Genomic DNA, 135,790 nt, shown 5'->3' with positions numbered 1-135,790 from the left:
TAAAATAAATAAATAAAAAGCTTTAAAAAGGCACTCTCTGAACAAATTTCCGGTCAAAATATCTCTTTAATCTTGCCATGTTTCTTTTTAAAAAATAATTGAAACAACAAAAGGAAGAAACACGACTTTGGGTTAATTATTATTAATTTTAGAACATAAATGATCATATGCATGCAATAGAATAATATGTCTCTCAATTTCGAGAGAACTAGACGGATGTGGTGTCTATTAATCCAAACACACTTTAAATGGAGTTCATTGTTTAGCCCACGGTCAAATTTATATTCCCTTCCGGAAGTTATATATGCAGAAAAAAATGAATTTACATTTGTTTTCGTTGTTCATTTGCGAGGATCGCGTGGGCGACCGCTATTTTGCAAACCGTTACCGGAAGTACTTCTCTTCTTCGCTCTAGCTTGACTCAGCTGCTGTCAACATTTGTTGCGGTGAAACCTCCGAGCTGTCACAGCAAGCGTCGGTTGATCCCACAGTCATGCCATCTAGGTTTAGACTTTACTTGTGGAATTCCTCATGAACCAGGCTGCTATTTTGGGATTAACTGAACAGAGTTGAACAAAACGGGCATGTTTGTTTAAGTCCAGTCTCCGTGCGGATTAATATTTCTGGTTAACCGTCTTTGCTGTTCGTTGGCGTGTTTTTTTTATATTATTATTTATCTGCGACGGACTTCACAGTTTAACGAGGTAAGTTAAGGGCACGGGGTTAAGAAGTCCAAGTGGTGATTAATTCGTGTTTGTTCGGTTTCTTAAGGTTCAATTTTGGACTTTTCGTGTCTCCCTGCATCTCAGCTGCGCTTCAGGATGCTTTTGTCCGTTGGCTGCACGTTGAGTTTAGCGACTACAGTTTATTGTCAACATTAGCTGCCTGCAGATCCTGCTCACTCTGAAAGCATGTGGGGTTAGCTGTCTGCTGGAAATGTGTGTTAATTTAGCGATGAATGTAGTTAAACAGCGAAGTTAAATGTCAGCGTGTTATATGTAAGCGGAACTGGTTTGTTGTAAAGGGTGGAGTAGCTGAATTAACGGTTTCTTTAAACTAGGTTATTAGCGCATGTTGATTAACTAACCTGCCATAATTTTCCGCATAGGCTGCGCTGCTAGTCACCATAACACCACCAGTTAACAAGTTTATGAGGGAGTGTTTATGTCTTATTACCATTTTGTAATAATAATAATAATAATAATAATAATAATAATTAATGTTATTATCATTATTATTATTATTATTGTTATTATTATTATTATTAGTTGCCATATATTACTTAAGTAGCATTTAGTCTTATTTGTCCACAGCAATACATGACATGAGCCATATTGAGCTTGGTGCAGGTGCACAAAAGGGTAAACTGCACAAAAAGCAATTCTTTTTTTGTTTAACAAAGGGCATGCTGCGACCACCGGGGAATATTTAAGGCCCTCAGAGGCTGGGTCAAAGAAAGGGAAGTGCAACTTCGCCAAACTGGCGATTCTGTTTTGTTGTAAATAACATGTTTTAACCTTATTGCCACATCAAGTGTATTGTGTAGGGGAGCATTGTTACATGTACTGGCTAAACAGGTGCCTGCACGTATTTGGACTAGCAGACTGTAGTTAGACTATGAGCAAATAAGCAGTGAATTGAAGGCTGACATTTACCAGTGGGGGTGGCTGATGTTTATCTTTTGTCTCACATCAACCACATCACAACACCAGAAAGAAAAAAACTACTGGGATTGTCTGTCGTTATGGTGTCATACTATTTTCTCTCAATATGTAACCACATTTTATTTATTTATTTATTTATTGTAAAGGTTTACTTTTAGGTATTGCAAAACCTAATGTGGTGCATAAATCATCCCTGTGGGATTTTCTTTTTGTTTTTGTTTATTTCATGTAAGGATCATAGACTGTATGTAAAAGGTAGATGTAAACTCTATTTAGACTAAGTTAGACGGGACTAGTGAGGGCTTGATCCGACAGAGCAATCAAGGGACCATTCACTCTACTAGGGTAGCAACCCCTCAATCTTTGAAGCACACCCTGCTTCATCATCCTCTGACTTTTAACTAGAGTGTAGTTTACAAAATGAATATCGTGTTGTATTCAAAAAGTCCCCAAACTGCAGATTGAGATCATAAATATATGCGTGTAGTGTTTACTGAGGTCGCATCTTTGAGATATGGTTACCATAGACTTTCCCACAGTCTTATTTCTTTTTTACTGTCAGAGCTGTTGTCCCCTGCTGGAGTTTAAGAAGAGTGCTTCAAAATGAGTTAGCATTTTCTACTTCTGGTTTCCTTAGCCTGAAGTTAACATTTTAAAAAAAAATTTAGATGCTTTAATATGTTGATCTATAGGATGTATTTCAATAAATACACAATCATGAATGTTGAAGCCTTAAGTGTTCCTGTAAAGGCAACTAACAAAGGACCATGGAGACATTGAGCACAGGGTCGCAGTGAAGTCATACAACTGTCATGTAGTAATTTTCTAACCTAACATTGGTCTTTTACTTTGGGGATTGCAATTATGTGTTAAAAATCAGAGTAGGCTAGAAAAACACATCATTGCTGTAGCGGTCTATATTACGGATAAATGCTACTATTAAATGGGGGGAGATTTTGGCAACATTGTATCAATAATCAATACAGGGACACCAAATATTAATATTTTATTAAATAAATATAAATACTCTGGGAATACTATGAACAACAGGGGCCATCTAACCATCCTGAGATAACAATAATTCGGCTTAACCAAAATAGTCATCCAGCACTGGACACAAGTAAAAACAGAGCAACAGGAAAATTCTGTAAACAGTTGCAGCCTGATTTGGACGAATTTGGATCAGAGCAGTTCATGTAATCCAGCTGTTGTTCAGTGTAAGGGAAGTCAGCCTTTTTTAACAATTAAAATTGTGATTTTTTTTATGCAATAAAGGGCTTGATTTGGAAATATTAGTATGGAAATGGAAGGAGATTAATTCAGAAAATCTTTAAAATAAAGATTGTTTCAACACACTATTTGAAATAAATGAGTTTTCTGTGAGGCTGGAGGAAAGCAGATGGGCCTACCTGAGAGTCTCGGGCAGGGATGGTAAAACAGCTTCGCAGCCCTGACAACAAAGTTTCTTTCATGCAGCAGACTATTCAGAGAGACACTGAAAGAATGAACATTAATCATCTGGGTCACATTGTTGTAAACAGACCTGGTTAGGTAGCAACTTAGCTAAAAAACTGTGCTTAATTATTTTCTCCCCTTAAACTTTACAAAGAGATTGCGGTCCTTTTGTTAGAAGGCAGTGCACACTGATGACTCATCCACTCTCTGTGAGTGAGTCATATTTCACTGGCACGGTACTAATGTTAGCCACAAACCATGTGCCAGGCCGGTTTGGTTTGATGAAAACTAATTCTCGGCATTCCTTTCTTCCCCCACTCCTTCTTACCGTACCATTTTCCCTTCATTTCTACACTTTTTTCTTCTTCTTCTTCTTTTTTCTGAATTGTTTCAGTCATTCATAAAAGTATGAAATCATAAAAGTGATTTCACACCTTCTCCACCACCAGCCAAGCTTTCATCTTTGTTGGTCTGCACGCTCTGTCTCTTCTTTTCTCTCCAGTGTCTCAGTGTCTTTGTCTGTCTGCATCGGCTCTTACTCTTCCTTTCACTCTCTACATCTCTGTTGTTACAGGCCGTGTCAGCTTTCCTTCTTTGTCGGTGTCCTGGCAGTGAAACAGTGCCCCTCTTTGCCCAGCCCTGAGCAAACAATGCTACTACATCTCAATCTCCGCTCTTTGATTTTATCCAATAGAGATTCCTGCCATCAGCTTTAAGGGCTCACATGTGTTTTTACATGTGCTTGTGCTTGGGCTGTAATGGTCCTGAACCATTTGGCTTGCACAGTTCAGTTTGGTATGAAGTTTCCTCCCTTTTATACAGCCTGTGAGTCATACTGTTACCGAAATATAGAAGTCTATTTTTGCTGGCATACTTGGGTTTCTGGAACTGACATTTGAGGCTTTATCTGTAATCATCTGTTATCAGCTGCTGATAGACAGCCTTAGCATGCTAACAGGGGTGGTTGTGAAAGCTGGACAGTACTTCCACTTTTACTAAACATTTATGCCTTCATTTACACACAAACAAGTTTGGTGTGTGTGTTTGGACCTGTCCCACTTCAGAAGCTGAAAAAGTTCATGCAACACACTGATTATTGATTATGAACAACAAAAAAATACACTTTACTTAAATAAAGGTGCATCTCACCAGTGCAGCAGCATCAGGAAACTCTTGGTTAAAAACTAATTTTAGCTGCTTCTTTATTCACCAGAGGTCTCCACAAAAAGTAGTTCAGCATGTTTAATTTTGACACCAAATGCCCTTCCTGACGCAATCGCAGAGTGATTTGAGTCTCCTCATACTGGATTTTATACTTGTTAGATTTGTAAACCGCTTCACCATGGACCCATCAGCAAACCTGTGATTCATTTCCCTCAAAAACATTAATTTACCTTAGTTTCACTCATATTTTTCACCTGGCTGTCCTTACCGGACCTATGGTGGCTCCATGCTACACCATGTTTGCCTGTGCCACAGTTTGAGAACCACTGACTAGCTTAGAGTCCTTTCTTATAAACAGTAGGCTTGTTATGATAAACTAAATACCGGCACCCAAGACAATACTTGATATTTAAAAAAAGGGTCATTAGTGTCTCCATAGTGTAGTGGTTAAAACATTGGCTTAGTGAAGTGAAAGGTTAGTGATATTTTATAAATGAGTAATTATTTCTCCTAGGTCGTGCCAAAAACAGCAACAATATTTGAGGTTGTCTGAGGTCATGCAGTGCCTCCGATGACTTGGAACCATTGCAGATTAAATAGTGATGGGAAGGTAGACATGGCACTGGCTGTGTTAACATTTACAATAACTGTTTAATACTTCTGTGCTGATGTAACAGGAGATTTACTGGCCTCTTCAAATTCCTCTTTAAGAGTTGTTCAGTGTTGTGAACGTCAGCTGGTTCAACTGTTAGCGAGGGAGGGGCTGTGTGTCTGCAGCAGTACCGTGTCAAGTCTGCTGCTATCAGTGATGTCGCAAATGGGTGTCTAACCTGATAATAATTCTTAGTATTGATTAGTATCGGAGCCTGTTTTAATAGAAAGTAGCAGCTTTTTTTGGCCTTAGCGTTACAGGAAGAACTGCAGTAGCCAACTGTGGTGAAAACGTGATCCCAAAACTGAAGCACATACCAAAAGGGTTTTTTGTTGTTGTTGTTCTTTTTTTTTTTTGCTTGTGTGATTATTACAGCTTAATCAATATACTGGCCTATTACAGATGTAATAGGCCAGTATATTGTAATAGGCCAGTATATTTCCCGTATCCAGGAAACCACATTTTCATCTATTGAACCAGATGTTTGCTGACCCTGGTATATTTTTACAGCCCAGATCTTAATTGTATTTACTGCTCAGATGTCTCTTTTAGTTAAAACTGTGAAAGCGAAAATGCTCATATTGTTGAGCCCTGCTTACTATCATCAAATCCTGTGTTATGTTTTCCACAACACTGTTGCCCTGAGGAACACTATAAAGATATAATTAATTCATTATCAAACCCTTTATCAGTCCGCATGACACTGTCTCCGCTACATGTAGCACAGCAGGCATCATAGCCGAGCAGGGCGATGTTGTGGCGAGGCGACGTGAGACCTTTGTTCCAGTAAATTTTCTTCTTCTTCTGCTTCTTTTGGCTGCTTACTAGTTTGTTTTACACTATAAGAGACTACACTAATTACTAATTACTCTGACATTCTGACATTTTTGAATTATTTTTGTTGGCGTTGAATCTAAAACATCTAAAACAAATTCTTGTTATAGTTGTTTATAAATGATTCCAGTACAGTAAATCATGTGATGGGATGTGGATCCAAATGGATAACTGGTGGATTTCCACACTGTTCAGGAGACTCTCTCATTTCACTTTTTCATCTTTCATTTTGACTAAATGGCTGAATGTGATGCACTTGTCACTGTTGTCCTTCTTCATGATTGAGACAGATTTATTTCTGTGGGAGCTGTGCAGTTTTTGCTGCCTATTCTTGATGAAAAGCAGCTTTTGTGTCTTTCTGCACATGATTCCCACAGGACCTGAATCAGGCTTCTCTGTCTCTGATGGGGGGGATGTTCTCATCCTCACATTTGCACATTATTGGATTCCATACTGCACATTCTCGTGGAGGAATCATACCTCAATGACACATCCTGTGTGCAGTGCAAGGGTGACCAAGGCAGAACATGTTTTCTCAGCAGTTCTATAGAAGAGAGATGCTTAGAAATTAAATGAAAGGCCTCAAATCAGTCACGCGGGCATTCCAGGACAAAAACAGCTCTTTCAGTTTACAGCATGAACAGACTATTGTAAGATGTAATTTGGTTTAGATCAAGCGGATTGGACGACAAGCCCCGAATAAGGAAAGTAAACCTACACAAGAATGTGGGACGCAGTCAAACACAGTGGAATTCAGTGGAATGAGCAAAAGAGGAGGGACACCTTGGTGCAGCAGTGTCCTCTGTGTGGGGTGGGGGTCGGTGATGTTCAGGAGGAGAAATGTGCTGAGCTTGGCTCCACTGAGATGCCACTTAAAGTGTAAGGGAGGCTTTGAGGGAATTAAGTCCAAAATGCTCCCCCTCTCTCTACGCTCTTAGCTTAAGCCTCTTGACGTATTAGGAAGAAAGAAATACTAAATGTGTGTTTCCTCAGAGGCAGGTCCAGGCTGCTTGCACTGTGTAGTCTAAATAAATGTGACCCTTGTTTGTCTGCTTTGTTCTAATGATGGGATCTGCAGATTAGATTGTTAGACATGATGGGATTAAAAAAAAAGCTCTTGCCTGCCACATGCTACAAGAGCCCCTCCATCTAATTTAAATTTAAACAACCTGGTTGTTTGATAGAGAGAAGAAGGTGCAAGTTACAAAAAAATAAAGAGATTTAATATGCATCTTCATAGTAAAGATGTATTGGAAACGTAGCTGTCTCTGCAACAGAGCAGTTTCAGTATGATGGTGTGTTTTCCTTATTCACAGTAAACAGAACAGGCTGTCGGTAGCAACCACTGCAGGGGCTGCAGGGCGTCGTCAAGTACAGTGTTGCTGTTATTAGCTGTTTACATCAAAACGGTGCGGCTGCTGATATTTACTCTTTTCTCTCTTTCAGTCTTTCACCCCCTCGAGTCTTGAATCAACAGACAAGCAGAGGGTGACAAAACTAGAGGAAAAGTATGTAAAGAGTTTGTGTGGTGTTGTTGAGCATGTTTGCAAGTTTGTTTGTAAAGCATGGTCATGATCTATAAGTAATTATATTAAATATCTAACAAGACAATCGCCCATTTTTTTAAAGTGAGGGTTTCGGCGCGCATGTGTCCTCGTGCATCAGCTTCCTGTCTGTTAGATGCACAGACGCAGCTTCCCTTTTTGTCATCTTCTGCCGCTCATTTCAGTTGCACAAGTCTGTGGTGATCGCATCCCCGGCTAATGACATCAAGGCTTTTATTGGATGTCAGCTCTGATTGCGTTAAAACTTCAGAGACAGGAAGGCTGCTTTCATGAGAACAGTCAGAAGCTAAAAGAAAGGATCGCAGAGAGAATCTAAAGGCTGGTAGATTTCCTGGGGGCCTCTACTTGTCACCGAGCTGAGAAACGCCCCGTGCAGCTAGCATTTCTAACTTTCAGCGTCCTGTTACTGTCGAATGCCTGACTTTTTTCAAGGCATTGTCTGGCACTGTAGCTGCAGGTATGTACTCGAGCTCTTCATTTGGTCTTATCAGTGATGTGCAGCAGGAAAGAGGGTTAATGTGGAGTTGAATGTTTTGGCCCCATCGTCAGAGCACTGCTTGTGTTTTGTGTTTCTGTAATGAATTAAATGTGTACCAATAAACTTGCTGCAGGAGCTGACAGGCAGTAAAGCTGCTGCTAATTATCCACACTGTAAGAGCACATCTTGGACCAATGGGATCATTTAGCTTAAGATGCTTGTTACATAATCTTTGCGATGGCTGCAGTGCTGAAAGTTAACCTCGTAGATGTTTTGCAACAACGTAGAGCTGTTCAGACCCGATCCTTCTTGCTACCTGTGATAGTCTCTGAAGATTTTCTGAACTTTAAGTATGGGGGGTCTGTTAAGGTATGCAGAATGTGCATGTGTGTCTGCATGTGTGTGTGTGTATCATGTATTCTATACTGTAAATGTGTCTGCATTGTAGCGCAATGAAAGTGTATGTCCTTGTCTTTTAAGCTTTGCATGTACAAATGCATTCATGGCGTTTTGGGGGTTTATATTTACTCTGTAAATCTTGGTGTTGTCGAGTGTTTGTGCAGCAGGACTGATTAGCTGGATTACAGGCAACCAAGATTAACCAAAAGAGCATCTGTCAGTGACATACTACTAATATTACTTCTACCACACCTACCGCATCCCTATTACTGCTACTGTGTGTTTCACTGTGCTGCTGCTTTACTGTTTTATTGTAATAATGACTGCACATTCTTAAAGGTGAACATATCGTCTTATTTATTTAATGTGATTACAGGAAATATCATTACTAAAACATGCAAGCCCTAAAAGATGCATTGAGCTGCCAGTTTGACTTCCTGGGGTCACCAGTTCTTGACTCCCCGTAGAAATATTTATGAAATGAACAAGAGAAAAGTTGATGTGAAAATGAAAAAATGTGACAGAGGCAACAAAATAAAAAAAAGAAAACACATTGCTCAGACATAGCAGATGGAAATAGCCACTGCAGTCATTCACTGGTTGTGAAGTCCCATTTTGAATTTGAATTGGCATTATAGTAGTCACTCTCTGTGTGTTCTGCAGCTAGAATTGAGTGTATTTGAATAAGAGGGTGAGTTTATCAGCAAGCTTCATTAGTAAGCTGTGCCCAGAGCCTTATTGGAGTAAAGATTATTTGATGGTTACCACGCAGCAAGTTGTTTGTCAGAAAGTTGAATTAAAAATGCTCCAAAGGGCAACACCACCACAGACTTCTGTGGGAGGTCCAATTCAGTGGCTCAGAATTGGACCTCCCACCTCAGGGTCACAGTCACCGGAGGTGGGAGGTGACTCCTAGCAGAAAGCTACTAGCCCTCTACTACATCACTGTTTTATATGTCTGTCATATTTGAAACTGTCTTTAATTCTTGAAACGGTTTGATTGTGCTTCACTCTACACCTTCACATATGACACTGAAGTCTTGTTCCACAGTATCTGTACATTGACAGTAACAGTTTATCTTATCTCATCTTTTTCTTGCAGATGATTTCTCATTTTTAATCCAAGCATATTAAGTTGTATAGAAAAGGCACAATTACTAATTCTATTATGGGCAGTTTCTTTGTTGGCAATGGTGTATTCACTCTATCTAAATTAAGCTGGCACATGAGGTTACTGTAGCTGAAAACTGCAGTTTTATGTAGGCCTAAGGATTATGTATTAAGAGTAGCTGAAAACAGTCTAAACACAGTGCAGCAGTGTTTGCTGTGTTTGTCACAAATCACCACACTGAAATCCTATTCCACTGCTCTGACTAGGTCCTGCTGATTACAGGGATTATCCAATTTCAGTAACTCTGTTATGTATATAAATTGAGACTTACTATTTTTCCCTGTCTGTGTGTTTCAGTCATGTCTCGCAGAAGTTCTCGCCTGGTTTCTGGTGGCTACTATAACTCAGATGAAGAATCTGACTCAAGCAGCGTGACCAATATATCTATATCGTACCGTGAAAACCCTGTTAAGTAAGTTACTGGTTTCTGTGCCGGTGCGCCCTTGTGCTTAAATTTTTTTTCTACATTCTGATGGTCAGTCTGTAATGTAACACCTTTCTCTCTTACCAACTTTTTCTTCTTCAGGGTTTTCAAGAAGAAGGCCGGGACCCGCAAGCCCACCTCCCGTACCTCCAGCAGAGCCAACAGCAATGCTAGCTCTGCTGCCCCTGACACACCTGTCACTCCAGGTCAGTATGCTGTGACGGTGCATGAGTGGTAATGACATAATATCACAATCTGAAAGTTTTCAGAGTAGGTTAAAGAGAAGGGTTCCAAACTGTTGCATATAACAAAGCTCTGGCTTACTTCTAACCCCTCATAGGTATTTTACTGACTGTGAATTATTTAGTTACTCTTTGTAATAATGGACACAGATGGACTAAATACCACTTAATAATGCCACATGCATAAGTATGCCACCAAGTATTGGTGTAAGGAACCTAATTTATTTATCTCATTTTCTGCTTCTTTCTCTCATCTGGCTCTTAGTCCCATCTCCATTAAGCATTGAGAGCCAACCTACCATGAGGACCGTACCTTTCACCCCATCTACAGCCACCCCGCGGCCTGCCCTGACCCCATCATCATCATCAACCCCGAGGCAGACACCCCCTCGTTGCCACTTAGCATCTCCAGGAAACAGCTCTCCTGCAGGGCACTGCAGCTCTAGCACGCCAGGATTACACTTTAGACCCAGCCATAAGGAGCTGAGTCAGAGTGGCGTGGACAGCTCAGGGTACTCGTCCTCTGAGGGTACTTACAGGAAGCCCATGGCCGCCCCCTGCAGCACTGGTAGAGTCAGCAGTAACACTGGGGATCCCAATACTGGATACAGAAGCAGAATCAAAAGTGCCTTCAACAGCCTGAGCGGTGAGTGCTGAAGTTTGCTTGTGTTTGCGTGTCTTTGTGCTGCCATGCAATAATCTCTTTGTTCCTGTTTGTTCTTTTGGCAGACTCAGCCCTGATGCTCGGTGCGACAGTATGTGCAAAAACCCATGATGTGGCAGTGTTAGGTATGGTGTTTGTATTTGATCATTCTTCCTGCTTGTAGCTGAAGCTCAGTATGCATCTACGTGTGCCCGTGCATTATATACAGATCCCACATACTTGAGTTTTTTCTCAGTTGCTGCATGTGATTTGGCTCTAGCTTATCAAAATCCCTGCAAATCAACTTTCCTTCTCTTCCCCGCAGCTAATTCTCTAATCAGCAGTCGCATGAAGAAGGCTTGTGGTTTGGCTCTCCTGCTACTCCTCATCTTACTTTTATGTAAGTAACATAAACATAATTGAATATATTCTGTGTTTTCAGAAAGCCGCTGTATTTTCTGGTTGATCTACTTTCCTGAAGACAGTACAGTAATTTTCTATGAGCTCGGGGTTTCCCCTCAAAAGTAGAAGGTGTGGTAGGTTCTGCCACAGAGGGTTCTTAGACTTGCAAAGCAGCACTGCTTAGTCTGCTCCCTGCTCATGTGGTGGGGTTTTACTCCCTTCTCCACCTTGTTGTGACTGTATGAGTCACTGTAAATGTCAGTCACTACGACAGGCTTTCATTGTTGAGTATTAGAGTTGGGTGATCTTTTTTTTTTTTTTTGCTTTGCGTGCTTCTGAGTGCTGTTGTTCAGGAACTATCCCTTCTGTTTTCTCCAGGTCTTTGGTTGTTCCTTCCCTTGCTCACCTCTTTCATCTCCCGCATGAATGTCACAAAGAGCCCATCGCAGACACAGCCTGTTGTCCCTGCTACTCCTCCTCCTCAACCCAACAACATCTATTCCAAACCTGTGGTGGTAGGTCTCTGCAACTGACTGTTTTTCTTGCTGGTTAGATTGATGAGTGCTGGATCAAGCTAACTGTCTCAGTGACTAAGTAGATTGATTAATTACAAATGACAAGCTTTTATAATAGTGCTCAAGCTCAAATCTTCAAGGCCTGTACTAGGGGTTATTTAACAATGCCAAACCACAGCAACAGTCATCTCAAGGTGTAAAGTACAGATCCTACAATAATACAGAGAGAACTCCAACGATCAGACGACCCCCTATGAGCAAGTATTTGGCGATAGGGGGAAAGAAAAACTGCCTTTTAACAGGAAGAAAGCTCCAACAGAGGCAGAGGTAGCCATTTGCTCCTAATACAATAAATATATTTTTAAAATTAAATCTTGATATTGTTTACATAATGGTAATAATGATATAAATAATTGTGTTGTTGTTTGTTTATATGCAATTGACAGTCCTGTCTCACTACATCCGTGCACTTGTATTTTGAATTTTATTCATTTATCCAAAAAAAAGCAGACAGTGAGTTGAAGATGAATTTGACTGTTAGCAGTCATGGTTGTTTTCTTCAGTGTAATCTGGTATTATGGCGGCCCAAGCTTGAGATTTGTTAGTGTAGTATTTTCCCAGCACACATTTGTGGATTTTTAAAGGTTCACAGAGTCTGTTTTCTTCATAATGCTCCACTGTGGGTGGTTTACAAATTGAAAGTGAAAGATCAGCAGTTTGATCCTGAGAGGGGACACAAATCCCTTGGGGGATGTTTTAGAACGGCGTAAAAATCAGCCAGCAAAGCTACCTGCTGTGGTGGCGATGCCTTTGTAATAAGGGAGCTGCTGAAAGGCGCTTTTTACTATATTTTCTTTATTTATTCTCAGTTAAAAGAGTTACAGTTTGAGAACAGTGTCACTCTCATCAATGTCATTTCTCTCTTACCAAGCTACCTTTGGTTGTTCTCTTATTCACAAGGGGTTGCAACAGCAGGTAGTGCCACATGTTTGATTCACAGGATATTTTGCACCAGATACCCGTCCTGACACAAACCCAAATGCAACCACCTGCAAATATGTAAAGCGCTACACTTTGGAGCCCCACTGTTCACTTACCAGCTAAACAAAGTCAACACGGGATGGGATTTATGATGTTTATGATGAAAACTTTGAGACTTAGTTGTAAGTCCTTCAAGAAGTTCACCGGTTCAGGGACCTCTCAGTTAATTCTGAAGCATTTTTAAAGGTCACAAATATATTTAATGTAATAGCTGTTCTGATTAAGCTTGCTGTAATGAGGCTCTTATGATGTTCGTATGAAAATTTGGGGTTTTTTTTGTTGCAGTAATAGTTTGTTGTTTTTGTATTCTCAAACAGGATCCTACCATTGTGTCTGCTGTAGTAGATGAAAAGATGCAACGTCTTCTGGTAACAAACCATTTCCTTGCAGTCAGAAGTAAAAAATTCGGCACCCTCCCTCCACACACGCACATGCACAAACAAAAATTAAGCTGCCTAACCATATCAGAGTAAAACAAAGGAAAACTAAAATAAATGCATTGGTGTTACTCTGAGACCTTGCATGTTGATCTGTTTTGAGGTGAAAGTGACGTGTTGCATGTGTTACAGGTGGAGCTGCAGATGAAGCAGGAGCTGCTTCTCTCCCAGGTGAGAGAACCTCTTTCTGGTTAACCCTGTGGGTGGTAAAGCTTCTGCCCACAGATGTGAGAAAGCAACACAGGCTAATAGTAACAGGGTCAAAACTCAGGTATGCTAGAGTGACATCTAGTGGTTGACATCTAGAGCAAATGCAGAGGTTTGTTTACTAACCTACAAGCTCTCAGGAAGTGCAGTTGCTGAATAATTCCCCAAAGGCATAATTTCTGATTTGAAGATAATTTATTTTAAAGAAATTTTAATTTGATTTAAGGTGAAGAAACAACAAAAAGGCTTTCTGATAAACTGCTAACCATGGTTAGCTTTTAGGATGAACATATACGACTTAAAAACCTGGCTTTAAAACGTGAGATCTAAAGTGTATGAAAGAGACAGTCTGGTATCTATGAGCTCACTTCACCTATCAGCACGTCGTGTTTTTCCTTCACTCTGAATAAAAGTCCAGTCGACTTGGTTTTTCTAACAGATGAAGGAGAAACTCCAGCTAGAAATGCGCGGTATGAAGGCCAAACTTGAGGCCACAGACTCCGACGGTCAGCAGCATCTGGAGCAGGAGGTCGCAGGGTTGAGCAGGCGGATGGCAGATTATCAGTCAGACAGCAGCACTGCTGCTGCCAGCCTCAGCCTCAGAATACAAGCTTTAGAGGATCAGAATAATAAGGTAAAAGTCCTGATAGGTTCAACTTATCTATTATTAAAGCAGCCGCAGGTTAATGAATGCAGCCTGGTTTGAATGAATAGTCTTTTCTCTTGCAGCTGGCCCAGGAGTTGTCATCCATCCAGGTGATGCCTCCTCCAGCCCCCTGCCCTGATCCTACCAACACACCCATACACAATCACCTTACACCTGAGCTCCAACAGGCCATGGAGAAGTGGCTCACTGACCGCATCAAGGTAACTAGTAGTAACTGTATGTGTGTGTTGGCTTATGCTGCTAGATACGAGTTGTTACACCCATCAGTACTTAATAGTATACTCTGTGAATGTGAATAAGGAGCAGGATGCGATCAGGCTCAGCAACACTGGAAGCTGCGCAGACTGTGGACGTCCCATGGCTGATAAAGTGGCTGACTTTGCCCTGGAGACTCAAGGTCAGGAATGTTTGGATAAAGACCAAATTATTTTTGCTAAAATTCAGTGTGTGCATGTGTGTGTTCGCTGTTTTTGCACCCAAAAAACACTTTTTATCATAAATATTTAGTTATTGGTTGTTTAATTTATTTGCCTGTTCATTTGTCTTCTGTAATTAGTCATCAGCAAAGATTGTTGTCATTTAATGTTACACTCTATAACGTATAGAAGATTTAACAAACCATTTCTTAACTCTTATTGCCCTTTGTGTGTGTGTGTGTGTGTGTGTGTGTGTGTGTGTGTGTGTGTGTGTGTGTGTGTGTGTGTGTGTGTGTGTGTAGGTGCCAGTGTGATCAGTACCAGGTGCTCAGAGACGTACCGTATTCGTTCAGCATGTGTGACCCTGTTTGGTTTCCCTCTCTGGTATCCATCTGAAAGCCCACGCACTGTCATTCAGGTATAATGGTCATCAGTTTGCTTATCTGTCCCCTTATTGTCATTTTACCCTCCAGGGCTTTTCACTTTAGACTGTTAGCCTTTTCATTTTTACTAACTACATCTCCCACCGTCTTCCTCCCCAGGGTTACCCAGTGCTGCTTCCAGGGAAATGCTGGGCGTTTCATGGTGTTCAGGGGACACTTGTGATCTCTTTGTCCCACCCCATACGGATAACTCATGTGACACTGGACCACCTGCCACGCTACAACTCTCCCACTGGCCGAATTGACTCAGCTCCCAAAGACTTTGAAGTCTATGTGAGTGTTTCCAGTTTAGAAACAGTGTGGTGACCCATGACTGCCTGTGCTTGCTTTAAAAAGAAAAAAAGCTGCCTGCAAGTCAACATGAAGCAGGAAAATAACCAGTAGCTAGCAGTCAGTTCATCATTAATGAGAGTTTGTGAGATTGTGGGTCTTAATGGCTCAGATCAAACATAGATACATGGAGCAGGGAGGGTACTCGTGGTAAGGAAAGAGCGAGCCTACCAGGTCTTTGTCTTCAGCCAGAGCATCACGTACCCTTTAGGATTTACAGATGCACTAAAATATCTGTCAGACGTAAAGATGTGAAATTATACCTCAGAGGCAGCATTTGTGGTTGAGACATTTAAAGCTGCTGCTAAGTCATGCTGGTTCTCAAATACACTTCTATGCATACACAAATTAACCAAAACATCAGAATGAACTGCACACAGTACACATGTGATCACATTTCCAGCAATACTTCAAGTAACAACGCACACTCTGCATTTGTCCACAGTGACAGCACACACTGGATTTTAAAGCTTTAGCGTTTTGGCCTCTGCCATGTTGCATTATTGGTGTCAAAAAAATGTATATGGATGAAAGCTAGCAAGCATGGTTTGCAAGCTGGATCTTAACCTTGTACAGCCTGAACCATGAAATAAAAATCTTATTTATTTATTTATTTCTAAATAGATATTAAATCTTCTGAAATATTGAAACAATATTGAAATATCAGTTTGCATATACGAGTTTTCATATGTATCAGGTTTGCTTTGTCTGGTAATCTATTCAGGTGTTTGAAGACAAAAATCCCATTGATCATGTAGAGGTTAAGACTGTTAAGACTGGTTCACTCACCTTAACTGGACCACAGCTGTTTGTAAAAGTAACCGTGCAGCTCAGATAATTCCATGAAAAATCCCCCAGAAGGCACCAAAAGAGCATACCCATCTCTAAGTTTAAGCCTTTACAGTTAAAGGTTAATACACTCCATACACTTGTTGTAAAGGAGGAAAGTAGCTGCAAAACTACGTTTGTACCAGGCTGTAAACATGTTGCATTCTGCTGTAAAGTTGGGCTTTTGACCACAGGAGCCAGCTTAGAGTGGACCGTTGAGCAGCTGCAGTTTTTTACTTAATTTCTGTTTTCTGCTTGACAGACATGCATACCTGCCAACTATTACATTCATTTTCTTCCACTTCCTATTTAAACACTTTGGAGCAATATGATACCTAAAAATTGTAACTTTTCAGATATTTGTGGTTCATGAATTTGACTTGTTTCTTATTTCACTTGTCATTTTTCAAATGTGGATGATCTAAATCTGCCATTTAACAATGGTAGGACCTAATGTAGGAGTACTGTATGGAATTAAGTCTCAAAGAAAAACTTTGGGAGTGACATGAAGCCAATTTTAATTTTGAAATCTGACCCAAGTGCCATTTGTCTCTTTCCAGGGGATGGAAAACGATACAGAAGAAGGAACACTGCTGGGGACGTTCACTTACGATGAGTATGGAGAGCCAACGCAGACGTTTAAGATTCCTGTGAGTGCAAATGAACCCATCTTAATATTCACCGCTCATTATATTTACAGAGACACAGACCACGAGCCGACTACTTCTGCTTCTTTATAAAGTGTAGTAATCATAAGTGTTTGTTGCATGCTCTCCTTTACTCTCGCATTTTGTTGTTTAACTATCTTTTCTTTTCTTCTCTTCTCACACAGAATCCGAGCGACATTGTTTACAGAGTCGTGGAGCTGAGAGTTCTCAGTAACTGGGGTCACGTCGAGTATACGTGTCTTTACCGCTTCCGCGTGCACGGGAAGATCGCCACCACGTGAGGCTTGAGACTCACTCAGACTTGTTGATGCGAAGCTTTGCTGGTCTCAGGGCCAAATGCTACTGAAAAAGTGTTTTAGTGTTCACACGCACACCTCTTTGTTTCAGCTGTGTGTTTTACTGGTGTTTTTGTAACTGCTTGATATTAAAGGATAAAAACGTGTAAGATCCTTGTTGTGCAGTGCACATTCAGCTTGATAAAAGTTTCTAAAAAACAAAAGTCTACATGGAAGTTTAAGGTTCTGGCAACTTTATGCTTCAATTATATGATTGTGCCACAAGATCATTTTGAAGCTTTTCTTATTACAAACTATTATTATTAATAATCTTTTTCCTACTTTGCATGTGTACAGCACTCCATCCCACCTGGGAGCTCCCTGTTAAAATAACATCTCTTTCCGTTTTGTCGCTGGGAAGCCACAGAGGAGTTGAGTGTTAAACACCTTGCTCAGTGGCACAGTGACAAGTACTAGAAACAGTCTCTTATTTTATTTACTTGTCCTGGTTTCCATAGCTGGTTATTGGCTTTATTCATCTTTCCATCTTAGACCACAAAAGAAATGAAGTGACGTTAACGAAAGCTCATTTCTAACACGCTCTGTTCATTCATGGGAATTTAAATGAGTCTCAGTATTTTATGTTTTTACAATAAAAACACACAAAAAAATCAAGTTTGTCTAGCGCTCAGCCACATATGTTGCCTGATACCTGAACAGGTTGAAAACACTGTTTTGTTTTGTTTTGGGGGTTTTGGATTTTTTGTTTGTTTGTTTTGAGGCTGAGGTGACATCAGCAGGTGGAAAAACACAGAGGGCAGCAGTGAATGTTTTCTAATCAGCAGTGTTTGATGTTCTTAAAGGAAAATGTAATTTCATATCCCTATGAATGGTAAAATATGCAGCTTGGTAACATTTCCCTTTCAGCGAGTTTTGACACATCAGTGTGGATTTTCCTTCTGGTACTTGAATACTTGAAAAGCTGTTTTTCTAACCTCTTTGACAGACGTCGTGTTGAAGCAATGACAGCTTTGTTTTTTACTCTGTACATAATGCTTACATTTGTATGAAATGTTTAACCAGGATAGAAAAAAGTGCTATTTATTCATAAAACAGAAATTCTTTTTGCTCCGTCCATTTTGTAGGACCAGCTCGAGAATCATTTTGAATTATTGTCAATTATTATGTCAGACCTTTGGATTGTGTCATTCAAAACCCAGAAAACACAATTTCACACAATGACATTGCAGAATTTTTGTTTTTATTTGTTGTACATTTAGACAGAAGATGAGAGAAAGTATCATTTACAGAATGACGTGAAATGTTCTTCCTGATTTCAAGCAGTTCAGATTTGGATAACTTAACAAAGGATTTCAGTAGTATTATTATTATTTGTGTTTTGTCTATTTAATAGATGCTGATATGTACAAGTTGTTAAACAAAGGAGACACAGTGTCATTAACACACGTTTTCAAAAAGTAATGTTAAAATGAAATGAAGATATATTTTTGCATTGATGGCTGTTTTATAAATGATTGTTTACATTCCTAACAAGCTTAATAACCACTCTCCTGGTGTACTGCGGGCTATAGATAAACTGAACATAATTGTAGACAATACAATACGCGCAATAATACACGCTAATTCTGTTAAATGTGTTCAACATGTTCACTTACAGTTTTCACTTTAATCCTTAAATAGCTTGATTTTGCATAACTAAACATTACAACATGTCTAATAGACTCACATTTGTTTAAAAATTTAGGTATTGATGGGAGTCTAGAGCCTCAGAGTGTATCATTCCTCTTATTTGACCAGTGTTAAGGTTTAGGTGATCAATCAGGTTCATTTTCTCTTGCACAAATGTTAAATTGTGTTTTTTACGATCAAGCAAAACACCAAAAACATTTGTTTTCCATTTGGATTTTAGAAATATCGTCTCACACGGAGCCCTATAGTGTTCTGCATTTGGATATTTGTGTTCTAAAATAAAACAATACAATATGTCTTTGTTGTTGTACTTATTATACATCCTGTGAAGCTCGTCGTGGTTATTGACAAATGTACTTCCTGGTTCCTGAGTCGAAGATACGAGAGAGAAAAATGTCAGGTTTGCATACAAGCATTTAGAGGCATAAAACAGCTACCATTAGATTTTTTTTAAACTGTAGAAACTACCAACAACTTAGTATTATGGTTATAAATGAATTTCTAAATATTGCTGATCACTGTGCAGGTTGCAGCTCAGCTTTTCCCTCACGTTATCAGCTGCTCTGGACTCTTGTAGCAGTTTTAGTTTAGCTGATTTTGGGCAGCTGCTTCGTCCGGATGAGATAAGTCAGAGGCTGAACAAAGCTGCTCATGGAGAGAATCCAGTAGGCCACACAGGTGACAACTGAATATGGCTTGAAAGAAGTGGGACCAAGCTGCCTCAGCAGGTATTCTCCGATGGGGGGGAGGTAGTGGACGTTGATTATGACCAGCGCAGACAGCACTATTTTGAATGCTCGCCTTTTAACCGGGTGGACCTCTTTTTTGCTGGGCCCTGACTGGCGGAGAGACTTGAGAATCAGGGTGCTGCAGGTTGTTACGACCACAGTGGAAAAGCTTATGATTGCTAGTATCACATTCCACTTATACCCTGCAGAGACTTTGACCAGAAGGCAGCAAGCAGCAGTGATGGCACTCCCCACCAAGCACAACGACAGCCGCAGTTTGGGATCTTTGAGCCGCAGAAAGAACAGAGGATGGCAGACTGCTACGTAGCTGTCCAAACTCAAAAGGCAGAGAAAAAGCGGCCCTCCTCCCTGGTTTAAACCCCACGCCAGGAAGCTAGTGGCCTCCATTGACTGATTAAACCAAAGATCAATGTATTCGCCCACGACTGTGATACAGAACAGCATATTGATTACTGCCAGGTTCAGTGTGAAGATCTCTGAGGTAGAGCAAATACCAGGTTTGCCCAGCAGGAGGTAAATGACCCAAGCATTAGTTGGCAGTCCTAGTGGTGGCACAGTCACTACTGTGGGCAGGAAGTACCACAAAAATATTTCAGTCTCTGCCGTGGAGTTTCCCATGTGTCTGCGTTGAGATCTGTCAGAACAGAAGATATTTTACAATTTGAAATCTCAACTAAATCCTAAAAATGACTAAAACACAACACTGATACATTATTACCTTACAAAGTCTAACAACGTAAACTCCACTGGGCACTCGCTTCAATTCCAAAAAACAAATCTTTCTATTGTAGACAGATAATGACTTTGACTCGTCCAAACAAACACTTCTTTATTTTGCATGTCACATCAATCTTATGCCAGGTGCTGTTTTGCGCACTTTGTTTTGTATATAGAAATGATGCAAATTCACTCTATCTGTCACGTATTTACCAGCTCTACTGTTATCATAGTTCTGGTTTCAGCTTCTCATTTAGGTGATGCATTCTCCTGTGAGCTGAACAACAACACAGTTTGATGTAACCCACCGTTTGCTGAAATCTAATTAACATATAATCCTGATTAATTAGTAAAATCTTGACTTTTAACAGTCTTATACAGTACTGTGCAAAGTGTTGCTTATATTGTGTTATGAAAATGTGATATTGGTGCAATAATTTATAGAAATCTGTGCAAACAACTGCAACAAGCAGTATGTAAGACAAAAATAGAATTTGTACAATTTTAACAACCTTGTCAATATTTGATATGACTACTTTTATTCTTCAACACATCCTGAACTCTCATAAACTAAAACTACTAGTTCTGGACTATGTGCAAACATCCTGAAAATACCCTTTTTTGTGGCAGCCAGTGTCCAAAAAACACTTTGAAAGACCTTGAATTGGCGCTCATAGATAGATAGATAGATAGTTTCTTTCTTTATTTCAGACATATACAGAAAAAACAATATATATCTATCTAGATAGATAGATAGATAGACTGCAGGCAAATAAGCTAGCATAAATTAGATTTCTGTCAATGAAGTAACCAGAAAAGGGTTTAAACTGGAAGTTAAACCACAGCAGACGTGTATTTGAAATAAGAAGACATTTCTACAAATTGTAAAAAATCTTACATTTGCTTTTCAGAAATCCCAGGTTTTTCTCCAGAAGTCCATTAATTCAAGCTTGGATCAGTTTTATGACTAGCCACAGACAAACTCCTGACCGAAACCAAGCTCTTCATGGATATTCATTTTATTCATTTGAATATCCACAGCCAGAACTGGCAGATGGGGCATCACACAAACTTCCTTCCTTATTAATGAAAGTGAAGGGCTGTTTTAAAGTTTGTGATCTCTATGGTTCTCTATGTTTTTGCATAAAGATGTCATAAAAAATCATCATATTTTCCCAGTTTAAAAATATTACATTTCAATCAGGAATTTACAAGGTCAATTCCTGATTGACACTGGCCTCCCAGTGTTCCTGTTGGTGTGATCTCTTTTGGTCAATCAGTACTGGGAGAGGCAGCAGTGATCTTGAGTGGATTAGTACACAGACTGTCAGACTATAGATGTTGAGGGCCAGCCTCTTCAGAGATGGTTCTGTTAATCTATTTTACACTGGTGAGCATCAGTAACTGTCTTTCTGAGACTGAACATTCACTTCACTTACATTAGTGTTTCAACATAACAGTTAGATATGACGTTAGCTTCTCTGTCATTAGGAGTCAAACGATAATGTGCATAAACTGTGTCAACTGTACCGTTTGTACCAAAAAGGTTGTCTAATAATTTTATGTTGGTACTACATAAAGGTAAACGATTGGCATATATGTCATATATGTAAAACATTAACAAACATACAGGATAGTTAGTATAAATGAGTGTCTTTCATGGCTTTGCAGGCTCATATTTCCTACAGCATTACCCTTTTTAAACTTTGTACAGGCAGTTCAGTAACACCTTGCATTAGATTTCTCATTGATGCTTACCTTGCATCACCTGTTTACAGTGTACAGTTGCATCAGTGAGATGAATATTTCGCTGCAGTTTTACTGTAGGTAAATTACCCATAGGAACAGACCTTGTACACCCTATGAGTCATAAATGAAAAATATGAAAGTACAAACCTAGAGAGGCAGTTTGGTGCAACTAAAAGACCAATGTCTTTATAATAATGTAACAACAACAACACAACTTACATATGTCATGTTCACAGTACAAAATAAGGTTCAACAACTACAGACCCCTGATGGCGTCTAGCCTGTAAATCATTTATTTTTACCTCTGAAGCCCATATAAGTACTTTTTAACGGACACAATAACATTTCAATCTAGCTCAGCCAAAACAGGCTGTATGTACGCTACATATCTGAGTTATCCAATCGCTGAAGCTGTCCAATCACTGGCCAATCACAGCTTGGACAAGCCATGATTTTGAAAAGACATAGTATATGTCATCCAGATTGGCCCACATCTACTATGTGACATTAGTCCTTGTGGAGCATGTTTATAAGTGTTCTGTTGGTAATTAGGGGAACATCCTGCAGTGAGAGGCGAAGACTAGGACCACAAGACAAATCAAAGCCTTTTAAGGTAAGATATCTTTGTGTATGTTTCATTTTTAGATTTAAGCCATTTTCTGGTGCAAAAACATTTTAAAAAAGCAGATCTGTGGAATGGGCATGCCCTTCAATCTATTTTTTATTGGCTGCTTGTTTTCAGCCGAGCATCTACCTATTTTATTTAAATACTTAACACTAAAACCTAATTGGTCTTTCAGCTCCTTAGTTCTGCAATGTCCAACAACACTCTGAACACTGCCTTCAATCATTCTGCAAACTCTACCAACCCCAGTGCGGTCTACGTTCGTCCGCTATGGTACGAGTTCCCAATATGCGCCGTGGTCCCTTATGGCTACATTTTCTACTATGGAGTCAAAGTGTTCAACCTGGCAGTAGGGACTCCGTGTAACATCTTGGTCATCTGGCAGATCATTACCAAGAAAAGTGACGCTTTCACATCTGACACCTTTATCCTCAACCTGGCCATACTGGACGCCTACTTCTGCCTCATGACGCCCGTCGACCTTGTTAACAGGTTGTTGCTGAATGACAACGGCATCTGGTACTTTAAGAGATTGGCATATGGAATCAAAGACCTAGCGCCACTCTTTCTGGTGAGTTTTTCATTTGTTGCACTAGTGTATCAGATGTTTTCAGATAGTTTGATGTGCAAAGAAGTCAGACCACTCGAGTGTTCTTTGTTTTGTTGCTCTGCCATTTCAATAAAAAGCTAAATCTATAAAGTTATTATCATATTCTTCTTGTCTAACAACCCAGGTGTGCATTTGTCTGGACCGCTACATGGCTGTGGTCCACCCCGTGCTTTTCGCTGGCATCCGTAACAACAAAATCCGCATCGGGATTTCTGTGGTGGTCTGGGGCCTCATATTGGCTTACGCCCTGGTGAAGTGCATCCTGGGAGGCATGCCTGCCTCCCAGGATGCCTTCAGTGGCATCATCCTTTTTGCGTTTGCATTGATGATCTTTTGTAACATCTCCATCATCTGGGCCCTTCGACACTCTGTGACGGGAAAAGAGGTGATGCACCCGGTGAAGAAGAGGGCCTTCAAGATGGTGCTGATTAACCTGGCCATCATTGTGGTCAACTACCTGCCGCCAGTGGCGCTCATGCCCTTTGCATCATACTACATGGCTGTGGCGTTTCAATGTGAGATCCGCGTCAGTGTGTACTCCATCATGGATCTGAGCTGCAGCATTGAGCCTCTGCTCTACATCACAAAGATGGAGCGTGTGGAAGGCACATGCTGTGGAAAGAGTGTCTGTGAGAAGCCGCTTGATGTCACCACATAACTGAACCTCTAGTCATAAATCCATCACAAAAGTTTTTCAGAGAAGACCGTGCATGTACTGTCATATTTTAATTTGAAGAATTGTGTTCTGTGCTATCCGGAGAACCGGTAAGAGAACAATATCAAGCTGAGCTGGTGGATAAACCTAGCTTTATCATCACTTAGATTAGGCTTTGCCTCTAATGGAACTGATGACATTTTAGTTTTTGTAGTTAAGCTGTCTTTGTGTCAGGAATTTAAATTTTGTAAACTGTAAATTCAGACCTAAAAGTCTTTAGGTGATCCAGAATTCTGGATCAACAGGGACTAGAAGAGAGAGCATATTCCCATACTGACATGTCTTCATTGGTTGCCTGTTAAAACCAGACTTTAATTTTAAATCCTGATCTCACATACAAGGACTTGAGTCATCAGGCCTCATGTACGTCATAGTACCATATCCCCCCAATAGAGCACTTCGCTCTCAGACTTCGTTCCAAAGGTGATAGTTTTCATCTAGTAGGCATCTCTGCAGTGGAACCAACTCCTAGCCTGGATTCAGGAGACACAGCGTCTCTACATTTAAGATCAGACTTTAAAACATATAGTTAGGGCTGTCTTGTCTCCATCTGCTCTCTTCCCTTTCTTATGGCTGCCCCTCCCTGAACCTGGTTCTGCTGGAGGTGGCTTTTCTGATAAAAAGGAGTTTTTTTCTTCCTACTGTTGCCAGGTGCTTGCTCATAGGTAGTAGTCTGATTGTTGGGGTTTCCTTTCTAATACTTAAACATCGCCACATTAAAATATAAAATGACTTGAGGTGATTGTTACTGTGAACTGGCACTGTGTAAATAAAATAGAATTAAATTCATGTCTAATATTAACTTCAATGTGCATAATAAACAAACAGAGACAAAACAGTGAAATCTATGACCTTATGATCTGGAAATAGATATTTAAAAAGATTTAAAAAGTAGATTTTTTTTTTCCTTTACGTGCCCCTGCAACAAAAAACAGGCACTGAAGCAAACAGAAGCGATCATTAAAGAATTAAAAGAAGCTGTTGGCTAGTGAGCACACCAGACGAGTAAATAAATTAATTTGAACCATGGAGATTACTCCTTGAAGACTTTAGCTAGCTCTCTGCTTTTTCCCATTGCAACCAGCAGCAGAAACCCTCCTCATTAACTCATGAACATCTTTTGGACCATTATAATGACAGCCAGTGGCACTGCCTGTATTACAGAGCACCGATTAAGCACTTTATTAATTAAGTTATTAATTAAGTCTTACAACAGAATCACACAGAGGGACCAATTAGTAGATGTGTAATGAGCGGGCACACAGATTATGCAAGCAAACGAACTAAACACATAACAATCTAATTAATACAGGAACATAAATAGCACAGTGTAATGACGCTATGACATAACTGAGCTTTTTGTTCTGTATTTCTGAGGTAAACTGTACATGTTTACGGGTTTTTGGCAGAGTACAATTGTACAAGTGTGCAACGACACTGATGTTTTAATCTTAACATTGTTGGATTTTAAACAACTTATTTAATATGTGATCATTTTTGGCTTCTAAATAAATCTATAAACAAGTAATTTAGAGTAATTTGTAAACTTTAATCAGATATTTGATGTCTGAATCAAATGTTTGTCTTGCAAAAAATGAACAGAGTCACTTAGAAGTACTTAGATAACCAGCTCGGATGTAATCGTTCAGTCATGATTGTATAAAGAGAATGGTGATTATTTGGTAAAAACAGTATCAGAGTCAGAATCAAACAGCATTACATTTGAGTGATTTTAGTGTGCATTATCTTCAGACTCTCTAAGCTGGCTTCAGGCCCATCTTCTGATGTCACATATCCCGGGTAAGTGGGGTAAAACTGGGGAGACGGTGGTTTATCTGGTTTATTTTCACCCGCTGACAATGGCGGGAGGAATAGTGGTATCAGCTTGGCGTGAGCGTAGTCGATCTCAAAACCCTCAAAAATAAGCCCCACCCCCCAAGCGCCCAACCCATCCTCCAGGAGCCGCGACACCTTCTTGGCAGCCAGCACCAGTCCCTCGTAATCTTCTTTTTCCAGTCTGAATATATCAGAGGTCAAAGGTCGGCGTGGGACTAACACAGTGAATCCAGGGGAGTTGGGGAATGGAGTGAGAAAAGCCACATGACCTTTGTCCTCCCACACGCGCCACTGCTGCTCCTCACCACGAACAATACGTGAGAACAGGGAAGGGTGAGCCGGATCGTCCCCGAGGAAGGTCAGATCAGGGGGGGCATCAGGCAGCGGCAGTTTGGCTCGAATCCTGGTCTGGATTTCAGTCAGACTGGAGTCACTCCATCGTGGGGCAGTCCTGGAAGTGCAGTATCCCGGGTCATGGGCGTTGTGCTCTTCTTCCCCAGCCAGATGAGGGCGCCACTCTGCATCCAGACCACACAGGGGGAGGATACGGATCTGTAGTGAAGACACGTGTTTGCTAACTGAAATTTACACAGAGGGAGCTGTCTACATGCGTTTACATATGCTGTTAAAATGCATCAGCAGCCTTTCAGATTGCCACTGGTTACATTTTACAGTAAACAGGTCCACCCAGTGTTCAGACCCTCACCTGAGCAGGTCTATCTCTGTGGGGTCTGCTGACCAGCGCACACCTCTGAACTCCCAGCCTGTCACAAAGCAGCTCTGCCACAGCTCTCGCCCCAAGCAGCCAGGACAAGTACTCTGGCTCCCCCAGGTGGAAAATGCTGCCTCCTTGGGTCCCGGGGGTGCTGCTCTCCAGGATGACAGAGCCCGGGGTCCAGGGCCAAGGGTGAAGGTAGGCTACCAGCCCATCTGACTCCCAGATGACGTGACGCCGAAGAGCGGACGACATGCTGAGGAAAGGGAAGGAGAGAAATATGAATCAGTCGTCTTTTTTACCCATAGATGCAGTTTGCATAATCATTAAATAATCTTTCACATATAAAATTTTTCCTCATCTTTCAAGCCACAAAAACACTCTTCCCAATAGTCTAAGATGAATTTACTGAAAACTGCTGTTTCTGACTACACTACACATCTGACTCAGGCGCACGTGCCGGGTATTGGAGCACGTGACGGTTGTGAAATTTAGTCACTAAATCAAAAACGCATCATTTTAGTGTAATCAGCCTTTTAATCGTTTATGTTGAACTGTGTATCAGACAGCTGCATGCCATTTATAACATAAATAAACAAACAAACAAAAACCCTGAAGTAATGTCTGTGAGGTGTAAGTAAGCGCCACGTTACGCTAAACTACTAATTACGCTCACTAAATTATTTCGTTAATGCAAATAAACGTTATGCCGATAGAAACCTTTGACTCAAACAAACACGTATGAAAGTTGTCACTTGCGCTGAGATAAAAACATGTTCCTGGAATAAAACGACAGCTTTCAGAGCAGATTGACATGAATGTTTGCGTAACTTGAATCGACATACCTTCTAATAATAAGCCTTGTGAATAAAGTTGTAGTAAAGAAGGGCATGCGGACAACACCGACCTGCCTTCTTCTTCTTCTCCTCTAAGCTGGTTGTCAAAGTTCATGTAATAAGCACAAACAGCGACGAAAGCAGTGGCAGCGGCAGCACTTAGCCACATCAGTCAGACGTGCCGACGATACGAAACTGGGACACTTGAAACCAACTTTTACACAATAAACAAAAACACAACAACTAGAACTCCTAAATTTTTCAGCTCATGCCTCATACTTCCGCTCAGTTGACAGCAGCGGCTTCTTCTTCTTCTTTCACCTCTGTTAGCAGTTTCCAACAAATCGGCACATTACCGCCACCACCTGGAGACAGTTTGCAACAGCCCGTCTATCTATGACACCTGCTTCCTGACTCTTTCTGCAGTGCAGAGAGCAGTTTTACTAACCTCATAGCCTTTCCATCCATCCATTTATTTTCTGCCGACTGTCAAACAAACGAGTATGTCTAAGATACCGAAATGTTGCTGGATTCATTCAGTCATTCATTCATTCCTTTAGCTCTTTTGTAGGATGTCATTAAGATCCACATATACATATCTATATTCATCTTTTCTTCTTTGCTTTCTTTTCAGCTCCATATTTCTAACAGCGTAAGATAATCAACTAAAAAAATAGCTAGTGAATAAAGGGGGGTTTTTTTGTTTTGTTTTTACACACACACACACACACACACACACACACACACACACACACACACACACACACACATATATATATATATATATATATATATATATACACACACACACACACACACACACACAGACAGACACTGGCACCTATACTCAATTTAGGTCCACCAGTTAACCTAAGAAGCATGACTGCAGGAGGAAGCCACACAGACAGCATGCAAACACATGTGTAAGGACCTTCTTATTATGAGGTGACATCACTAATGACCACACCACTGTGCTATCTGAGAGAAATCAGTATTTCAGTATTATCGATAATTAATATATTTATGAATAACTGAAGCGCATTTTCAGCATTTATTAAATAAAAACTTGAAAAGTAAAAATGCTCTATCTGAGTTCAGCATCAATGCTAAAAGTGTGACTGAGACAAAAATGCAGCTTTGGCGAGAATGCTGCGGATCACACTTTGGGGTTCATTTTTAGCCTACAGTCTAGCAGTTATCTCTGTCGGCCTCACAGCTTTAAAAAAAATTAGTTTAACAGCAGCACTGTGTATTTTAATCTATTTTGTTGGTCAATGATAAAAAAGCATGTATATGTTCTGTTGCATCTTGTATGTAAAAATGAACAGAAAACTCTTTGCAGTGTTCTGGAACTTGCGCACAGGACTTGTTTGAGATGATTGAAGAATTCCACAAACATAAATTATAGAAGGGAGAAAATTTATGTAAATTCATGTAAAACAAATCAACTGTACTTGAGCTGAGAACATTTGAACTGTGTGAAGACATTTTTCATGGATGAGTCTGCAGACTCATGTTGCCTTAAGTGTTTTGTGATGTTATCACAAAATGTTACCAAAAAAATAACTTCAATTTCAGATTTGTAATTAATAAATTATTTTTTCCAGGCCCTCCTTTGACTTATCCTTTTATTTTCTCCTAGGAGCTGTTTCGTCTCTGACTCAGGGTCCTGTGACCTGTGCTCGCCTGATGATTGTTGGTTTTCAACAGAGACAGCAGAGGGAGCCAATGAAGCGCAAACAAATGGGAGTGCCTGATACACAAACACCATCACACACCACAGACATTTAAACTGCTTACAAACTGCACAAACTGTCTGCTATGGAAACGCCTCTTTATCAGATCACACATCTCAAGTGTGTTGCCTTTCATTTCTGGCCAACTGCCAGCAGTGTCAACTCGCTTCCTCTTTCCGAGGAATGTCAACAGACAAAAACCCACAGAGCACTTCTCGAAATACTGTCAGATGACTCATTCCACACTTACTATACAGATACATGCTTTTACCAGCAGCGAGAGGGCGGATAGTGCTGTAGTCTCTGTGCGTGTATATATGTGTCATCGTGGTAAAATGTACTACAACTAAAACATGGCCACGTGCTTCTTTGTCTCTATGAGTGACTCCGTGGCAACAGTACAAGGCGCAGTCACCAAACTTTAGGTGTGGATTTTAGAATTAAGGTTATGATTACAAACTAATCCTAATTAAGTTCTAAATGCATGTGTTGGCGTGGCAGTTGATAGGTGTCATGAGGATCCTTATTGAGATAATGGATTCCTAATCCCTAATCCAATCCCTTTTCATATCACCTACCACCTAACCCTAATCCTTAGTCTTAGCCTAACCCCCTAATCTTAATTCTGGCTTTAACCTTTAAATCAAGTTTTAATGTTGAAAGAGTGATTTGAGGAAAGGAGGAGCAGACAAAAATATCATCACTTCCTCAAATGCCCTTTCAACCTTTAAAGGTTCCTCGCAGACATGGACAAATCAAATCACAGATTTCCGAATGTCTGCGTCTGGTAGCAAAAAGATTCCACTGAGCTTGTACACTTGAACTGCTCCACGTAAAAGTATAAAAAAGTGCACAAAAATTTTAAGGTAAAGCATGACTCTCTCATTCAATACAGTCACTGTAAAGCAGCTATGGAGTGTGGTGGTATTATATTTCAGAGGTGTGCAAAATACAGTTCCCTCTGCTCTACTTCATACGGGAAGACTTTCAGAAAGTTTGCATGTGGTTTCCTGTGATAGACAGTGAGGCACGGTGAACAAATGTGTCGTCCCATTTTATGGAAGTAAATCTGTCCTAATCTGCAGCCTGTGACCTCAGTAATGAGCTCAGCTGCTCGGGGATCCTCTGTGGGCATAGTCAGCTGAAGACCAGTACAGTGAGTCACTAAGTCAGAAGGGGCAGAATTTAAAGCCCGAGTGAAACACCGAAGTGTAGTAGGAAAACACCAAAACAGTAGAAAATACTATATATGATGCAAGTTGGTTTTAAATGAACTCAGACTAGTTTCTGGTGAATGTGTCACAGTTTCTTTTCTCGCTTCCTACAGCAAGGCAGAGGTGTCAAAAAAAAGGAAATAAGCCAACAAAAATGCACTGGGGTCAGAGGAGTGTTAAATCTTGAGGAGAAGCTGACATGAAAAAACATCCAGTATATGAAGCAAAAACAGAGTTTGTGAATATTCTAACAAGCCGGACAGTCAGTATTTAGTATGACCACCTTTATTCTTCAACACAGCCTGAGGTCTCTTAGGCAGCTTTCTTAGTTAATTAATTCTTAATTAGTCTTTTGGAATAGTTCTCCAGTCTTCTGGAAGGACATTCACAACTCTTGTTTGGATGCTGGCTGCCTTTTGTTCTGTTTTCTGTCAAGATGAAAAAGCACTGTTTCAATAGTTTTATGGTCCAGGCTCTGGCGAGGCCAATCCACGACTGATGTGTGTCCCATTCTGTGTTTCTCTGCCTAGGTATGCTTTTATTTCCTCGGCAGTGTGTTTGGGGTCATATCATCCTATATATAAAGCCATTGCCAATCAGGCCCTTTCCAGGTGGCATTATGTGGTAGATTAAAACACATCAATGGTACTTTTCTGTGTTTATAATTCCCTTGATTTTGACAAGATTCTCAAATCACTGGGGGGCTGGAGCCTATCTCAGCTGTCTTAGGGTGAGAGGCAGGGTACAACCTGGACAGGTCATCAGTCTGTCAGGGGGCTAACAGACAGAGACAGACAACCATTCACACCTATGGGAAATTTAGAGTTATCAATTAACTTAACCCACATGTCTTTGGACTGTGGGAGGAAGCCAGAGTACCTGGAGAGAACCCACAAAACACAGAGAGAACATGGAAACTCTACAAAGAAAGACCGCAGCCTGATGGTAGAATTGACCTAAGGAACTTCTTGTTGTGTGGCAACAGTGCCACCATTCCTTTGCAGATGGCCTCATACAAGGACTGGAGTGAAAAAGTGTAAAAGCAGTCAGTGGCCAACAAAAGCTTTTGAACAGGCCTCAGAAGTTCTGGAGAAGTGTTGCTTAAGACCACTTTAAATCATTACAAGAAAGTCAGGCTCCTTGGAAACTTAATATGGAGAAATGAGTGGTGGCTCAAGACTTTTGCACAGTACTGTTTTCAGTTGTAACTGCAATTTATTGACGTGTTTAATGATTTACCCACATGTGGCTTGCGTGTGTATTCAGCTGTGTTGGTCCTGCTCACAAATGGCAGGAGCTAAATCCTGAGGCTCCATCACACGCAGTGTAGCTGTCACGCTACCGACTGTTTCCCCACTCCACAGTTCACATCCCATTTTTAATTTTGATGTAAATGTAAAAAATAGTCGGCTGCACTTTGTTATCATCACGGCTTATATGGGTTGTTGGAACTTTCTACCGAACTGTCACCAACTGTGCTTGTCTTGTGAGCAAAGGAACAACTTTAATACATTTTCCTGGTATCACGAGTGGGGAAGAGCTGAACTCACTGTAGTGTGAGTCGCTTTTATGGTAAAATAAACAAGTTAAATAAAACATTTCTGCAGAGTGTAGATGAGTGAGCTTTAAGATAAGAAGATAAGATAAGTCTTTGGTGTGGGCTGTAAAATCAGACTACTTTTGAAGACTACATGTAAATGTACAATAATAAAACAATGTGGCAACATTTTGTTTTCAAGCCAAGCAATATAATGGAGAAAAACAAAACTATTTAATCTTAAGGTATACAGTTTACTTATGCTTATGTTACATGAATTTACAAAGTCCCTGGATACAGTGGCCCTGAGAGGTCAAATAGTAGAAAAACATAGCAAAAGCAGGAAAAACAGAAGTTCAATAAGAAACAACAAAAGTAGGAAAAAAGACCATAAAACACAATAAAAGTGTTTTTGGAGACACAAAATTTAACGGACCAGCTACACAGATACACAAAACATGTGGAGGACTGCACAGAGACACACTTTTTAAAAAAAAAGAGCAGAGGATTAGTCTGTCTTGTGAGAGTTTTTTTTGTTACCACTTTGGTTTATTCTGTATTTTTCTGTTTGCCAGCGTTTTCCTAGGTTGCAGTGCATTTGACCTCTTAGGATCCCCCCATACACGAAGTGCCAAAAATTGATATATTTTTTTGTTTTAACAACAACAACAATAATTTAGTATAAATTCATCTATTCTTGCTGCTCTTGCCCTTTGCCACCATCACCTGTGCATACTGAAGGACAGCATTTAAAACTGCATGATGCACAGCTGCGCAGGAAGTGCTTCTGGCTCGTGATCATCCTGTGTACACATGCAAAAACAGCAGAAACTGAAAATTAGGATGAGGCCTCTTTGTAAGTTATGTGGATCATATGTCACTGGGCATGCACCTGCGTACACATGTTAGCCTGTGTGCACAAGATAAAAAACACTGCTTCCAGGACCTCTGGTTTTCTAAGCCATCTTCTGTTTTTGATTGGTTAAACTTTTAGTCAACAGCAAAACTGTATGGATAGTGGTAAGAGGTAAGTGTCAAGTGGTTGGCCAGTTAGACTTTATATACTGTAAACTGTAATGAACTGTATCCTGAAAACAACCCTCAGGTTCGGGGGAAGATATAAAGGTGGAGTTGCCTCGCTGACACGTTCCACTGCTGTTCATTTTTCCCGTTGGCAATAAGGAAAGTGAGTCTGTCACTTATGTGTTGACTAATGGAAATGTCATCTTTTCACTCTCTATGTTTGTACACGACTTTCAGGTTAATCATTACTTAGTATTAATATCTGCTTTTTTTGTCCTGTCACCTTTGGCTGCTCCGCCCTGAGCCTGGTTCTGAGGGAGGCTTCCTCTGTCACCACGTGCTTGATCATAGTGGGGATCATCTAATTGAAGGGGGTTTCTCTGTATTATTGTAGGGTCTTTATCTTACACTATTAAGAGCTTTGAGGTGACTGTTGTGATTTGGTGCTACATAAATTAAATGAATTTTAACTGAAGTGAAGTGAAAAGAAAAGAGAAGTGGATTTCAGTTTGGTATGCTTCATTCTCATATCATCTTACAGTAACTGCTACAAAGCAGTCAACCTTCAGATTTCATTTTATTATCCAAATATCTGCAGGAGGAGTTCACAGTGGAGTAATAATCCATAAATAGGGCCGTGAACGAATGTGTCAGTTTGCTTGGCTGTCACTGACTTACAGTAGACGAACTATGAATAGCCTTAAACCCTTACTAGGTTTCATGCCCTTGGTCAGCCAGATACCATGAAGTCTTGTGATGCAATGTGAAATAGAGTTGCCTGCGCTTTAACATTCAAAGTGTTGGCTGTATAAATGTCCATGTCAGAAGTGTCTTTTTTGTGTTGTAGTTTCAGGCCTCGGGGCAAAGACGACACTGGAGGAGAGCTGCAGTGTTTGGAAACTCACCTGCCCATTTCTTGTGTACGCTTAGTCAATGTGTACTTCCTGATTTACTTTGGAGGTTCCTTATGTGGTTGTCTGTGTTTTTTGCTTTCCTCATTTCCTTTCTCCTGCCCTCATTATTGTGTAAATCAATCAGACATTACGTTACGTTTTCGTGATGGCTGTTCTTTATTCTTTCAGTTTTTCCCTCATTTTGCCTCTTTGGACTTTTACTTTTCATGTTTTGGACTGTCAAGGATTAGCTTTGTAGCTAAAGTTTTGTCTCCTCTGGTGTCTGCAGCCGTCCTTGTATGTGCACATATGTTATCAATTTGGCTCAAACTGGTAACAAAAAAGGAGAGTCCAGACATACATAATCAATTTATTTAAGTGTGTCACATCAGTTGTCACATGCAAGCGTGGATAACGAAACGTGAATGTGACAATGTTTTGTAAAAGCTTAAACTACCAAACTGAGAGTCTGGTCTAACAGAGAAAAACAAGGCCACTTTGGCGACCTGCCCAGGTTAGTAATGAAGGAAAAGCCAGGGCAGAGCAGGAAAGCTGCTCTGCCCTGGCTTTTGCAATAGAAAATAGAACATTGGAAGAGACAAAGATTTTGTGTCACAGTTTATCCGGGCTTGCAACAGTATCAAAGCTTAACACGCAAGGTCATACAGGGAGTGCAGAATTATTAGGCAAATGAGTATTTTGTCCACATCATCCTCTTCATGCATGTTGTCTTACTCCAAGCTGTATAGGCTCGAAAGCCTACTACCAATTAAGCATATTAGGTGATGTGCATCTCTGTAATGAGAAGGGGTGTGGTCTAATGACATCAACACCCTATATCAGGTGTGCATAATTATTAGGCAACTTCCTTTCCTTTGGCAAAATGGGTCAAAAGAAGGACTTGACAGGCTCAGAAAAGTCAAAAATAGTGAGATATCTTGCAGAGGGATGCAGCAGTCTTAAAATTGCAAAGCTTCTGAAGCGTGATCATCGAACAATCAAGCGTTTCATTCAAAATAGTCAACAGGGTCGCAAGAAGCGTGTGGAAAAACCAAGGCGCAAAATAACTGCCCATGAACTGAGAAAAGTCAAGCGTGCAGCTGCCAAGATGCCACTTGCCACCAGTTTGGCCATATTTCAGAGCTGCAACATCACTGGAGTGCCCAAAAGCACAAGGTGTGCAATACTCAGAGACATGGCCAAGGTAAGAAAGGCTGAAAGACGACCACCACTGAACAAGACACACAAGCTGAAACGTCAAGACTGGGCCAAGAAATATCTCAAGACTGATTTTTCTAAGGTTTCATGGACTGATGAAATGAGAGTGAGTCTTGATGGGCCAGATGGATGGGCCCGTGGCTGGATTGGTAAAGGGCAGAGAGCTCCAGTCCCACTCAGACGCCAGCAAGGTGGAGGTGGAGTACTGGTTTGGGCTGGTATCATCAAAGATGAGCTTGTGGGGCCTTTTTGGGTTGAGGATGGAGTCAAGCTCAACTCCCAGTCCTACTGCCAGTTTCTGGAAGACACCTTCTTCAAGCAGTGGTACAGGAAGAAGTCTGCATCCTTCAAGAAAAACATGATTTTCATGCAGGACAATGCTCCATCACGCGCGTCCAAGTACTCCACAGCGTGGCTGGCAAGAAAGGGTATAAAAGAAGAAAAACTAATGACATGGCCTCCTTGTTCACCTGATCTGAACCCCATTGAGAACCTGTGGTCCATCATCAAATGTGAGATCTACAAGGAGGGAAAACAGTACACCTCTCTGAACAGTGTCTGGGAGGCTGTGGTTGCTGCTGCACGCAATGTTGATGGTGAACAGATCAAAACACTGACAGAATCCATGGATGGCAGGCTTTTGAGTGTCCTTGCAAAGAAAGGTGGCTATATTGGTCGCTGATTTGTTTTTGTTTTGTTTTTGAATGTCAGAAATGTATATTTGTGAATGTGGAGATGTTATATTGGTTTCACTGGTAAAAATAAATAATTGAAATGGGTATATATTTGTTTTTTGTTAAGTTGCCTAATAATTATGCACAGTAATAGTCACCTGCACACACAGATATCCCCCTAAAATAGCTAAAACTAAAAACAAACTAAAAACTACTTCCAAAAACATTCAGCTTTGATATTAATGAGTTTTTTGGGTTCATTGAGAACATGGTTGTTGTTCAATAATAAAATTATTCCTCAAAAATACAACTTGCCTAATAATTCTGCACTCCCTGTATTTCCATTAGGCCAATTGATAACTGTGCATGAAAATATGATTGTGCAAAACAAACAAACAAACAAAAACGAGGCCCACAGTGAAAGATATCAGCATCTATTTAACTATTGTATATAAGTGCCAGGGTATGTCCTTTTCCCATCTACAACCTGTGGCATGACATATGTAAAACAAGGCCTCAGTTTAGACCAGCTCGGGCATGAAAATCTCACAAATGGAGACACAAGACTGCACAGATTCTGATCTGACTCTGTTAGTCTGGGAAACAGCAACACGATGTACAGCCACTGTTGTGGGAACAGATGAGAGCGATAAAACTGCCACTGGAACAGAGGAATATAGGCCAGTGCTCTGCTTAGAGCCAGTACAGCTATCACCTGCTTATAGAAAACAAATGTTTCTATCGTAACCTTTGTTTATCATTTCAGAAGTTCTACCTCACAGTATGACGTTGAATCAACATGTCTCTTCTTGTCTTTCCTTTCAGCTCAGCCACACTTCTTATCTGGACCACAAGCAAATATGAAGTTCACGTCTGGATTCTTAAGGTCATGTTTTGGATTGTCCAACATCAGACAAATAAGCCAATCCTGACAGCAGCAGTACCAGTGTCAGGTTAGATAACACCCAATATTCGTTCCAACCATACAATTTATGAATGCAGATGCTAAATTTGCCAGCCAAGCAGATAAATTGGCACTCCACCCTGTCGTCCAAATATGGTAACTTCTGTCTCAAGAAGACCAAGAAGGGGCTGCGCAAAGCATTGCTCCTGCTACTGCTCACAAAAAATCCCTCTTAGCTGGATCAGTGATGTCATCTTTATTTTCAGCTGTTGGTAAACAAACAGGAATAGTGGAAAATACATAATCTATATGCTGCTTTAGAACCATCATTGGTTATAAAACACTAATAAAGCGCTTATATAGAAAACAACTTCAGCACCATAATAATATGACAAAAATGTAAAGTCTGCAAAGTCTTAATAACTCTTAAACTTTCTTTATAGCATTAAAGTATTTCATTCCCTAATAGATTTTTAGCATGTTCACAGCTAACCAGTAGACCATGCTGTGCCTGGTATAGCCTTGTCATTTGCACTAACCTGATTTTGTGTGTAAATACTCACTAGATGGGTCATATTGCATACTACATCAAAGCTACTTTTCAGGATGTGCATGGTAGAAATGTGGCGATGCGTCATTCTTCAGTGAGGTGTTGCTCGGCATCGTTCCAGCCCAAAGGAGAAAAAAGTCAAATTAACCGTGGGTGTGAAGCTCCACCAGCAAGATCAGATAAATAAAATTATTAACGACTTCGCTTTACTAACAAGTCTTTCAACTCTACAAAGCATTTTTTATGTTATATTATTATTTTCATATAACTGGGTATATGTGTGTTAGCAGAGAGGTGAGGTGCATGTGACCTCCACAGTGATAAAAACAATTTGGCTGTGGATTGTGATGCTTAGAGTTGATGTCAAGTTGATTTGGTTCTAGTTTTTAATAGTTTTAAATACACTGCTTTGTTTCTGTAATAGTTAATCCACTTGCATGCAGAAGCTCTTTAACTGAAATGATATTTTAATGCTAAAATGTAATTATTGTTGTCCACCATTCATTTTGAAATTTACCATTAAGCAAAAAGGCACAAAGAACAGGGAAAACACATTATTGTTATGTTTTGATAAGTGACACTTCTTTACCAGTGCCAGTGTGTCGGCTCAAATTTGGGCATAAAAATGTGAATTCAGTTTGTTATTTGTCTCATAAATAAAAATAAAAAGGCCTAGGGGCCTGTAACTAGAAAACTATTCATACTCTGAAGGTAAAGGTTTGCCTAAGTTCATTCAATATGCAAAGGTTTCTGTAGAAAGAAAAGCAGCTGATTCTGCGCGACTCAGTGGGAAGCACTGATAGATGTTTTAAGAATGACCCTACAACAGCCTACAACAGCGACATGAAGGCCCTTTGAAAGTTTTCAAGCCTAACTGTAACAATTAAACACAACAGAGAGCATGTGGGTAATACAAATCCTGAACAAGGACTGCAGGGTCCACATCATACTAAAGCAGACCTTTTTCCTCATCTCTCGTCTTTCCTTCCAGCTTAGCCACTCTTCTTATCGGTAGCTTCGCAGGAAGGGAAAGCCTTGCTACTGAGGAATCTGTTAAGGAGAAGTGTGCATGTGTGCATCTGTGTGTGTGCGCCTGAGGGGTTTTACTGCCAAGACTAAATTTACACAGCTGGTCAACACAAGTCAGCACAGTGAGTTGGCTTTAAATCACACACACTACGAATCTTTACATCAACTTAACTGTAAAATACTAATTCATGCTTAATACACAAGGTATGATCAAATTAAAACGTTTCCAAATGTGGCCTATAACACACACACACTCTTTTGGAACAAACTGTGCAGACATCCCCCTCCCCGCGTCATATTCCCTTCCCCCGACTCTCTCTGACACCATGTGCGAGCCTAGGGAGTGTTGTCTAGTTTCACACTTACAAGGACTTTCCCATAAAACCTTGGCCCACCTGTTTCTTTCTCTGTCCTTGTCTCTCATTTCCTGACAGAAAAGCTGCTCTTGCAGCTCCAGATGGTGTGACACAAGTTTCAGTTTTTGTGATTAAACTTGTTTAGCAGCTTAAGTCAAGAGAAAGTTGCACACACACTCATTCTTTGTATACAGCAATTTTTTACTTCTGCTTAAACATGGGGTTTACGTTGAACACGATGCATCGTGCCCTTCAACTGATAGAATGTGTTACCCTCACTCTTCTTCACATATTTCTGAGTAGTAAACCAGCCAGACTTCTTTAACACACTAACATTAAGAGGACCTCTGACTAATACAGAGGATATGCAAATAGTACTATAACACAGCTCTGTGGAAAGAGATTTGTTTTCTGATTAACATTCCAAAAGCTTGAGGCATTAGCAGATCTGGTCTGTGACAAGGCAACACAAACCAGGTAAAGTACAAATGTAACAGAAAAGGAAATTTTCTGCATTTGTGCACAACTTGTCCCAATAGAAGGCACCATTTTTATTATTGACAACATTCACTTTATAATAACCTTGAGTTATAAGATGACATTCAAGTCCTAGTCTCTGGCTTAGTAATCTATCCTTACATGACTCATTGGCTTCTGCAAATGACTCCGCATTTTTATAAACATATCACAAAAGGATCTCTGTGTTAAGATTTTATTTTTGTCACTGAAAATGCATCATTTTAAAAAGCTCATTTTTATCTACCCATGTGTGTTTTACAGTTTGTCATATCAATTTTCCAGAAAAGCCTGACAGACTTAACTATCAAATGTACTCACAATAAAAAAAAGAACACAGATTATCACTGGAGTACTGATAGATATTTAATAGAAAAAAGACCAGCAAAGCATTTTTACAAGCCAAACACCAGTGCTAGCAGACAGAGCTACCAAAGACGTGATAAGATTTTATCCAGCATTAAATTAAAAAAAAAAAAAGAAAAAAAAGAGGAAAATACCCACAATCTGCAAGCAAATGAGGATAAACTATATACATAAAGGTGAGTCGAGTGTAATATCATGAATTCACAAATAGGCTGAGGCCCCTTACTGGAAGTGAAGCTGTTAAGAAGAAGGTCAAAATCAGGTTGCATGGGGTTAGAAGGTAATAGGAATGGGGGTAGAAGCGGTGTTTAATTTTACTGACAAAATGTATTCAAGCCCATTCGATGTCTGGTGATGAAGTGGTGCTGGAGCGAGGGGATCTCGGTCAATGAGTTACAGGTCTACAACAATACCAGGAGCTACGGTGACTCGTGCTTTGCATGCCTAGTCTACAAAGACAAACTTACACCCTGCTTTTGTACCAGGAGTAAGACAGGGGGACTGAGAGTCAAGCATGTTCAGATGCTTCACCTCACAAACTCCCAGCCCCCTAATCTACGCTACTAACCTCAACTTCTATACGAGTTTCACTTTTTATCCGGCTATTCATTCTATTCCACCAAGTGGCAGGTTTCACGCGCAGCTCTTTTACAGTTTTCTTCAATTACTAGTTTGGATTCCCTTTTAGCATGTGATCACTGAAGCAGGAACACCACTCTCTCACTACTTTCTGTTTAAGCCACTGAGTTGGTCTTTACACGGCGGTGCTTTCGAACCTCTTCCATCAGGTCCTTGAGGTACTGGATCTCTCGGCTGATGGACTCTGCTTTTTCCATCATCTCGTGGTTCTTCTTCTCCAGCTCTTCGCACTCTTTGTTCAGCTCCTCCTGCTCAACCCTTTTCTTCTGCCGATAACGTGTGGCTGCTGTCTTGTTCTGTTCCATTTTCTTAAGCTTCTTCTCCACCCCTCTGGGAGCACCAGATACTGATTTGACCTTGGCGGTCTTGGGAGAGGTGGAAGCTTCAGATTTGGAGTAGGGTTTGGTCCTGGAGGAAGCAGCTGCAGGGGGTGGGGTAGGAAGAGGAGAAGGAAGGCGCACGGGTGAGCCGATGACTGACTCAATGCCAGAGTCACTGTCGCATTCGCTTGGTGGAGAGGTTTTAAGAGCTTGATCGGGGAGAGATACAAGGGAGGGCTCTTCTTTGTTGGAGAGCACCACCACAAAGTGACCAGAGGTGGGGATGGAGAGCACAATGGGGGCCGACTGAACGCTTCCACTGGGGTCTGGGATGATGGTGAGGGATGTGGTTTGCTTGTCAGCATCCAGGACATCTACTTCGCTTCCCAGCTCCAATGTGTAGACTGGAGACGGGGGAGATGGAGAGGGAGGTTCAGATTTAACCTCATGAGCAGGAGCAACCTCCGTCTTCTTGACCTCAGGTGCCACAGGGAGGGAGGGCTCCAGAGGGGGACTGGGAATGTCGGGCAGAGGCAAACTCAGCTCAAGGCTGCTGTGTGGGACGGGGATGGTTGTGTTAAAGGCATCTAGATCTAAATCCATGGAGGAGTCCAGGGAAGCCAGGAGATCTTCAGGGGAGCTGGGAGACTCATCAGAGGAGCAGGATCCAATGAAAGACTCCAGGTCAAATTCACTCAGGTCGATTTTCTCTGACATCCAGTCCATGCCGGCAAAAGCATCATCTGCTGACAGATATTATTCATTAATACTCGCAATAAACATTAAGAAATTTGGATCATTATTCTTACAGTGAATCATTTCTATGCAATACTCCATACAGCTAATTATCTGTTAAATACCAGGGTTGTGAATTGTACTGCATCAATTTTTACAGCATATTTAAAAAGCCGTATGACAATATCAACACTGTGGGTTATATTCATGTTACTACATATCACAGAAAAAGCAATGCACGGATGTAAATTACTGATGTGGTTACACGGTGGAAGCTGCTATTTAAAATCTTGACCCAAGATACAATATCCAAAAATATTACGATAGCTGCTGGCTGCAAGCATCAACAAAACATCAAGTGTTTATTTTTTTTATATTGTCAGAAACATCACAAATTTCCTTGAACTATTGCGATGATGTTTTGAGACTTTATAACCCAACCCTATTCAACACATGACCTCAGGCACATATTTGATCTCTCCCTCGATTATGTGTCTGACGTTTACAAATACTCAAGTGAGACTAAATCCACAAAACAAGGAACTTCAACTGATGCCAGGAAGCACAAAGGGATAAATGTGTTATTGCACAATGACGTCTAACAAAACCAGTTTGAGCCGGTCTTTGCGGCACAACTCTGAGCCACACCCGCCACTCAAACCAATAAAAGTTTGTTGCCCTACAAACATCCAGGTTGCTCACCCACGGCGTTAACGTCAGCCCTCAGCCTGCAGGCAAACCTCAAATACTTAACTGACAGTGGGCCTCTCCTCTGAAATATTCACAGCACAACAAATGCTCCCAACTTTATAGTCTAATGAGAGCGGAAGATGTAGTTTGGTCCTAAACATACTCCAATTAGTAACCTTCCATCATTTCTTTTATTTGGTTTCTATTCAGTTCAACAACTTGTCAAATTATTTGCTTTTGAAAAATAATTGTTAAAATTTAGGACTTGCCCCCTGCTCATTAAACATGTATTTTAAGGCACTCACCTTTGCCATCATCTGCTCCAACATGGGCGTCGAGCAGGTCGCCGGCACCCAGCCAGGAGAGGGACAGCGAGTCCGCTCCGGCCTTGGTTCCCAGGAACGAGGAACAATGAGTGGGAGGAGGAGAGGGAGATGGGGAGGCCAAAGACAGCGGGGAGAAAGACATGGTCTGATAAGGGGACGAGGAGGATGGACAAGTGGACAAAGAAAGGGAGGGCGAAGCTGGCGCCTTCCCCTCTAGGGAGGAGGGAGAAAGAGCTTCTTCTTCATCTTGGTCCAGAAGGGGCCCCATGGGGTCAGCCATCAGAAAGGAGGGCCCTGAGAACAAAAGATCAGCCCGTCAACTTCTAATTTGGGGCATCCAATACATACAAATCTGTCATTCATCCAATAACTCACTAAAACATCTAACCCATCTACAGATAATGCCATGCTGACCATATGAAACTGTACTTCATTGGTTTTAGTATTGTTGGGAATGGTATTACCATTACCAAATGTTATGCAAACAAAGCGCCACATTCAGCAATGTTTGTACTAGTGCTTTGGCAATGTGTGTCATCACAACACACACCTAAGTACAGGGCCTCCACGTCCTCCAGGGCTAGCTGGGAGAGAGTCATGGCTGCTGCTGGTCAGTGGTAGCCGTGAAAAGGTGTACAAGAACAACGGTGAGTCGAGAGGTCCACGTATGCTGTCGACGGCAGCAAAGCTGAGGGTGGTTGCCGGGAGAGACCTGGTTGGAGGGAAGAAAACAGAAATCATGTTAATGAGAGAAAAATGAGGAATATAAGCAAATGTTAGTGTTGATTCATATGGAAACTAAAATGAAGTGACACATTTTATTGTCAGAAGTTGTGAAATGATATATTCAAACTTTATGAAAATCTGATGTCTGGCAGGGCCAAGTTTATTTGTAAATGCAAAGTTTCCCCAGTGCAGGTGTACTTCCTGAAACAAGCACATTTTTGACTGACAACCCTTGTGCAGACAATGTAGGCTTCTCTGGTAGTATGTACTAGGGTCATTAAAAGGAGTTGACATCCCTGTAATGGGGGAGGGGGGTGTCTAATTTTGGCTAATCCGTTCCCCTTGAGCGTCAAAGCTGTATTGATGGGAAACTCCGCCCTCCACCGGGGGGGATAACTTTGCCTAATTTGGTCATGCTTTAGCTGGTAACTCCACCCACGCCTATGAGTCATGGCGGAGATGTGGGAGGGCAAACCGCCATTTTCACAACAGAGCCATCTGCGCGAGGCGGGGAACGAGCAAAAAACCCACAGCGCGCGCCATTTTGGACGCCACGTTGCCAATGTGAAACGTATACAAAACACTAAAAATGTTTTTAGTACCACACTGACAACCGTGTCGCAGCCACTGAAAAAAATTAAAACTTAAAATGATAAGTCTAAAATGTTTTCAGTGCCCAATCGACGGCTCGTTAGCATGATTCACAACACAAAGTAAGGCGCCGGCTCGGACTACTTCAGCTGGTATACTGTAATTTGACACCCTAGCTCTAAACAAGGAACTATGACTCAAAACACACTTAGCAAGTTTTTTTTCACAAAAACAAATAGCCTTGATCAACAAGTTTAATAGCCAGTAACACATTCTAGTTGACAGGTTAGTTACTACAAGAAGTGGCTATAATTTTTTTCTCTTTAGAAGACTGCAAAAATGTCGATAAAAAATTACTTACGCCATTTTGCCAGAAAAAGCCAGTGCACGTAGCCGTTGCACTGCCGGTTTGTTGCCGCTGCAAGGTTAGCTGCCGCACGCCTCTACACTGCCATTTTGGCCCGCTACAGCTTCTACGCGTAATGTGTGTTTACTTCAGGAGCTGTACGAACGAAAAACAGGTCGAGCCGTCGCGTGGGGGTTTATATATGGCCGAAGTACTGCTGCGTATATCGCTCCGCACCCAGCGCGAGGGCGTTTGTTCACTGTGAAACCAGCAGCGCGAGTGGGAGGTCTTCACAACAGTCAACAAAAGCGTGGCCACTCGACCATGCTGGTTAACTTAAACAAACGAACATTTTTTGCGAGTGGGATCCCTCCGCCCGACTCATGTTTGTAACTGGTTGGATGAATCGCATCAAAGTAGATCCACATGGATGCTGTGACGTAAAATATAGGTCAAATCCAGAATGTAAACATTGAGACGAGGCAGTATTTTATGGGCCTGGAGCTGTTTTATTGTTTGTAACAAAACCTTTCAAATCGCATTTTTGCAATAATATTCATTGTACTGGAGCGCAGGTGTCTATTGTTTTAACAGGTCGACGGTTAATTTAGATCACAGCGTGCCCCATTTTATATTTTATTCACATACAGACGGACATGATTCACTGCTCATGTCTAACAAATGTAGGGTCACACCCTTGTCATTTTAAGCAGTCTTTCTCTGGTCGAACAAGCCTGGTGACTATTATTTGGACTGAACAAGACTGTGCAGACTACAGAGCGAGGCCCACTTCATACATTTCATCATAATTATTTTGTTTCCACCCTACATGATGGTTTAATGTGGCTGGAATAATTTTGTAAAGGGAAAATATCATTTTAGATGACTGTCAAAGTAGTCAGTGAGGTAAATAAAATGCTGATTGTAGCTCAAATGCACTGTTTCTTTTTTCAAACCAAAGATGGTGTTGAAGCCAAATATTAGAGCAGCCCCCTAAAACCCAAAATTGGTGTCTGAATAAAATCTTCAGTTTTGTTTCTAGATACACTTGTTAGAGCCAGCCATGGTGTAATAAACAAGGAATGATAATAAGGCAAACATAGATAAAACAACCTCCATCCATAGTTGAAATAGGGGTGAAAGATCCCGATATAAGCTGCAGGACAGCGGATCTGAAAGTACACCTGGGTCTGGTTTGTGGTTCTCCAAAAACAGTTTCTCTTTCCAAGTTTTTGTTGTCGTTTTTATGTCACTGAGATTTTACCCCCACGATAGGTGAAGGATGTGAGACTGGTATCAGGAAGTAAAAGAGACCATTTCTGATCATGGCTATTTTTAACTATTCATGTTATGAGGGAGCCTTAACTATGCTGTTGCAAGGGATTCAATAAGACACTATTGGTTCTGAAGGTGAAATTAATTTGGACCCAAACTCTTTTTTTTTCAAGTGACAAATTTTTCACAACTCAAAGAAAATGATAATGATAGAGTGGAAATGTAAAAAAGTTTATAGCATAACTAGGTTAATCAGTCAAAAATTGAATGATAGAATGATAGGCAGAAATATTTGATTATACACTGAGAAAGGGTTTGACTGCATTTCTGTAAATTGTCATATGGTGACACACAGTCAGGTCTGATGCCTGAGTAACTTTATGGAGAAGTAACATTTAAAATGTTTCATTTTAAGCTTCCAGTTAACAACCACTCACATTTTTGTGTAAATTGTTTTTAAATGCGACATGTATAACTATACCACATATAAAACCAAGCTAGGAATGATAAAAGTCTATGTATTTTAAAAATGTGTACTCAGCATCAGCTGAGACTTTTTAAAAGAAGGACTACACTGCCCCCTGGTGGATTTTGTCGATCTTTAATCGGTTTATTTAGTAGTCTTTTTTTTTTTTTTTTTTTAAATGTCATTCGATTGCGTTTAACCCTAGAACACTATCGCTATAAATAGTAACACAATCACTAATGCCGGGTGATTTTTACCCGATATAATATAACCAATAAAAAGTAATCAAATATATCAAAATATGACAACACATGACAAATTAGAGTGGTCTTCTGTTACTTTAAACTGTGCCATGTCTAACAAAATGAAAAAAAAAAAGCCCTCCTAAAACAAAATAATGACTCTGGAAAGCTGGTCTTTGGTCCACCCATTCCTGGGAAATTTGAGACTTCCCTGGTGAAGGCACAGGCTCCTCGACACGCAAACAGCTGCAGGAGAGAGAAATCATGTAAATGTATTTGCTCGGGTGTAAACCACCCAGCGATAGTGTTCTAGGGTTAACAATGCGTTTGCATAACACCTTATCTTAAGGTGTTAACTCATCTTAATAGGTGAAAACAGCTAAATTAAGGGAGGTTAACACAATCTCAGTTTTATACAGCATTAATAACCATAAACCATTTAAAAGAAACTGCTTGAAGTTACAATTCCTAAAGTTGCACTAAAAGTTTTGTTCTGTTTTCGAACCTGTTGCCAAAGAGGAAATATATGTCGATCAATAAACTTTAGTAAAAACTGAAAATTAACATTAAAAGACAACCCCAAAACAAAAGATATTCAGGTGGAGAAAAATACCCTCCTAACAATACTTGTCAAACAGTTCTTTCATTTCGATGAACTCATCCAGTCGTTCCTGGAGATCCACCGCCAAGGAGCGGAGTTTCTTTGCCAACTTTGACTCAAAGCCCTTCTTCACCTTGGTTCCATCTTTTCCTTTGATGAAGTACATATCCATGCCGAGGGCAAAGCCTTCTATCATCCCAGATGGCTTGGAGTTTGCCTCCAAGACCTTGGCACATGGCCCTCCTTGACCAAAGAACTCCAGCACCTTGGAGGCCCTCTCTGACTTCACCTTGGTCCTCTCAAGCATGATGACACCATACTGCCTCAGCTGCTCTATGCCCTCATGGACATAAACCAGTTTCTCCTGAATGCCCTTACTGAGTGACTCGTAGTCAGTAAAGATCTTTTCAATTTTCTTCTGGTCCTGGTTGCAGTTCACCTGGAAAAACATGCTTCACAATCAGTTTAAAAATTGTGATAACATAAAAACAGGGCTTTTGATCTCAGGAGAGTTTATACTGTAAAAGAAGACATTCAGCATTTTAGATTGAAGTCCTGGAACTCCAAATTAACAAAAGAACAAAAACAAAAGTGAACCAGAATAGATTTAAAAATGTATTTTCTCTTAAAAAGTTAGGAAAACCTATCAACCTACAAAAACCATGAACAAAGATGTTTTAAGGCGGTGCCTTAAAGACCATCAACTTATTTGCGATGGCTGCTGATGCACCAGTAACACCGCCGGCTGCAGCCACGCCGACCCCGACAGCAGTTAGTGCCAGCTGGATCTTTTTACTCACGTATTGACTTTTCGTAGGAGTTTGACAGACTCTCAGCATCCTAATTAAAGAGAAATGATTTAAAGTGTCTAAAACATGACAAAACAATCACCTAATATCAATTTAATGCTGTATTTATTTTAAGTAATTACCAGGGATTCATTTTCATCATCAAGCTGCATTTGATGGGGTTTAGGAGGCAGTGGAGGGCGTTCACCTTCATCCTTAAAACACTGATCCAGCATCTTAGAAAAAGAGAAACAATCCACGTTTGTTAGATGAACCTTAAACACGTTAATCCTGTTTGAACAGTGCACATATTTTATGTGTTATCTCACATGACAGAGAGTTTGATCAGAGACACCAATTTCAGATTCTATGAATGCACGTCTGACCTCTGTACTGCTACAATTCAACTACTTTCAGATAAACTGCATTTCTGTGACACATTAAAAGCATTCGTTGTGTGAGTAGATGCTGAAAGAAAAAAAACCACACTAGATATAGACCAGTGGTACCTTCATTTTTTCCACAAAAACTTCATTTCCTGTTGAACTCTTTCTAACAGTCCACTTCTTTGGTGGGACTGGTGGTGGACTCGAGCAGATGTCCTGAGTTTAAAATAGAAACAAACAAACAAAAAAAACAAAACAATCCACCAAATAATTAAAAGTGATTAGAATGCAACCATATATGTTTATATATAGCCACTGCTTAAATTTCTGAGAGTGTAGGCAACTTAACCCAAACCTCTACAGATTTCGTGGGAGACAGGGGAGCACATTTTCCTGGCTCATCAGTCTTAGGACTGATTGGAAGGGAAATGTGTTTTCTTGGCAGGGGAGTCGGATGTGGTAAGGGAGTCGGAACCTTTGGCTGGAGAAAAGAGGGAGTATAATTGAAGGTGGTAATTGAAGATAGTTATGTAACACAGAAGAAGTTTATCAGAGTAGAACTGTGGTCTACAATTTCAATGGCCCCCTCCCTGAACGTATACTTTTAGAGCATGAGTGCATGTTCATGATACAACATTGAGTCAAATCTAGTGATCTATATATTTTTACAATGAAATTTGCCTCAAGATTTCTAAGGAACTACAAATCTCAACACATTATATTTCAAGTCAGAGTCAGCTTGCAGAGCTGAAATTCAAGACAACCAAACTGTTAATCAACCTGGTCAGGCCCGCCAAACAAGGCTGCTTGCATCTCTGAAGCTAACATGCCCATTGTGGACTGCTTTCGTTTTTGCTTTGAGTGCAAATCTAATCTAATTCAAAATTTTTCATGATTCTGGCAACTAAACCTTTGCAGTTCTTTTGAAATATTTTGGAACAAATTCCAGATAGGTAGGATATTTTGACCAAAACAATATGCATGGCAGTTTGAGTAAAAGTTGTTGTCGTCTGAACTTAAATAAAATTCAATTTAAATTTCTTACCTGTGGCATTGTGTAACATTGCCTGCTGTCTCTGTGTCACTACAGGATGCTGCACTTTGGCTGGTTGATCCACTAAATGAATGCTCATCACACAATCCAAACAGGTTGCATGACTGTGACTGAAACGTCATGGCATGGTATCCATTCACCTTTTTTCATTCACTTCTGTTGTTGGATTGGAGAATGTTGTTTTTAGGATAACAACACCTGCCACTTGTCACAAGAAATATTAAAGGAAATAATTTAAAGGAACACTTTAGGAATACTGTGATGAATAAATAACAATTTTCTTTCACCACCTTTTTAAGACTTAGATATCAAATTGTTTTTTACTTTTATCAAAACCTTACTCACTTTGTAAAGGTTTCTGCAAAAAAATGTAGGGATAATGCAGAGTAAAAAGGATCCAAACAGAAAAAATTTAATGTGACGGATTTATGTGAAAAATTGCTGAAATGGAGAAAAGCAAAATAATACTCGTGAAAACATACAGATCAGAAAACAGACAAAGAAAATATATACAGCCTGAGAACATAGCACCAACTACTGTAAGTCACACATTCAGCAGCCACTTTATTAGGTAGACCTGTTCAACTGCTCAACAATGCAAATACCAAATTAACAAATCGTGAGTCAGCAATTCAAAGCATTTAGGCATGTAGACATGTTCGAGACAGCCTCATGAAGTTCAAACAGAGCATCAAGAAGTAAGGTATGATAGGCATGGTTTTTGGTCTGTGTGTCAAAAACTACTGGTCTACCTTCTCACACAGACATGTCAAGGGTTTACACAGAAAAGTCCAAAAAAAGAGAAATATCCAGAGAGCAGTAGTTCTCAGGGTGAAAATAACTTGTTGATGTCAGAGACCAGAGAAGAATCACCAGAGCTGATAGGAAAACAAGCAATCACAGCATTGTAAGATGGTGATAGATGTACCCTTAGGCTCCCTCTTTAATTCAGAGATGGTCTTTCCCTTATCACGTAAATGGCCTCGTTGACTCCCCACTCAAACCAGAGTTCCTACATATCCAGCATGTGTTCATCATGCCTGTAGGCATAAATAGACTGCAGAGTCCTGGCCTAATAAATTAGGTCTTCTGTGTTGTCCTATCTGCTTAGCCAGATAGCATAAGGGTACATCTTTTTCCATCTTACAATGCTGTGATTGCAGCCATTCCCCAACTCCCCAACCCCATTGTTAGTGTCAGTCATTATTGTTCGTGTGGGTGTCAGTCATTATGCAAATTTGCTGTTTATAAGGTTGGGGAAACCTGCAGTCAGCTAAGACCGAAGAAGTTACTGAGTGATGATGTCATGGACCCGGCTCTGGAGGACTCGGGGGTCCGTGAGCAGGATGGACCGTTATTATCTTTATTATTATTATTAGTAGTAGTATTGTGGTTGTTGTTATTTGGGGATGTGTGTCTTTCTGCGCTATGCTGTGTTGTTCTGTGTTCCACTTATTATATGTATAGGCAGGGTGTGTACATGTGTGTCTGCGGGTGTGGCTGGAGGATGGAGAACAGCCACATGCAGGCCTGATGGGTGTGGCCCTGCAGGAGGACTGGCCACACCTGAAGTTCCTGCCACACACCTGTTGGTGATCAGGGCTCGTCAGGGGAGCTACTTAGGAGAGTGCTGGAGCTCCCACCGGCGCGGGATCATCGCGTTGTCATCCCAAGTTAGTGTGTGTGAGTGTAAGTCAGTTCGAGTATGCCGCGGGGGTCAGTGTTGACGGCTGTTTCTGTGGTTTTCCTGCAGGAGGAGAAGTGGACCAGAAAGGCAGCACGCATGGGGTGTGAGGAAACATGACAGCGGGGAGCACGAGCACAGACGTCGGAGGGGAGCACACACACGGGAGTCAAGGGAGCGACGGGGAGTTATTGTGTTTACAGCCTTCATTGTAAATAAAGTGCACTGTTTGCATCGCAGAACCACGCGTTTTGGGTCCTCATTCCCCCATATCCCCACGGTCTGGCAGGCAGACCGTGACAGATGAAATGTTTCTCTCACTGAAAATGTTATGTCCAAATGAACAGAATCAACTTTTTGGAATTTCTCCCACAGCCACCTCCTCCAGCTTGGCCGGGGGAAAAACGAACACGTTCCCAGCCTGGCCGAGAGATATAATCTCTCCAGCGGGTCCAGGGTCTGCCCCAGGGCCTCCTCTCGGTGGCACATAGCCAGAACACCAAGGGCAGCCCTGGCGGAGTCCATCACCCATCAGCTATGCGGGCCAAGCTCTTGCAATGGTTATATGTAGATTGAAACACCAGTAGCACTGGGCCAGACACCCCATACTCCTGAAGCACCTTCCACAGGACACCCCAAAGAACATGGTCGAATGCCTTCTCCAAAGTCCACAAAACACATGTGGACTGGTTTGGCAAACCCTCAAGTATCCTTGAGAGGATAAAGAGCTGGTCCAGTGATCCATGACCAGGACAAAAACCCACAGTGTTTCTCCTTTATCCGAGGTTCGACTAATGGACAGGCTTTCCTTTCCAGCAACCTGGCATAGACTTTCCCAAGGAGGCTGAGGAGTGTGGTTCCCCTTTACAGTGGCTTGCAAAAGTATTTGGCCCCCTTGAACTTTTCCACATTTTGTCACATTACAGCCACAAACATGAATCAATTTTATTGGAATTCCACATGAAAGACCAATACAAAGTGGTGTACACGTGAGAAGTGGAACAAAAATCATACATGATTCCAAACATTTTTTACAAATAAATAACTGCAAAGTGGGGTGTGCGTAATTATTCAGCCCCCTGACTCAATACTTTGTAGAACCACCTTTTGCTGCAATTACAGCTGCCAGTCTTTTAGGGTACGTCTCTACCAGCTTTCGCACATCTAGAGACTGAAATCCTTGCCCATTCTTCTTTGCAAAACAGCTCCAGCTCAGTCAGATTAGATGGACAGCGTTTGTGAACAGCAGTTTTCAGATCTTGCCACAGATTCTCGATTGGATTTAGATCTGGACTTTGACTAAGCCATTCTAACACATGGATATGTTTTGTTTTAAACCATTGCATTGTTGCCCTGGCTTTATGTTTAGGGTCGTTGTCCTGCTGGAAGGTGAACCTCCGCCCCAGTCTCAAGTCTTTTGCAGACTCCAAGAGGTTTTCTTCCAAGATGGCCCTGTATTTGGCTCCATCCGTCTTCCCATCAACTCTGACCAGCTTCCCTGTCCCTGCTGAAGAGAAGCACCCCCAGAGCATGATGCTGCCACCACCATATTTGACAGTGGGGATGGTGTGTTCAGAGTGATGTGCAGTGTTAGTTTTCCGCCACACATAGCGTTTTGCATTTTGGCCAAAAAGTTCCATTTTGGTCTCATCTGACCAGAGCACCTTCTTCCACATGTTTGCTGTGTCCCCCACATGGCTTGTGGCAAACTGCAAACGGGACTTCTTATGGTTTTCTGTTAACAACGGCTTTCTTCGTGCCACTCTTCCATAAAGGCCAACTTTGTGCAGTGCACGACTAATAGTTGTCCTATGGACAGATTCCCCCACCTGAGCTGTAGATCTCTGCAGCTCGTCCAGAGTCACCATAGGCCTCTTGGCTGCATTTCTGATCAGCGCTCTCCTTGTTCGCCCTGTGAGTTTAGGTGGACGGCCTTGTCTTGGTAGGTTTACAGTTGTGCCATACTCCTTCCATTTCTGAATGATGGCTTGAACAGTACTCCGTGGGATGTTCAAGGCTTGGGAAATCTTTTTGTAGCCTAAGCCTACTTTAAATTTCTCAATAACTTTATCCCTGACCTGTCTGGTGTGTTCTTTGGACTTCATGGTGGTGTTGCTCCCAATATTCTCTTAGACAACCTCTGAGGCCGTCACAGAGCAGCTGTATTTGTACTGACATTAGATTATACACAGGTGCACTCTATTTAGTCATTAGCACTCATCAGGCAAAGTCTATGGGCAACTGACTGCACTCAGACCAAAGGGGGCTGAATAATTACGCACACCCCACTTTGCAGTTTGTAAAAAATGTTTGGAATCATGTGTGATTTTCGTTCCACTTCTCACGTGTACACCACTTTGTATTGGTCTTTCACTTGGAATTCCAATAAAATTGATTCATGTTTATGGCTGTAATGTGACAGAATGTGGAAAAGTTCAAGGGGGCCAAATACTTTTGGAAGCCACTGTAGTTGGAAAACACCTTCCAGTCCCCGTTCTTATAGATGGGAACCACCACCCCAGTCTGAAAAATCGAGAGGTACTGCCGCTGATCTCCACGTATAATTGCAGAGGCGTGTCAACCAAGACAGCCCTACAACATCCAGAGCCTTCAGGAACTCTGGATGGATCTCATCCATCCCGTTGGCTATGTTACCAAGGAGCTGTTTTACTGCCTCAGTGACCTCAGCGCCTGAAAAAGATGAGCTGTCTCCCTCGTCCCCAGATTCTGCTTCCTCCAAGGAAAATGTGCCAGTGGGATTAAGGAGGTCCTCGAAGTATTCCTTCCACCACCTGACAATGTTCTCAGTTGAAGTCAGCAGCGCTCCACTCACACTAAACACAGTGCAGGTAGAACACTGCTTTCCCCTGCTGAGTTGCCTGATGGTTTGCCAGAATCTCTTCGAGGCAGTCCAAAAGTCTTTTTCCATAGCCTCTCTGAACTCCTCCGACACCCAAGTTCACCCGAGATCATTGACCTGCAGCCTATGGCGTCCTGGTTCCACGTGCACTTATGGACACTTATGTTGGTGTACGTTATGGATAAACTGTAGTTTCCAACAACAAAACATCACTCAGGTTCAGATCAGGGAGGCCGTTCCTGCCAACTTTTCAGTTTTCGGACTATTTGACTGTTCATTCTGGGGCTGTCTTCTGTGCGGCAGATGATTATGAGAACAGCTCATCGCCTGCTCTCAGCTCAGTTTTCTGGTGTCACTCCACCGCTGCTTTCAGAAGTCAGGCCCTGCAGGAGGAGCAAGCAGCGGCGAAAGAAGGATTATGTGGTGGAAGACACTGGGCTTACTCCGCTGCAATCCTTTGCTTTGTTCTTGGGACTTCCACGTTCAGAGCTACACAAACTCCCCACCTCCTCGTCCCAGCCTCGCTCCGCCACTCCTGCCCAGCCTCCAGTAGCTCAGTTAGCTGCCCCGCAGCAGTCTCCAGTGCTCCCCGCTTCACCCTCAGTGCAGTCTCCAGTGCTCCCCGCTTCACCCTCAGTGCAGTCTCCAGTGCTCCCCGCTTCACCCTCAGTGCAGTCTCCAGTGCTCCCCGCTTCACCCTCAGTGCAGTCTCCAGTGCTCCCCGCTTCACCCTCAGTGCAGTCTCCAGTGCTCCCCGCGTCACCCTCAGTGCAGTCTCCAGTGCTCCCAGCGCTCCCAGGTTCACCCGCAGCTCAGGCCCCAGTGCTCCCAGGTTCACCCGCAGTTCAGGCTCCAGTGCCTCTTTCAGTTCAGGCTCCAGTGTCCCCCGTAGCTCCAGTCTCACACACTCGCTTTATGCAGAAAGTCTAAGTTCCACCCAGGGAGATTCTTGCGCTTTGGCTGCTTCAGGCGAAGTAATGCACTCCAGGGCCTCCCCAGAAGCTAGGTTTCACCCCCCAGCTATTACTGGACCCCTGAAGAGTAAGCAGCCCTCAGAGAACTCCTCCGTGTTAGCGTTGCCTGGGCAAAGCCAGTGCTCAGTGCATTGCCAGCTGCCTTTATGTCGGCTAGTGGACTCTTTGCTTCGTGTCTCCGCTGGAGGGTCCGAAGGACCGCTCCGGCCTTTGCTTCCTGTCGTCGCTGGAGGATCCAAGAGATCCGTCCAGCCTGCAGCGCCTCCGTCTCCGGCTTCCACGCCGCCGCCAGCTGCAGCGCCTCCGTCTCCGGCTTCCACGCCGCCGCCAGCTGCAGCGCCTCCGTCTCCGGCTTCCACGCCGCCGCCAGCTGCAGCGCCCCCGTTTCCGGCTTCCATGCCGCCGCCAGCTGCAGCCTCACCATCCACGCCGCCGCCTGCAGCGCCTCCGTCTCCGGCTTCCACGCCGCCGCCAGCTGCAGCGCCCCCGTTTCCGGCTTCCACGCCGCCGCCAGCTGCAGCCTCACCATCCACGCCGCCGCCTGCAGCGCCTCCGTCTCCGGCTTCCACGCCGCCGCCGCCTGCAGCGCCTCCGTCTCCGGCTTCCACGCCGCCGCCAGCTGCAGCCTCACCATCCACGCCGCCGCCAGCTGCAGCCTCACCATCCACGCCACCGCCAGCTGCAGCCTCACCATCCACGCCGCCGCCTGCAGCGCCTCTGTCTCCGGCTTCCACGCCGCCGCCGCCTGCAGCGCCTCCGTCTCCGGCTTCCACGCCGCCACCGCCTGCAGCGCCTCCGTCTCCGGCTTCCACGCCGCCGCCAGCTGCAGCCTCACCGTCCTCGTCGTCGCCTGCAGCGCTTCCGTCTCCGGCTTCCACGCCGTCGCCTGCAGCCGCATCATCCATGCCAGCTGCAGCCGCATCATCCATGCCAGCTGCAGCCGCATCATCCACGCCAGCTGCGGCTTCTGCTTCTGCGCCTTCAGCCTCGTCTGCCCAGCCTCCGTGTTTTCAGCGTCGCCTGGCCCAGCCTCCGTGTTTTCAGCGTCGCCTGGCCCAGCCTCCGTGTTTTCAGCGTCGCCTGGTCCTGCCCCGTCTGGGTCTGCAGCTAACTGGCCACTTTCCAGGCCACGGGCCAGGCGACATCGCCGTCGTGGGCGGCCCCCGGACCGCCTTCGCCTGAGTCGCCGCCGTTGCCTTCCGCACGGCCGGCCCCCTGAACTGGGTCCACATCGCCGCCGCTGCCGTCCTCACGGCCGGCCCCCTGAACTGGGTCCACATCTCCGCCGCTGCCGTCCTCACGGCCGGCCCCCTGAACTGTCCGGGCTCCTGTGTTGTCGGCTCCCGGGCCGGCCCCCTGAACTGTGCCCACGTCGGCGCCGCTGCCGTCCTCACGGCCGACCCCCTGAACTGTGCCCACGTCGGTGCCGCTGCCGTCCGCACGGCCGGCCCCCTGAACTGTTTGGGCTCCGGTGCTGTCGGCCCCCTGGCCGTCCCCCTGAACTGTGTCCACGTCGCCATCCTCACGGCCGGCCCCCTGTGGTGTTCTGTTTTGGCCTGTTTTCCTGTGCTCTGGTGTGTTTCCTTTTTGTCTTCTTTTGGTTTTGGGCTCGTGTTGTGTTTTCTGGTGCTCCTGTTTTGTTTTGGCTTGAGCCCTCCTTCCTGGACCCCACCGCCCGCCCTGGTCGGGTTGTTTTCTGTTTTAGGCGTTTCTTGGTTTTCTTGTTTTGGGCTGTCTGGGGCCAGCCCTTGAGGGGGTACTGTCATGATCCTGGGTCCTTTTGACCCAGCGTTTTGTGTTTTCTATTATTGTAATTTTGGTTTTGTTCTTCCTCGGTTAGTGTTCATTCTTTTCTACCAGTGTATCCCTGTGTTTAGTCTGCGTTTTGAGTCTGTCATTACGTGCATGTGTTTCCTGTTTTACTTTAAAAGTCTCTGTCTTATCTCAGTTTACTTTTCCCCTGTCTCGTCAGGTCTGATTACTCCCAGCTGTGCCCTCCTTTTGTGTCTCATTCCCTCGTTATCCTTCTGTGTATTTAAACCTCGTGTCTGCCTCTGTTAGTTGCTGGTTCGTCTGTGTTGCTCCCCTCCGTGTCCTCGTGTTTTCTCCCTGCATCTCCGTTTCTCGACCCAAGGTTTCAGGTTTGTTTGTTAGCTCTTCCCAGTTTAGGTTTTTCAGTTCTTGTTCACCTGCCTTTGTTGTTTGTACCCACGCGTGTAAATAAAGACTCACCTGCACCAGAACTGCCGCCTTTTGGGTCCTCTCTATAATCTCCACACGCCTGCCACACCGGGCGTGACAGGATGCTGTTATTGAATGAAAATTCCTAAGATTGCAGGTCTGGATTAAGCCCCAGCGTTTCAAGATCCTATTAACACTCCTGTTTATGTATCTTAAAAGATACAAGGTTTTTTGGGGCTGACTCAGCTTGACCATTTTAGTTCATCAAAACTTTAATGTGATTTTAGTTTAAGACATTAAAGTGGCCACATTTTGATAAAAATTTATAATAAAAGAGTGACGCTGGACATAAGCAGCTGGGTTAATATGACACCCTGCATATTTTAGGCATCAAGATAAACTTCAGATTCCACTGAATTTGTGTTAACATTGCCTTGATCTTTTGTTTGACACCAGTGATGATGATGGTAATGATGAAGCTCTATTTGTCACTTGCAGTTGCCTGCAGCGAAATTGGACCTTTTCCGACCATACATACATTACATAAACATCACATCGGGGAGGCAGGTCAGAACAGGTAGCGTAAAGAAAAACAATGTTAAACTCCAGCCGTGCACCTTCTTTTCACATTGATTCACCCCCACTGAGCAGAACTACGAATTCGGGGATAGGGAGCTCCGGGCAATCAAGTTAGCCCTGGAAGAATGGCATCCTGGCTGGAGGGAATGGAACAACCATTTCTCATATGTACAGACCAAAAAAATCTAATTTATCAATGATCAGCTAAAAGGCTTAACTCTTTGCAAGCCTGCTGGTCACTGTTCTCTGCTCTAACTTCTGTCTCTCCTATCTCCCAGGCTCTCAGAATATCAAGCCAGATGTGCTCCCCTGCGAGTATTCTCCAGACACCGAACCATCTAAACCGGCTCCCGTAGGATGAGAGCACACACCTGGTGTATAGAAGAGGTCATCCGCCAAGCATTCCTGGGGGACCCCGATCATGGTACCATGATCCGCTGCTTAGCACCCCAAAATCCCACCACTTGGGCCACATAATTACCTTGGATGGAATATGCACATACCTCACTTATATCTTCTACTAGAGCAGTGGTTCCCAAACTTTTTTTGCTAGACCCCCCTTTGTTTTACAAGAAAAATGTTCGCGCCCCCCCACCACCTAAACACCCCCGCCCCCCTGCACAAACACATCCTCCAACCACACACGCACATATTTTGTTTTCAAACTCCATTGCGGTTTTCAAACATTTACTAAACAATTAAGCAAATACAAGTAAACTGCAATAAATTACAGGTAGTAATAAAATACACTACTAACTCTTTTACGCTACGTCCGCACCTACACGGGTATTTTTGAAAACAGCTTTTTCTATGCGTTTGGGCTTTTCGTCAACACGTAAACGGCGTTTCGAATCACCAGAAACTGAGATTTTTTAAAACACCTGTCAGGTTGGAGATTTTCAAAAACTCAGTTTTTGCGTTTACGTGTGGACGAGGATTACAGAGTTCGTCACGCAACGTCAAAGGTATGTGCCTTTTTTCTCGTCACGCTGTGCGCCACGTTATTGTTTACATGAGATAAATTGCAGAATGGCAGATAGAGACAAAATACTGTTAAGCTTACTATCTTCATGTTTTATATACACACGCAGTTACTGTCCCTCCGTTTAGAAAGGCAGAGGTGTCACGGTGTAATTATTTTACGTGTAGTTTTTTTCCCTGTGTAATAATATTCAACATTGCTGTCAATACATTTTTCAAAAAAATGCCTCTGCGCAAAATGGGTTAAGAAACATAAACAACTGTGGGATACTGTTTGTCCGTGATTTAAACCGGGGGAACAAATTGTGGCAGGATCAGCCTGATATTATTTGTATCCCACTGTAACTTTACTGTATAAAGAGCTAACATGTCCAAAATGTCAGGAGTAGTTAGTTATTACAAGAAGTGTTTGTGAACTAAAAATCAAGAATGTGGGATACTGTTTGTCCGTGATTTGGAGAGCCCAGCGTGTGCTCCCAACGCAGGGAAAACCAATTCTGCAGGGGAGACCTGCCTCGGCACTTGTGCAGATGAAGCCAAAGGGAAGATATGCTTCACCATATTTTCTAGACTTTGGCTTGAAAACATATTTGGCGATGCTTCATCGCCTGCTTTGCGTTTGTGTGGGAGCCCCATCAAAAACCTGTCCATTATGCTAGCAGTGTCCAAGCATTCTTTTGTTTTTTCTTTTCATACCGCGCCCCCCCTGCAATGACTCTTGGGGGCGGGCCCCACACTTTGGGAACCTCTGTACTAGAGGATTATCGCCATTTGAAGGTTCTCTCAGCTGAAGGTATGGCTAGCTGCCAAAGACATCCCTTTGTGGGTGCCTTCTCATAAGTTGGAACCCAACATCATTGGCCCGTATGAGATTGACACTGCAATCAGTGTCGGTGGTTTGTCTCAAGCTCCCTGCACCCTGGCAGATACATCCAACGTTCCACGTTTCTCAAATTAAGACAGTCCTTTGCAGTCCACTGTGCAGAGCCAGTTTCTCTTTCTAATTTTTTTTTTTTGTTGTTTTAAGCTTACTGAGATTTTTTCCCCCGATAGGTGACTGAAGGATTTGAGACTGGCACCATTTCTGATCATGGCTATTTTTAACTATTCATCTTATGAGGGAGCCTTAACTATGCTGTTGCATTTAAAATGTTTCATTTTAAGCTTCTAGTTAACAACCACTCATGACATATAAAGTCAAGCTAGGAATGACAAAAGTCTATGTATTTTAAAACTGTACTCAGCATCAGATGAAATAAAAAACAGAAAAAAGAATTACACTCCCCCCTGGTGGATGGTATCGGTCTTTAAGTAGTTTATTTAGAAGTCATTTTTTAAAATGTCATGGCATTTTGTTTCACACCTAGGTTAAGGTGTGAAACAAAATCTGATTAGATTAGTTTAAGAAATCATCTTAACAGGAAAAATCGGCTAAATTAAGGGAGGTTAACACAATCTCAGTTTTATACAGCATTAATAACCATAAACCATTTAAAAGAAACTGCTTGAAGTTACAATTCCTAAAGTTGCACTAAAAGTTTTGTTCTGTTTTCGAACCTGTTGCCAAAGAGGAAATATATGTCGATCAATAAACTTTCATAAAAGCTGAAGATTAACATTAAAAGACAACCCCAAAACAAAAGATATTCAGGTGGAGAAAAATACCCTCCTAACAATACTTGTCAAACAGTTCTTTCATTTCGATGAACTCATCCAGTCGTTCCTGGAGATCCACCGCCAAGGAGCGGAGTTTCTTTGCCAACTTTGACTCAAAGCCCTTCTTCACCTTGGTTCCATCTTTTCCTTTGATGAAGTACATATCCATGCCGAGGGCAAAGCCTTCTATCATCCCAGATGGCTTGGAGTTTGCCTCCAAGACCTTGGCACATGGCCCTCCTTGACCAAAGAACTCCAGCACCTTGGAGGCCCTCTCTGACTTCACCTTGGTCCTCTCAAGCATGATGACACCATACTGCCTCAGCTGCTCTATGCCCTCATGGACATAAACCAGTTTCTCCTGAATGCCCTTACTGAGTGACTCGTAGTCAGTAAAGAGCTTTTCAATTTTCTTCTGGTCCTGGTTGCAGTTCACCTGGAAAAACATGCTTCACAATCAGTTCAATACTAGAAATTCAGAGTGGGTAGTTTCCAGTTAGTACCCTTTTTAAAAACTGTGATAACATAAAAACAGGGCTTTTGATCTCAGGAGAGTTTATACTGTAAAAGAAGACATTCAGCATTTTAGATTGAAGTCCTGGAACTCCAAATTAACAAAAGAACAAAAACAAAAGTGAACCAGAATAGATTTAAAAATGTATTTTCTCTTAAAAAGTTAGGAAAACCTATCAACCTACAAAAACCATGAACAAAGATGTTTTAAGGCGGTGCCTTAAAGACCATCACCTTATTTGCAATGGCTGCTGATGCACCAGTAACACCGCCGGCTGCAGCCACGCCGACCCCGACAGCAGTTAGTGCCAGCGAGGCTCCCAACGTGAAAGGGGACAGGATCACCCCAGCGGCTGCTGCCACACCTCCTGCTACAGTTGTAGCACCTCCTGTGATACCAGCGATTTTTGTCCCCTTTGAAACCTGAAAAAGAAAATGATTAAAAAGGGAACCCATGGACACAGATATACATATATCCATACATAGATCCACACCTTCTTACCTTATCTAAGTTGTCAGCGATGCAGCCAAGCTCGTCAATTTTTTCTTGTAGCTCGCCTTGACACCCAGATGTCGTCGAGATGTAAGAACTGAATGCTTTACACAGATGTTCGGCTTTAACTTCTATGACCCTAGAATGTGTTATAAAAACTTTATTAATTCACCTTTAATATTGACAAAAGCATTTGCATTTTAAACACACTTATTCATGCTCCCCAGATAACAGACTGTAATAACTTTGGTGATTCTCTGACTTGTCCTAAAGTAGGAAAAGCACTGCATTTATTACGGATAACTGGAACACTGCACTTTAATTTACAGTGTAAGTCTTCATTTGCTTCACGAGCTGCTTCTTTAATTTTGTTTGTGGTAGATTATTTGGTGAAGCACGTGTGTCATGACCAGTGTTGGGCAAGTTACTTTGAAATTTTACCTTTAAAAACTGTTTACTTTGCCTTGTTTAGTATCATCCTTTTCAGCACAACCTCACGTGTCTGAATTTACAGTTATGTTTTCATTTTGACATACTGTATTAACACAATTGATCTAAAATCAGACAAAAAACATAAAATAGTAGAGTAGAAAAGTATATTTTTTACTGTAACAACCACAAACATGTTTATTGAATCATATTTCATAACTTTAAATGCAAATATAAATTGTCAATTTTAAAATCATATGGACAAGTTTTGCAAACAACAAAGTTATTTGCAGCCATTTACCTTTTACCCCTTTAAAAAAAAAAATCATCTCAAACTATTTACAGAACAATCAGCTGTTCTACATTCAGTGAGATGCCACACAAATTATTTGTGCCACTCCAAAAAAATTATTTCTGTCCACTGTAAAGGAGAACAACACAGCCTGATACCTGCAGGTCTGACAGCAGCAGGTGTATCACTGCTCCTGTTTTCATTCAGCAGTCGCCTCATTGTTCTGACACACAACACAAACTATCCACAACACTACACACTAACTACACAAGACATCACATTAACTACACCCTCTTTTTCTGCTGTCTTTCTCTCTCTCTCTTTCTCTCTCTCTCTCTCGCCATCACTCCTTAAACTTCCCCCTCTTCCTAAACAACCAAATGTCATGTTGTCATATCATTTTTTTGATTGGTCGACATGGTGCATTTTACCACCAACACGAACGGGCTGTTTTCTTTTTCTTTTTTGGTCATAAGCAGAGAGTGCTTGCTGTGCTGTCCTTAGACAGTAAACGTGACGAAACTACTGAGGAAAAAACACGCATATATATTGTTTATCATGACTCTGGTTTTACGGCCAGTAAAATTATCAGCACAATTTAAAAACTGGTATATGTCACATTGTTGCTTTGTCATCTTGAAGTGGTCATGTGATTGGCTTACCACAACTACTTTATTCTTCCTCAGTCAAACAGCAGCACTCATCTTATTCTTTTGCCCCCTTAACTCCAGGTGTTGTGCCAAAAAGTGATCGTCTGCCAGAAAGTGATTGCTGTCCACGGGAGCGCGCAGCTGCTTAAAGCTGTAGCGCCCAGCTACTTCCGTGCAACTGATATAAGATGCGGTAAACTGAACACAGCTTCAACCATCAGTTTACTGAAAAATAGTAACGCGACCGCACCGCATTTTCTTGCTAGAAACGGTAACGGCGTTGTAACGATAGGAATAGTAATTAGTTAGATTACTCGTTACTGAAAAAAGTAAAGTTAGTAACGCCTTTACTTGTAACGCCGTTATTCCCATCACTGGTCATGACTGCCTGCTGTAAGTATATCTTTTCTTAACCAGGTCACTTAGTTTTATGTGTTTGAGACTATTAAGAGTTTTTCTATCTGCTGTTGTTTTGGTTCTTTTCTCTACAGAATTATTTGGACCAAATGGAAAGCAGCACTCAGGACACTATTTGACTGTCTGTTGAGTAAAAAAAATCAGTGTGAATCTGCATGTGGTTAATCATTTGAAGCAGGAGGCATGTAATGAAATTACAGGAAAGACTCCTTCTAACGGCTCGAATCGACATCCTTAGCCGCACCATTCTGATGAATCTCATTTAGAATAAAATAACAACACACAAAAAAACTGTTTTATTTGCCTTAGTCACCAATGTTTGGTGACTAAGGCAAATAAAATGTTCTTTTGTGCCCTTCAATGTTTATGGAACTTATTCCTGTTTAACTTGTTTAATTGAATTAAGAAAGTGAAACTAATGGATAACAAAAAGGCATTCATATTTAATTATTATCATGAGAGATATGGGAGTTGCCAGCCCCGCCCTAGTTGTGTAACGTTCATGAAAAAAAAGGTCACAGAGAACGAGCCCCTTCCAGCATCTCTGCATGCCTTCACTTTCACTTGCATTGTTCTTTTTCTTCTTCTTTTTCTTTCTTTCTTCCAATTGTTTTGTGAAATTTTGTGGCCTTGAAAACTGCTCTTCTCCTCAGCTTTGGGCAGTGAGAGCCAGTGTAGCATGCAAAGATGTTCTTTAAGAAAAAAGGCTATGTGAATGGCTGGGAACTAAAATTAGGCCTGAACTTAAACACGTGCAATCAGCCAACCAGCTGTATGGTATAAAAGAGGTGCTGTAGCCAAAGGAGTGCACGAGTAGGTTCAAGACAGTACTGTTGGTCTGTCCACCCTTTGTTAAAGACTGAAATACAATGATGGCTGAAGAGAGGAAGAACCTCACATTTGTGTGGTGTGTCTGCTTGTCACTGAATTGAATCAAGCTGCATTGAATTGAAGATGAAATTAATCCAAAGACAAACTTAGTGCCAACAAACAGTCATTTTAACTATAGCTATTGTTCCCACATGTAAAAGCATGGATGAAAAACTTACACTTTTTCTGGCACTCTACCAAGTTGGAGCTCATTAGACAGAGTTTTCCAGGCTAGAAGCAAATGACATTACAGTTCAGCAACAACAGGATACCACAAAAAACAACATTCAATTGAAATCTTTTCAAGCTGGATCTTTTTACTCACGTGTTGACTCTTCGAAGAAGTTTGACAGACTCTCAGCATCCTAATTAAAGAGAAATGATTTAAATTGTCTAAAACATGACAAAACAATCACCTAATATCAATTTAATGCTGTATTTATTTTAAGTAATTACCAGGGATTCATCATCAAGCTGCAGTCGATTGGGTTTAGGAGGCAGTAGAGGGAGCTCACCTTTATCCTTAAAACACTGATCCAGCATCTTAGAAAAAGAGAAACAATCCATGTTTGTTAGATGAACCTTGAACATATTAATCCTGTTTGAACTGTGCACATACTTTATGTGTTATCTCACATGACAGTGAGTTTGATCAGAGACACCAGTTTCAGATTCTTTGAATGCACGTCTGACCTCTGTACTGCTACAATTCAACTACTTTCAGATAAACTGCATTTCTGTGACACATTAAAAGCATTCATTGTGTCAGTAGATGCGGAAAAAAAACCACACACTGGATATAGACCATCGGTACCTGTATTTTTTCCCTGAAAACTCCATTTCCTTCTGGACTCTTTTTAACAGTCCACGTCTTTGGTGACACTGGTGGTGGACTCGAGCAGATATCCTGAGTTTAAAATAGAGAAAAAAAAATCCATCAAATAATTAATAATCGTTAGAATGCAATCATATATGTTTATATATAGCCACTGCTTAAACTTCTGAGATTATAGGCGACTGAACCCAAACCTCTCCAGATTTCGTGGGAGACAGGGGAGCACTTTTTTCTGGCTCATCAAGACTGATTGGACGGGAGATTTGTTTCCTTGGCAGGGGAAGGGGATGCTTTGGCTGTAGAAAAGAAGGAACATAATTGAGGGTGATGCCACTATGTTATAAAAAGAGTTATGTGACACAGAATAAGTTTATCAAAAAATGCATCTACAGTTTCAATGCCCCACCCCCACCTCCGAAACTATTTTGTTAGAGACCATGAGTGCATGTTCACAGTACAGCGTTGAGTCAAATCTAGTGATCTATACATTTTTACAGAGGAATTTGTCTCAAGATCTCAGGTCCGCTAAACAAGGCTGATTACGTCTCTGAAGCTAACACACCTATTGTTGACTGGTTTCACTTTTGCTCCGAGTAATATTTGATCATGGCCGTTTATCAGTTTATCTGTCAGCGGCATTGTTCCATCAGTCAGCCTTTCAAAAATAAAGCAACAACGCTGAAGACACACTAAAGATGCATTCAAACATCCAAGCATTTCTAAGACAATATGATGTTGGAAATGATGGTACCCATACAGTAAACATGGAAAGGAGCTGTATGTAATAGGAATTCCAGTGATCTATTATTATGTAATAACTCATTTATTATAAACTCCAATTATCTTCAGCCATGCTTGTAAATATGAATATATGTATGTCAATGTAATGTAGATGTAACATCTAAATAAAGTTTCAGAACAAATCACCAAAAAAAGAAATGACAAACAAGCACATCCAAACATTATATTTAAGACATTTACATGCTCACACTGTAATGACGCCTCCCTACGTATGCTTGGCATTAAGCAGTGAAGACGGTGTTTTTCTTGACTATGATTTCAAGGTGAGTTGCATAAAGTTTGCAGTTTACAAAGACAACATGGTGATATAGAAAGTACTAGTAAGCAGTTCTAAAGATAACAGTTTACTGTGAGGTTAGTGGATATTGAGAGCTGGACAGAGCATTCTTCAGTGCAAAATGACCAAATTAACTGACAAAATCTGATTTTAAAAAAATATTTTATGATTCTGGCAAATAATATTTTGAAACAAATTCCAGATAGGTAGGATATTTTGACCAAAACAATATGCATAAAAGTTTGAGTAAAAGTTTGTTCTGAGTCATCTAAACTTCATTAAAATTCCATTTAAATTTCTTACCGGTGGCATTGTGTAACGTTGTCTCTTGTCTTTGTGTCACTACAGGATGCTGCACTTTGGCTGGCTGCTCCACTAAATGAATGCTAATCACACAATCCAAACAGGTTAGGCATGACGGTGACTGAAACGTCACGTTATGGTATTCATTCTCCGTTTTTCATTCACTTCTGTTATTGGACTGGAAAATGTTTTTAGCAACACCTTCCACTCATCACAAGATATATTAAAAGAATACTTAAATTTGTTTTTCTAACTAAATTCAACGCATAAATGTTATTGCGTGAACAGAAAGACAACTTTCGCTTTTGCTAAAGTTTTTCAAAAACCGGGATATACGTTGTGGTGAATCTGATTAGCAACTGCTTATACAGAGGTCTCTATGTGTGCCTTTTCAAGTATGTTAAGCAGGATAACTGTCTTTTATGTCACTGTAATACAGTTGCACCAGAAAGACAAAATTTCATATTTGTAACACAGTTTTTTTGTTGTTTTTTTAGTCACTTTGTGGAATTCTCAGAGCTGGAACATCAATCTCACCACTCTTTTCCACTAATGATCACTGTTTTGAGAAAGAGGTTACAGATGTGAGAATTGCACCAAAGCAACTGAGAAAAACTGCAAACCTTTTCTCAGGTATGAGAACGAAGAGTCCTAATGTCATGCCAGGCTCCACAGTAATTCACGCCCTGGCTTTACAGTTTGTCTTGATCAATTAGCCACAATGTGCACAGCAGGAATGTTATTCTCACTGCACTTCATGCAGTTCTCAAAATAGTTTGTATGACGGAGACTCACCTGTACAAAAGACATGACAATAATCAAAACCTTCTTCACATTTGTCAAATGTGTCAGTCAGTCAATCACTTCAACTCTGTGATTAATGAATAAAAATCTTTCACCATCTTTTTAAGACTTGGACATTAAATTGTTTTTTACTTTTATCAAAACCTTACTGACTTTGCAAAGGTTTCAGCAAAACTCTAGGCATAATGCAGAGTAAAAAGGATCCAGACAGAAAAATTAAATGTGACGGATTTATGTGAAAAATTGCTGAAATGGAGAAAAGCAAAATAATACTTGTGAAAACATACAGATCAGAAAACAGACAAAGAAAATATATACAACCTGAGAACATAGCACCAACTACTGCAGGGGTGGGCAATTCCAGGCCCCGAGGGCCGGTGTCCCTGCAGGTTTTAGATCTCACCTTGGGTCAACACACCTGAATCACATGATTAGTTCGTTACCAGGCCTCTGGAGAACTTCAGGACGTGTTGAGGAGATAATTTAGCCATTTAAATCAGCTGTGTTGGTTCAAGGACACATGTAAAACCTGCAGGGACACCGGCCCTTGGTGCCCACCCCTGAACTACTGTATAGTCCAGCAAAGTCACACTACATACATTCAGCACCAACTTTTTTAGGTACATCTGTTCAACTGCTCAATAATGCAAATACCAAATTAATAAATCGTGAGTCAGCAATTCAAAGCATTTAGGCATGTAGAGATGTTCAACACAGCCTCATGAAGTCAAACAGAGCATCAAGAAGACCAAAAAGACCACTCAGACCAAAAACCATGCCCATTGTGATTCACCCTTAGGCCCCCTCCTTGTTTCAGAGATGGTCTTTGCCCTTTTACATTAATGGCCCCCTTGATTCCCCACTCAAACCAGCGTTCATCTGTGTCCAGCATGGTTCATCATGCCTGTAGGTGTAAATAGACTGCAGAGTCCTGGCCTAAACAGTTAGCTCTTCTGTGTTGTCCCATCCACTTAGCAAGATAGCATAAGAGTACATCTTTTACCATCTCACAATGCTGTGATTGCAGCCATTCCCCAACTCTCTGTGAATGGCCATTGATCAATGATCATGACAATTTGCATATTATCACAAAACTGACCTCATGGCCCATTGTTAGTGCCAGTCATGCAAATGTACTGTTTACAAGGTTGGGGAAACCTGCAGTCAGCTGAGACTGAAGAAGTCACTTGGATGAGTGATGAAACATTTCTCTCACTGAAAACGCTACGTCCAGATGAACAGATTCAACTTTTTGGGATTTCTTTACCCAGATGATTGAGCATGAATAAGCATTAAAACACGTAGACAAAAATGGTGTAAAGGAAGGATAAAAAGAAAAGGAACAGTGTAAAGGAAAAAAAACCCCCAATAAACTAAATACTGCAAAATTTAAGAGTAAACAAAGATTAACAAAAGAGGAAGTGCAGAATGCTGACTGATGTAGATCTGTGGCTGCATTAAATACTGGCCTGTACTCTACAGGCATTCAGTATTTTCTTTCAAGATCATTTAGCTCTTATGGCTTTAAATTGCTTAGAGCATTAATAATTTGCTTTTCTACAGTATGATAGTTGTTTAATAATTGATTTATTCAGTGCATAAAATAAGTTGATAAATAACATGTTAAAGATCTAATCATCATATCAAAAAATTATAGATTTGGAGGGAGTTTCTCTGACACATGCTGACTGCATTCTTCTTATAACCAGAACAGGAAGTGAGAGCAGAAGAGAACAAGAGTCAACAGTTTGGTGAAAGGAGCAGTTGAAGAAGAGCTGAGCACCCAAAAGACGAACAAGGAGACAGCTTAAAAGGAGACATTATGGCGCAATAAAGGCACAAGCTCTAACACCAGAGCTTCATCAAAAGTTTTACTTTAGCAGCAAACAACAAACCCAAATTGCATTGATGATTTCATTCTGTGACTCCAACCTTTAGGTAGCATATAATGTTTGATATTTTACATTTTACTATTTAATACAGTAAATAATATGAAACAGGTGCTGTTATTGAGTAAAAATTCCAAAGATTTCAGGTCTGGATTTAGCTCCAGCATTTCAAGAGCAAAGCTCCTGTTTATGGACAAATTCTTAAAAGATCCGAGGTTTTTGGGGGCTGACTCAGCTGGATTTTAGTTAATTAAAAAATTCTGTGTCGCTGTGCAGAGTGAAAAACTCACCGGATGTAGTGGTAAGGTGATGTTCACCAGTAGATGGTAACAGGGACAAATGAGTGACTGGCACAGGTGTTTTCTATATAAACAAAATTTCACACTGAAAAGCCTCAGTGGGAATTTTTGTTTGCATAGAAAGAAAAGGCAAAAAGTGTCTTCAGGTCTTTCCAGTGTTTTCAAAATTGTGTTTTTCAGAGTCACATCAAAACGTCACACAGACACAGACAGTCGTTTTCACATCTTGGTGAGGACATTGAATTGACATAATACCCCTTACCCCAACCCTAACCATCAGAAATCAATGCCTAACCCTAACCCTTACCCAAAAACCTAACCATGACCTAATTGCACCCCTAACCTCAAAACGACATGTTGAGCCTAAAAACATGCCTTCAAATTTGTGTGGACCAGCATTTGGTCCCCGCACTGACTGTTGGTCCCCACAAATATAGTGGCATGCCAATTTTTGGTCCTCACAAAGAAGTTTAAACAAGTACACACACACACACACACACACACACACACACACACACACACACACACACACACACACACACACACACACACACACACACAACAAAAAATGTAAAATTACATGTATTTCTGGTTATTCTTTATTGAGATTTTAACCGTTTTTAGTTTTCATGGAAAATAACTGTGTTATTCATGACATGACACAATTTCAAATAAGTAAATAGCTGCCACACAAGAATAAATAAAATCAAAATCATTGTCACAGTACCTACAGTGCGGTCATTTAACTATCTGTACACACTGCCTTTATGTATCCAAAACATATTAGTTAAAATGCGCTCTTTAAGACATTTGGTTAAAATAGAATTTGCGAATCCAGAAAAACAATTCACAACATAAAGACCGCCAACACTGCAGTCCTGAAACCAAGCATGATAAAGTATACACATAATAGAGTACTCTGGTTATTTGTCTGCTGTAGCACACATCGTAATATGTTTCCTGTAATAAAGTTACCAAGTTAATCTGTTGCAAACAATTCAACATTGTTAAATACGCTGCTATATGGCCCAAACTATTGGGCCACGCCTCTAAATCTATTCAGGTGTTTCAGTCCCATGACTACAGGTCTAAGAAATTAAGCATCCATGCAGTCTGCCTTTGCAAATATTTGTGAAAAAATGGGTCTGAACAGTTCACTGCTCTCACACTGTGGTACTGTAATACTATGCTATGAAGTGTCTGACAATATATGCTGAGAAAGTGAGTGCAGGGGTGCATAGTCAAAGCCACCAAGGTTCTGCACAGCTCCAAACCTCCTCTGCCACAGACAGAAGCATCAAAAATGTGCACTGGAAGCTTCATGGTATGGATTTAAATAGCCAAGCAGCTCAGTATGTATGTGGCCAAGAACTTTAGCCCATGTAGGGAATTTTACCACAGTTTACACAGATTTACACAGTTTAAAGTTAGTCAGGTCAGCTAGTGTGATGGCAGAGAGGGCAGCCTTTACATTGTAGAAAGAGTCACATTATTTTATTCTGGGGTGACAGTAACTGTGTATGAGCTTCTAAGCAGGCATAAATATTAACATAAATATATAAAAAATAAAAGTAAAATACATTCATGAAACTGTCAAAGTTGCTGAAAACTGAGCAGAAGAGAAATATTCATGTGATGTTACATTTTCCTGAGAACTGACTGGCTGTGATGACTCCTCCAAGTGCTACATGCTATTTTGTCCTGCTAGTTGAGCCTGCTGTCTGTTCTCAGCCCTCCTCCTGTTTCACTGGCATATATCCATCACCAGAGGGCTCCACCGACCTGCCTGCTGACATCAGAGCAAACCCCTGTGTCATGTGACCTGGCTGGCGCTGCACAGCTGGACTCAGACGTGGCCCAGGCAAGTTCAGAGGCAGTTGTGGAAAAGAGAGCAGGGAGCATGGTAAAGCACTGGGAGGATGAGGTGGAAACAGGAAGCGTGTAGATTCAGTGGACTTATCAGCATCCTCCATGCCCTCATCCTGACTCAGCTGCTCCTCTCCCCCACTGCTAACACCTGAATCCAAGCTGGGAAGCTCCGGGCTGTCAGCCTGCTGTTTCTCCACTCGCTCATAATCAGAACAAACCTGAATAAACTTGCCAAACACACCTCCACTGCTTCCAAACAGCCTCTGAAAATCTGCCTTTTGTTCATTCCCTCCCTCCTTCTTTTCCTCACCCTCAGGTTCCTCATCATGGCTATCAGTCATATTGATGCTATCTGCCTCCATGCTCTCTTCACTGACCTCTTCACAACTGCACATGCCTGAATCTAGACTCTGGAGCCTAAATCGATCATTGTCGAGCCTCTCAGTTTTCTCGTAGTCTGAAATCACCTGCACTGGCTCACTGTTACTGCTGCCTTTGAGCAGCAACATTAACGTCTCCTTTTCTTTCTCTCTCGCTTCATCGCTTTTCTGTTCTGTGCTTTTTCCTTCACCCTGACCACCAACAGGGCCATAAGGCGTGTCAGCCGCACAGGGCTTCAGATTCCCAGCAGTGAGTGAGGAAATAGGAGGAGTACAAAGCTCAGAGTAACTTGGGTTAGAGAAGCTGGAGCTGGTGGAGTCATAGCTGCCTTTGTTCAACACCATCTTCTCATCTGGCTTGTAGGCCACAACAGCATCCACAGGCGAGGTTAATTCTACAGTGATCATTTCCACTGAGTTCAAGAAGGAGTGAAAGTATTCACTGGTGAACCCACTCTGGAGGAGAGAAAGTCACAGAACAGAAGAAGAGATTAGAAAGATTTGAAATATACAAGAAATTCAATCTGCACTTGAAGAAAAGGATTAAAAAGATGAATGGGCAAATATACTGGATCGGTGAGCAATTTTGTTTGTCTAGTTAGACTTTTTATGTTGCATGCTGTGTCTGTTTATCAGCTGCAGTTATCTCATTTTTATTTGTAGATGGTAATGACAAACTATTTGAACTCAAAACTAAAGAAGATTCCGTATTCGACTTACAGCCATATGTGGCTGACACACAGCTCAAAATAAATGCTAATGACAGCTGCTAGTCATGTACATTTCCTCCAAACATGTTCACCATGATAGTACGATAGTACACAGTATTTTTTACTGCCTTGAAATGGCAATTTCAATTTTTTTCAGTTTAAACTTTAAACTGTAACATGATTACATGATTTAACAGTAGACAGTAAAGAGGACGCATCTGGAGCCTGTATGCTTACCTTAAAAGGTACATTCTGCAGGAAGGATTTTCCTGGGTCTGGTATGGGCTGACCTTTCATTGTCTTTACTACGTAAACCCTGAGGAAACAAAATTACAATCAAAACCAAAGCTGTCAAAAGAATCTTTTTTTTAATACATCATACCAGAATAACTAATCATAATATACTGCACATTGAGATATTTTTGGAAAAGTTTGCTTACCAGTGTTTTTTAGTTGTGCAGAGAATGACTGCCATTAACGCAACACCTGCTGTAATTATGCACACAACAAGTCTAGGAACACCTGAAAAATACAAGAAAATAAAACAGAATAGAATAACTTTATCGACCACATTAATAGAAAATTGTCTTCGGTTCACCAAGTCAAAAATCAAGCAGGCAATAAAATCATAATAAAAATATTGGTAGTAATCAGACCACATTCAAACCTAAGCATAAATAAAACTCCAATATACCTATAGAAATACATCACAGTATATGATGGATTTTTTTAAGTAATAAATGCTTTTGACACAAAGGATCTCTTATAGACTTTTTTGCTAGCTAGAGGTATCCTGTAACATCGTCCTGAAAGCATTAATCAAAATCAGAGTAAAGAGAGTGTTCGGGGTCAGTAACAATAGACCAGGCTTTCCTTAAGACAGCCTGAAGATAATTCAATTCAATTCAATTTTATTTATATAGTGCCAAATCACAACAAAAGTCACCTCAAGGTTGCTATCGACCAGTAATTGTTCCAGCAGTTCTAACAATCATGTTACAAAATAATCTCCAATTAGCTTTCTTGTAAATGGAATGAGCATAAAAAATAAACCTTGTCCTCAAAATATGTTTCCAGATACTTAAAGATATTAACGACTCTCACAGACTGACCAGAAAGTGAAACCTTTCATGGGGACTGGGTAATTCAAGACAAGCTTTTTCATTTTTAATAAGGAAATAATGAAATTTACACCCTTCTTTCAACCTGCATCCCTGAGCAAAATCATTGGGGCTTGAGTTCCTATAGAAGACCAACAGTAGCCATATCATCAGCATATTTTCACATTTTCACCTCCTATCTTGGAGCTGCATGCCATTTATATAAACAGAGAATAACAATGGTAATAAAACACACCCTTGAGGAGCCCTTGTTCTGACTACAATTTCATCAGGTAAAACAACTACTAATTTTCTGTGGGCTTTAGTTGCTCTTATAAAATGTGTGCCCTTGTTGTACTGAAACAGAAGACAGAGCCGATCACGTTAGCTTAGAAAAATGAGAGAAGGCAGGACTGAATGTAAAAGAGAACTCTGGTAAGATGTTGCTTTTAACTGCAGAGTTTCTTAAACTTAACCATTTGGCTTTGGAGCCATTTGGCAAAAAAAAAAAAAAGTACCTGATGGTGGTTTTCTTTTTCCTACTGGTGACTCCCATGATGCAGTGGGGCTCCAGTCGCTCCAGGCTCCCTCGGGTTGAGGTTTAACAGACCGCACACGAACTCGTGCCTCGTACTTCTCGCCTTGTATCAGTTTGTCTGGCTCCAGCTCTGCCTTGCACTCATCCTCGCACTGAATGTCAAGGTTTTTCTGCACGTTGGGATCCTGACAGACAGAAAGATTTTTATATCACTTTATTTACTCTTGCTCTGAATTCACACAAACACAGGGCAAGGATCGTTTGTACACACTATTTAAACGTGCACTTTCAGGATCTCAACTTCATACCCAAACTCATTCACATTGTGATACAAAATCTAAACTTACACTCCATGACTGATCCTGCTGCTTCCACTGCAGTTCACTTCTGTATGAACTGATCCTTTCATGTTCAGGGTCTTGGGACAACCAGGAAACAGAGGTGACGTTGACTTCTGGCTTCGAAGGAGGATTCACCTTTACTGTAATAGTTTGCACATGAACACAAACACATGAATCACACAAATATGTTTTATGGGCACCGTAAATAGCTCATATTGTAAGTGACAATGAGGTAGTATATTATAGATTACACTCACTGTGACAGGATGGCATGTAGGAAGTGATTAGACTCTGCTTCATATGAGCACAGCTCAGATTCATGGACAACACATGGAAAGACAGAAACTGAAAGAAAAATTTAAAAAAAAAATTAAATAAAATGATCCCAAACTAGTGCAGATCTAAATCGATTGGTAAATTTAAAATGTTTTGATTTAAATCTACAGATAATAGTTTCGATGTAAATCTATAAGTGATGTATATGTGCTTGAGGCTTGAGGTTTTCTTCGGTGTCACAGAGTGAAACTCAGATTGTGATCACAAGGGTGGGACCAGGTATGCTTCTTCTTAATTTTTGATATATTATTATTTCATATGTGCAGGTATACCCGCACATATTAGAAAAAAAGGGTCCAGAATGCTCTCTCAGAGTAGCTTCTACGTTTCGAGAAGTTTGCATTTTCACTTTCTTGTCAGGAATACTGATAGTAGTCTGTGTCTGCACAGAAGCCACAATTAGCTTTAATTTCACTTCAAGTAAAAAAGAAGCCTGATCCTGTCTGAGTTATACAGACAGGATCTTGTAAAGATTCTAAACATATTTTTAATAAACAGGGTATCCAATAACAATGCTAGTTGTTCACACACTCACAGTGTATTCCATTTCAAAGATCAGGGAGCACTCCTTTAGGGCTGGTCTGGAGATGTCAACAGACTTTAGGTCACAGGAAGCGTTGTAAGAACTGAGAAGAAGAATATTCATTTGATTTTGCTTTAGATTATGTTACTGATGACATCTGTGACTTGTGTATTGTAAGTATTATGCATCTGGGTTTTCTTTTTGTTACTGAGGTCCTTACATGTAGCTAGATTTATATTGAGCATGTATCGTGCATGCAGTGTCATCAGACACGGATCTGCTGTTCCACAAACATGTGATGATTCTATTGTAGTCAGTGTAGCAATTGAGATCTGTGAGAAATAAAACAAGAGAGATGGGATGAAAATGAGTAAATATGTCAAACGACAGATCTTAAAATCAGTTAAACATGAATCAAGAGAAAAAAAAGACTAACTCTGTGGCAGGCTGGGACACTCATCACTTCTGCAGAGCAGCAGCACAGGCAGCAGAAGAAACAGGGAAAGGGTTTTCTTATTTCTCTCCATTTGTTAAGTCCTCAGTTTTCTTTCTTAGAGGCTGCTGGGATGGTTTGTTTCCAAAGCTCGGTGACTGGAAGATTTGAAGGACTGTAGTCGCTCCAGAGTCATCCTGCCCAGATAAAAAAAAAAATTTAAAAAGTGTTTTTTTAAATCATCTGGTTGACAAGATGCAACGAGGTGACAGAGGAGTTTGTCACAGTTTTATTTCTGCTTCCACACATAGAAAAAAAACTGCTGCCTACAAACACATCAAGAATAAGTTGTAACGTAAGCAGTCGATGGAAAAACAGAAATAGAAGTGTTTCAGATCCTGCCCCAGTCCTCTGCGGTTCCACATCTGTACAAATGTGACATTTGTTCTCTTGCAGAAACAGGATAAATGAACAATGATGACTTGAGACAACAAAGTTCCAATGTAAATCAGGCTTTTGAATCAAAATGAACACCAAATACAATGTCATTGATATTTCCTTTTTCAGGGTAAAACAAGACCAGCTGTTTTTTCTGAAAGACCACACTCATACAGCCATTAAAACAGGTAATGAAAATAAATACTCTGGTCAAATTCTCATTTACACTCAGCCACGCACACTCAAGGCATGTAAAAGCTTTTCATCAGCTTCCTTTTTAGAACATACAGCAGTCTGCCTTTTTCATCCCGCCCACATTTGTGCATAATTTCTGTATATCAGCTGTTTCCATTCAAACTCCATTGGAATTCAGCAAAACATTTTAATAACGTGCAGTTTAAACATCAAACAGTTCTCTTAATAAAATAATAATAATAATAATAATAATTTTGTCAGCTACACAAACCCAAACAGATAAAAGAAAAAGAAAGAAGCAAAGGTTGAATTCATTGAATTCAACCTTTGCTTTGAATTCAAGCAATACAATCAATTAACACTGTAGAGGATCTTACTTTGAATCGACACTGCTCTCCAGACTAAAATGTGAACTTTTGATTAATTATTCTTCACTTCTGAGCATTTGAAGCACATCAACACGTGTTTCCTACTTCCTATCATTTCCTTCAACTGACAAATAAGGTTAAATTTAGTACCTGATGACACATTTAAAGATGCAGTCAGGTAGAAACTGGCAGCTTCTGCGTTAATGTTTCAGTTGTAAACTTCATCCTCATTTATTAGTTTGTTGACTTTAATACAGCCTGCCATTTCTCCCAGCCTGTTGGATTTTTAACCGTGCACAGCAATTCACACATAGGCATGCTACAGCTAATACTTATAAATGTATTAGCTGCAGCTGCCTTTGCATGTGGACCGCAATGACATTTAAACTCTGTGAAAAACAGGATGAAAAAAAAAAAGTGTTTGTGTGGATTCGTGGTTTTTGTGGTTTTGCTGCCAGGTGCAAGCTGACCCACAAACACCCACAGCCTGACCTAAAACTTTCACGTCGTGCGTTTACTGCAGCATTATCTGTAAATACTTTTTAAAGCATTTTATCTCTGCAAGAACACATTGATATTCAAATGAACCTTTCTTTTCATTGTGATTAACGCAAACATATTAAGTTTATACTGCACAGTGCTGGCGTTTTAGATTCTTTACGTTTAGATTCCCATTCATAACATAACATATATTCTGCTTTGCATCATGATAGAAAAATTAAACCTGCAGCTGGAACCCTAAATATGATCTTCCGCCAAATTCCATAGAATAACTGCATGTTCCAAGTGTCGTGCAGAAGTCAACACTTGTGGCAATTCGTGGCAAGTATACCATGAGTTGCTGCAGTTTAAAATGCAATGAGACATTTTAAAAACCATTAACTGATAAATATTTGTGGTGCCAGTATCATCTCTTTTAGAAAAAAAGAAAAAGTGTTCTTCTCCTTTTTTCTAGCCTAAACTGTTGCACACTACTGTTTTTCTTCCATTTCCGTGCACAGGGGAAAGCACATTTTCTTGGTGCTTCTACGGTCACCTGTTTGCAAGGTTTAATAAAGGTCAAGATGTTTTTCTGAGAACTCAAATGTTCCATTATTCTGACAGGTTCACTTCCTGCTAACGGCACTTAAAAAAACTTAATCTGATTGCATGCAATGAGCTCAGACTTGCAGGATTTAAATAAATGGACTATACAATTTCCAGTTATGCACATTACAAGAAACTGTTTTAGTAGTCAGGAAGTTGATAAGCTTAACAGGAGGCACTTTGTGTAAAAATTAACAAGTTGTCGGGGGGGGGGGGGAGTTACACTAACTACATCCTCTTAAAATGTACTATTAGACTGAGTCATGTGCTGCAGCATAAAAGCAATATCAGTTCCATCCTGACATTGAGACTCTCTGATGAAAGCTCGTTTAGGGTGACAATCTGGCATGTAGTGATCCAAGAAGATAACAGCCTTGAAATCTTCCAGAATAAAAAAGTGAAACACCAGTATGGGATAGGAAATGAAGTAGATGAGACTGATATGAGACTGCTTATATTTTATTCGTTATCTGTTCTTTCCGCATGTAAATGGTCTGACAACATAAACCTACCTGACACCTCTAATGCACTGCTGCTCCTCAGTGTGAGTAATCTCTAGAAACTGACCTTTCACTCTACCAGATCTATAAACGTCGCACTGCAGTCACATCAATCTGTAGCAGACGGCTCAAACAAGGCACATGTTTGATGTGGGTGTTTTGGTTTAATCACAGCAAACTCTTTCTTCTTGCCTGTGTAGAAGTCCTCTGCAGTTAAACCATTCAGACAGACTGCAGTGGTTTCATAGAACAGTGACTCTTTTAAATGCAAAAGATTCATCGTGAAGTTCCATGAGGTTCTGTGCCAACACTCACCTTTATTCATCTTCAACAATATCACTAGTAAACATTGCACACATTTTCATAGCTATGATGACAGAGCCAAGCTATATTTATTTAGGTGAAACTGTCCATTTAGTCACATTTAAGTGTTTCTTAAAGACATAAAGGTCTGGATTATGTAAAATTGCCTACTTGTAACCTCTGGTGTTGTGTATAGAATACAGAGCATGAACAGAGTCACTGTAATTACTTTGGATAGCAATGCCTCAGCCTTAAGTATTCCCACTCTGACAAACCATTTTTACCCTTACAATGTCATCAAAGCCAAGTCTTTTGGACAGCCTTGTTTCAGCTGCGTAATATTGTCCAATTGTGTCCATTGTTTCTGATTACTGCTGTTTGTTGTTTTTGGTTTGACTTCAACAAGACTTTTTCTGTTCTGGTGGATTTTTTGAAAAAAAAGTTCATAAGACTCAAATCACAAGTCTGTTTTGAATCAAACCTGAAGTCATGTGATTAATGACACTGGTCAAAGTCATACTGGACAGTCCACAGACTTCTCCAACTAACAGGAGATTCTAATGATTTAGGTCAGTTCACTTAGTCCACTTATCCAATCGTGGAAAACCCGCTTTGTCAGTAACTTCAGAAAATCAAGATTCCTCTTCTTGCCTCTTCTTATCAGACACTATCTTAATACTTTACCTTCTAAGAACCATTTTTCATGTGTTAAGCACAAGTTCTCTTTATATCATTTGTCTACTGACTTTTGGACTTCCCCTACACTGGTCCTACAGCAAAGTGAAAAAGTTGACACACTTTGATCTCTTTTTTTTCTCTTTCGTCTCTTTCTCTCTTTCCTTACTCACTTCACTGACACACGTGAAAAAAACAACCACAAACTGAATACAAATACACACTAAAAACTTAAACCACATCCTAACCCCTTTGTCTTCCCAGAAAGATATGTTTGTTTCCAATAACAAAAAAGCAAAAAAAAAAAAAACCTCATTCACAATCCAGAAAGTGCTCTTCATTTCTTGAACTACTTTTTTTCTTGACATTACTGGTGCAGCGGTTTCTGAAACCACAGTTAGTGATGAGCTGGAGTAACATGTTTCACTCATTCCTGTGGACATAAAGATCATAACTGCTTCTTAATAATCATCATGTTAAGCTTCACTCACATGGTTTAGAGTCCGGTCCACCCTGCCAACCTACATGACTGACAAAAATGCCACTCATTAGATGGTTGGTGTCAGGAAATGCAGATTTCCCCAGGCAACTGGTGGTTACCAGAAGGCTGCTGACCTGTCTGGGTATTTTTTCTTTCCTTCTTTTGCGTTTTGGCTGATGTTCAACCAAACAGAGGCAGTAAAGATGTTTGTTGCATCCCGACTATAAATAGCTAAAATGAGCAGGGTTGTCAGTTGGTGTAAACTTGTCTTGTTTACTGTAAGTGATTCATGGAAACATGATCATTATTATTATGGTGTCAGAGACAAGAGCAGAATCTGCAGAGTAGCTTTTACGTGATCAGATGCTTGGAAATGAGATGGTTGGGTTGATTATGCCGCTATGGCTTGAATTCATAACTGAAAGGGTTGAAGGTGGGAGAAATTAGCATACCATAGCCACACTTTAGGAGTAGGCGTATCCTGAAACAGCGGCGGCAGCAGTATGACTGTTGAACACGCAGGGACACATAATTTTGTACAGGCAGACAATAAATCCCCTGAGCTGTTTCCTTTAATACTGCTGGCAGGTAGAAATTTGGGTGTTTACAGCTTACCACTAGCTTTGTGACATGTCTGAATTTTAATTTGTTTAATACTGTTTATGGGTAAAATCAACATGATAAACTTGCTTGTTAGCATGCTGACACATTTCAAACTCCACTCCCCCCAAAAGCTTTTGTGTGCATGGAAGACTTTTGTTTATTTGTCAAAACTATCCACATGTCCTTTTAGAAGCCCTTTAACTCTGGCTTGTTTTCTTTCTCTCGCTCCTCCACACTATTTTGTGTCTTGACATTCTGCCACCTCCCCCTGCCTCACCCCCACACCTGTTTTCCTGTGCCTTTTAAAGTGCATCTTTCCGAGTTAGCATTTTTATTAAAGAGACAGCATTAGGTATCTTACTGGGACTAGTTTTTATATCTAAATATATTTCTGTCTACTTGGACTTTTAAGGTTATCTTTAGTGTAGAATACATTACAATCACAATATTACTGTGAAAAGTCTTCTTCACAATTATATTGTGGACAATACAGTCAGAACTCCTGCATAAAGACAGTAGGTGAGCTTTAACTTGATATGATTTTATGACTTAGATACAGAAAAAAAGAAAGCATTTCCCATTCATCACATGCACGTAACCAGACACTACTAATCTCGCTTCAGAGTAGACTTTATCGCTTTCTCCATCACGACTATAACTACTGCAACACCATCTTTTCTCACCGCAGGTTCATTCATTCATAGCAACTAAAAATTGTTTTTGATCTCTCTTAGAAAAGAGCTGATAAACCAAGTAAACATTGAACTTACCGTTCCAGAGTTGTTCAGTGTGCCGTCATTGCCATGTCTCTAAGGTTATTCAGGCCGTGTGCCCTAAACATTTCTTTGACTGAAGTTTTGCCGTCTTGTGTCTAGAGTGACGTATTGGAAAATTTTCTGAGAAAAAAAGAGGCTGTGGTGCTGTGGTTTCCCTTGGGGTTGTAACTTGGTGACATTCAATCAGCGTGTCAAGAAATGTGAAACATGGTGAAAACCCCTTTTTCTATGTTCACATAAACACTTTCTGTTCCCTTTGCACGGAGTTTCTATTATTTGTTATTTCAAAGAAGAGGTGTGTTACTATGACTTGGTAAGAAGTAAAAGTAGTATGCTAGTGCAGAAACTATAATTTCATGCCTCTGTTTTGTTTGCTTTGCTAAACTAAATTCAAAGTCAACTCTTTTTAAGTCCAGGTTAAATGATTACTTGGGAAAAGTTCGATATCTCATATGTTTACATAAGAAATATGAAGGTTAGCTTAGCAACTGATAAAGGGTGAGAATGGGGGAAACAGCTGGCTTACTAAATAAGCTTATTGGTTAATTTAATTAAAGTGTGAAAACCTCTATTTCTCATCCTACCTGTTTTTTCTGTGGGTAAAACACAGTGTTGGTGTTACTGTAATCACAATGCATGTACCTGTTTTGAGTAATACAACACATCACTGTCCTAAATTTAGTTTTGTTCTCGTGTGCATGCACTCACACAGCAATCATCCCACTGCAGTTTCCTGGAGGCACGATATAAGTGGCAGAACAGTCTATACTACAAGAAAGTGACTGTGCCCAGGTAATAAACAACTATCCACTGCTGGTGAAATGCTATCAATTTGGGAAAGGACTTAAAATTGGAGGTGCTGAAGTGTGCACGTGTGCTAGAGTGTTGTACTTTTTTTTTTTTTAATATGCCAATGTTGCAAGTACCACATCCAGCTGCACACAGCAGATAAAAATAGACAGCCTAAATCTGACTGAACTGGGACTCGCAGGTGAGAAAGTGTTAAAGACAATATTTTAACACATACACCAAAACAAATATTAATCATGCGCTGTGACACGTCAGGCACACACAAGCAGATAACCAAAAAGTAGGCCAGTCTCACGATTAGGGGCGCTTTTAAGCCACAGCACACAGGATATACAAGAAGCCAACTTGTGCATAACTTACTAGAACCTGGCCAGACACGTATAAAAGGTTTAGGCAATGCATTTTGTTCATGAGGGGTTGAATATCCTGAAACCCTTAATCCCCCCAAAAATGATTTTCAACATGAGCTATACCTCTCATGTACTCATTTTCAATTCTGTCCATCCTGGTCACTCCTAGTAAAACATCTTGGTATTTTCAACTCTGCCGCCTCCACATCAGCCTCCTGCCTTTTTTTCAGTGCCATCGTCTCCAAACCGTACATCATAGCAGGTTTCACCACCACACTGGAAATCATCATCATCATCATCATCATCATCATCATCATCGTTTATTTATATAGCACTTTAAAAACACACAAGGCTGACCAAAGTGCTGAACAATAAAACATAATAGATACCATAAGAATAATAAATACAATAAAATAATAAACATAGCGAAAACAATAAAATGTAAGTAAATACAAGTCAGTCAACCACTGAGTCAAAAGCCAGTAAATAAAAATGCGTTTTCAATCTGGATTTAAACACCATCACTGATGTCGATTGCCTAATGTGAAGAGGAAGATTATTCCAAAGCTTAGGAGCCACAATAGAGAACGCTCGGTCTCCTCTCAGTTTCAACCGTGATTTGGGGACTGAGAGCAACAACTGCTCAGCTGACCGGAGCGAACGAGTGGGGACATAGGGCTTCAGCAAATCAGACAAATATGCAGGTGCCAGACCATTTAAAGATTTAAAAACCAATAAAAGAACTTTAAAATGAATCCTAAATTCAATTGGAAGCCAGTGCAGGGAGGCCAGGACCGGAGTAATGTGCTCAAATTTCCTTTTACCAGATAAAAACCGTGCAGCAGCATTCTGTACTAGTTGCAGGCGTGTCAGAGTGCCCAGTCCAACCCCTATTAAAAGGGAGTTACAATAATCCAAGCGTGAGGTTATAAAAGCGTGGATAACAGTCTCCAAGTCACAAGAAAAGGTTTAACCTTCGACAGACGCCTGAGGTGATAGAATGACGATTTCACCACCCCATTCACATGGCCATCAAAGGTAAGTGCAGAGTCGATTTTTAACCCAAGATTGGTAATCGAGCTCTTCAGGTGAGGCGTCAGAGCAGCAAGGTCAATATCAGGCATATCAGAGGAACGATTCGGGCCAAACAGAATTGCTTCCGTTTTACGTTCATTAAAATTTAAAAAGTTTTGAGCCATCCATGACTTAACACAGAGGTTCCCAAAGTGTGGGGCAGAGCCATTGCAGGGGGGGCGCGGTATGAAAAGAAAAAAAAACAAAAACAAAAGAGCGCTTGGACACTGTGGACAGGTTTTTGACGGGGCTCCCAAACGCAAAGCAGGAGATGAAGCATCGCCAAATATGTTTCCAAACAAACTTCCTTCCAAGCCAAAGACAGGAAAATATGGTGAAGCATATCTTCCCTTTGGCTTCACCTGCACAAGTGCCAAGGTAGGTCTCCCCTGCAAAATTAGTTTCCCTGCGTCGGGAGCAGCGCTGGGCTCTTCAAATCACGGACAAACAGTATCCCACATTCTTGATTTTTAGTTCACAAACACTTCTTGTAATAACTAACTACTCCTGACATTTTGGACATGTTAGCTCTTTATGCAGTAAAGTTACAGTGGGATACAAATATCAGGCTGATCCTGCCGTAATTTGTTCCCCCGGTTCAAATCACGGACAAACAGTATCCCACAGCTGTTTATGTGTTTAAACCCATTTTGCACAGAGAGACATTTTTTGAAAAATGTATTGACAGCAATGTTGAATATTATTACACAGGAAAAAAAAACAACTACACGTAAAATAATTACACCGTGACGCCTCTGCCTTTCTAAATGCAGGGACAGTAACTGCGTGTATATGTAAGTGTGTAAAACCTGAAGATAGTCAGATTAACAGTAACAGTATTTTGTCTCTATCTGCCATTCTGCAATTCATCTCACGTAAACAATAACGTGGCGCACAGCGTGACGTGAAAAAGGGACATACCTTTGATATTGCGTGACGAACTCTGTATTCCTCGTCCACACGTAAACGCAAAAAAAGGAGTTTTAAATAATCTCCGTTTTCGGTGAATCGCAATGCCGTTTACGTGTGGACGAAAAGCCCAAACGCATAGAAACAGCTGCGTTTTCAAAAATACCCGTGTAGGTGTGGACGTAGCGTAAAAGAGTTAGTAGTATATTTTATTACTACCTGTAATTTATTGCCGTTTACTTGTATTTGCTCAATTGTTTACTAAATGTTTGAGGTGTGAAATAAACCGCAATGGAGTGTGGTGTGTGTACACATATGGGTGTGTGTGTTTGGAGGATGTGTTTGTGCGGGGGGGTAGGTGATGGGGGCGCGAACATTTTTCTTGTGAAAAAGGGGGGCCTGGCAAAAAAAGTTTGGGAACCACTGACTTAACATCACTAAGGCAATCAAGCAGGAGTCTAATTGGGGAGCTATCAGAATGACTGAAAGGAAAATAGAGCTGCAATCATCAGCATATAGATGAAATGAAACATTGTGTTTACGAAAGATCGCACCCAGTGGCAGGAGATACAATGAAAACAGTAATGGCCCAAGAATAGATCCCTGTGGTACACCCCATGACAGAGGGGCCACAGAGGACGATAACGAGCCCAACTTAACACAGAAGCTCCTGTTTGAGAGATATGATTTTATCCACAGGAGTGCCAAGCCAGAAATGCCCACACAATGCTGTAATCGAGAGATCAGCAGGTCGTGATCGACTGTGTCAAATGCAGCAGTCATATCTAGTAGTATAAGCACTACATGTTTACCACAGTCTGTCGCTACAAGAATATCGTTCATAACCTTTATGAGAGCTGTCTCTGTGCTATGAAACGGCCTAAAGCCGGACTGAAAAACTTCAAACATTTGAGAGTTGTTTAGATAATCCATCAGCTGAGTGTGAACAACCTTTTCCAAGATCTTACTCAGAAAAGGAAGTTTAGAGGTGGGTCTAAAATTTGACATTACTGAAATATCTGAGCCTGGCTTCTTAAGTAAGGGATGAATAACTGCATGCTTAAACTCACTTTCCATTCTTTCCATTCACTCTTGTCACACATCACCCTTGACACTCATCTCCACCCACTGCACTCTCTTCTTCACCTCTGTTGTCTACTATATGAGGCTTTGGATGGTTGACCCCACCTTCACCACCTCTTCTAGTTGCATGTTTACCGTTCCCCCTGTATCCCTCTCATTCTCACTCATGTATTCTATCTTCTACTGACTTTCATTCCTCTATTCTCCAGTGCAAACCTCCACATGTCCAGGCTCTCTGCGACCTTCTTGCCACTGCAAAATATCATCTGTAAGCATCAATAGTTCACGTTGACCCTGGCCTGACTTCACCTGTCAGGCTGTCCATCACCATCAAAAACAGGAAGGGACTCAACGTCAAACCCTGATGTAATCCCATTCCCACCTTGAACTCATCTGTCACTTCTATCACACACCTCACCCACTGTCTCGCTGGCGTCCTGCATGTCTTGCACCACACTCACATACACTTCTGATTTCCTAACACACTACCTCAGGCACCCTATCATATGTTTTCTCTGGATCCATGAAGACTCTGCAACCCCTTTTGATGTTCCAGCAACACTTTAAAAAAAATTTTTTGGGGGGGGGCCTTTTTCTGGCTTTATTGGATGGATACAGTGAAGACTGACAGGAAAGTGAAAAGAGACAGAGTGGGAGACGTGCAGCACATGGTCGCCTGCTCATCCAACTATGCTAAACCAGTGCCCATCCAGCAACACTCTTAAAGCAAACATTACACCTGAAGTGCTCTTTCACAGCATGAAGCCATACCTCTACAGCTCTTCACATCACCTTTGTTCTTGGAAAGGAATGAAGAACATGTGTACTTCTTCTCCATTCCTCATGGGTCCTCTCAATCTCCAGGATTGTGTTAAACAATCTAGTAAGAAAGTCCACTGCCCTCTCTCCTGGACACCTCCATACCTCCACAGTTATGTCATCTGGATTAACTGCCTTTCCACTCTTCTATAGCTGCCTCACTTCCTTGCTACTAATCCTCTGCACTTCCTTATTGGCTAACTATTCGCTTTCCGTCCCCCTCTAGCTCTCATTTTTTTTTACATTCATTAGCTTCTTAAAGTATTCCTTTCATCTTCTCAGTCCACTCTTCACTTCTTAGCACATTGCCTATATTATAAATAAAATTATAGTAGTATATAATAGTATAATATTATACTAATATTTTGTACTGTTGTGACATCTTGTGGCAGGTATTAGCTGATTGTTCATTGCACCTTTTGTAACTACTGTTGACTGCTATGTAATGTCATTTGTCCATGATGCTTGACATTTTAAGGAAAAAAATATCATTATGTTGTATTTTTACTTTCTAAATCATGCATTTCTTAGACGGATGAAAACAGGAACAGTTTATAAAGTGTTTTTACAACTTTATCTACCTTTATCTTTTATATTATTTTTTGCATTTGGCAGGGGGTCTGTGATGTCTGCCTTTGCACTGCTGCGAACAGAACATTAGATCTCTCTAAGCATCAATAGCATGCTAAAAAACAGCTAACAGCAAGAGACCAATCAGAGATGGAAATATCTCAAGACTCTAGTTTCAAAAAAGCCTTGAACTCTAAAGAAAAAAGACCTCAGGAAACATTTTCCTGATGGGTCTTAATGACTAGTTCCAACATTTATTTAAAACATGATTTATATTTTCTAAGTTATGGTGCCCATTAGACTCATAAAGGACATTAAAGCCAAGTTAAGATCACCAACTGTACATTACAGTTATGTATAGACAAATAAATGATCGTAATATGAATTTAATCAGTAATTATAACCAAAAGATACTTAATAAATTTAAAATGTTGACAGTGTTCTTGAAGAAAAACCTTCATTTACTGTTTGATGAGAAAATGTTTGACTGTTCCACAAATTTTTTAACAATGTCAGTTTCAGTTCTGTTCAATGTTATCAAATCAAAATAACAGTTCCCTCACAGCACTTTTTATTGTGATGTAAGATCACTATAATGACAGAGCAAAAACCACAACAATAACATGACCCCCAAATAGCAAGCACTTGTCGACAGTGAGAAGGAAAAGCTCCCTTTTAACAGGAGGAAACCTCCGGCAGAAACAGATTCAGGGTGAGGCAGCCATCTGATGCGACCATTTGGGTGAGATTTACGGCAACACTTTAACAAGAACTATTTAAGAATTTCAGCCATTATTTATACAAAGTAACACATTTTTCAAGTGGATACAATCCTGAGACAACTCTGTGTGTAGATGCAGGTGCTCAGCAAAGCTGCTCAGAGAAACTAATTAAAAATACTCATGATTAAATGTTCAGACAATTTCACCTGAGCTCCTACTATACAACAGTGCTGAATGCCAAGGTTTAAAACTCTAGTGTAGTGCTGCCCTCGTGTGGAAGCTTCAGAAACATTTTGATACTACACAAAATCAAATGGCATTTAATGCTGGTAATTATAAAGTGGAAAGGTTTACATATTAACTTCACAACGACAACTTCACATTGAAGCCCTGAAAATATAATCAGTGTTAAAACAAGCGAGCTTTTTCTTCTTATTGGTATTTTGATTTGTTTTTAGTCTAACTAGAATTTAGGTTGTGATTTGAAATAAAATAAAATTAAACTTAAAATGTTAAAAAATTCAATTATTTATGACAGAAAAAAAACAAACCAAGAGAAAATAGAGAAACAAACCAAGAGATTATCTTGGGACTCCGCTGCTATTCTAAGTTATCACCAACAACTTTCCAAAAGAACTCATGTTCACAGCAAGATAACAGAAATCATTTATCATAGCAGCACACTCACCAGTTAAGAGACAGGGTGACTACTCCCACATTGCAACAGCACAAATAATGAATTTGTCTTCTCGGTGACACGTACAACTACACTGCTCAGAAAAAGCAAAAGGCTTTTTTAATGCGAAAGAGGAAGAGAGGACATTTGAGTCTCACTTCCCTGTCAAAGGTCAGCTTTAACATTTCAACTTATGTACAGCAACTCTTTTGCTATGCAGTGGAAAAATGCCATTAATAAAATACATGTGACTATCACCAAGTACGTCACAGCAAAGTGGGTTTTGACGCCACCTTCATGTTTCCTTTAGCTTTTAATTGAATGCAAGACTATTTTATATCTGTTCATGCTGAACTTTACACTGAAATCCCTTTAAGTCACCACAGAAAAACAATCTTTTAAAATGCTGTACAGTAATTGGCAATGTGTAACATGAGATGAGACAGTAGCAATCATGATAATATATTAATTTATTTTTTCTTTAGACACAAACGTCTTGTTTCACTTGGAGGATATCTGATTTTGGAAGGGGAAAAAAACAAAAACAAACAAGAAAACATCACAATCCTTAGGCTGTAATCAGTCAACAGGTCAAAAGTCCATCGTTTAAACTGCATTATTCTAAGAGCCTAACAAAGTAGACTCTGCTTTCTGCCCATTTTCAGTCCTTTTTAATCAGTTACAGCCCTGATAAACATGTTCATATTTATTTTACCAAAGATTAGACAAGATTACAAAGTGTAGGTGTCTTTGAGTGCCAATAACAACTTTAATTACAAATCATCTATCAGTATATAATAGATGAACAACTTCAAAAAAAAAAAAAAAAAAAAAAAAATTCCCAGTGGTGTGTTATTAATACAGAAGCTTTTTGGACATTCTGGGAAATTTTGCTAACCTGCTGCTGGCTGTGACTTCACAGGAGGAAGTCATACAAATCCCAAATGGCCAAACTACAACAGCAACAACAGCACAAGTGATCCAGCCTAAAACCATCGGTCCCAGGTCCTTCCTGTTATCACAAATGTTTCCCTCTGCCATCTGATATGACGTGCTCGGGCACGGCGCGGGTGTACCACTCCGACCACCCACCGTCGTACACTGACACCCCCGGGTGCCCACACTCGTGGGCCGCCACCGCCACGTGGCACGCGGTCACTGCAGAGCCGCATAAGACACAAAGCGGGCGGTCGAGATCCACACCAGCACGGGCGAACAGAGCCTGGAGTTGTTCCTTTGGCAGGAAGTGACCAGAAGGTGACAGGAAGGAGTGGAAAGGAATGCTGATGGAGCCAGGGATGTGGCCCGGCTCTGTGTCTGTCAATCAGAAAGAGCAGATACATTCAGAATATGATTAAATAATCTGAAATAGCAAATGTGTATTCTTAATTAATTAAGAGACGGGCAGTTACAAAGAAACATGCAATAAAAAAGACCTTTAGAGATTTTGATTAGCCTTGGTGGCTCTGAAGCTAAGATTTTAAGTCGTGTGTTGTCCTGTGTTGATCCCTTCTGTTTTTCTCAGTCTGGATTATGTTCTACACTTTGAATGTGGACTAAAGTAAAATTCTTGAGCTGCCGCTCTTTTTTCTAAATATTTTGCAGGGAAAATGGAAAATACGTGCAGCACACGCACACGCGTGAAACACACGCAAACATACATGGAAATACAGTATATGAGGCAAAAACAGAGTTTGTTGATATTTGGTATGACCACCTTTATTCTTCAACACAGCCCAAACTCTCTTAGACAAGCTTTGTCATTTCTTTAAGTAGGCTTCAGGAATAGTTCTTCAGGTTTCTTAAGGACATTTACACTGTCCATGAAGAAGAAAAACCTTAAAAGATGTTTTTAAGATTGGCAAACTGTAGCTCAAAACCACTTTCAAAAGAAAAAAAAACAAGAAAGTCTGGCTTCTTGGAGTCCAGCTATTATGAAATGACAAGTGGCTTAAGGCTTTTGCACTGTATTGTAGCAACTATGACATCACCCATTGACTAGTAAGTGAAGTCTCGCTGTGACTTATTTCAGCATTGTGACTGTGGTGTTTTAAAACCACATGTGGCAAGCAATTGTGAAACCAATGACACTGCACAATCATTGGGTAAAAACTTACTATTGAAGTTGTGCCAGCCATTAAAAAGAATTCAGGCTTAAGGCACTTCTGTTTTGGCTTCACTTTTTAGACCTTTCTAGCTACACCCTCCTTGATGCAGTCTCTAATCCTGGAGTGACCTTTTACATCATAAATAATTTTACCACACATGTTTAGTGCCATTAGTAAAACTGTTATCATCCCCATTTCTGAATAATTTGTTATAGAGTAAATGGCCTGTATTTGTATAGCGCTTTACTAGTCCCTAAGGACCCCAAAGCGCTTTACACATTCAGTCATCCCCACACACATTCACACACTGGTGATGGCAAGCTACATTGTAGCCACAGCCACCCTGGGGCGCACTGACAGAGGCGAGGCTGCCAGACACTGGCGACACTGGGCCCTCTGACCACCACCAGTAGGCAACGGGTGAAGTGTCTTGCCCAAGGACACAACGACCGAGACTGTCGGAGCCGGGGCTCGAACCGGCAACCTTCCGATTACAACACGAACTGCCAATTCTTGAGCCACGATCGCCTAGCAGAGTACACATGATTAGCAAATCATTATAATCTGCCTTTGTATTGACTGCCTCTTAGTATGGCATTTCCGTCTCCACTCTGCTAGCATAAGAGAGAGTAAGAGGTCACATGGCGTACGTTATATTAGTCCAGCTCAGCTGCATTCGACTCTGAACAAATCAGTAGAGAGGCATGTGACAGAGGGCTCCTAAAGTCCGGATGAGGAAGGATGACAGTCTTAAAAATGAGATAAGAAAAGGAACATAATGTGATAATTGATGACTCAACCCTGTGACCTTTTGGATACAGAAGGACCATGTGGACGAAACCCCAGAAAGGGTTGTGAAAAAAAAAAAATAGTCAGGTGTTAATAAACCACAACCACACTGGGACAGACAGTATTTTAGTCTTGACTATATCAGTTATAATGGAAAATTGGTTCAGTGTTTCAAAAGCAAAACTCTGCATCGAGGAAAAGAAACCGAAACCCGCATTTGCTACGTTTTCACTACCACAGTCAAATATGTGTGTTTGTATCAATGTTTGATATATAAACAGACATTACAAAAACTGATGCTTAAACTCCCAAGTGAGTCATTCAGAAGAGCAGATTTAGCATGTGAAAATTTTATTCATTGCCCCCCAAAACTGAATCCTGGCTGAATTTACACGTGCAATGAAAAGGGAAGTGCTTCTTTTTTTTTTTTTTAAGAGAGCAGTCAGAAAGGTCACTGCTCAAACTGCTTTCAGAAGTGTTCTGCTTGCAGAGGAGCCCTGTAACAGCACATCAGAGCTTTACCCTCTAACAGTGTGTGTACTGTGAGAAGTATATGGATAAGACATGTATATCTTATCACTGTTTTGTCCATTCACTGAGTTCCGTCTTTAAAAAACATCAGCAGATCAAAGGTTGGACTATTGCTGCATCTAAATGTTTAACCATTCACTTTGTCTGCTACTATGGTACAGCAGTGTGTGTGTGTGTGTGTGTGTGTGTGTGTGTGTGTGTGTGTGTGTGTGTGTGTGTGTGTGTGTGTGTGTGTGTGTGTTTCATTGACTATAGCTAGAATGCAGGCTGAGTACGGCCTGTCTGCCTGACCTCTTTTCATGTTTGTCTTGTTCAGTCATCCAAGCCCATCCTGCTGGGTTTGCACAGAGCAAACTCCATAAAACTCTATGTACAAGGAACTAGCAAACCATTATCTTGTTTTTCCCCCCATTGCATACCTGTGTCTCCCTGACGTCACTGTCAGAGTCAAACTGTAATTGTGTTTTATAAGATACTATTTATTGTTCATGTTTGTTCATTAAATATCCCATCAATACTAAAGAGAAGAGTTTCAGTGGGGCAGTAACATAAAATATAATCATGAGTCATGATATCCTCCCCTAATAACAATAATAACTTATTGTGACACGTTTGTGTGTCTATCCACCTCCACTGCCATGAGTTTAAAGTCTTTGTTTTGCAGTGTAAAACTACCAGAAAAACAAGTCTGCACAGACAATAGGAAGACATTTGGAGAATTTCAAACTGGTAATTGATACCCTCCTCCAGCTGCAATCCTCGAACCAGTTTCTGATCGGTCATTCTTAAACACTCTTAAACAAGTTGATTGGTTCAGTCATTCTGATTATCTTAAAACAGGAACGATAAGATCATCAATGTTGTCTATAAACCCTTTAATGAAAAAGTGACGATCAACAATGTACCTAATAAAAGCTACTGAGGAACGTTACTGTGAGTCACTCAGTCATCACTTTGACTAACATAAAAATTCTATTAAAAAAAATACATGTCACCATCTTTTCCAGGGAGAAAGAGTGTAACGTTGGGTTCTTTGGAAGTATTTCAGTTACACACGGACATGAGTCAGACCGGAAATCCTGGCACAAGTGTGTCCCAACAATAACTGAGTTGTGAAGTTATCTTAATCAAGGCATTTGTCATCAAGGGGCAATACGAATAAAGATACAGTACACGCCCCCTCATGACAGTGTGCCTGTAGTCTGTGGGATGAAATGAGGGTGTCAGTAATCTGAAAAACAAAAGCCTGAGTGGGGCATGCAGGACTGTAACCATCATGAAGGCTCTAATGCAGACTACTCACTGTCTCTGGGTTCAGGGTCCAGTCCTTTGAACCTGCCTGTGGGCCTGGCATCCACCACCTGGAACTCTTTAGTCTCCAGGTTATCCAGGATATCCTCGTAGGTTTTAATCCACGAGCGGTTCAGAGAGGCTTTGAACTCGGTCGCTGTGGGTCTGACGTACCGGTCACTCACAGGTCGACCCTCCAGCTCCCAGTTCCTGAGCCCCCCATTGAGCATAGAGACCGCACTGTGCCCAAACACCCGGAACATCCACCACACACGGGGCGCCGAGAACGCCCCGAACTCGCTGCCATCGTAGACCACGACGTGCGTGTCGTTTTCTATTCCCAATTTCCCGACGTATTCCGCAAAATAGTCCTCTGACGGCAACATATGGTCCAGAGGAGAGGTTTTATCGCAGCACTGGTCAATGTCAAAGAAAGCTGCTCCCGGCACGTGCTTCTTCTTGAACTCGCTCTTTGCGTTTCTCCGCAGTTTGGGTAAATACCACGAAGTGTCCAAGACCCGCATTTTCCCCTGGACCTTTACAGCCTGAGCCAGCCACTTAGAGGTGACCAGAGCGGTGGCTTGGAGAGCCATGGTGAACTGAAGATGCAGACAGGCTACAAAGTTTACCTAAGTTTCACGGTATTTAACAAAACCGTGCCAAAAGTCGGGAGCGGTCGAGTGAGCAAAGGTACTAATGGTGGGGAGAGAGCGCATGCCAAACCGTCACGCCCCTCGGTTCACCTGACACTGATAAAAGTGAAAGGGGGACACAGTAAAAATGGCATTAGCCTACATTTTAGACAAAGTCTGAAAACCGACACTCATTCGTAAGCCTGCAGCGAGACATGCATATTTTTTTCAACTCCAACAGAAAACGTAATCTATTAACCCATCTCCGTGGGAAGTGAAAATAACAGAGGACTGGAGCCACTCATTAGCCACCTCACTGGCTAATTCTCTTTACCTAATCTGGAGATTGCTTCGACCTACATTTTAAAATAGCATGACTTATCATTTTACTACACTTTCTCCTTGTCCCACAGTTTCCATAGTGCGCCTCTTCTGTTTTGATACTACTACTACTACCACTTGTAGTAGTAGTAGTAGCAGTAGTAGCAGTACTACTACTGCTACTACTGCTACTACTACTACTAATAATAATAATAATAAAAAATTTAAACTAAAGTAGTTGAAATAGCACAACAGGTCCAGCAGCATTATCCAGGTAGGAACTTTGTTCATTTTTACCTCGTCAAGCCGACTGCTTTTAACCGACGCACGCGAGCTTGCCGGATGTTTATGGAACCACATGTTGTTACCCGGTTATAAAAGCAGATTTCTGTGGATGTAGTTTGTGGAAAGTAGAAGAAAACTTTTGTAGCTTGAATCAGGATGTCGGCTTCGTTGATCAGGAGAGGACTGGAGCTGCTGAGCAATGACATTAAAGGTCAGTTTAGCCTCTTGAGCTTGCTGTGCCAGTTGGCTAACAGTATTAGACATTAGGGCTCTCGCTAGTATAATTCTGACCATTCCTTGTGACTGATCAGTGTTTTTACATTGTTATAGTTAGGCTGTAATAGATTGGGTTTATACTGTTGCTTTAAGGTCTAAACCTGATTACTTGAATATTATTTCTGAGGTCTTTAATAAGGAAATCACGTTGTCGTCATTAAATCATAGCAACGTAGAGCCTGAAAAAGACAAGTGTCGTATGTGAATAACCGTACTATGCTTAACCTCAACCTACATAACATTCCTGTGAGGAAAGCAATTCCTTATTGGGTGAGCGGGTACTTGGTTTCAGCACAGCTGATGTCAGGAGGACCCTGAGAAGAACTGATGTACCAAAGCAGCGCCTCGGGACTGGTGCTCAGGGAATGCGCAGATCAGCTGGGTCATGTCCTCACAGACCTCTTCAATACCTCACTGAACCATGCAGTTGTACCATCATGTTTCAAGAATTTTACCATCATACTAGTTCCTAAAAACAGTCCAGTCCCATGTCTTAATGATTATCACCTTTTAGGACTCACAATGTGCATTTCAGTTCCGCATTCAACTCAATCATCGTCCAGCATGAAAGAATGCGGCAAGCGGAGACAATTGATGGGGACTGGTGGACCACAAACAGCACTGTCTTTCACACACAGCTTCTCATCTATAACATTGTGGTGGAGGTGGACGGCAGCACTATGTTTCTAGCTTTGTAGTTCTCTTGTAATGGAAGCACAGCAATGTCTCAGGTGAAGAGTGTATTTGGAGCAGAGGAGTCAGATTCTCCAACAGTTTCTTTCTCATAGCCATCAGGTTTCTAAACTTTAATTCTTTAATACCCCTCCCATCTACACACACACACACACACACACACACACACACACACACACACACACACACACACACACACACACACACACACACACACAGTGGACTGATCTCCCTGCTGCTGTGATACTCCATTACTATCTATAAGTGTAATATACTGGTAATTTAACAATACTGCTGTGTTTTATACAGTATATTTTTTATGCATTTTACATTATTTTTCTATAGCTCTGTTTGTTACTACAATTTTTATTAATGTTGTGAGCCAGTGCAACGTGATCCCATTCAGATATGCTATGATTAGTGTATAGCTTTTGAATGACAATAAGATCGATTCACATTCTTAAAAGAACATGTTTCCTTGTCTGCAGCTTACTTTGGGTTTTGTGCTTGTCTTTTTGTGTTTCCTGCCAGATGTCACTAAAGTGAAGAAGAAGCAGCAGCAGACCCCCAGCTCAGCCACAGTGATGGAGCTGGTGAGCACCAAGCGGCAGGGAGTTACCAAGCAGGTCAAAAGACTGCAAGGCCGTCTCGGGCCTGGCAAGAGCAAAGCCACTGTTAAAGACAAGAGGATCAAGTCTGCAGTGGGTCAGTCTGCTTGCTGTATTTCAGTCTTCTTCATGCTTAGAATAGAAGACATCTGTGAAAAAGTAAAAACAATTAGTACAGATGCTTTTGTGTTTTTTATGTAAGGACCAGTAGGTGGCAGCATTGGTCTTAAACTAAGTTGTAAAATGTACAGCCTTTCACTGAAAAAGAACTCAAATCTGAATAATTGTTCTGTTTCAGTAATGTAAACTCTTTTACAGTCTAATATTCAGTTGATGGTGCTCTAAATTTCTTGTTCTTTGGTTTGAATTGTAGAGGAGTTCAGGAAGAAGCAGGGGAAGAGCCATTTGAGTGAGAACCTCAAATACTTTATGGAAACTGGCTGTAAAGCAACAGATTCTGACACACTGAAGGTAACCAGGTCATCAGTCCCTCACATTTTACAAGTACTGTCATTATCTGTGACTCTTATCTATTCTTGGAACACTGGAGTCCAAAATGTTAAGGAGGATTTAAAAAGAAGAGTCATATTTACATAAAAAAGCAGCTTACTCACAGACACAAAAATACTGGTGGCATCCAGTGGTACCGCTCAGCCTGCTAGTAGATGCACCGATGGTATCAATTTTAATGTCGGCAAACAATAAACATCCTGTGCAGTAAAGATCTAAAGATTTATTTATTTTTTGCATTGTTGATAACCTAAATAGATTCATAGCCATCACTGGCTAGTGATGAACTGCTTTTGTTGTCTACAAGTGGCTTTGGCCCTAAAGTGCTGATTTGATTTCTGTCTGACTTAGATCGTGAACCACAATAAAGGGAGGCAGTCAAGAAATCACCCGGACAGGCCTGCGAAGAAGGCCAAAGAGGCAAAGTCTTTGTTCACTGAGGAGGAGTTCCAGCAGTTTCAGAAGGAATACTTTGGCAGGACTGTGGAGGAAAAGAAATGAAACGGACACAAAGACACTGCGCCCACAGCAGAAGCTCCAGGGCTGCGTTTGGAGGATTGAAGTGGATTTCTGGACTAGATTTTGTTCTAATTCATGTTTACGTAGTGTCTGTCTGGTTTGGGTTTTTTTTTCTTCTTTTCTTTTTCTTTTAAGGGTGTCTGCGTGACTAATATGCGTACATTTTGAACCAACCACAGGTTGAACTTCATAGACAAAGTGTGAAAAGTCATTTGCAAAGAGAGAGGAAATTACTGATATATGATTTGTGTCAGTCATAGCTCGCAAGTCCTTTGTTTCATTGTTTGTGAACTAAAAACGTAATGAAGCTCACCTTTAATTCACAGCCAAGAAAAACACCACATTCACGGCTTTAATAACCAGATAAGCTTAGCAAGAGCCATTACAGTGTGGTTTGAGAGAACAAATTCCTGAAATTCTGGGCTTATGGATGACTTATACAATACATTTCTGTTTCTCATCCCTTCTTCTTTGATATCTTCTTAGACTTTTTTAAGATTATTGAATTATTTTTTCAATAAAAGCTGTAATTCTGGGAATAAAACTGCATGAAACATCTCATAGATCTAAAGATATTAGAGTTGCTAATTAATCAATTATTAAATAATATCAGTCAGCACAAAGGTTTGGGATTTCTATTGCAACCACCTTGAATTAATAGCTTCCATCATTTTCATCATTCCTCCTATAAACACGTGCTTTCATATGGTCATCCTCAAACTTGTTGCTTTATTAAAGTAATGAAATAATGACTCATGTCATGGGTTTATTCTTGTTCAGCTCAGATTAATATTTTGCTTTTATTAGGTTAAAAGGTGACCTAATAAGGTCTGGAGGGGAAGAGCACAGACATTTTCACACTTTACATTTTTTTAAAGATTAACCAAAAAAAGCTGTTTCATTTAGTGAGCTCTTAACTGTTTCCCCTTCGAGGTGGGCTTTTTTGTTTAAGGGAAAGAGTGCCAACATAGACAAAAAGGGTTTTCACCATGTTTCATGTTTTTTGAATCATTCATGTCGTCAAGGCAAATCAGATCACCACATCTGCTGGATGGAGACCGATATCGTTTCCATCTTAAGAAAATGTTATTTTAAAGTTCAATGTATATAAAGTATAATATCAATATAATGCAGGACCTATCATATTTGTATGGCCAAAGTGAGATTGACACTAGTCTTATAAGCTATGTTAGCACACTAGTTAGCTAAAGTTAACAATACTGATGGCTAAAGGAACTCCGCCCACGGCCGTCGTATTCTCCCAGATACATCGCATGCCGACGAAACATCTTAACTTTCTACAACAAAAGTCAAACAAATGACATGAAATAACATTTTCTCTATTTCTGTCAAACATTTTGTCCACCACAGCTTTAGCTGCCTGCGCCTTGCACCTGAACCCTGGGTGCACTGATAGTCTTTCTTTTTTGAAAACATCTCTAAAAAGTACATCTGTGCTTCTGTGCTGGTATAGATTGATATAGATATGGTATATATGTATATAAATATATATATATGTATCCCAGATATACAGTCCTCCACAGGATCTGTATTTTCGCAAACAAAGTTTAAATATTTTACTTCATATCACAGACCAAATTTATTTATGGTTTAACTGGCGATTGTAAGACGTTACAGTATCTTTTCAAATACAGTTCAGATAATCTTGGTCCATTATTCTACCATTATTCCATTATTCTGAATTTGAATTTGAGTCCAAAACTTGACTTCAACCATTGTTACATCAGTTTGCAGAGATGACTCTATGGTCCATATCTTCCATTTTGGATGGTCAGATTACCAGAATTTCCAGAAATCAGAATCAGCATACTTTATTAATCCCTAAGAAAATTATGTGGGTTACAGTTGTTCCAGTATAAATAACAGTAACAGAAACAGACTAGACTATTTAACAATACTATATGTTACAAATTTAAGACATTTAAGAAATAGCACAATATATACAAATCACTCAATAATAAATATCAAGGATTGACAGAGGTGATTATAAATAAATATCAAGAATGTTGACATGCTGCCCTAGCATGCAACAACATAGAGGATAGCACTGACCACAAAAGACTCACAGAACATCCTGAACATCCTGTCTGACAGATGTTGAAGGACCTCAGCTGCCTCAGAAAATAGAGATGACTCTGGCCTTTCCTGCAAAGTGCAGTGGTGTTTTGGACCCAGTCCAGTTTATTGTCAATGTGTACTCCAAGGTATTTATAGTCCTCCACAATGTCCACATCAACCCCCTGGATTGAAACAGAGGTCAAGGGTTTCCTGGTCTTCCTGAAGTCCACAATCAATTCCTTGGTCTTTGCCACATTGAGCTGCAGATGATTCTGCTTGTACCACGAGACGAAGGAGTCGACCACAGCCCAGTACTCTATCTCATCACCCCTGCTGATGCATCCAGCTGATGCTGATGTGGTCTGACTATGGGTCAGAGCTGGTCCAGGGTGATTCTTTCCAGGTTCTTCATGAAGTGGGAGGTCAGTGCTACAGGCCCGGAATCCTGGGGGCCACTGGGACGTGGCGTCTTTGGTACAGGGACAAGGCATGATGTCTTCCTCAGCACTAGGACCTTCTGCAGACTCAGACTCAACATGAACAGTTTCTGAAAGACTCCACAAAGCTGGGGGGCACAGGCCTTGAGGACACGGGGACTCACCCTGTCTGGTCCAGCAGACTTGCCTGAGTGGAGTCTCCTCATTTGCCTCTGAACCTGGTCGTGAGTGAAAGTGGTGGGTGGGGTGTCAGGACATTCACCTTAGGCAACAGTGCAATGTGGAGAGAGAGCTGGAACAATGGAGTCGGTGCAGAAGGTTAAGTAGTCATACATTCAGTAAGCACATTGATGTTCTTGGTGTGAGGCTCACAGAGTGTCTCCCGGTCAGTCAAAACAACCCTAAGGCCTCCTCTGACCACCTCCTAATGCTTCTCGTGGTCACAGGTCACAGAAAGCACCAAAGAGGAGCTTCCTGACAGAACCACAATTCAAAGTCTCTTTTGTTTGGCAGGGCAGCTGTCATGGATCTGGATTATTTGACCCAGCATTTTGACTTTCTTGTGGTTTGGTGATTGTTATGTATTATAATGATGATGATTTAAGGTTCATTAGGTAGTCCTGAATTTATTCTATGCTCTGAGTTCCTTGTATTCCCTGTTTAGTTTCTTGTCTGTTAGGTTCCCCTTGTGTTTTGGTCTCTCCTCTGTGTCACCAGTATGTGTCCGTCGTCTCATCTGTTTTTACGTCTCTTCCCGTCCTTGTGTCTCATTCCATGTCTCCCCTGTCTGTCATATGCATTCATGTAATTTCCCATTTTCCATGTAATTTTGATAGTTTACTGCATTCAGTTTTGCTTTCTGTGTCAATATGTTTATTCGCCTCAGCTATGTTCCCCGTGTGTTTCCTCTTCTCTCGTCTCCCTCTTGTGTACTTATGTTGTGAGTTGTCACTTGTTTTTGGTCAGGTCGTCTGTTCACCGTGTGCCATGTTCGTGCTCATCACTAGTCACGTCTCAAGTATTCATGTATGTCTTCATAATATGATGCTACTACTTATTGTCATATATACAGTATTTCATAATTTGCATTTTCCCAGAAAGTTGTTCTCTTTCAAAGTAGTTTAGTGGGTTATTGCTACAATGACCACTGTTGTTATAGGTCACACAGCAGCTTGTGTTATTTTACTGCTGTTATACATACATCGTGGGATCATTTCTGTAAAACGTATTTTCGTCACCGTTTTCACATGATAGTTTCTCACATTGCCCTGTCAAATCTGACATAATGACATATAAGGGAATGAAACATCAGTATTTTTAGTTATTAGTTAGATTAAAATTAAATGCGAATTGAAAAGCCTAAGTATGTTGCATAGTTGCTAAAAAAAAAAAAGCTTAATAAGTAACACTGTTCAGCTTGTTATAAATATCATCTCAGTGAAGTGATTCAGGCAGATGGCCACATGAGGTCACTAAATAAGTATGACCAGGCTTGAATTTGTCATTGGATTTAATAGCACTTTCAAAGCACTGCATTATCATTATGAAGTCCAGTCAGAACAACTCCCTTTAACAGCTGGTGTATATGGTTTATTGGTCATTCAATATAGACATAATCTAGTATAATATTCCAAAAAAGAGAGATCGCTTTGAAGAACTGGACATGATTTATTGAGACAGAGAAATTGTTTCAATAAATCAGAGAGGACCCATCCCCAGAGTCTAGGTACTGGTGGTGGTGAAGATGTAGACTAAGGCTTGAAAGGAATCTGTGTATGAGGTGGAGATGGGTTGCATGAATGAGTCTGAAAGAGGATAACAGCAGTTTTAATCTACAAAGTGGAGACTGACTTTCCCAAAGAAAGCAGGCAAGAAGATGATTAGACTAGAATAATGATGTCAGTATTGAAACTGGCAGTGTGGTAACACAGTGGTGATGTAGAGAACAGAAAAGCAGCAGCCTAACACCCAGGAAAGCTGGCAGATGAGCAATTACAACAACTTGTGCATAAGCTTCATTTAAAAAAAAAAGAAAAAAAAGTGTGCTATATTCCAAACAGTGAATTAGCACTTGTGCATTTTCAGTATGCTTTGCAAGGACACTCAAAAGCCTGCCATCCATGGATTCTGTCAGTGTTTTGATCTGTTCACCATCAACATTGCGTGCAGCAGCAACCACAGCCTCCCAGACACTGTTCAGAGAGGTGTACTGTTTTCCCTCCTTGTAAATCTCACATTTGATGATGGACCACAGGTTCTCAATGGGGTTCAGATCAGGTGAACAAGGAGGCCATGTCATTAGTTTTTCTTCTTTTATACCCTTTCTTGCCAGCCACGCTGTGGAGTACTTGGACGCGTGTGATGGAGCATTGTCCTGCATGAAAATCATGTTTTTTCTTGAAGGATGCAGACTTCTTCCTGTACCACTGCTTGAAGAAGGTGTCTTCCAGAAACTGGCAGTGGGACTGGGAGTTGAGCTTGACTCCATCCTCAACCCGAAAAAGGCCCCACAAGCTCATCTTTGATGATACCAGCCCAAACCAGTACTCCACCTCCACCTTGCTGGCGTCTGAGTCGGACTGGAGCTCTCTGCCTTTACCAATCCAGCCACGGGCCCATCCATCTGGCCCATCAAGACTCACTCTCATTTCATCAGTCCATAAAACCTTAGAAAAATCAGTCTTGAGATATTTCTTGGCCCAGTCTTGACATTTCAGCTTGTGTGTCTTGTTCAGTGGTGGTCGTCTTTCAGCCTTTCTTACCTTGGCCATGTCTCTGAGTATTGCACACCTTGTGCTTTTGGGCACTCCAGTGATGTTGCAGCTCTGAAATATGGCCAAACTGGTGGCAAGTGGCATCTTGGCAGCTGCACGCTTGACTTTTCTCAGTTCATGGGCAGTTATTTTGCGCCTTGGTTTTTCCACACGCTTCTTGTGACCCTGTTGACTATTTTGAATGAAACGCTTGATTGTTCGATGATCACGCTTCAGAAGCTTTGCAATTTTAAGACTGCTGCATCCCTCTGCAAGATATCTCACTATTTTTGACTTTTCTGAGCCTGTCAAGTCCTTCTTTTGACCCATTTTGCCAAAGGAAAGGAAGTTGCCTAACAATTATGCACACCTGATATAGGGTGTTGATGTCATTAGACCACACCCCTTCTCATTACAGAGATGCACATCACCTAATATGCTTAATTGGTGGTAGGCTTTTGAGCCTATACAGCTTGGAGAAAGACAACATGCATGAAGAGGATGATGTGGACAAAATACTCATTTGCCTAATAATTCTGCACTCCCTGTATGTTAGGGTATCACCTCTCAAATTTTGGAATTCGATGCATTGCCAGAAACCCAAACAAAACACGCAATAAAAGGCTCTAATGTAAGCATCCTGTTTATATTGGTGGTGTCAGTTACAAAATGGACCTGGAGCCAGCGCAACAGAGCCAGCAGTGCATGGGCAGGAATGCATTTCTTACTTGGAAATTCTGACACCACTTCATATTTAGCGAAGAAAGGGATGGGTGAAATCTGACCGTGTAATGCAAACTCTGTTTGTCAGCAACCAAGCTGCTCTCAGCGTCAAAAGGCTCCACCTCCAACCCCAAAGAACCATCTGGAAGTAAGTTCGTTAAAAAAACCAAAAAAATAACCATAACGTTAGTCTACTGCAACTACCTTGTTTCAGTTGTGGTAGCTACCTGGGTTATGTGCCACTTCAGTATCTTAGATGTACTATTGCTGTGTAATTTATTACTATCACTGAAGGCTACTCGCCACCGAGCTAACATTGTTAGCTGGCGTAACTGAGGTTAGTTCATAGACTGCAGGCTGTTAGACTTGATGGACAGCATTAACAACCTGCTGCAACTAATCATGTGCAGTTAAAAAAGCAGTCTGAACTAACCTCGTAGTACATAGTACATTTATGTAGTTGTAAGAAGCATGCCAATATATCAAGTAATCCAAAGTATTCAGAATACGTAACATCGAGTAACTTAACCGAATATGTTACAAACTCCATTTTGCCATGTAAGCTGTAATACATTTTAAAAGTAACTTTTCCCTGCATTTCAGAAAACTGCAGGCTTGGAATGCATGTGTTTGGGCTCCTTGATTGTTGTTCTTCAATGAAAGACATGACGGGGTTGTCCATAGTGTAGCAGTAGTGTTTTTGCAGGCCTTGTAGTGGCAGGAACGTAACAAAGCACTACAACTTGAAACTCCTCATGCAATAAAGGGGACTCTGGATGTTGATGAAAAGTGATTGCTGAAGACCGCAAAGCAAGTTAGTATTACTTTGTCATTTCAAATGAATGTGTCTCATTGTCTCACAGAAATTGGGTGCAGGTTACATAAAAAAGATAAATTAACTGAATAAAATGCAATCTGTTCGTTTTTAAAAAAGGAATTTTGAAATCATCCTGTCACGCATATCTAAACTACCAAAACCTTAATGAGAAATTTAAATAACACCACACATAACTCTGCATGAAAGTAAGAAATATTGTTAAAAATTGTTTCATACATTACTGAATATTCATTAGAGAAAGATGTTGGGGAAACCCCACCAAAGACCCATTTCCTGGAAAGTGTTCATGCAGCATTACTGGACTGTGAGGGTCCAGGATGTCATGGTACTGGTCCTGCTTACTTAGCTCAGTAAAGTCCATGAAAAATTACACAATCCAAGAACCAGGTATTTTGAAGATGATAAGTGCAACAGGAGTTGTAGAACAAATTGAAAAGAACATATAATAAATTAACCAATGTACTGTTACATTTCAGAATTACACACAAGCCAGTAGAACCCAGGTGATTTTGGGAAAAAAAGCCATTGGGATCCAAACAGAACTCATATCCAATGGAGAATGACAAGACATGCATGGGAGGCAAAAGTGTGAGGACTGGAGCGATGTATAGGAAGTTGAGATGAAAGCCTACATTGGAATTTTGATTCTAGCTGGCGTCTACCACTCAAGGCATGAAGCAACACGTGATTTGTGGGATGAGAAGACCAGATGGGCAATATTTTGTGCTACAATGCCCCACTACCGCTATTCTCAGATCAGTGCTAACATCTACCCCATGTGATGTTTGTGTAATGTATGTATGGTCAGAAGGGTAAGATGGCGCTGGCAAAGGTCGGCAGCCTTAACCCAATTTCCTTCGGGGTCAACCTTCAGGATCAATAAAGTTTTATTGAATTGAATTGAATTGAATTGAATTGAACATCCGCTTTGATGACAGGCTCACCTGCCCGGGACGCTTCAGGCATGACAAGCTTGCTGCACATCATATCCTGTGGGAAAAATGGGTTGCTTGTTTTCCCCTGTTGTTCTTTCCAGGGGTTGATGTGCGTGTTGACCAACAGCTTGTTGCATTCAAAGGCTGCTGTTGATTTCAACGGTATATGCTCAACAAGCCCGCAAAATATGGCATTCAAATCTGGGTCACCCGTGATGCGGCAACCTCTTTTGCCTGGAAGGTGCAAATTTACACGGGGGGAAAAGAAGGGGGAAAAAAAATCCCACTCCTCACCCAGTAGTTCCTGGGAAGTTAACCAGGATTGTGCTCCAACTGACAGAAGGGCTCCAAGGACACACTGTCACATGGGACAACTTTACGCCATTCACCTTGGCAGAGGAACTCCTCAGAAGGAAGAGGGAGAAAAAAATGGCTCTGGTTGGCACAATCGCAAGAAACAAACCAGAGCTACAATAGATTTGTTCCACTACAACAGAGGAAGATTCTGTCATCCGTCTTTGCCTTCACCAAAATAACCATGGTGGAGTCCTACATGCCCAGTTGAGGGAAGAATGCTTTTGAGCACAAAGCACAGGCAGTGATGGGGAAAATATGAAGCCTGCAGCAATCCTGTGCTACAATAGGTGCAAAGGCAGCGTAGATAACCTGGACAAGGTTGTTGGCATACGATTGAAATACGATTTTTGATAAAGTCTCTTTTTAACATGAATTGCAGTGTATAATAGTTGATGCAATACTCATTAAAAGGATACAAGCATTAACCCCATGGTGTGCTCTAGTCAACAAGAAATAGAGACTTCATTGTGTCAGTCAAAGCTTACATCAGCATGAAAATAAAACATCCCTGGTTATGACTGTAAGGTGTGGAGGAGTTTTCTCACGCAGGGCAAGATCCTTGACTGGAGGTTCATGACCGTTGTCATGCAGGAGGACTGAGGAGAACAAATCAGGGGGCTCCAAGTCTAAACTACGGCATCTCCCCATCAATAGCCAATTACAATCATTTCCTGTTTTTCATGTGACTAATATATACTTTGAATTATGTATATATTATTATCGATTATTGCATAATCGGCAATCACGGAGAGTCTACGCGACCGGCTTTATTAAAGGTAAGCAAAAAAAATATGTTGGCCACCGTCTCTGCCGCTCAAAATATACCTCTCACCCCTTTTTTGTTTATCTGCCCGGTCGACTAAAAGACGTGCAGCCACGGTAACCCAGCACGATAATAGTAGACTAATGGTGGTGGTGGGTGTATGTGCTCAGATCAGCTGTTTGCGGCCCGGGACGGTGCAACTCCGTCACAATCATTGATACTATTAATTACTGATATACATTGAGCTGAAGTGATGGTCAAGTATAAATCAGGTTGCATGTATTATTTTGAAAAAAAAAGAAATGCATTTCTCCATTTATAAATCCTTAGCATTATTTGATTTAAGTGGCATTTAAAGGATTAAAGTTCTGAATATGAATTAAATGTTGGTTTTCATGACCAGGACTGAGGTCAATTCTATACCCCCCCCCAACAAAAACAACCCCAAAACCCCATGTCGGTCAAAGTGGAGCACTTGAATAATACCAAGTTAGTATGGCTTTGTTTTGCAGGAGTTTCACAACATGAAGATACATAATCAAAACACTTCCTATACAGATCCAATACAAGTTTATCAAGTGTCACTGAGCAGTCTTTACCTTTAAATCTAACCCCCCCACCCCGTGAAGTAAAGCAGCTGGGCCTTTAGCTAGCAACACAATGTTGAATTTGAAATAACTTGCCACTTAAAAACACGTCTCCCTTCCTGTTTCCTCTTCTTCTGTAGAGCTAACTAGATTTTGAAGTATTGCAACCACAAAATGCAGACACCTGCACTCCTCCCAGCCCACTTTAACCCCTGAATATAAACGCTATAAATAAACCTGGAGTAACAAATCCGGTTTAAAAATATGAGTAGAAACTACTGATCTTTGTTAAAAAATGTAGGTAGTAAAAGTAAAGAGTTGTCAGAAAAACAAATAGTCAAGTATAGATTTAAGTACAGTTACCACCTCATCTAAAGGAGGGACCATGTCAACTTTTGATCAAAAAGGCTGTGGACACACAACAAAACAGAAGATGAAAAAAATAATCAGGATCCAAGAGACATACAGGTCTTGTGCAGGTTCTTCCAGGCAGCCAAATTATTTCTTATAATGAGGGTTTAGAGTGGTTCCAGATTTTAGTGACATTTCTACAAAAAAAATAAAATGACTGACAGCCATTATCAGAGCTACAGGGGTGAAAACAACGGAGGAAACCGGCACGGTAAGCGACACTTTGTGTTAGCAAATTTGCTACGCTACGCATTTTTTGTGGTTTTCTTTTGTGCCTGGTTCAGTGAATTTTGGTCAGAGCGTAGTGAAACCTGATGTTTTGGAGTCTGTGAGAGCTCAGCTAGCTAACCAGGCTTTGTTTACCCGGTTACATGAAGTCGGGAGAGTTTGTGGATTGGTTGTGTCTGTTTAGGTGGATACCATACGTGTTGATAATTTGCATAAAAAACCTGAAGTCATGTAGGGTTACATGCCTCTTGAGTCCAGGCTTAATTAACTTATATCCATTATCAGATCTGTTACAAACTGTATTGGAATGAGGGTCCGAAATATCACTGACTCCAACTCCTCTGCTATTCACGGCTCTGAGTTTGAACTACTCCTTCGTCCGCTTCAAACATAAAAAAAACCTACATCTCATCTACCGGCCAACACCAGCTGACCAGCTCACAGAGGTCTTAATTATTCAACCTTTCCTTAGCACAGACCACTGTCCCTTCCTGTCTGAAGTACTCAACCGTCATCCCTGTCCGGGGGGGGGGAAACAGCTTTCTAAATGGCTGCTGGCCAGTGGATCTCACACCAGTCATTATGAAACTGTCACCATGGCGCAGCAAAAACGACCTGGTCCTCAACGCCAGAAAAGCTAAAGAAATAAGAGTACAGGTCTGACCCTCAGCCCATATATGTCAAGTTTTCAAGTTTCTTTGCCTGCACTTTGACCACAACACCACCATGCTGAAGGCACGGGTCCCACTGCCACAGTAAAGGCCACAGCATCCAAAAGACACATCTCCTGTTCCAGCTATTACCCTTTGGGTGGCCATACAAGACAATAAAAGCTAAAACACATACTGATAAAAACCAAACGGCTGTTGCCATAATAAATAAATGAAAACTGAAGTGTATGCCTTCTCTTTTTTGTTGCACATAAAAAAACATTTTAAGAGATTGCTTTCTTTCTGCAGTTGTGCATTTTGTATAATGATAATAACGACTCTGTGTCTGATTATGCAGTACCTGTGTACTAGACCAGCGGTCCCCAACCTTTTTTGCGCCATGGACCGTTTTATGTCTGACAATATTTTCACAGACCGGCCTTGAAGGTGTTGCAGATAAATACAACAAAAGAAAACCAGTACCGGTACCACAGAAAAGAAGATTTATTCATAACACACGGGAAAAGACCCAGGGAAACAGAGTCAACGATAAAAACGATTAAAAAATTAGCAATAAAAACCCTGAAAACCATAACCATTCACACCCGAGCCTCAACTCTCGCAGCCTGGTACTGGTTCGTGACCCAGGGGTTGGGGACCGCTGATGTAAATGACCTGCTGCAATAACTGCCTGAGAACCATTTAAGCCTCCGTAGAAAAAACTAATAATAGTGTATTTTAATTGAAATTTTATAGTAAGACAAGACAGTGGAAAGTTTTAAGTAATGATGATGATATACTATTTTAGGTAATTTAGTAGATATAAACTTTTTTTTTATTGTAGGATGTCATATTTTCCAGTCACTTATCAGGTAACAATTCAGAAATTCATTGATTAAAGTATTCTAAGAGCCAAACTAGGCTAGACTCACATGCTAATTTTAAGTAAGTAATTAAGTAATTTAACTTATTAAAATAAATTCTTCATACAGGAAAAATGATTGTGACAATTACTTGTTCCAGTGTTTCACACTGAATATGTTTTAATGCAGCCAAATTTACAACGAAGCTATTTTCTCTGACGGTTTCCTGCCTTGGTTTACAGTAGGAGTATGAAATAGTGACGCAAGCCACTGAAGCCATTTTCCACCCTCCTCATATTTTCTTTTTTCTGTTACGTGTATTATTATGACTAAGATCTGTCCATTCAGAACAAACCGCAGATTGACGTTCACATTTAATCAGTAACTGTTTCAAAACCTACCAGAAATTATGCAGATACATGCAGTCAGCAGTTAATTCTCTGAATAAAGTCATGAAACTAGTTCTCCAAATGATGAGCCTGTAAATGTCTTAAACATGTTTATTAGTCATATTTTCTTTGTAAGGATTTCTCCTGAGACTTTAGTCAGACTATTTATTTAATATCGCAATTAGAAGTCCTATCATATATACCACCATGTAGCACTTGCTAACACTTAGGATTTGAAGCGTACAATAAATCAGTTGTTAAGTAATAATATAGTCAGAACATACCATTAGTGTCACCACTGCAACCAGCAGCTTTCTATATTTGAATGAATAGTTTACTTCTTTTTGTAATATCCTACCATAAACACCATAAGTCTGAACAGGAAGAGGCACCCAGGCAGACCCAGGACTTTGTTTTCGACCAATAGGGCTTTCACAATGCTCTGGGAAAATGTACAGGTAGCGGAGGTGAGTTGTCTAGGGAGAAGGACACAGGATGAGTTAATCCCAAAACATCCAAAAATCCATAAAGACAAAAAAAGACTGATCCAGGTTGCTTACTTGATTTATTAGAAGGCAACGTCCAGAAGGGGTTTGGGTCTGCAGGGTGGTGACTTGCTGAGGATGAAGTTGTTGGAGCGTAGGTAGGCAGGTGAAGCGGTAAGTAATCATTGAAGGGTCCATGTGATGAGATGGAAAAGGAGGAGTACTCCTACAGTCAATGAGGAGATACTGGAAGAGGAGGAAAAGGACTGCTAGAACACAAAAGGTAAGTTTCACAAAATTAACTTGGTTTAGTCTGTTTACCATACAAAACTGGCAGATAATCTGATGAAGACTGGGAGGAAAGGAATTCAGTAAATTCTAATACTAAATTCTAAGAGTTAGTACACAAAGCAACTGACAGACCATAACACAAACCCGGATAAGTGGCACAAAATGGATGAATGAATAAAGACAGGACCTTCTTAATGTAATGATGGACTGTCATTTTTTTTTTTTTTACTTAGCTGATTGGTTCTTGCCATAATATGAATTCTAACAGTTGTGAAATCGGGCTGTCAGCAGGGTACCAACCTGGCCTGACAAGGCACACCTGTAAAGGGAAACAGGTGTGACTAAATCATGAAGCTTATTAAAAGAAGGCCAGGGGTTTGCAGCGCTTTCAACAAAGCAATGGGTGGCTACTTTCAGGAATCTATATTATAGTTTTTTTTTTTCTTTGCTACATAATTCTTATTACTTGCCTCATACATTTGATGTCTGTTTTCCTTTTGGTTCATGGTTTATGACTGTTGGGGTTTTGGTTTCTGTTTCTCTTGTTCTGCTGAGATTGTGAATTCTAGATTTTAGGTTTAGTTCCGCCCTTGTGTTAATTCTCTTGTTCCCCAGTCAGTAATGTCTCATGTCTCTCAGGTCCCTGTACTCTGTGTTCCCGCCGTTCTCTGTCGGTGTTGTACCTCTGAGTTCTGTCCATGGATTTACTGTTTTATTTTGAAGGTCCATGTGTTATGTGAGTGTTTCTAGTTTTGCTTCCTCTGTCTCATTAGGTCTAAGGTCTCATTAGGTCAGCTGTTCCTCGTTCCCTCATGTTCCTGTCTGTGTATTTATAGTGTGTCCTCCTGTGTTCAGTGTCATGCCATTAATGTTGGTTCACCCTCTCCCGCTGCCTGCCTGCCTGGTTTTGTTACTTAAGAGGTCAGCATTAAAGCTGTTTTGACTTCATGTTTGCCTCTTTCAATCCTGCGTTTGGGTCCTCGTCTCCTGCCTTCATACAGCAATCCATGGGGTGATCGTGGCTCAAGAGTTGGCAGTTCGTCTTGTAATTGGAAGGTTGCCGGTTCGAGCCCCGGCTCAGACAGTCTTGGTTGTTGTGTCCTTGGGCAAGACACTTCACCTGTTGCCTACTGGTGGTGGTCAGAGGGCCCGGTGGTGCCAGTGTTCGGCAGCCTTGTCTCTGTCAGTGCGCCCCAGGGCAGCTGTGGCTACAATGTAGCTTGCCATCACCAGTGTGTGAATGAGTGGATGACTGAATGTAGTGTAAAGCACTTTGAGGTCCTTAGGGACTAAGTAAAGCGCTATACAAATACAGGCCATTTACCATGACAGAAAAAGTAAAGGCATGAAATTAAGGTAACAAAGGTTACTTGGTTTTTATTATGTGAATTGTTTTTTTCTTCTTCTGTTTTTTCACCATGCAATTCTATCATCAAGTATTGTTATTGTTAATTTATTTCAAACATGTAAACAATATACAGGTACATTTAGTAAAGAAAATAAGAGAGAGAAAAAATACTATACAATAGTCAATACATTTCAATATTGCTACCGTTCTGATTCATTTACATGTTGAAAGGGAGTGGGAAGAAGTACACGCTTATTTAATCCCACCCCTTTGCCATAAGTTATCAGTTAATATTTAGTCAGCTTCCTCACTGATATAATCTGTAATAAAAATAGTGAATAGATTTCTGATATAATATATACTATGATATCACATCATGAAATTTTTAAAATAGAGACATTCACTTAATTTCAATATTTTCCCTTTCTTTATAGTTTGAGAAGATCATATTTTTATAACTCTTTTTGAACTGTTTTATGTTTGGACATTGCTTTAATTCCCTATTCAAACTGTTCCACAGTTTCACTCCATGCACAGAAACACAAAAGCTTTTTCTTGTGGTACGTACCTTCCCTGTTTTGAAGTTACAAAAACCCCTTAAATTATAACTTCCTTCTTTCATAAAAAACATACTCTGAATATTACCTGGCAGTTCTTTATTTTTTGCTTTGAATAGAATTTTTGCTGTTTGGAATTTCACTAAATCGGCAATTTTCAATATTTCAGACTGCAAAAATAGTGAGTTTGTATGTTCCCTATAACCTACATTGTGGATGATTCGAATTGCTTTTTTTGAAGAGTAAAAAGTGAATGTAATGTCGTTATATAGTTGTTGCCCCAGACCTCTGCACAATAGCTTAAGTATGGTGAAACCAGTGAACAGTATAGAATATGAAGTGATGTTCTGTCTAATACCTGCTTTGCCTTGTTTAGTATCGCAATGCTTCGTGATACTTTGGAATGAATATATCTTACGTGAGCTCTCCAGTTAAGTTTTTCATCTATTATTACCCCCAGAAATTTATTTTCACTGACTCTTTCAATATGAACACCATTTATTTGAATCTTAGCATTTGTATTTAAACTACTGTTTCCAAATAACACAAGTTTAGATTTATTCAAATTTAATGATAGTTTGTTTTTATCAAGCCAGAACTTCACTTTACCTATTTCATTAGTCATATCCTCCAATAAATTCTGCAGATCATCACCAGAGAAAAAAAAGTTTGTATGGTCAGCAAAGAGTACCATTTTTAATACTTTAACGACCTCTGTAAAGTGTCCAATGTATAAGTTGAAGAATTTTGGACCCAAAACTGACCCTTGGGGTACACCACAAGCAATGTCCATACATAAGGAGTGTTACGGCCTCTGGCCTCAGGTGGCCCCGCCTTCCTCTATGGAAATCAGTGTTCCAGGACTCATGGGGGATTGGCTGGCCCCGGACCTATGCCCGCCTCAACTACATGCAGATCAGAGTGTGCCAGACCACTCACACCATTGGCTGCTGCAGGAGCCTTGAACATGACGGACCAATGACACGGCTGCCTGCATTTACCGGGGAATACAAAAGGCTGGAAGTCCTTCACTCAGTGGCAGCTGCTTAGGACTGAACATGCTGTTTGCCCTTCGTGCTTCCCTCGTCAACCTTTGTTAAACTTGTTCATATTGCTGAACTTTGACAAACCTTGGTGCATGCTTGAACTTAGCCTGTTTAGAGCTTTGAGCTGCTAGCTGGCTGTGAGTAGAATATTGTGATGCTGGCTCGCCTTAGTTTACTCTTAGCGTTTATTTTGTGTGCCGCCAGCTTGCCTTAGTTAACCTTTAGCTTTTACTCTTGTCTTTTCTTTCGTCTTTATATAATAATTGTTTGCCCAGCGGTCTGTTGAACAGCCCTGTCGGTTTTCTGTTTAAAGTTTGTTATTAAAACCCTTCTTTACTCAGTATTGTGTTCGGGGCTTGTGTATGTTACTCCTCCCCTGACGCCTAGCAGAGGGGGTCGTAACAGGAGCAACCACCATTTAATTTCACAAACTACATCATGATATATTAATAAGAAAACTGGAACGTTATAGTGTCAGAGGGGTAGTTTTAGATTGGGTCCGGAGTTATTTAATAGACAGGAAGCATAGTGTCAAATGCCTTTGTCAAGTCTATGAATAACCCAGCCACATATTGCTTTTTGTCTATGGAATTTGTGACGTATTCTATTGAATCTAATAGTGCCAATAATGTTGATCTGCTTGATCTGAATCCGTACTGACTCTCAGTGAGTAGTTTATGATTATCTATAAATTTTTCCAGTCGGTTGTTAAACAGTTTTTCAATAATTTTTGAGAATTGAGGTAGTAAAGAGACAGGCCTGTAGTTTGTGAATTGGTGTTTGTTGCCAGATTTGTATAGAGGTATAACTTTTGCTATTTTCATTCTGTCTGGAAATTGACCAGTTTGAAATGATAAATTACAGATGTATGTAAACGGTTTTATAATAGCCTCAATTACTCTTTTAACCACTATCATATCAATATCATTACAATCCAAAGATTTCTTATTTTTACATTTTTTGACCATTTCAAAAACTTCATTTTCATCAATGGCTGTGAGAAACATAGAATATGGATTTCTGTCTATCAGTGTATGCGGTTTTTCCTGTGCTTCCCCAGGATCAGTGATTGTTCTTGCTAAATTTGGTCCAGCAGTTACAAAGAATTCATTGAGACCATTTGCCACAACATCCATATTGTATTCTTCATGGTCATTACAAATGAAATACTTAGGATAGTTCTTTTGTCCAGCCCCACATTTTATAACACTGTTCAGTATTTCCCGTAATCTTTTAATATTATTTCTATTTATATGTAATTGCTTCATATAGTATTCCTTTTTACTATATCTAAGTATATTAGTTAACCTATTTTTATATCTTTTGTATCTGATTTCTGCATCTGCATCTTTCTTAAGAAATCTCTGTATAGAGCATTTTTCTTTACACGTGCATTTTGCAGACCTTTTGTTATCCATGGACAGTCCATATATTTATGTTTCCTACTATATGGACAGTTGGTATTGTACAATAATGTAAATATTCTAAGGAATTCATTATACGCACTATTAACGTCATGTTCCTGATATACTTCACCCCAGTTCTGTTTCAATAAATCTTTTTTAAATGCATTCATTCTTTCTTCTGCTCTTACTCGTCTGTACTCTTTTTTACTGTCCATTTTATTGATCTTGTAATTCCTATCATAGATTGTAAAAACTGGAAGATGGTCACTTATGTCGTTAATCAGGAGTCCACTTACAGTCTTATTTTCAATGTCATTTGTAAAAATATTGTCTATGAGAGTTGCACAATGTGATGTGATCCTGGTAGGTCTAGTAATTTTAGGGAATAGGTTCATACAGTACATTGTGTTTATAAATTCGTCAGTGGTTTTATGTTTATTTGGGTTTAGCAAATCAATATTGAGATCTCCACAAATGAGAAGTGTTTTGTGAGCTATTTCAATAAATGTCCCAATACTACTACCTGGAGCTCTGTATATACAGCTAATGATTACATTTTTACTTTTTTCTTTACAAATTTCAACTATAATACATTCCAGTACATTATCAATCACCATCGTCATCTTATCCACCATATTAAATTTCAAGGATTTGTCCACATACAAGGCCACTCCTCCTCCTCCAGTACTTTAGCTGTCAGTGGTCTTTCATGCCAAGTAACTAGCATGGCAAAATCAGTAAATCTATGTGGTAGTTTAATTTAGCTTGATCATCTTAATGTTGGCCTCCTCCATTTGCATTAGGATCTTTCATATGAAGAGCTCCAGTAAACAGATATCAAATATGGGTTTCAGTCAGTAATCAAGGTGGTTGTTAAGAAATATTATCATTAATGTTCATGATACGTACCAGAATGAGGTTTTGTATAAAATGTTAGCAGGGCTGAGACTAGCTTCTTTACCACCTGTTAGAAGATGTGGCCTCAAATCCTCCTCAAACACTAATGTGAAGAAAAAAGGTGAAAAGGGAAGGAAATATTATTCTGAATACCAAATGACTGTTTTTCGTAATAGAAACAAACTTATTTTTGAGTTCGGATGTGGTTTGACATTTTGTGTGCATTTTTGCAGATTGTAGTCATTTTCTTGCAAAGAAAGAAAGAGATAAGAGGTTTTGAGTCAGGGGAAGTCCAAAAGTCAGAAGACGGAAGGTGCCTCACACCTCTGTGAAAATGGTGAGAGGGGCTAAAACATCGATATCAGAGAAAAAAAGAAGAAAAGTCATGATTCAAAGTAATTATACTCCACTTAGAAAGTCTGTATTTTGTACAAATTGTCATTACAATAAGTTTAGTTGTGCCCGACTCATCCAGACCTTTATGTCTATAAGATATACTTATATTGGACTAAATGAACAGTTTCATCTGGCCTCATAGATAAATATGGCTGGGCTCTGACATTGTAGTAATGCAGTGCTTTTAATAATTCAGACAATGAACAATAACACAGAAACCAATCCTCCAATCACAGTTCCAGAAATCATCAGTTTCCAAAAGCTTGACAGAAAATGTTTCCCAGTTGATGCTTTGCCGATGTCATTTGGGGGGGTCCTTCCATCGTTTTGTTGCAACAACAAAATTACAAGCTCCTTCTGAAATAAGCCTCAACAGCAGGATGACCATGAGCAACTGAGAAGCAGACTCAGAGATTGTTGGTTCACCACCTCCCGCTGTGTGTTCTGCCTGCCTGCCTGCATTTTTGTATCTTTGGTTTTGTTACTTAAGAGGTCAGCATTAAAGCTGTTTTGACTTCATGTTTGCCTCTTTGAGTCCTGCGTTTGGGTCCTTGTCACCTGCCTTCACACAGCAATCCATGACAGAATTGCTTAAACAGCACTTTGTTTAAGCAAAAACAAAGGGCTGTTGACTGCCGCATTTATTTGTCTGTAAAATTTCAGATCTGTGTCAGAGATTATCCCAAGGTTCCTAGCCTGTGTTTTAAGGAGTTATAAAACTCCCAGGTTATTCTTCAGCTTCTTCAGTTAATAGTTGAGAGCCAAAGAATATGATCTCTGTTTTGGACTGCCTTAACCATAATAAAATGCAGGCCAACCATTTTCCGACATGAATCCATATGAAACAGTGATTTCCAAAATTCAAATCGTAAACCTAATGCATTGCAATGAAAAAGGATGTTATGTTGGCAAATAATGTGACCTAGAGGGGGCATGTACAAAGAAAAAAAGACCCCAAGATAGAACCCTGTGGAACTCCAGCAGTCATAATAGCTGATGTAGAAAAGTATTACTAGTGTTACCTGAAAAAGTCTAAGAGAAAAAGTTTAATTTAAGGCACTTAACATGAATCTGACTATGACTGGCTATATATAAATCACAACACCCAAATTATAATTTATTTGACGTGTTTTAGCCATCTGCTAGAGATTATTGTTACTGCAGTTCAGCATTTATATATCTGTCAGAACAAGTTCTTGTTAAAATCAACTGTTTTAAATTGTGAAATAGATTTTAGCTGAAAATCATTTCCAGACTCTGGCCATATGTTTGAGATAAAGTCCAAATACTATATGTGATTTTATATATAATGCAAATAAGAATCTAAACACACAGAGAACCTAAAACTTCAGCACTGTCCATTTAAACTTAACATGTTTGTACTGATCACGATAACAAGAAAAGTTTGGGTGAACTTTTCTAGGTTAGCTTGCACATGGATAAAAAACACTAAATCTGAACAAACACATTTAGTTTTTCATCCTGTTTTTAATACAGTTTAAATGTCAGTGTGTTTCACATGCAAACGCAGCTACTGCTAATGCATTAATATACATAACACACTGTGTTTTTGTATGTGTTGCTGTGCACACTCAAAAATGCTGCATCCTTGAGGAAATGAGAGTTTGTACTTCAGTCAAAGAAGAAAAAGAATGAATGAAAACAGATAAAACTGAAAGAAAAACCCAGAAGGAGCCAGTTTCCACCGAACTGTATGTTTAAAGATATACTATTAAATACAACCTTATTAATCAGCTGAATAATCGGATTAGAGGAAAGTAAAGACTTAACGTTAAACATTTAGAAAGGAAGATCAACTTTCAGTAGTTCAAATGTTCGTCAGAGGAGTTTTGTGTATTCAAGAGCTCGTCTCGATTTCTGGCAGTGACGTATTACAAAATTAAACCTTCCTTTTTGTTGTTGTTGTTGTTTGTTTTGTTTTGTTTTTTCGGGCGGTTCAGGTGATACGCAAAGATGTCCCATGACGCTCTTTGTCAGTATATAAGAGGGAATCAAATCAGCAGTTGCGAACAGATCAGTCGCAGGTCAACCAGCAGGTAAGTCACTGACCGAAGTCGTTGACTGTTTTCTTAGTCTGTGGAAGTGGAAGCACAGAGGACAAAATGAGGCAGGATGTGAAACATCTTCTGTTTTATCACCTGTTTATAGGACTGCTTATTCTTGTTGCATTTGTTTATATGTATTTCTATATGTGTTTGTGTGTGACTGCATGCATAAAAAAAGAGTGAAGAATCAGACTGACATCTGTATCTTATCAGCCCCACGATGTTTTACTTTATTCATGTATACTTATCTGTGCAGGAGAATCAAGAAGCAGTCAGTACTGAAGTGAGTACAATCCTTCATCTCTTTGAGTGACTAAACTTTGGAAACAAACCATCCCAGCGGTCTCTAAGGAAGAAAACTGACTACTTGAAGTATGGAGAGAAACAAGAAAACCCTTTCCTTGTTTATTCTGCTGCTACTGCTACTGGTCTGCAAAAGTGAGGAGTGTCCCCGCCTTCCAAAGAGTTAGTCGTCTTCTTTCCCCCCCCTCTTGATTTATATCATATAACTAACTTTAAGATCTGTTTTTTGACATTTACTCATTTTCATCCCATCGCTCCTGTTTTAATTCTCACAGATCTCACTTGCTACACTGACTACAATAGAAACATCACATGTTTGTGGAAAAGCAAATACGTGTCTGATGACACTGCATGCACGATAGATGCTCACTATAAATCTCGACGCCTGTAAGGACCTCAGTCACAAAGAGAAATCCTCAACACATAATACTCACATTACATAAATCACACCTGTCATCTTGTGCACCAAAAAGAGATTAATACTGTTTTTCTCAGTTCTTACAGCGCTTCCTGTCACCTAAAGCCTGTTGATGTCTCCAGACCAGCCCTAAAGAAGTGCTCCCTGATCTTTAAAATTGAATACACTGTGAGTGTGTGAAAAAAATCTAATTGTTTTCAAGCCCCAGATATACAATCATATATCCTATATCTCAGTTTGTAGTCTAAGTAGTGATCGATGTTGGATTAATTTTAAAAACTGGTTAGCCAAATTATCAAGCACATATACTGCAGTTAATGAAAGAGAGAGAGGGGTCAGTGAGCAGGGATCTTTAAAAATGTTTTTTTGCCAGAATCATGCTCTTTGACTTTTCCATGTTCTGTATTTGAAGTGAAGTTTAAGGTAATTGTGGCTTTTGTCCTGCTTCTTTTTAATGGCAAGAAAGTGAAATTGCAATGAAATCTGAAAATATAGAAAAAACCTTTTAAGTGAATCTATTAATTCTCGTTTTCTGCTTCTGATATTTTAATTTCTATTTTACTAGACTTTTGCCTGTTGAACAGTTTAAGCTGCACCGCTTTAGTCTTGTACTGAGCGGTGATACATGTACTCATTATCTGTCTTAAAGAAGCTTCATCTCTTCTCTCTTTATGGCTGCTCTGTTTATGCCAACTCTGATGTCTGATTGGCTATTTGTGACTCCAATCTGTGACTTTAAATCAAATTTGAAATTTGACAAACATTTTTTTCCAGTTTCTGCCTTCCCATGAGTTGTCCCTTAATCTGAACTGCAACCAAATGAAGAGTGTAATTACTTCCTTCAAGCCATCCTGTCATAGTGAGTGTAATCTACAGTATAATATATTTGCTCTTTGTGATTTACAATGTGAGCTATTCATGGTGACCTAAAACAACTGTGTGTGTGATCTTGCAGTAAAGGTGAATCCTCCTGCGGAGCCAAAAGTCAACTTCACCTCTGTTTCCTGGTTGTCCCAAGTCCACAAACATGAAAGGATCAGTTCATACAGAAGTGAAGTGCAGTGGAAGAAGCAGGATCAGTCATGGAGTGTAAGTTTAGATTTTGTGACACAATGTGAACAAGTTTAAGTGTAAAGTGATCTTAAAAGTGCACATTTAAATGACAACCCTGTGGCTGTGTGAATCCAAGCAAGATTCATTCTCAACCCCGCGCTGCTTTCTGTGTGTCAGGATCCTGCTGTGCACAAAAAAAGTGGCATTCAATGTGGACAGGAGTGCAAGGCAGAGCTGAATCCAAATTTGCTGATACGAGGCGAGAGGTACGAGGCACGCGTTCGTGTGCGGTCTATTTTTCAGCACCGCATGGGAGCCTGGAGTGACTGGAGCCCCACTGCATCATGGGAGTCACCAGCAGGAAGAATAAAAAAAAGTAACCACGTGGAATTGCTATAAATTTTCACAGCACACATTGCAACCTGTACCCAGATATTTAAAATCACAGATGTACGGGATGTATGTAAAACTTAGGTTTTTGGTAGCACTTAATAATAATGTCACAATGTTAAGAATTATTAATGTTTTAGTAAGGTATTAGCAAGTGTTTAATTCATACTAACAGTGAGTTACTATCAGTGATAGCTGTACATTGTGTAGCAGTAACAGATGTATAAATATATCTGCATTTAAAAATGACATACTGAGGAGGAGTAATTGTGTATATAAAACATGAATTACACACTGTTAGGTTCATTTTTGAGAGAGAGAAGACAAACATGCTCAAAGTGCATTGTTTTAAATTTATTAAGCATTTGAAGGCTCAAGTTAAAAAACGGCTGCCGTGTCTCTTTGCTCACTCAGGAGAGCCAAACGAACAAAGAGCAGCACACCCAAGTAGTCTAGACTTTTATGGCGGGTCACAGAAACAGAATGTCAACATGACTGATGGAATCAGTTGAGGGTGGCCTTTGGTCTGATACTTTCGCACCTTTCTTCTTCTGCACCTCTCTGGATATCAGCCTTATATGGAGATGACCCTTTTGCAGGCAACACTCCCATTACCATGGCAACCACCTGTCGTTCTCCAGTCTGGCCTGTAGAGTTAAAGAAGGGGGTTGTCTTGTAGCTATCACAACCTCCATCCACATTCCTGTGAAGGGTCTTCCCCCTGTTTATGTCTGCCAGCATCAGAGTGAATCCAGACTATTCTACAACACATCGTGTGCAGTAAAGGATCAACAAATGTGTGTTGCTAATCATCAAGTATTAGCCTTAAAGATAAAATTTAATCCCAACAACACTTGTTATTTCCTCAATAATGTTTAAAAGTGTGATATTATTATAAAGTTCTACCAAGTTTTTTAACTGTGACATTATTTTTTCTGCGAGGGGGATTTGTTCTCCACCACAGTATGTTCATAATAAAAGAATCAAAAGATGATAAAAGAATAAACTTTTATAGTCACACAACGCATGTTTCTTGTTAAGTGAAGACAAAACTCTCACCTGCTCTTCTACCAAACCAACCCATCTCATCTGGTTCCGCAACATCAAGAACATTGATATGGACAATCTCACTGCCAGATTGGACAATATACAGATTCCGGACTTCTATTCTACTCCCGATGACTTGTTGTTATATTATAATAATTGTTTACTCAATGTCCTTGATTCTCTGGTTCCTGTAAAAACCCACTCTGCTTCCTTAGCTCGCTCTGCTGCCTGGTTTACCTATGACCTCCGAGCATTGAAGGCCAAAGCTCGGCAGCTAGAGCGTAGATATATAAAATCTGGCTTAACTGTTGATGCAGAAATCTACAAATACCATGTACTTCAGTATAAAGACTCCATCAACAAGGTCAAACAAAGCTTCTACTCAGGTATTATCAGTTCTTATGAGGGTAACACAAGGATTTTGTTTTTGGTTCTCAACAAACTTCTTCAGCCCCCCAACAATTTACACCACACTTCTATTCTTCTGAAACCTGTAACTCTCAGATGCTGTTCTGGACTACAAAAATCAATAACATCCACCAGCAACTCAGTTGAAATGTTGTGTCTACCCCCCCTTCCAGAACCTTTTCTCCATTTTAAGCCGTTTTCCACTTTTCATCTTCCTCATTAACTGACATTTCTGAGTTCATATGTAAATCAAAGCCTGCCACATGTCATCTTGACCCTATGCCTACAGGGCTTGTGAAATCCTGCCTCTCTTCCTTTCTGCTATCATTCACTCTTCACTCACCACCGGTATCGTTCCGTCCTTATTCAAGATTGCTTCAGTCAATGCTATACTGAAAAACCTTCTTTAGATGCTAACAACTTTAACAATCTCCGTCCGTGTCAGTTTTGGCGGCGGTCATAGGTTTCTTTCAATAATATGACGCAAGACTGGAATAAAATATATCCATGGACTGGCACTTTATTAAAGAAGGCACATGTTAACAGCACAAACCCCAACTAAAAACAAAATGGCTTCCTTTTATACTCTACCTTTTCAGGTGAGCATCCGGACTAGCCCAAGTATGGGGTTAACTAATCAAAATGAAAACACAACCCTCCACACAAACAAACATACAATAACATTAGAGCACATAACAAACATATACACATTTCCAACACGTACTATAAACAAACCAATAACATAAGCTTCAACCATTACTATCTAAATTAAAACCCTTCTTAACCATACTCCCTAACCTGACACACTGGTCTGCTTCAGGAGCTCTTAAGTAGGTGATTGAGCTGCTTCCACTCTTTTGCTCCACATCCTGCAAGAATCAACTGTTTTAACTGTGAAATAGATTTTAGCTGAAAATCATTTCCAGACTCTGGCCATATGTTTGAGATAAAGTCCAAATACTATATGTGATTTTATATATAATGCAAATAAGAATCTAAACACATAGAGAACCTAAAACTTCAGCACTGTCCATTTAAACTTAACATGTTTGTACTGATCACGATAAAAAGAAAAGTTTGGGTGAACTTTTCTAGGTTAGCTTGCACATGGATGCAAAACACTAAATCTGAACAAACACATTTAATTGTTCATCCTGTTTTTAATACAGTTTAAATGTCAGTGTGTTTCACATGCAAACGCAGCTACTGCTAATGCATTAATATACATAACACGCTGTGTTTATGTATGTGTTGCTGTGCACACTCAAAAATGCTGCATCCTGGAGGAACTGAGAGTTTGTACTTCAGTCAAAGAAGAAAAAGAATGAATAAAAACAGATAAAACTGAAAGAAAAACCCAGGAGGAGGTGGTTTCCACCGAACTGTATGTTTATAGGTATACTAGTAAATACAACCTTATTAATCAGCTGAATTTTTTCGGGTGGTTCAGGTGATACGCAAAGATGTCCCATGATGCTCTTTGACAGTATATCAGATGGAATCAAATCAGCAGTTGCGAGCAGATCAGTCGCAGGTCAACCAGCAGGTAAGTCACTGACTGAAGTCGTTGACTGTTTTCTTAGTCTGTGTAAGTGGAAGCACAGAGGACAAAATGAGGCAGGATGTGAAACATCTTCTGTTTTATCACCTGTTTATAGGACTGCTTATTCTTGTTGCATTTGTTTATATGTATTTCTATATGTGTTTGTGTTTGACTGCATGCACAAAAAAAGAGTGAAGAATCAGAGTGACATCTGTATCTTATCAGCCACATGATGTTTTACTTTATTCATGTATACTTATCTGTGCAGGAGAATCAAGAAGCAGTCAGTACTGAAGTGAGTACAATCCTTCAACTCTTTGAGTGACTAAACTTTGGAAACAAACCATCCCAGCGGTCTCTAAGGAAGAAAACTGACTACTTGAAGTATGGAGAGAAATAAGAAAACCCTTTCCTTGTTTATTCTGCTGCTACTGCTACTGGTCTGCAAAAATGAGGAGTGTCCCCGCCTTCCAAAGAGTTAGTCGTCTTTTTTTCCCCCCCTCTTGATTTATATCATATATCTAACTTTAAAATCTGTTTTTTGACATTTACTCATTTTCATCCCATCGCTCCTGTTTTAATTCTCACAGATCTCACTTGCTACACTGACTACAATAGAAACATCACATGTTTGTGGAAAAGCAAATACGTGTCTGATGACACTGCATGCACGATAGATGCTCACTATAAATCTCGACGCCTGTAAGGACCTCAGTCACAAAGAGAAATCCTCAACACATAATACTCACATTACATAAATCACACCTGTCATCATGTGCACCAAAAAGAGATTAATACTGTTTTTTTTGTTTTTCTCAGTTCTTACAGCGCTTCCTGTCACCTAAAGCCTGTTGATGTCTCCAGACCAGCCCGGAAGAAGTGCTCCCTGATCTTTAAAATTGAATACACTGTGAGTGTGTGAAAAAAATCTAATTGTTTTCAATCCCCAGATATACAATCATATATCCTATATCTCAGTTTGTAGTCTAAGTAGTGATCGATGTTGGATTAATTTTAAAAACTGGTTAGCCAAATTATCAAGCACATATACCGCAGTTAATGAAAGAGAGAGAGGGGTCAGTGAGCAGGGATCTTTAAAAATAGTTTTTTTGCCAGAATCATGCTCTTTGACTTTTCCATGTTCTGTATTTGAAGTGAAGTTTAAGGTAATTGTGGCTTTTGTCCTGCTTCTTTTTAATGGCAAGAAAGTGAAATTGCAATGAAATCTGAAAATATAGAAAAAACCTTTTAAGTGAATCTATTAATTCTCGTTTTCTGCTTCTGATATTTTAATTTCTATTTTACTAGACTTTTGCCTGTTGAACAGTTTAAGCTGCACCGCTTTAGTCTTGTACTGAGCGGTGATACATGTACTCATGATCTGTCTTAAAGAAGCTTCATCTCTTCTCTCTTTATGGCTGCTCTGTTTATGCCAACTCTGATGTCTGATTGGCTATTTGTGACTCCAATCTGTGACTTTAAATCAAATTTGAAGTTTGACAAACATTTTTTTTCCAGTTTCTGTCTTTCCATGAGTTGTCCCTTAATCTGAACTGCAACCAAATGAAGAGTGGAATTACTTCCTTCAAGCCATCCTGTCGTAGTGAGTGTAATCTACAGTATAATATATTTGCTCTTTGTGATTTACAGTGCGAGCTATTCATGGTGACCTAAAACAACTGTGTGTGTGATCTTGCAGTAAAGGTGAATCCTCCTGCGGAGCCAAAAGTCAACTTCACCTCTGTTTCCTGGTTGTCCCAAGTCCACAAACATGAAAGGATCAGTTCATACAGAAGTGTAGTGCAGTGGAAGAAGCAGGATCAGTCATGGAGTGTAAGTTTAGATTTTGTGACACAATGTGAACAAGTTTAAGTGTAAAGTGATCTTAAAAGTGCACATTTAAATGACAACCCTGTGGCTGTGTGAATCCAAGCAAGATTCATTCTCAGCCCCGCGCTGCTTTCTGTGTGTCAGGATCCTGCTGTGCACAAAAAACGTGGCATTCAATGTGGACAGGAGTGCAAGGCAGAGCTGGAGCCAGATTTGCTGATACAAGGCGAGAGGTACGAGGCACGCGTTCGTGTGCGGTCTATTTTTCAGCACCGCAAGGGAGCCTGGAGTGACTGGAGCCCCACTGCATCATGGGAGTCACTGGTTGGAAGAATAAAAAAAAGTAACCATGTGGAATTGCTATAAATTTTCACAGCACACATTGCAACCTGTACCCAGATATTTAAAATCACAGATGTACGGGATGTATGTAAAACTTAGGTTTTTGGTAGCACTTAATAATAATGTCACAATGTTAAGAATTATTAATGTTTCAGTAAGGTATTAGCAAGTGTTTAATTCATACTAACAGTGAGTTACTATCAGTGATAGCTGTACATGGTGTAGCAATAACAGATGTATAAATATATCTGTATTTAAAAATGACATACTGAGGAGGAGTAATTGTATATAAAACATGAATTACACACTGTTAGGTTCATTTTTGAGAGAGAGAAGACAAACATGCTCAAAGTGCATTGTTTTAAATTTATTAAGCATTTGAAGGCTCAAGTTAAAAAACGGCTGCCGTGTCTCTTTGCTCACTCAGGAGAGCCAAACGAACAAAGAGCAGCACACCCAAGTAGTCTAGACTTTTATGGCGGGTCACAGAAACAGAATGTCAACATGACTGATGGAATCAGTTGAGGGTGGCCTTTGGTCTGATACTTTCGCACCTTTCTTCTTCTGCACCTCTCTGGATATCAGCCTTATATGGAGATGACCCTTTTGCAGGCAACACTCCCATTACCATGGCAACCACCTGTCGTTCTCCAGTCTGGCCTGTAGAGTTAAAGAAGGGGGTTGTCTTGTAGCTATCACAACCTCCATCCACATTCCTGTGAAGGGTCTTCCCCCTGTTTATGTCTGCCAGCATCAGAGTGAATCCAGACTATTCTACAACACATCGTGTGCAGTAAAGGATCAACAAATGTGTGTTGCTAATCATCAAGTATTAGCCTTAAAGTTAAAATTAATCCCAACAACACTTGTTATTTCCTCAATAATGTTTAAAAGTGTGATATTATTATAAAGTTCTACCAAGTTTTTTAACTGTGACATTATTTTTTTTACGAGGGGGATTTGTTCTCCGCCACAGTATGTTCATAATAAAAGAATCAAAAGATGATAAAAGAATAAACTTTTATAGTCACACAACGCATGTTTCTTGTTAAGTGAAGACAAAACTCTCACCTGCTCTTCTACCAAACCAACCCATCTCATCTGGTTCCGCAACATCAAGAACATTGATATGGACAATCTCACTGCCAGATTGGACAATATACAGATTCCGGACTTCTATTCTACTCCCGATGACTTGTTGTTATATTATAATAATTGTTTACTCAGTGTCCTTGATTCTCTGGTTCCTGTAAAAACCCACTCTGCTTCCTTAGCTCGCTCTGCTGCCTGGTTTACCTATGACCTCCGAGCATTGAAGGCCAAAGCTCGGCAGCTAGAGCGTAGATATATAAAATCTGGCTTAACTGTTGATGCAGAAATCTACAAATACCATGTACTTCAGTATAAAGACTCCATCAACAAGGTCAAAAAAAGCTTCTACTCAGATATTATCAGTTCTTATGAGGGTAACACAAGGATTTTGTTTTTGGTTCTCAACAAACTTCTTCAGCCCCCCAACAATATACACCACACTTCTACTCTTCTGAAACCTGTAACTCTCTGATGCTGTTCTGGACTACAAAAATCAATAACATCCACCAGCAACTCAGTTGAAATGTTGTGTCTACCCCCCCTTCCAGAACCTTTTCTCCATTTTAAGCCGTTTTCCACTTTTCATCTTCCTCATTAACTGACATTTCTGAGTTCATATGTAAATCAAAGCCTGCCACATGTCATCTTGACCCTATGCCTACAGGGCTTGTGAAATCCTGCCTCTCTTCCTTTCTGCTATCATTCACTCTTCACTCACCACCGGTATCGTTCCCTCCTTATTCAAGATTGCTTCAGTCAATGCTATACTGAAAAAACCTTCTTTAGATGCTAACAACTTTAACAATCTCCGTCCGTGTCAGTTTTGGCCGGCGGTCATAGGTTCTTTCCAATAATATGACGCGAGACTGGAATAAAATATATCCATGGACTGGCACTTTATTAAAGAAGGCACATGTTAACAGCACAAACCCCAACTAAAAACAAAATGGCTTCCTTTTATACTCTACCTTTTCAGGTGAGCATCCGGACTAGCCCAAGTATGGGGGTTAACTAATCAAAATGAAAACACAACCCTCCACACAAACAAACATACAATAACATTAGAGCACATAACAAACATATACACATTTCCAACACGTACTATAAACAAACCAATAACATAAGCTTCAACCATTACTATCTAAATTAAAACCCTTCTTAACTATACTCCCTAACCTGGCACACTGGTCTGCTTCAGGAGCTCTTAAGTAGGTGATTGAGCTGCTTCCACTCTTTTGCTCCACATCCTGCAAGAATCAACTGTTTTAACTGTGAAATAGATTTTAGCTGAAAATCATTTCCAGACTCTGGCCATATGTTTGAGATAAAGTCCAAATACTATATGTGATTTTATATATAATGCAAATAAGAATCTAAACACATAGAGAACCTAAAACTTCAGCACTGTCCATTTAAACTTAACATGTTTGTACTGATCACGATAAAAAGAAAAGTTTGGGTGAACTTTTCTAGGTTAGCTTGCACATGGATGCAAAACACTAAATCTGAACAAACACATTTAATTGTTCATCCTGTTTTTAATACAGTTTAAATGTCAGTGTGTTTAACATGCAAACGCAGCTACTGCTAATGCATTAATATACATAACACGCTGTGTTTATGTATGTGTTGCTGTGCACACTCAAAAATGCTGCATCCTGGAGCAAATGAGAGTTTGCGCTTCAGTCAAAGAAGAAAAAGAATGAATAAAAACAGATAAAACTGAAAGAAAAACCCAGGAGGAGGTGGTTTCCACCGAACTGTATGTTTATAGGTATACTAGTAAATACAACCTTATTAATCAGCTGAATTTTTTCGGTGGTTCAGGTGATACATAAAGATGTCCCATGATGCTCTTTGACAGTATATCAGATGGAATCAAATCAGCAGTTGAGAGCAGATCAGTCGCAGGTCAACCAGCAGGTAAGTCACTGACTGAAGTCGTTGACTGTTTTCTTAGTCTGTGTAAGTGGAAGCACAGAAGACAAAATGAGGCAGGATGTGAAACATCTTCTGTTTTATCACCTGTTTATAGGACTGCTTATTCTTGTTGCATTTGTTTATATGTATTTCTATATGTGTTTGTGTTTGACTGCATGCACAAAAAAAGAGTGAAGAATCAGACTGACATCTGTATCTTATCAGCCCCATGATGTTTTACTTTATTCATGTATACTTATCTGTGCAGGAGAATCAAGAAGCAGTCAGTACTGAAGTGAGTACAATCCTTCAACTCTTTGAGTGACTAAACTTTGAAACAAACCATCCCAGCGGTCTCTAAGGAAGAAAACTGACTACTTGAAGTATGAGAGAAATAAGAAAACCCTTTCCTTGTTTATTCTGCTGCTACTGCTACTGGTCTGCAAAAGTGAGGAGTGTCCCCGCCTTCCAAAGAGTTAGTCGTCTTTTTTTCCCCCCCTCTTGATTTATATCATATATCTAACTTTAAAATCTGTTTTTTGACATTTACTCATTTTCATCCCATCGCTCCTGTTTTAATTCTCACAGATCTCACTTGCTACACTGACTACAATAGAAACATCACATGTTTGTGGAAAAGCAAATACGTGTCTGATGACACTGCATGCACGATAGATGCTCACTATAAATCTCGACGCCTGTAAGGACCTCAGTCACAAAGAGAAATCCTCAACACATAATACTCACATTACATAAATCACACCTGTCATCATGTGCACCAAAAAGAGATTAATACTGTTTTTTTTGTTTTTCTCAGTTCTTACAGCGCTTCCTGTCACCTAAAGCCTGTTGATGTCTCCAGACCAGCCCGGAAGAAGTGCTCCCTGATCTTTAAAATTCAATACACTGTGAGTGTGTGAAAAAAATCTAATTGTTTTCAAGCCCCAGATATACAATCATATATCCTATATCTCAGTTTGTAGTCTAAGTAGTGATCGATGTTGGATTAATTTTAAAACTGGTTAGCCAAATTATCAAGCACATATACCGCAGTTAATGAAAGAGAGAGGGTCAGTGAGCAGGGATCTTTAAAATAGTTTTTTGCCAGAATCATGCTCTTTGACTTTTCCATGTTCTGTATTTGAAGTGAAGTTTAAGGTAATTGTGGCTTTTGTCCTGCTTCTTTTTAATGGCAAGAAAGTGAAATTGCAATGAAATCTGAAAATATAGAAAAAACCTTTTAAGTGAATCTATTAATTCTCATTTTCTGCTTCTGATATTTTAATTTCTATTTTACTAGACTTTTGCCTGTTGAACAGTTTAAGCTGCACCGCTTTAGTCTTGTACTGAGCGGTGATACATGTACTCATGATCTGTCTTAAAGAAGCTTCATCTCTTCTCTCTTTATGGCTGCTCTGTTTATGCCAACTCTGATGTCTGATTGGCTATTTGTGACTCCAATCTGTGACTTTAAATCAAATTTGAAGTTTGACAAACATTTTTTTCCAGTTTCTGTCTTTCCATGAGTTGTCCCTTAATCTGAACTGCAACCAAATGAAGAGTGGAATTACTTCCTTCAAGCCATCCTGTCATAGTGAGTGTAATCTACAGTATAATATATTTGCTCTTTGTGATTTACAGTGCGAGCTATTCATGGTGACCTAAAACAACTGTGTGTGTGATCTTGCAGTAAAGGTGAATCCTCCTGCGGAGCCAAAAGTCAACTTCACCTCTGTTTCCTGGTTGTCCCAAGTCCACAAACATGAAAGGATCAGTTCATACAGAAGTGAAGTGCAGTGGAAGAAGCAGGATCAGTCATGGAGTGTAAGTTTAGATTTTGTGACACAATGTGAACAAGTTTAAGTGTAAAGTGATCTTAAAAGTGCACATTTAAATGACAACCCTGTGGCTGTGTGAATCCAAGCAAGATTCATTCTCAACCCCGCGCTGCTTTCTGTGTGTCAGGATCCTGCTGTGCACAAAAAAAGTGGCATTCAATGTGGACAGGAGTGCAAGGCAGAGCTGGAGCCAGATTTGCTGATACGAGGCGAGAGGTACGAGGCACGCGTTCGTGTGCGGTCTGTTTTTCAGCACCGCAAGGGAGCCTGGAGTGACTGGAGCCCCACTGCATCATGGGTGTCACTGGCTGGAAGAATAAAAAAAAGTAACCACGTGGAATTGCTATAAATTTTCACAGCACACATTGCAACCTGTACCCAGATATTTAAAATCACCGATGTACGGGATGTATGTAAAACTTAGGTTTTTGGTAGCACTTAATAATAATGTCACAATGTTAAGAATTATTAATGTTTCAGTAAGGTATTAGCAAGTGTTTAATTCATACTAACAGTGAGTTACTATCAGTGATAGCTGTACATGGTGTAGCAGTAACAGATGTATAAATATATCTGTATTTAAAAATGACATACTGAGGAGGAGTAATTGTATATAAAACATGAATTACACACTGTTAGGTTCATTTTGAGAGAGAGAAGACAAACATGCTCAAAGTGCATTGTTTTAAATTTATTAAGCATTTGAAGGCTCAAGTTAAAAAGCGGCTGCCGTGTCTCTTTGCTCACTCAGGAGAGCCAAACGAACAAAGAGCAGCACACCCAAGTAGTCTAGACTTTTATGGCGGGTCACAGAAACAGAATGTCAACATGACTGATGGAATCAGTTGAGGGTGGCCTTTGGTCTGATACTTTCGCACCTTTCTTCTTCTGCACCTCTCTGGATATCAGCCTTATATGGAGATGACCCTTTTGCAGGCAACACTCCCATTACCATGGCAACCACCTGTCGTTCTCCAGTCTGGCCTGTAGAGTTAAAGAAGGGGTTGTCTTGTAGCTATCACAACCTCCATCCACATTCCTGTGAAGGGTCTTCCCCTGTTTATGTCTGCCAGCATCAGAGTGAATCCAGACTATTCTACAACACATCGTGTGCAGTAAAGGATCAACAAATGTGTGTTGCTAATCATCAAGTATTAGCCTTAAAGATAAAATTAATCCCAACAACACTTGTTATTTCCTCAATAATGTTTAAAAGTGTGATATTATTATAAAGTTCTACCAAGTTTTTAACTGTGACATTATTTTTTTTTCTGCGAGGGGATTTGTTCTCCACCACAGTATGTTCATAATAAAAGAATCAAAAGATGATAAAAGAATAAACTTTTATAGTCACACAACGCATGTTTCTTGTTAAGTGAAGACAAAACTCTCACCTGCTCTTCTACCAAACCAACCCATCTCATCTGGTTCCGCAACATCAAGAACATTGATATGGACAATCTCACTGCCAGATTGGACAATATACAGATTCGGACTTCTATTCTACTCCCGATGACTTGTTGTTATATTATAATAATTGTTTACTCAGTGTCCTTGATTCTCTGGTTCCTGTAAAACCCACTCTGCTTCCTTAGCTCGCTCTGCTGCCTGGTTTACCTATGACCTCCGAGCATTGAAGGCCAAAGCTCGGCAGCTAGAGCGTAGATATATAAAATCTGGCTTAACTGTTGATGCAGAAATCTACAAATACCATGTACTTCAGTATAAAGACTCCATCAACAAGGTCAAACAAAGCTTCTACTCAGGTGTTATCAGTTCTTATGAGGGTAACACAAGGATTTTGTTTTTGGTTCTCAACAAACTTCTTCAGCCCCCCAACAATATACACCACACTTCTATTCTTCTGAAACCTGTAACTCTCTGATGCTGTTCTGGACTACAAAATCAATAACATCCACCAGCAACTCAGTTGAAATGTTGTGTCTACCCCCTTCCAGAACCTTTTCTCCATTTTAAGCCGTTTTCCACTTTTCATCTTCCTCATTAACTGACATTTCTGAGTTCATATGTAAATCAAAGCCTGCCACATGTCATCTTGACCCTATGCCTACAGGGCTTGTGAAATCCTGCCTCTCTTCCTTTCTGCTATCATTCACTCTTCACTCACCACCGGTATCGTTCCGTCCTTATTCAAGATTGCTTCAGTCAATGCTATACTGAAAAAACCTTCTTTAGATGCTAACAACTTTAACAATCTCCGTCCGTGTCAGTTTTGGCCGGCGGTCATAGGTTCTTTCCAATAATATGACGCAAGACTGGAATAAAATATATCCATGGACTGACACGTTATTAAAGAAGGCACATGTTAACAGCACAAACACCAACACCAACCCCAACTAAAAACAAAATGGCTTCCTTTTATACTCTACCTTTTCAGGTGAGCATCCGGACTAGCCCAAGTATGGGGGTTAACTAATCAAAATGAAAACACAACCCTCCACACAAACAAACATACAATAACATTAGAGCACATAACAAACATATACATATTTCCAACACATACTATAAACAAACCAATAACATAAGCTTCAACCATTACTATCTAAATTAAAACCCTTCTTAACCATACTCCCTAACCTGGCACACTGGTCTGCTTCAGGAGCTCTTAAGTAGGTGATTGAGCTGCTTCCACTCTTTTGCTCCACATCCTGCAAGAAGCAACCAGGACAGGTGAGTACCTTTACAAATTCTCCTTTCACATATGTTTAGGCTACCGACAAATGATTAAATGTGATCAGCTCTAACTTTGGCTCTTTTCTGACACAGGTAGGATGGCCAGTCCTGGTGATGGGTAGATGAGGCCTCGTGAAGCGTTTCAGCACATTCCCCAAACTGTATCGATACTGTGTCGACACAGTGTTGCTGTTTTGCTCTGTACTGACACCTGCTGGACCTCGAATATCATTGCAGGCAACTTACTTGAGACTCACAACAGACACTGATTCAATGACCTAGTCATACTTGTATACACTGTAAGCAATGTTCCCTCTAATTTTTCATGTGTCTGAGCGAACACACAAACTCCCTGAGCGATCCCTTGGACCACTGTGAGCGACATCAGACGTGTGCACTGTGGTCACGCCAGCATCTAATCCATCCAAGTTACATGGTTTATTAAAATCAAATCAAATTACAGCATTTACATTTATGTTAGACTACTTTTAATTAACTGTTTTAGCCCATTTATAATGAAAATGGAAAAAAAATCTAGTCATTGACCTGTGTAGCATGTTAACACTATTGGAAGTAAAAATAACTTGAACACAACTTTCCTTTTTTTTTTTTTTTTTATAAAGCTCTGACTTGTATTATGAGTATGAGTCTGTGGTCTGGGAGAGAGTCCTGTAACTCTCTGTCTGCAAAATATAGTATATAATGACCAATGCTGGGCAATTAATTATATAGTTACTTCTTCAAAAAAAGTAACTCAGTTTGGCAAACAACTAATTTTTTTGCAACTTTTTTTAATGCAGCCAAGGCATTTTTAAATAAAAATTTCAAACTATTTACAGAACAATCAGCTGTTCTGCATCAAATCTGATGCCACACAAATTATTTGTGCCACTCGAAAAAATAATTTCTGTTCACTATGAGATAAAGGAGAACAACAGCCTGATACCTGCAGGCCTGACAACAGGAGATGTATCACTCCTGTAACACCTGTAACATTCAGCAGTCGCCTCATTGTTCTGACACACACAACAAAACTACACTACACACTAACTACACAAGATTTGCGCTAAACGTCTCAAATCTCTCACATCTCAGAACACCGCCGTCACTCCTAAAAATTCCCCCCGTTTCTTAACAACTAGATGCCACGTTGCCATATAATTTTTTGATTGGTCGACATGGTACGTTTTTGGACGAATAGGAAAGGGGCAGCGGCTGGACTGGGGAGCAGGTTATTTTTGCTCACAGGCGGAGAGTGCTTTCGAGACTTTTTTCTTATAAAACGCTGTTTTTACCATTTCGTCCCGCAGTAAATATAAACAATGATAGTATTCAGGAAGAAAACCAAACATTGCAGATATTTTTATCATAACTCTGGTTTTACGTGGCCTATCAACACAATTTAATAACTGGTATAAAGTCCACACTTTTTCCGTCAATTGTTCCGTCTGTCCTGCTCACATCTCCAATGGTTGTACACGTTGTCATTAACGTGGCTTCACTCCACATCAGCCACGCTGCTTTGCTAGCTAAAACACCGGTGTCGGCACATAAGGACGCTGTCATAGCCTGTCAACGACGTTGATTGGCTGCGTATATATGAATGTGAATCGCATTATTGGCTGGACTATAGGATAAGGTGGCATCGTTCTAATCCCATACGGGAGCAGCCAGTCACTTACTGACTAACACTGCAAAACAGAATTGTTAAAGTATTAATTCTAATTTCAATTCAGGTTAGATTTTTTTTTTGTGCGCAACGCAGATTTTCTGTGCGCAGAGACCGTGCCAGCAGTGCGCAATTGCGCACGTGCGCAGCTTAGAGGGAACATTGACTGTAAGGTACTTTCCATGGAATCATTTTATATCTTTTAGATTGCAAATATTGTAGACATCTTTAAAATACATTGTGAATGACATTAAGTGCAAATTAAAAGTATTGTGAATGTATTATTATTACCCATTTAAATGTAATTGACTCAGAGTTTATTATAAATTTCTATTCAAAAAAATAAGTTTATCCAATGTTTTTGCATTCAGTCTATTGCGGTTTTTTGACACCATTTCCTCAGCTTTGGAAAACATGCTCACAGGGCTTCAGAACAGATGCGACATTTAACCTGCATAAAATGAAATAAATAATTTACACTGCAAGTCACATTGCTGTTTTTCCTATTCTGATAGAATACACTGAAACAAAGACAGAAAAACAGTGACCTTATTTGCAGTTAAAAGATCAAAATGATCTTTTAACACAGCAGAAACAATTCTTTTTCTTTCGGGCTCCATTTTGTTATGGAGAGATGTGTATTTTTAATTTTTTTTTTGTCTTTGCGAGAGTAATTTTGTGGTTTTTTTTGGTGGCGACTCATTCCGTTGGTAGATGCGGACGCGGTACCTTTTAAAGACAGTTTGGTGCGTTGGCAATGAGCGATACAGCAGCTGTATCGATCACGTGACTTTTTCTTAAAGCGACGCACGCACCGATACAAGCTTCGCTCTGTGAGCTTGATACATGCGCCGGTGCGTCAGTGTTGCTGGACCCATCACTAGCCAGTCCCCTTGTCTCTTCACCTTTACAAGCTGTCAATTTAATCCTATGTCAAATAAACCTAATAAAGAATTCATAAGAACGAATGTGTGTTTTCTTTATTATACTATTTTAAATTCCCAATCAATCAATCAATTACTAACAATGCAAACAAGGTAATGGAACCCATGGTCTCCATTACAGTCCGATTTCTAATCTACCTTTCATCTCTAAAATACTCGAAAGAGTAGTTGCAGCTCAGCTTCATTCACACCTGGTTAATAATAATATCTACGAGAGATTTCAGTCTGGTTTTCGTTCATGTCACAGTACAGAAACTGCTTTACTTAAAGTCACTAATGATCTTCTAATCGAAGCTGACTCTGATCTTCTCAACGTTCTCGTTCTTTTGGATCTGAGCTCAGCTTTTGACACTATCTCTCACTCTGTCCTTCTAAGGAGACTGTCCTTTCTCGGAATCTCTGACACACCTAGCCCTGATTTCTCGTCTATTCCCAGTCACTTCTGGTGTACCCCAAGGTTCAGTTTTAGGCCCTCTTCTCATCATAATTTAATTCTCCCTCTAGGTACCATTTTCTACAAATTTGATCTTCACTTTCACTGCTTTGCTGATGAAACCTAGCTATATCTTTCCTGCAGGCCTGATTCCTCCCTCCCAGCTTCTTCCCTTACAGAATGTCTATCCAAATTAAAATCCTGGTTTAGCTCTAATTTTCTAAAGCTCAACGAGGATAAAACTGAAATCCTGTTTATTGGCACCAAATCCAACCTTTTGAAGGTGAACCATTTCTCACTCACTATCAATAACTCCACAGTTTTCCCCTCACCTCAGGTTAAGAGCCTTGGTATCATCCTAGACAGTTCGCTTTCCTATAAATCTCACATCAATAATCTCACCCGTTCTGCCTTATTTCCATCTGCGTAACATTAACAGATTACGTCCTTCTCTTTCCACCCAGTCTACGTCCATTCTTGTCCAAAGTCTTGTTACCTCCTGTATTGAATACTGCAACTCTCTCTTGCATGGTCTCCCCCAAAATTCCCTCCATAAGCTTCAACTGGTTCAGAACTCTGCTGCTCGCATTATCACCAGAACCCCCTGTTCTTCAGGAACTTCACTGGCTCCCTGTGAAATTCCAGATAATATACAAACTTCTTCTGCGTACCCTTAAGGCCATTCATAACCTCGCACCTTCTTACCTTTCTGACTTGTTAAGCATTACCTTTTCAGCCCGCTCACTTTGATCTTCTTCTTCGATCCAGCTTGCTGTGCCTTCCTTCCGCCTCACCACCATGGGAAGCAGAGCTTTTAGCTGCTCTGCTCCCAGGCTGTGGGACTCTCTATGTCTGGGTTTTTTCCACTGGTGGCACTTTGTCTTCTGTCCACTCCTCTGGTGTGGAGTCGCCAGCTTCTCACCTGAGCCCCATCTGCAGTCATCAGCAAGACAACTTCTTAAACCAGCGCCGCCTGCTACTCCTCACCAGTTTGTTCTGCTACCCACGGTGTTAACTTGGCTGCTCATGTGAAGCTCGCAACAGCTCATCACCTCCTGTCGTTACAGTCCTCACACTGGATACTCCCATGGACCCCCCTCCCTGGAGCCTTTTAAGCCTGGACCTGCAAGTACGGAAAACATACTCTCCAACAAACTCACCTCAGTTACCTGCTCCTTACCCAACCGGTAACTTCTTCTCCCTCTGTTGCAGAATTCCCCTCGTTCCTCACGGGGACTCCTTCTGTGTTTGAGCCTCTTACCCTAACATCAGTCTGTTTAGTGCTCTGATATCTTCACCATCTTACTTAAATTATACTGCAGTTTTCTCATCCAATAAAATAATATTTACTGCAACAATTTGTCTTCCATTTTATGTGAAACATACAAGGATCAAATCTTTTTAGTTTATTTTAGGGATATGGGATATTGTCCTTAAATATAACTAAAGCTTTCAGACAGTGGTCACTGTGTATGAATATTTCTCTGTTAGACAGTCACAAAGGTATAAATGATACAAAACAGAAATGTATATGTCACGGGTGTAAGCTAGAAAGGAACCCCTTCTATAATGGGGAGAGCAGCAAGGGGTGATCATGGAAACAGAAGACGTAATACCCAGTTAAAATAGTCAATAAAAATAAATACACTTTATTTACAACACAAAAAATGTCCTGATCAGGGGAGAGAAAAATAAAAACATAAACCTCGGCATGCTAAAAATATGATCATGCTCAGTCCATGAGTTAAGTCCCCAAAGTTCCCCATCAGGCTACGCCACACTTCCTGGCTGTGAAGAATCCATGGCTCGCACTACCTTTGGCGGCGTCTTCCCGCACAACCACTTCTTGTGGCTGCGCCTGCCGCCACACTACCCCATGGCTTTCCTGCTGCCCTGCGTCTGGCCACACCCTTCTCTGACCTGCCTCTTTTTCCATCAAACATGTCAAACATGGGCTGTCC

General features: G+C 40.5%; 9 protein-coding genes and 2 long non-coding RNA genes across 18 annotated transcripts; 6 read left to right on the top strand and 5 right to left on the bottom strand.

Annotated features, from left to right (window-relative positions):
* The first annotated feature begins 371 nt into the window (after positions 1-371).
* Positions 372-18,926, top strand: LOC116312592 (SUN domain-containing protein 1). Of its 2 annotated transcripts, XM_031730048.2 has the most exons (17): positions 372-704; positions 7,216-7,277; positions 9,680-9,794; positions 9,909-10,012; positions 10,314-10,694; positions 10,778-10,837; positions 11,017-11,091; positions 11,472-11,608; positions 12,967-13,017; positions 13,219-13,257; positions 13,733-13,927; positions 14,023-14,160; positions 14,261-14,357; positions 14,679-14,794; positions 14,919-15,092; positions 16,538-16,627; positions 16,810-18,926. In XM_031730048.2, exons 3-17 carry the CDS (start codon positions 9,682-9,684, stop codon positions 16,924-16,926), a joined length of 1,887 nt encoding a protein of 628 aa, XP_031585908.1. In that variant the 5' UTR covers positions 372-704; positions 7,216-7,277; positions 9,680-9,681; the 3' UTR covers positions 16,927-18,926. The 2 variants fall into 2 exon arrangements, with proteins under 2 accessions (XP_031585908.1, XP_031585907.1); XM_031730047.2 differs by lacking the exon at positions 7,216-7,277 and having other exon boundaries at positions 374-704.
* Positions 18,927-22,660: 3,734 nt separating this feature from the next.
* LOC116312610 (G-protein coupled receptor 4) lies at positions 22,661-23,738 on the top strand. The gene is made up of 2 exons (XM_031730070.1): positions 22,661-23,041; positions 23,205-23,738. The coding sequence occupies exons 1-2, from the start codon at positions 22,661-22,663 to the stop codon at positions 23,736-23,738; spliced, it is 915 nt and encodes a 304-aa protein (XP_031585930.1).
* Positions 23,739-24,949: 1,211 nt separating this feature from the next.
* On the bottom strand, positions 24,950-27,492 carry LOC116312591. 2 transcript variants are annotated; one of them, XM_031730046.2, is made up of 3 exons: positions 27,192-27,492; positions 26,338-26,602; positions 24,950-26,183 (listed from the first exon to the last, which is right to left on the bottom strand). In XM_031730046.2, exons 1-3 carry the CDS (start codon positions 27,236-27,238, stop codon positions 25,512-25,514), a joined length of 984 nt encoding a protein of 327 aa, XP_031585906.1. In that variant the 5' UTR covers positions 27,239-27,492; the 3' UTR covers positions 24,950-25,511. The 2 variants fall into 2 exon arrangements, with proteins under 2 accessions (XP_031585906.1, XP_031585905.1); XM_031730045.2 differs by having other exon boundaries at positions 27,254-27,492.
* Positions 27,493-39,014: 11,522 nt separating this feature from the next.
* Positions 39,015-43,774, bottom strand: atf4a (activating transcription factor 4a). 2 transcript variants are annotated; one of them, XM_031730043.2, is made up of 4 exons: positions 43,587-43,774; positions 42,459-42,620; positions 41,888-42,202; positions 39,015-40,903 (listed from the first exon to the last, which is right to left on the bottom strand). In XM_031730043.2, the coding sequence occupies exons 2-4, from the start codon at positions 42,505-42,507 to the stop codon at positions 39,933-39,935; spliced, it is 1,335 nt and encodes a 444-aa protein (XP_031585903.1). In that variant the 5' UTR covers positions 42,508-42,620; positions 43,587-43,774; the 3' UTR covers positions 39,015-39,932. The 2 variants fall into 2 exon arrangements, with proteins under 2 accessions (XP_031585903.1, XP_031585904.1); XM_031730044.2 differs by having other exon boundaries at positions 39,015-40,900; positions 43,587-43,767.
* Positions 43,775-58,933: 15,159 nt separating this feature from the next.
* Positions 58,934-68,314, bottom strand: LOC120440735 (apolipoprotein L3-like). Of its 2 annotated transcripts, XM_039613918.1 has the most exons (11): positions 68,162-68,314; positions 65,802-65,973; positions 65,179-65,261; positions 63,992-64,093; positions 63,777-63,869; positions 63,419-63,505; positions 63,288-63,327; positions 63,142-63,193; positions 60,314-60,443; positions 60,046-60,234; positions 58,934-59,734 (listed from the first exon to the last, which is right to left on the bottom strand). In XM_039613918.1, exons 3-11 carry the CDS (start codon positions 65,185-65,187, stop codon positions 59,312-59,314), a joined length of 1,125 nt encoding a protein of 374 aa, XP_039469852.1. In that variant the 5' UTR covers positions 65,188-65,261; positions 65,802-65,973; positions 68,162-68,314; the 3' UTR covers positions 58,934-59,311. The 2 variants fall into 2 exon arrangements, with proteins under 2 accessions (XP_039469852.1, XP_039469853.1); XM_039613919.1 differs by lacking the exon at positions 65,802-65,973.
* A 423-nt stretch (positions 68,315-68,737) lies between these two features.
* Positions 68,738-86,932, bottom strand: LOC116312609 (cytokine receptor common subunit beta-like). Of its 3 annotated transcripts, none has more exons than XM_039613451.1 (10): positions 84,823-86,322; positions 74,404-74,597; positions 74,188-74,299; positions 73,980-74,070; positions 73,366-73,453; positions 73,115-73,248; positions 72,748-72,952; positions 71,570-71,651; positions 71,367-71,445; positions 68,738-70,875 (listed from the first exon to the last, which is right to left on the bottom strand). In XM_039613451.1, exons 2-10 carry the CDS (start codon positions 74,492-74,494, stop codon positions 69,898-69,900), a joined length of 1,860 nt encoding a protein of 619 aa, XP_039469385.1. In that variant the 5' UTR covers positions 74,495-74,597; positions 84,823-86,322; the 3' UTR covers positions 68,738-69,897. The 3 variants fall into 3 exon arrangements, with proteins under 3 accessions (XP_039469385.1, XP_031585929.2, XP_039469384.1); XM_031730069.2 differs by lacking the exon at positions 84,823-86,322 and adding an exon at positions 86,851-86,932 and having other exon boundaries at positions 68,739-70,875; XM_039613450.1 differs by lacking the exon at positions 84,823-86,322 and adding an exon at positions 79,820-79,944 and having other exon boundaries at positions 68,739-70,875.
* Positions 81,809-96,156, top strand: rps19bp1 (ribosomal protein S19 binding protein 1). Of its 2 annotated transcripts, none has more exons than XM_039613452.1 (4): positions 81,809-82,023; positions 94,295-94,468; positions 94,745-94,842; positions 95,233-96,156. In XM_039613452.1, exons 1-4 carry the CDS (start codon positions 82,011-82,013, stop codon positions 95,380-95,382), a joined length of 435 nt encoding a protein of 144 aa, XP_039469386.1. In that variant the 5' UTR covers positions 81,809-82,010; the 3' UTR covers positions 95,383-96,156. The 2 variants fall into 2 exon arrangements, with proteins under 2 accessions (XP_039469386.1, XP_031585902.1); XM_031730042.2 differs by lacking the exon at positions 81,809-82,023 and adding an exon at positions 92,747-93,005.
* LOC116312587 (3-mercaptopyruvate sulfurtransferase) lies at positions 86,467-92,630 on the bottom strand. The gene is made up of 2 exons (XM_031730041.2): positions 91,570-92,630; positions 86,467-88,155 (listed from the first exon to the last, which is right to left on the bottom strand). The coding sequence occupies exons 1-2, from the start codon at positions 92,147-92,149 to the stop codon at positions 87,857-87,859; spliced, it is 879 nt and encodes a 292-aa protein (XP_031585901.1). The 5' UTR covers positions 92,150-92,630; the 3' UTR covers positions 86,467-87,856.
* Positions 96,157-116,149: 19,993 nt separating the features above from the next.
* LOC120440560 lies at positions 116,150-116,745 on the top strand. Its single transcript, XR_005613335.1, has 3 exons — positions 116,150-116,370; positions 116,484-116,595; positions 116,704-116,745. It is a non-coding gene; the product is annotated as an uncharacterized LOC120440560 (long non-coding RNA).
* Positions 116,746-120,961: 4,216 nt separating this feature from the next.
* LOC120440748 (interleukin-2 receptor subunit beta-like) lies at positions 120,962-123,588 on the top strand. Its single transcript, XM_039613946.1, has 7 exons — positions 120,962-121,070; positions 121,336-121,544; positions 121,658-121,769; positions 121,887-121,977; positions 122,586-122,670; positions 122,767-122,900; positions 123,042-123,588. The coding sequence occupies exons 2-7, from the start codon at positions 121,454-121,456 to the stop codon at positions 123,261-123,263; spliced, it is 735 nt and encodes a 244-aa protein (XP_039469880.1). The 5' UTR covers positions 120,962-121,070; positions 121,336-121,453; the 3' UTR covers positions 123,264-123,588.
* Positions 123,589-126,646: 3,058 nt separating this feature from the next.
* On the top strand, positions 126,647-128,067 carry LOC120440449. The gene is made up of 5 exons (XR_005613260.1): positions 126,647-126,726; positions 126,840-126,951; positions 127,069-127,159; positions 127,761-127,845; positions 127,942-128,067. It is a non-coding gene; the product is annotated as an uncharacterized LOC120440449 (long non-coding RNA).
* The last annotated feature ends 7,723 nt before the right edge of the window (positions 128,068-135,790 follow it).

Source organism: Oreochromis aureus, linkage group 6 (genome assembly GCF_013358895.1).
Source record: "Oreochromis aureus strain Israel breed Guangdong linkage group 6, ZZ_aureus, whole genome shotgun sequence".
In the NCBI taxonomy this organism is placed as follows: Eukaryota; Metazoa; Chordata; class Actinopteri; order Cichliformes; family Cichlidae; genus Oreochromis; species Oreochromis aureus.
This window is presented reverse-complemented; position numbering and strand designations above follow the sequence as displayed.

Bases quoted from the DNA above. Each gene is read 5' to 3' on its own strand.
- LOC116312592 (XM_031730048.2), top strand. From the start codon at position 9,682: ATGTCTCGCAGAAGTTCTCGCCTGGTTTCTGGTGGCTACTATAACTCA. The intron at 14,358-14,678 runs GTCAGGAATGTT...GTGTGTGTGTAG, and splicing joins CTTTGCCCTGGAGACTCAAG to GTGCCAGTGTGATCAGTACC. The intron at 15,093-16,537 runs GTGAGTGTTTCC...GTCTCTTTCCAG, and splicing joins CCAAAGACTTTGAAGTCTAT to GGGATGGAAAACGATACAGA.
- LOC116312610 (XM_031730070.1), top strand. From the start codon at position 22,661: ATGTCCAACAACACTCTGAACACTGCCTTCAATCATTCTGCAAACTCT. The intron at 23,042-23,204 runs GTGAGTTTTTCA...CTAACAACCCAG, and splicing joins ACCTAGCGCCACTCTTTCTG to GTGTGCATTTGTCTGGACCG.
- LOC116312591 (XM_031730045.2), bottom strand. From the start codon at position 27,351: ATGTGGCTAAGTGCTGCCGCTGCCACTGCTTTCGTCGCTGTTTGTGCT. The intron at 26,603-27,253 runs GTCGGTGTTGTC...CCCTTTCCTCAG, and splicing joins GGAGAAGAAGAAGAAGGCAG to CATGTCGTCCGCTCTTCGGC. The intron at 26,184-26,337 runs GTGAGGGTCTGA...TCTTCACTACAG, and splicing joins ACAGAGATAGACCTGCTCAG to ATCCGTATCCTCCCCCTGTG.
- atf4a (XM_031730043.2), bottom strand. From the start codon at position 42,507: ATGACTCTCTCCCAGCTAGCCCTGGAGGACGTGGAGGCCCTGTACTTA. The intron at 42,203-42,458 runs GTGTGTGTTGTG...TTTTGTTCTCAG, and splicing joins CGTGGAGGCCCTGTACTTAG to GGCCCTCCTTTCTGATGGCT. The intron at 40,904-41,887 runs GTGAGTGCCTTA...AATATCTGTCAG, and splicing joins TGGAGCAGATGATGGCAAAG to CAGATGATGCTTTTGCCGGC.
- LOC120440735 (XM_039613918.1), bottom strand. The intron at 63,506-63,776 runs GTACCGATGGTC...TCTTTTTCTAAG, and splicing joins TTTTCAGGGAAAAAATACAG to ATGCTGGATCAGTGTTTTAA. The intron at 63,194-63,287 runs GTGAGTAAAAAG...ATTTGCTTCTAG, and splicing joins CTTCTTCGAAGAGTCAACAC to CCTGGAAAACTCTGTCTAAT.
- LOC116312609 (XM_031730069.2), bottom strand. From the start codon at position 74,494: ATGGAGAGAAATAAGAAAACCCTTTCCCTGTTTCTTCTGCTGCCTGTG. The intron at 72,953-73,114 runs GTAAGTTTAGAT...TCTGTCTGTCAG, and splicing joins AGCAGGATCAGTCATGGAGT to GATCCCAACGTGCAGAAAAA. The intron at 71,652-72,747 runs GTACTTTTTTTT...TGTATTTTTCAG, and splicing joins AAAAAGAAAACCACCATCAG to GTGTTCCTAGACTTGTTGTG.
- LOC116312587 (XM_031730041.2), bottom strand. From the start codon at position 92,149: ATGGCTCTCCAAGCCACCGCTCTGGTCACCTCTAAGTGGCTGGCTCAG. The intron at 88,156-91,569 runs GTGAGTAGTCTG...TCTGATTGACAG, and splicing joins GGACCCTGAACCCAGAGACA to ACACAGAGCCGGGCCACATC.
- rps19bp1 (XM_031730042.2), top strand. From the start codon at position 92,951: ATGTCGGCTTCGTTGATCAGGAGAGGACTGGAGCTGCTGAGCAATGAC. The intron at 93,006-94,294 runs GTCAGTTTAGCC...GTTTCCTGCCAG, and splicing joins GCTGAGCAATGACATTAAAG to ATGTCACTAAAGTGAAGAAG. The intron at 94,843-95,232 runs GTAACCAGGTCA...TGTCTGACTTAG, and splicing joins CAGATTCTGACACACTGAAG to ATCGTGAACCACAATAAAGG.
- LOC120440748 (XM_039613946.1), top strand. From the start codon at position 121,454: ATGGAGAGAAATAAGAAAACCCTTTCCTTGTTTATTCTGCTGCTACTG. The intron at 121,545-121,657 runs GTTAGTCGTCTT...TAATTCTCACAG, and splicing joins GTGTCCCCGCCTTCCAAAGA to ATCTCACTTGCTACACTGAC. The intron at 122,901-123,041 runs GTAAGTTTAGAT...TCTGTGTGTCAG, and splicing joins AGCAGGATCAGTCATGGAGT to GATCCTGCTGTGCACAAAAA.